Genomic DNA, 143,676 nt, shown 5'->3' with positions numbered 1-143,676 from the left:
AGAGGTGCTTGTCTGCCTGGAAGACCGAACAGGCTGTGAGGTGTCTGCCCTCCACACATGTGGGCCCTGTGCTGGACAGTGTGGGAAATTCAGAGAAGGAGACACAGGTCTCCCTGCTCAGGGAGCTCTGGGCATGGGACACACACCAGGACAGCCCTGCTAGGTCCCAGCACACGCCAGGAATCACTGGGCAACAGTGCAGGAGGAGAGGCGTGGTTTAGGGGAGGGGGGCGACCCAGAGCTCTCCATTCCCAGCCGGTCGTAGCTGAGTACGGGGATGTTCCCTCACTGGGGACGGGCCATGGGTGACAGCTGGGCCAGGGGGTTGGGTTCTCTTAGAGGCTCAGCCACCTCTGCCTTCTCTGCCTTTGCTCCTCCTGCCCTACCCTCACTCCTCCAACGCACACTGGGCACCCTCTGTGTAGGGCGCTCAGCTCAGCCATCTAGACAACAATGTCCCCCCTTCCCTGGGTTACATAGGTTCATATCCAAACTCATCCCTCTTTCCCTGCCCCCCAAATGCCCCCTCTTCCCTCAAGTGCCCACATTATTCCCGGGGTAAAGCCATCTCTACATCCAGACCGTTGGCTCCCTCACGTGGGACCCTCCCCTTCCTCCCCCGTGCCCACCGCCCTCAGCCATCTTGCACATGAGCACTAGAGCCTTGTCCTAGATGTTGTCTTAGTTCCGTTAACGCTTTCTTCCACATTTTTAAACCTATTCTCCAAGTGTAGGTGTTCCTCAGGGTCTTGACTCGGCCCGGATTGCCAGCATTTTCAAGCTCTTGTTCTGGGCAGTACGCCCAGAGCTTTAGACACGAAACCTCTGAGGCCAGACTCACCTCCTGCCCCACAGAACTTATCTCTCTGACCTTTGTCCATGGCCCGGCCCAGTCCTGTCTCCAGGACGTCTTGTTGATGCCCGGGTTCCTCCCTGGTCAGCCCTCACACCCTGCTGGTCAGCGTGGCCTGTGGATTATGACCCAGCCATGGCCTCTGCTGGCGAGCCTACTGCACTGGCTGCCCTGGGGCTGTGGTGGACAGGGTGCCAGCCTTCTTATTGCTCCCTGCCTCCCGACTCTGTCTCCTCCATCCACCTGCAGTGGGGGTCAGAGTTCACTCTCACACACAGCTCGGATCACCGTACACCTGCTCAGAAACCCCTGAACTCCTTACTGTGTAAGGGGGACACCCAGGCCCATTGAGAGGCAGGAGAAGGCCTCCCAGCATGGCCTCAATTTTCCTTTCCAGACTTACCTCCCAGAGCGTATTCTCTCTCTCTCACACACATGCACACACACACAGAGCCTACAGCTGTGGCCACACCACCCGCTGTCTTCTGTCCCTTGTCCTTTTCTGGCATCGTCCGCTTTGTCATGCTGACTCCCCATCCTGAAATCCCCTCTCCCCCAACCCGGGGACCTCCCACCCTGCCGAGGGCCCAGGCCGAGCTCAGATGCCCTCCCAGGCCCATCCCACCCCCGGGTCCCGGGCAGAGTCCACCACACCCTCCCCTGTGCTTCTGCAGGAGTCAAGCATCTTCCACACCGACCAGAAGTCTCTGTTCCCAGGCCTCTCCACGGGCCTGCCAGCCGGAGTGCTGGTCCTGTCCTCTTCCTTCGTGTGCCCGGAGGCCCAGCCTAAGCCGGGGGCTCCCCGAAAGATGCCCGAGTCCCTGCATCACCCTGTAGGCCCTCTCTCTCTGGACTTCTTCTGACCTGGCTCTCAGTGTGGGCCTCGACCTCATGGCCTCTGCCCTGCACCCCCCTCCCGTGCCAGGGGCCCGCCCAGCCCCGAGCCCGGGCCCCTCACAGAGGCCACCTGGCATGTCTGTGGGGGGATCACACACCCTACAGCTCCGTTGCTCTCTCGCCAGAATCTTTTCCCTCCCTAGTCCATCCTCATCCCCTGAGGGCGCCACCTGCGCCCCCTCAGAGGAGCCCTTGCCAGGCTTCTCAGCCAGGATTCTCGCCCGCTCCCCTCCCCACAGGCCTGCGGACTGCACCTGGCCTTCCATCAGTGCTGCTAACCTGAGCGTCAGACCTGGGCTGTGGGTCCCTGAGGGGCAGGAGGCCTGCCTTGCTCATTTCCATTTCCCTGTGGTGCTTTGCATGGGCATGGAGGACTGCCACCCCCAAATGTTTGGGGAGTTGCCGAATCCTGCCAGGGCCCCCCAACGGGGCCTGCGATAGGTTGTACACCTCAGTCATATAGGGGGCAAGTGGCCAGCTTCAGTTCTGTGGGGCTGATGGAGTCCCTGCTGGCCCTGTGGGGTGCAGGATCTGGGGAAGAGCAGCTTCCTCAGCTCTCGAGTCAGCCACCTCGCAAGAAAACCCAGCCTCCTGGGCCTGCTGGCGAACCTGAAAGCACTGTGACCGCCCGCCTGGCGTTGCACACTGTGCCCACGCCCTCTTCAGGGCTTTGAGCGGGCCTGGCTTTGGAGAGGGGTATCGGGAAGCTGACGAGGGCAGAAGCAGCTCTGGAGAATTTTTTGGCATAACAGCTCAACAGCTTCCTTTAGGCCAGGCCACATGGGACTTGCTTCAGGTTGGCACATGTGTCCCTCATGAGGTCCAGCCAGCGGCAAGTCCATTGGCACCTGGGGCCCAGTGCCTCCTGGGAACAAGCATAGCATGAGCTGGGGCTTGGAAGGGGGTCCCTGGCCCTGCCCAATGCCCAGGGCTCATTCTCCTCTTTCTCTTCCCCATCCCCCCTCTAGATTCTTCATTTTTATTCCCGGTACCTCACATGACTTCCTTCCTGCCGACCTTGCCATTCCCTCAACCCACACCTTCTCCATTGAAGCTCTCTCTCCGACTGCCCAGGTGCAAGCTGATCCATAACCTCTAGCTGACCCACTGGGCTCTGTCTGCCTTCGCATCCTTCTTCTCTCATTCCTCTCTCTGGAAAACTGGGTTTCCCAGAGGTCACTATGCACAAGGATGATGGCCCCTGGAGTCATGAGTTTGGGGGTTTTCTGGAGCCCACTTTCTTCCAGCCACTACATTTATTTAATCATTCATGAGCACTGGTAGTGTGGGCTCTGGGGAAAGAAGGGGGGCTGACACCTGGTACCTGCCTTTGGGGAACTCGCGGGAGAGCATCCCAGAAAAAGGGACATCCCAGGGAAGGCCTCAGGAATGGCTGTTGGTTGGCTATAGGCTTGGGGGAATTTTATTACACGCAGAGAGAAGCCAGAAAGAACATGGGGCCTTGGGGAAACTGCCAGTGGGTCCATAAGGCTCAGTGTCAAGTGTGACCGGGAAGGGTAGGGGCGAGGGCCAGAGAGGAGCATGGAGAGGCTCAGGAAGCGCCCCAAGTCCGTGAAAGAAGCCTGGATTCAATCCAAGAGCAACAGGACTTGCTGAAGGGCCTTAAGCAGGGAGTGATGCTATTGGGTAACTAATGTTGGAAATACTCATTTCTATCAGATAATGGGGAAATTCAGAAGGAGGCTTGCTCTCGCCCAAGTTCATGTTCATTGCGTAGACTGAGGGAGAGGGGCCAGAGGCCTGCTGAAGGCTCACAGTGAGCAGGACCAAGCTGGCGCCGGACCCCGCACCTGCACCAGGACAGGTGGGGAGATGGGGGTGTACAAAGAGGGGAGTGGGTAAGTTGGGACACTTAGGTTGCAACTTGCTAAAGCCAAGTGGATCTGTCTTACACCAAAGGGGACACTGGTTGTAAAGATGCAGGCCCCGGGCAGGACAGCAGGAGAACTGTGAGAGGAGCCCCGACTCAGAGGCGGGGCGACCTCAGGACTTCCTCCACCTCACACCCATGCTGCCTGGGCCTGCCTGCTCCACCCTTCTCTTTGAGCCCCCCCCCAGTCCCTCTGGCTGCGGGCAGAGCCTGCCCCCACCCCATTCCACTGACCTGGAGGCAGTGAGGGGCAGGCCAGCTCCGGCTCCCAAGGAGAGACTCTGAGAGCCCCAGAGCACCTGGTGTAAGCTGCCATGGCCAAGGTGTCAGATGTGTACACCCAGGGGTCGGTGCTCACACCAGGCACTGAGGAGTTAACCCCGGAGACAAACTGTGTACTAATCTTGTAGGAAGAAAATACACAGATCCCTACAACCCAAAGGACCTGAATGACAATAGACAATATTTTTCAGCACTTACTCTGTGGCTGGGTACTTTGCTAAGTGATTCACAAGTTTTTTTTTTAATTTAAATCTTGTGGCCTGGTGAGGTAGATGCTATTATCATTTTCATTTTACAGACAAGGAAATGGAGGCCCAGAGAATTCTACTTGAGCTTTCCTGCTCATCTAGTCTCTAAGGCACAGCACCCCAGGCTTAGAGGGAAAAGGAAGAAAGAGGCCACCCTCTTACCCCGTGGTGTGCTGGTACATGTTTAACAGCCAGCTCTCTGGGGAAGAAAACTCTGGTTTTTAGCATTTGCTGATTTCCAAGGTGTAAATATTCCCACCACGGTTGATTTCAAACCACCAACTTTCCAGAGCCAGCTGGAGCGAGCTCCTGCACACTCTGCCTGCCCCACCCCATTCCTGGTGACCTCAGAGCTGGCTCACAGAGCCCTGCAATTTAGAGCAGCGGCTTTCAAAGGGCGCTGCCTGGACCAGCCACAGCAGCAGCATCCCCTGAGAACTTGTTAGAAATGCAAATATTGGAGGTGTTGAGGGATGCTAACATGAGCCCCCAGTGAAGCCCCCTGCAGCGATGGGGTAATGGGCCCTTCCCCAAACTGAGCAGGTCTCAGTCTTCATCCCGAAGTTGGGAGAATGGGGTTTATTTCCCACTCTGCAGCAGGTAGGCAAACTGAGGCCAGAGAGGCGAGGCTGTGCTGGCAGGTAGTGAGTGAAGGGGGTTAAGAACTCACCTGCCAGCTTTGGTCTCCCCTCCACAAGGTAATGGGGTTGGGGATCTCTCTAGGGTCCCCTCAGCCCTGGCCCTCTACAGGTCTGGAAGTGATTTGCTGAGGGACCCATGGTGAGTGGGAGGGTGGAAAGGCTGAGCTCCGCCGGCAGGAAGCAAATGGCCAGAGCAGAGGGGAGGAGGAAATCCGGGGTCCCCCGCAGGCACTGGCCCCTCCAAACAAGGGAAATGAGGACACAGGTCCCTAAAAGCATAAGGCTCAGCAGTGCCTGGCCTCAGGCCTTTGAGGCCAGTCCAGAGAGTTCCAGAATTGAAGTAAGTCCCAGGATTGGGCCAAAGGGACCCCACCAGCAATCTCCCTCCCTCCGGTCTGGGCCCGGAAGACCTGAGAGGGCTGCTGAGGCAGGGGGTGGGCTGGGAGCCCCAGGTCCAAGTCCTGCCAAGCTCTCTGTGGGGTGTATTTGCTGTCTGCTCGTCTCAACGACTTGCCTCGACCCCAACCCAGATTTACTGTGAGCCACAGACAAACAGATCAAGAGCTAAGTATCAGAAATGATGCAAATTCTGTGTCAGTCTTGGGAGGCTGTGAAACACCTGGGCAATCAGCATGGGCATGATGTCACCCGAAGAAACACTTGGCACGCAGGCAGCCGTGGTCACATGACACGGCCTGTGTGCTCTGGTCACATGGGGGCAGTGGGGGTTCCCCACTGAGCTCAGAGTTTCTGACCGAGAACCAAAACACAAACAGAAACTGCCCTGTCACAGCGAACTCCGTAAGTCATGTGATGGGGCAGATTTCTCCTCAACCTTTTAGTCACAGAGCAAAGATTCGGAGTGAGCATTACTTAGCAGAACCAGGCTCTCTGCTGGAGTACTGGACCTGCTCTAGAATTTCTTTAGCAAAAATCCTGGGCTCAACGCCAGATTTCCCTCCTGCCCTGCTGTGTCCTTGTGGTATCTTATCTGAACTCGGCCTCCGTGTAGACCCCCAGGGAGGGGGCGCTGCCTGAGCCCCAGAGTGGCCTCTGATGGGGTGCTTCAGCAGCTGCTGGTTTAACCTCAGGGGAGCTGCAGGATGCCTCTGTCTGAGGAATGCAGACAGAACATTCTGCTCCGCAAATGCTGCGCCAATACCTGGCAGCAAGTTGAAGGTCTTAGGTGGCAGGGAGCTACGAGGTGTTGGGGTCAAGAGGGGTGTTGGGCTCACTCCATTCTCTTGCCCCCACTCTTCTAGGGTCTCACCCTTTGCAGAGCAACTGGTGGCCACCTGGAATCCTGGCACTGGGCAGTACCAGGTGGGCAATACGTCAGTGAGCAGCCAGGCCTTAGGGAACAGCGTGTGAATTTACTATAAATCCAAAACAGTGAGGAACAGAGGGCCAGTCCCTGTGCAAGATGCACCATGTCTGCATTCGAGGCCTGCCACTCACTAGCAGCTGTGTGACCCTGGGCATGTTGCTTAAACTCTCTGAGCCCCAGTCTACACATGTATAAAGGGGTGATAAAAATTCCCAACTCACAGGGCTGTTGTGAAAAATGAAACAATGGTTGCAAAAACAGCCGGTAAAATGCCCACCACATAATATGTACTTGATAAAGGTTAATTGTCCTCTTAATTCCTTTTTGGGCCACGATGGGCTAGAAAAGATGAATCATTTATGTCTGATCTTGAAACTTAGAGCAGAATGGGAGCAATGAAGTGAAGGAAAGCTTACAAGGGGTGGGCGAATGAACACATGAAAGCCTGACGGTGAGGAAATACCTAGAAAAAGTACAAAAGCTGGTGTGAACACGAAATAGCCCCTGGGGACCGCACAGCGTGCAGGCCACGCACACTGCAGCCCACAGCCTCGGGGCCACCACCCTGCCACGGGCAGCAGAGTGGACCTCGTCTCCAGTAAAACAGCGTTCAACAGTCTCCAAGAAGCCGGGGATGAGCACAGTGCATTTTAAAATATTTATGTCCAAAGTATTGAACCTTTTTTTAGAAAAGATTTTATTTATTTCTTTTTAGAGGCAGGGAAGGTAGGGAGAAAGAGAGGGAGAGAAACATTGTCAGATGGAAGGGACGTGCCCTGACCGGGAATCGAACCAGTGATCTTTTGCTTTGTGGAATGATGCCCAACAAACTGAGGTGCACTGGTCAGGGCCAAAGCATTTAAAAAAAATTTTTTAAGCATTTGAAGTGTGTGGGGCTGGTAAATTTTCAGGCATCTGAAAAAGTCACCTGCCACAATTCCCCAATGTCCAGCCCGTTTTTACTGTACTTCTCATATATTTGTCCGAGAGCTTAGAATCATGCTGAGCACGTCATGGAAGCTTAACAGGCCCCACTGCCCGGTACAGCCACGCAGGGTTGGGGCGTGGTTGTTCTGCCTCCCGTTTGCAGACATGCTGTGAGTTAACCGACTGGGTTCAAGGAACAGGCTCTACCTCCTCTCAGAAACGACGATAACTGATTATCTCAGCCTCCGCTGCACCCCCACCCACCTGCCCCTCCTTCTGCATTCCCGATTTCAGTGAGTGGCATCATCACCCATCAGACGACAGGGGCAACAGCAAAAATAGCCATGCTGGTGAAATTAGCAGGGACCCGCAGTCCCAGGTCCTACCCGGTGGGGGTGTTCAGCCAAGGCCACGGCTGGGCCCCCATGGTCTCCAACCCCTGTGCTGCCATATCTGGAGAAAACTGGAGGCCCCAGGATTTCCCTGATCTAGGGACACCCCGGGTAGGGAGGGGTGGGGAGGGTGTTCCCTTCCTTCGTGTTGGGCCCCACGGAAGACCTGGAGGGCAGGAACGCAGCCCCAGGTGGAGAGTTCCCAGAGCTTCCCTGCTGGCTACCCCACCCAAGGCGAGAATGTTCTCAGGACCCAGCCACACTCCACACATGCCTGGCCTCCGCCCAGCTCCTGATGGGTGGCAGACTGCTGGCTGCCGCCCAGAGGGGGAGGGACAGCAAAGAAACCCACCTGCTCCGCTGCCCAGCGCCTCCTCCGGGCCTGGGGTTGGCCTCCCAACCTTCCCCGTCACCCTGTCCCCCCAAAACGATGCTCTTAACCCTCAAATGTCTCTTCAGTTTTCTAACTGATTTTCAACTTTTACTTCATGTTAATGTTTTTTGTTTTTTTTTTAAGTGTGAAACAGATGAAATTCTTCTGGGAAGTAGGTGGTAAGTAAGTACAATATCTCTACCTTCAAAAGTCCCCACTCAGAGCAGTTGGGGAATCTCTACTGCCTTTCCCTCCGAGCCGTGTCGGGGCTCTGTTTCGGAAACACACCGAGGGCTTCCCCATCTCGGAACCTTCCTTCTCCCCTTCCTTTCTACACGTGCACACCAGGACTGGGGGTTGGGGGGGGGTGGCAGGCAGGAAGCAGCCCGCTGGATTCTGGAGTTTGAACCTGGACTGACCTTTACTAGCTGTGGCCCTGCGTGAGTTACTGAACAGCTTTAGGTTTCATTTTCCATCTCTAAAAGCTGTTGTCTCACACGGAGCCTCCCCAAACCACTGCACTTGAGTGCCTGGCATGAGGCAAGTTGCACTTGACCCTCCTGTGGCTCATTTCGCTCAGGAAAGCTTCCTCCGATTATCCCAATACCCACGTGACAGAGACGACTCACTACTCACATCATCCCTAATCCCTGCTTTTTCTTTACTAACAGAACACCAATTTTATTTGGGGGGCAGCAATATGTCAACACTGTAAGAAATTACCCTTCCCAGACCCCAGACAGGCTGTGCATGAACCACAGGTATGGCTATGAAGTATAAGGAACAGCGAGGGGCTGCTGAGAAAATGCTAATGAGCTCAAGGCTAATGAGGTCTAGCATTCAGGTTGTTTCTTTTGAAAAGGCTGACTCAGCTGTGCCCTGGTGTCCTTACTCTCATTCCTGTTTTCTTATCTGGAATGTGGACTCGGTGTCTGGAGTCACAGTGGACACATCCAGACCACACAGCCACCTGGAGATGGAAGCCGCACCGTACATATGGCAGAGCAGAAAGCAGAAGGAGCCTGGGGCACTGAAGGCGTGGCCCGGCAGACCGCAGGCTTTCTGTTCCACAAGCGGGGGAAAGCCAGTTAAGATCTCTATTACACGTGGCCCAGTGAAATTCCTCTGTGCAGATGCGGGTTGGTGGCCTTGCCCTCTTCTCTGAGCCCCGTCTAGTCACACACATGGTCACCACTGCCCTCAGAGAGAGTTTGGTCAGGAGCAAAGAAGCCTAACAATCAGACTTTTTGGAATGCCACGTGTGAGGAGCAGAAAGTTCTGGTTTCCACACAGCGCACCCCGAAGCTCACGGGGTCTTGCACACAGGCTGTTTCTCCATCACCTGGTGCTTACCTTCCGGGAGGAAGAGAGGCAGATGGATGCTGACGGCAAAGCACACACTCTCTGCAGCACGGCAGATTTATTTATTGGTAACTGAGAAGCGCGATGGGGAATGGATGAGCCGAGGCCAGCGGACCTCTGAGCCACCTCTGAGCCCCCTCTGAGCCCCCTCTGACTGGGGAGGACTTGGTCCTTCTGGTCAGAAGAACATGGGTTCTAGACAAGTAATGGGTCCTACCCTGGGCAGCATAGTCATTGCTTGACATGTCCGCATCTGCATCCCCAACAAGCTCAAGTTTGCAGGTAAATTCATTTATTTTTAAAAAAAATTGTATGTATTCATTTTTAGAGAGAGGGAAAGAGAAAAAGAGAAATATCAATGTGTGGTTGCCTCTCATGCTCCCCATACTTGGGACCTGGCCCGCAACCCAAGCATGTGCCCTGACTGGGAAGTGAACTGGCGACCCTTTGGTTTGCAGCTTGTACTCTAGCCACTGAGCTACACCAGCCGGGGCTGCAGTTAAATTTAAAGTTATTTACTGTGTGCACTTCCCACATGCAAGTTTCTATGCTAAGGGCTGGTGGGAGAAGGGTGGAGGGTGGGAACTCAGGGATGAAAAAGACCGAGGCCTTGCCCTCAGGAAGTGGACACCCCAGGTGAGGAACGGCACGAACACGTAAGATTCTCACTCAAGCAGAGGAGGCTGGAGAAAGGCCATGGCAGAAGTAGAGAGGGTGGAAAAATGCAGTGAAGGAGGTGACTGACGCTTCAAAGGGGAGCTGCCTCTGAACTGAGCTTTGGAGAATGAGTGGCATTTCATTCATTCAGAGAATGAGGGGGGCAGGGTGGAAAGGGCTCGCCCAGCCTGAAGGAGCAGCAGGAACAAGACTCAGCAGAGTGATCAGGCAGGGAGGGATTCCAAAACAGCACAGTCTAGTAAAGCCACGGTGTTGGGAGCCTGAGGCAGTGAAACTCAGGTGCTGAGGGTGGGAGATAAAACTGACAGAACTAAAAAATAAATATAACGATGGCCAGCATGCACTGGGTGTGTGACATGTGCCAGCCACCGTTCTAAGTGCTTTCTGGGAATTAAGTCACAACAACTCTGTAAGGAAAGGATGATTAGTTTGCTTATATTACAGGTAAGGAAGTTGAGCTTCCACCAAGGCAAAGTCTGCCCAAGGTCAAACCTCTGAGAAGAGCTGGGAAGCAGCCCTGTTTGGCTCCAGGGTTTATTCTCTTAGCCACTAAGCTGCAGTAGGAAGAGGCCAGACCACAGCCGGTGGGGTTTTAAGTACCCGTCTAAGAGGAATGGTTTCCTTGCACAGATCTGTGAAGTGGGCAGGCAAACCTCAGAGTTAGACTTCCGATTTTGATGCCCTTCTGCGGGAGCTCCCTGAGGAAGGGCTAGAGCAGGGAGAGAGCACAGGCAGGGGACCCATTAGGAGGCAGAGTCCACGAGACACTTGAGGGCCTGGCCTGGAGCAGGGCCAAGGGCACAGGGCTTGGAGCATCTTCAGAGAGACAGGCCAGGGCTGGTGTGTGTGAAGCTCTCAGTGCATGTGGTGTTAGCTGATGGGTACCGAAGGAGCAAGATGATAACTTTACAGAGAAGAGAAAGGAGGAGGATGAGCAGCTGGGAGGAGAAGGAAGGCTGTTCAGATGGAATCAAACTTGTCCCAAAGTTCATCCTGCAGATACATCACCTGCACATGACCAGATGTATGGGCAAGAATGTTCACTGCAGCATCATACATGAGAGCAAAGGACTGGAACCAGGTAAAAGTCTATCCGCAGGACACTGTTTAAACACATTCCGGTTTATTCGTACATCGAAATACTGTTTTTGTGTAGCCGGTGAGATGAACACGGCTTTTGCATTTCAAATGTTTGGTAAAAATAAAGAGTAATGTTTTGTGATATGTGAAAATTACCTAAAATTCAAACTGCAGCATCCATAAACCTGATTTCATTGGAACGCAGCCATGCTCATCTGTTTGAGTAACACCTACTCCTGCTTTCCCACGGTGACGGCAGAGTTGAGTAGCTCGAAGCTTTCCGGCCTACAAAGCCACTGATATGGGCTACCTGGCCCTCACGGGAAAAGTGTGTGGGCCTGGGGGCGGGGGGCGCTGTCTCTGGAGTCTCTGGAAATCTGCACAGGAAACAACCACGTAACTCCTCTGGGGAGGGTATACCCAACGGACAGAATCAGAAAGGAGACTTCTTACAGTGCAACTTTAGTACCTTTTGAATTTTGAATCATGTGAATGTTTAACCTATCTTTAAGTTTAATTTGAAATTTTAAAGGGAAAAACTGGGCCCCATTTCTAATCCCGAACTGAAGGAAGAAGAGAGAGAGAAGGAAGAAAGGGTGGCCGGATTCTAGCCCTTTGGCTCTGGTTCTGGATGAGGTCATGGGCCTCCATCCAGAAGAGGTTGCAAGGTGAGCCTGGACTGGACCTCTGCGTTGAACTTGCTAAATGACCCAGAGCAGCTTCTCTTTCCTGTGGGTGAGGGGTCAGTGCTGCTCACTGACTAGAGGCCCTGCCCAGGAAGGGGCCAGAATACTGGCCTCCATCTCCTGTCCACCTGCCAGGGGAACAAGGAAGATGGACGCGGAAGCCAGACTACAGACCCCTAAGTACAGGAGCTGACCAACAGGAAGCAGAGCAGACAAGGTGTGTGCAACAGTGAGAAGGACCTGAGGATTCCGGACATTGGGTCCTGGTCCTGCCCAGCCACCACTGTCCCTGCGATCTCAGATGGGTCATTTTCCCTTCGGAGCCCAAGCTCTATTCTTGTCAATGGGGCCTGGACAAGACTGACGTCATCCAACTGCCACTCTCCTGCTCCCTTTGCCCCTTCCCTGCTTTACCTCCCTGCTTGAACCCATCCAAGCATTCGCAGAGGGCCTGGCTTGAAAAAAAATGACAACAAACCAGTCAAAAAGCCACTAGCCTCACCTGGTGGTCTCTAGGACCTGCGGTTCCGTCACTCCATAGGTTGGAGAGTCTCACCACCGCTCCTGATACAAGCCCTTCAGGCAGGGAAGTCAATGGAGCACACTTCTGTCACTGGCTGAGCCATGCAACACCACAGTCCTGGTGACGGCTGAGCCGGTGGCAGGCAGGACGTGGGCATGCTGGCGGGCCGCTCTTGAGAAAATCCAGACAGATGCATTCACAGCCCGAGTGCTGGAAACAGCTGTAACAGCTACGGCCCCAGAGGAGGGGTCCCTGGGGAAGCCCTGCTGGGGGTCGGATGCCTGCTGGAGGTCTCTCCGCCTGAGCCGGGTGTGTGGCTACCTCTTCCTGGCCCTCATGTTCAGGAATAGCCATGCAGAGGTCAGCCAGCATCTTCAGAGAATGCTGGGTGCACAGCCCACGGGCGGCCTCAGGGTTCCCTCAGGCCTGGAAGCTTCTCCTCTCCTGTCTCCATCTTCCCTGAGCCTCATTTAGGTCTCAGCTCAAAACCTGCCTTGGGAACACAGGTGCCAACTTCAAGGGGCTCCCGATGGCCAAACAAAGTAAATAATGATCACAGTAGATTATAACTTACTGTATAAGGATAAAAAAAGAAATGAGGAGTCTATACTTATATAGAGAAATATTTGAATAAATAAATAAGGGAGAAGGCACAGCTCTTTATTACAGCAGAACTTCCATGAATAAATGTTAGAAGGCACCTTGGGACTAGAAAACTAGCGTTTGGCAAACCCCCACAGTAACACTTGTTTTAAGCAGGAATCGTCAATGGAAACAAACATTTGTGGGTAAAAATATAATAAGAAACAGGATGTTTATATAACCCAAAGTATTTCCCCACGAAATGCTTATTAATTGCAAAAGGGGAGAATACGAACTTCACAGTGGAAAACCCTGGCGGACACCACTTCACTCAGGGGATCAGAGTGCACATAACAAGGAACACAGCACATCGGTGCCGTGACTGCCCCGTATCCTGCTGTGGGAAGGGCACAGCGGCACATCCGTGGTGTTCTGGTCACAGTGCACACAGCCCGAGAAGACACCAGCCACACCCAACCCGAGGAACATTCTCCTAAACAACTGGCTAGTCCTCTTTAAAAGAATGAAGATCATGGAGAAGTAAGACTCAGGAATCATCCCAGACTAGAGGGAACTAAGGAAAGATGACCACTCAATGCTACATGTGTGTGGTCCCAGGTTGGCTCCCGGCCCAGATGAAGCAGCTGATGAAACTTGAGTGAGGTTTGTCGTGAATGTCAGTTTCCTGGTTTTGATGACTGAACTGTGAATTTGTGGGACGTTAACATTTGGGGAAACTAGGTGAAGGGTATTCGGGAATTCTTTGTGCTATTTTTGCAATATTTGTGTAAGTCTGAAATTATTTTGAAAAAACAGAACAGAAACCTTTCCTCTCCTGCCCGACTTCCCCAGTCACCCCTGCAGCTGCTTTGCACATCGCATGGGTACACTCTCTCCCTCGGGCTCAGAGTTCTAGGGCAGGGACAACGTCTCTGATTCTTGCTTCTGCCTCCTTTGTTAAGTCTGCTTTGGATAGAAGCAGGCTGTCCCGTGTTCTTCTTCGAGGAACTCCCCATTCTACTCCCCTCACTCTCCCCTTTCTTTCATTTGCTCAGACCAAAATCCTCAGGTCATGTTTGATTTCTGCTCAGGCTCCCCCTTCAGAATCCTGGGAGATTCTGACCATGAAAGCCTTGCTGGGTTACTGGGCTTGGGCAGCGGGGGCTGAGGGATGCTTGGATTTTCATGTACTTCTGGCTGATTGAGGAGTAGGAAGAGGGGAGATCTAACTCCTCAGACTCTCTGAACCCCCAATGTGAGGTGTGAGGCTCCCAGATGATTAGCGGGACCAGTTTCCTTGGAATCAGCCCCTCTGGCTGGCAGCTGCCCATGTTGCAACCGGCTCACTCAGCCACCCCCAGGAGCTGACGACCCACCACTCAACACACTTCCTCATTTAATGTCTGTACATAGCTGTACTTATAGACCCTGCTGGTCTCTAAATGTATACTTATTATACACTAAGAGGTAAAAATACTCCACCCCAGATCTCCTCTCTTTGTTTTCTGTTCTAATTTTACAGCTTGGGAGTGGAAAATGCTGTCAGAATGGAGCCACCTCTGGCCGTGGGCAGCGGGGGGGGGGTGTCAAAGGACGGGCTCTGCCTGGGAAACGGGCAGAACCAGGCCCAGGTCCAGCCCCAGCTCTGAAGTCAATGTGCTGTGATGTTTCGGGATATTCTCCTCTTTGCAAGGCCTCAGTGTCCTCAGCTGAAGGAAGACTTGAACTTGATGATCTCGGGTGTTTTCTTGCTCTTCCATTCATTGGCTAAGTGCAATGATATTCATGGGAAAAGTTGACACAGATAGTCCTGAACCATTGATTCCTGTTTATTCATTAATTTAACTATGTGTCTGATAAAAATCTCTACCCTTAGGGCCCTTACATTCCAGTTAGGGAAGACAAATAATAAACGAAATAAATAAAGCATGCGGTACATTTGATGGTGATAAGCATCTCGGTGCATTTTGATTAAGGACGTTAGAGCGGACGTCCCTGCAGAGACGGTATTTGCATGAAGACATGGCATGGAGCTGTGCCCAGGAGGAGAGGGAATGAACCTGCGGATCCCATGGGGGGAGAAAGAGAGGAGGTGTGGATGCCAAGGCCTGAGGGTAGGAGCGCACCTGGTGTGTCGGAGGCCACTGTGGCTGGAGTGGAGTGGGCAGGGAGCCAGTGCCAGGAGCTCAGAGCGAGAGGTAATGGCCACTGCTCCGCCTGGGATGCGGTGCTGGTGGAGGGCTCTGAGCTGAGGAGGCATCTCTGCTGATTCTGACCTGTGCAGGATGTGCTGGATGCCGAGTGAGTTCACAATAGACCATAGGGCACAGGGTGGCGGCAGGGAAACCATGGAAGAGACTATTGCAAACCAAACGAGAACCGATGGTGGCTCGGAGCAGGGAGTGGGAGACATGGGGAGAAGTGGTCAGAACCCACATGTCTGTGGAAGCATTTGCTGATGGATTGAGCATGAGTATGAGAGAAAGTGAAGCCAAGATTGACTCCAAGGATTCTGGCTTGAGCAACAATGGAACTGATGTGAACACAAATGAAGCAGACTGTGGGAGCAGGAAAGATCACAAACTCAGTTTTGGACCCATGAGGAGAGAGATGCTTATGAAACATCCCAGAGAAGGAGGTGAGTGGGCAGATGAATGTATGAGTCTGCAGTGCAGGTGAGAGGCACACGTTTCGGAGTCATCAGCAGGTACATGTATGTGGTCCTTCAAGCAGCAGGCCTGTGTGATTCCAAGATGGCACGCCACCATTTAGAGACTAGGAGGTGAGAAGAAACTAGCAAAGGGGACAGAGAAGAATCAGCCAGGGAAGCTGTGTCCATTCCGCATCTTCTAAGCACGGGTACCAGAGTAAGAGGGGACCCTGGAGAGCCCTCTTTTTAAAGGTAAAGAACTGAAGCCAGGAGAGGGGTCAGCCCTGTCTCCCTGGCTGAAACTCACAATGATAATAATAAGCAGGGGGGCTGGGTTTGACTCCGAGTCTGGGAGGAGGGTGGATTGGAATTGGTAACAGTGGTGTGACCAAAGAGTGTGACAGGAACAAAGGAGACAGGCTGGGGTTGGTGTATGGAAGAGATGACGTCGGAAGAACCTGACACCAACTTTAAAGGGTCAGGGAAAAGCTGGAGGAGGCAAGAACAGTGCTGACATTCTGAGCCTGAGTAGGGGAGGAAGGAAGTGCTGCGAAGAGAAATGGATTCCCCCCCACCCTGCCTTTTCCAGCCACACCCACTCCCCAGGATCGACCCAAGGCTTGACTCAAGGTACACAAGAAATTAGGGTGATAGGAAACTGGGACACAAAATAAAATAAGAAATCTGCATACATATAGTTTAAATGAGGTGAAATGGCAGAGGAAATGAGCTCTTTGGACTTAAAGATGGGCTTGTGTCCCTACTGACTTGAAACACAAACATGGAGGGCCAGCCGGGAGCATGCAAAAACACCCCTTCCATCCAGGAACCTCTGGGGACATCGCGAGGAAGCGTTTTTGTGGCAGAAACTACGTTGAGTCCACTAGCCTGCCTCCCTTTCCTCCTGGGTTCGCAGCTGCCTTTGTTTCCAGCCCCCGTCCCTCCCCGTGACTGCAGATTTTGGCCCCTGGAACGTGGGCAGAGGGAGGTGGCCACTCCTGGCTTGGCCATAGCCACCTCCCATGCGATCCTTTCCACTTTGCCCCTCATCTGCCAGAGGATGTCAATGCCCAAGGTGACCCGAAAGCTCTGAATGAAGAAGGGAGCATCTCTTCAGCCTGGGCTCCTGAATGACACAGTCCCCTCCCCAGCCAGGAACACCTCACTGGGCAGTTAACTAAGTAAGATGGTTATGGCAAGGCACTGAAATATGGGGTCTGAGCATTATCTCACCGAATGAAGCATGGGGAAGCTTTGTGAGAACCACCAGATGTTACAGGGACTGAAGGTATTTTGTCCTTTCATATTTTTAAATCCCAGATTGTCTAGTCGGTGAAGGGCTGTTTGGAGGAGCCAGCAAGGCCAGCAGACGGGGGTTTGGGTTATGCTAGGACCAAGGAGAGTTCCCAACACACCCGTCAGTCCCCTTAGACACCTATTGTCTTCAGGAAATCAGCCACTTCACTGAGTTTGAGTCCAAGCCTGGGGACCCCTGAGAATGAGGCCCTCCCTTGTTGCACAGATGGGGTCACAGAAAGAAAGAGACGTGCCTGAGGTCATATGTCCCTTCCCGGTGCTGCGTGTGCACTGGCAACACTCACTGGGGTCCAAGTGGACAAACCACTGTGGTAGATTGTTAGTGATGGCTCCTGAACAGCATGGCCCCATTTCCACCCCCTTGTGGAGTCCCTGCCCACATTGGCTCTGGGCTTAACCATGTGATCTGCTTTGGCCAATGGAACATCAGCAAGTGTGATGCAGGCAGAGGCTTGAAAAACACTTGTGCATTGGGGCTTGCTCTCTCTTGCTGCTGAGTCCTCTTCTGTCAGGGATTTGTTTCTTGGTTTCGCCGTGCGCTCTGTCCTGCCATGGCCCAGCTGCCCCTGTCCTTATCCCAGACTGATGCCCGCCGGAATGTCTGACCACTGCTGCTCCCAGGTGGCCACAGAAGTGCCTTTCTAGTGCCTTGAAACAGGACTGCCCAAGAGGGTAAGTGTGAGCCATGGTTCCGGGGTCAAAACCCAACCCCCAAGCGCAGCTTCAAATACTTACTTGTGGTATTTTGAGCACATTTCCTAACTTCTTTGAGCCTTAGTGTCTTACTGGCAAAATGGAGCCAAGTCATCCGTGTATAACCGCCAGTGAAGTGCAGGACACAGGTCTAAACACAGATGACACGTGGTCCCCCCTCCAGGCGCTCACGGCACGATGGGGGTGGGAACTAAGCAAACATGGTAAGACAAGGGTTCGCCGTGACCTCACAGGTACGCGTCAGGATTAAATGGGTAAGGACTGAGAAAGCATTTTAAAAGTGTCTGGTTCAGGATGCTCAGGGGACAGTAGTGGTGCCTCGATTCCAGGCTCTTGTCTAAGTTCATGGCTATGACCTTGCTGTTCCGCTGGGGGCTCAGGTGGTGGAGCAGGACGAGGGGACCCAGTAAGACAACGGTGACTTTGAAGACCTCTGGGAGACAAAACATTGCTTTTCTTCAGGAAAAGAGAGCTACTTCCTGGAATTTGAGCATTTTTCTCACTCTCTCTGACTAGATATATTCCTCCGGCCAGGGTAGTATACTGGTTCCCAGGCCAGACCCTGGAATTGGATGCATGGGCTCAAGTTCTCTGGGCACCAGCTTAACTTCCCCAGGCCCCAGTCTCTCCTCTGCAACAAGGGGATGGTAGTGACCTTATCTCATGACGTCACTGTGAGGATTAAGGGAATTACAGTGTAGAGAGGCATGCTGGGAGCACTGCTATCAAAGCTTTAGCTGTTTTTCGTCCATTCTGCTTTGCCTGCACCCTCCCTGAGGGAGTTCTCTGGATATCGGGACTTGCGTGGGCAGGGGACTGACGTGCCCCCTGTTCAGGCTGAAGGTCACTCATGCCTTTTAGGGGCACGGAACTCTCCCTCCTGCCTACCCTCTCCCTTCTTAGGGAGTCACCATCTTGTTCTTTATTACTGTTATTGCTAATTTAAAATACAAAGGAAACATATAATCACTGTGCAGAAATGGAAACACAGAGATAAGCACGAAGAAATTAAAATCACCACAAAGCCCGCCATTCAGAGATAATTATGGTTAACGTTTTAGAGTATCTCTTTCTCTTCAAACGTTCTTCCATTCAATATATTTGTTTAAAGAATGTGTGTATATATATTTAAGCCCAGGGTCAGCATGCTCGGCCTAAGGTCCCCCTCAGAGGCCCCCTTAGGTGGGTGGGACACCAGAGCACTGCTGGTGGCTCTGAGCCCAAGACCCTGGCAGGTTGGGGCCAGGGCCTTTTTGCTAGGCACCCATGGGCTCCCTGCCCCCCAGCTGGGCCTGGAGCCGCCTTCTCCCCGCTCTGCCTGGAATGTCGCACTGGAGGCCGCTTTTGATCCCTTCTATGGAGGCAACTTGTGTGGGACGGCTGCGTCAGAAGGAAACCCGCAAGCGGGCCCTGAGGGATGAACCGGGCCTTTATGTGAGAAGCAGCTCTCCGCCGCACCCAGCCCCTCCTAGCCCCTCTGAAAGCTGACCGTGACATTGCTAACAACCAGGACATTGAAGGGAATGGTGGGGGGAGCCCGCAGAATAACAGCGGCAGCCTAACAACAGCTGGAGAACTTGCTGGCAAACACGAGGGGTGACATTTATCCAGGCTTTCCCAACCCCTCCCGAACCTGGGGGCGGCGGAGTTTGCTTTCACTCTCTACTATGGAATTTCTCAGAAGTCTTAAAATCATCATGGCTATGATTTACCGAGCATGCGTTCTGTGCCAAGCCATTTAAAGAGGTTATGCATAACCCTCACCTCAGTTTTACAAGACAGAGAGGACACTGAGGCTCAGGAAGACAGCCCTGGGCCCAGGCCCTGCCATCAGTGAGAGAGTGAAGACAGATGTGAGCACAGGCCATCGGACTCTGGAGCCCACACTCTTCACTTGTGCATAGAAACTAATGCTTGTCTCATTAAAGTGGCCTGCGCCCCTCGTTAAAGATCAACTGGGGCTGAAAGGAGCGGCAAACCCTGGTGGCCCCCAGCCGCGCCCTCCCTGCCCCTCTGCCCTGCTCTCCTGAAGACACCAACTCAGCAGCGGCTTTTTTCTGTTCTTTACCCTGGATTTCACTTCTTGTATATGTTCCCCTTGAATAAATAATCCCCCTACCCTCTTTCCCATTGTTTAATTTCTTTTATTCACTGCACTGCCCCCTAGTTCCTTGAATGGACCCATCCAAGGCCTGGAAGGAACTCTCGCCCCCACCCCCTGGGCCACATCATCTCGCCTCCCTTCCTGAGCTGCCCCGCCTCTCCGACTGGCCTGGCTGGCTCCCCGCTTTGGGCCCTGAGGCTTCCGCTGCCTCTCCCTTGCTGGTGCCCCAGCTCCCAGGTGCCATAGCTTGGTCTTTCACAAGGAGCACAGTCTTTGAGTCCTGCATGTCTGAAGATGTTTCATTTTCCCTTCATATTTTATGGATCATCTGGTGAGATTCCGACAAATTACAACAGATAAAGCACCTGGAAGAGTGCCTGGAACGTCACGCATTGTCAGTATGTGTTAGGTCGGGGCACCAAGCACGCTTGGCTCTGACAGAGACACTGTGACAGACAGCACTGCCTGTTAGGTGCAGGGGCACCTCGCCACACGGTGGGACCAGACGGCAGGGTTAAGAGTCACTGTGTCTGCTCGCTAGGGTGCAGGTGGTCGGCTCCCAGGTGTGCCTGCCTGCACAGCTGCGGTCCTCAGCCTGGGTGCCACGGGTGACCTCAGAGAGCTAAAAACTGCCTGAAATTGCATGGACCACATGGGCGTGTGTGCATTTTCGGGGGGCTAGCATTTACAGCTTTTGTCAAATTCTCAGAGAGTCACTCACACACCAAACGCTGACCATCTCAGCTCTCGAGGCTCCCCAGCCCTTCCGACCGTGTGCTTGCAGTGTGGGTTGGGTTCAGACACAGCTTATCCTGTTGGCATTGTGATTAAAAGAGCCAGATGGGCTCTCCTGTTGGGGAGAGGGGTGCGCTTCCCAGTACATGGCACTGAGCTCCCCCTTTTTGCCGCCCAGCAGCCTGCTTTTGCATCTTGGCCGGCCCAGCTGTCAGCGGAATGTGGATGTCTAGATAACGGACCACCAGTGAAGTGGTTTTCATTCTGCTCATGCCATGGGCACTTCCCTTGTCTGTCAGGCACCCCGAGTGTCCTGAGCCCCGTGTGTCTGCTCCGCCCTAACCTCGGGTTGGCTGTGTCAGAGAACTCCCTCGCGCTGTCCCCGGGAGCAGGCAGGGAAGGGGTGGCCTCATCTGGCAACTCACAGTGGCATCTGTCTGAGGAAGCCACCTGCTGTTCCTTAATGGGTGTCTTCTCACACTGGTTCTTCTGAGTCAGTCATGCTTATGACCAGAAGAGTCAACTCTTAAGGCTGGGGGTTTTGCTCATGAACGTGTTAACTGTACCATGTTTAAGGGAGAGAAACAAGCCCGGCAGAGCGGCAGCTGCGACATCTAATCTAAATCTTAGTTTAATTCTTTATCATTTTCTTTGTATGACTCCAAGACAGAGAGAAGAGTGTTCACCTAAACTCTGTGAAGTGTTTGTGGACTGACGTGGTCCTGAAGAGGGTTGCACAAAACTCTTGGAGAGAAGCCAGGCAGTGACCTGGACTCCAATTCAGAAGCATCCTGGGTAATTCTGCAGCCAGCAGGAAGCGAATTCTGGAGCCTCTTGCACCCAGTGCGAGGTCTAAGCAAATCCGCCACTGGGCACCGTCTTCCCCCAATTGGAGGCTGCCGCCCTTCCTGCCCTGCACCCCCGCCCCCTCACCACTGGTTAATACTGACTTTCTGGAGGGACCCTGCAGAGGTATCCAGGCCAGGACACCTGGGGAAAGTGTTCCCAAGTTAAACCTGTCTCTGCAGAAGGCCCTGTCCTCTCCGCACGGGGACTCGGTGACTCAGTCTGAATAAGGCGTCATAGATTTCCTCCTAATAACACACACGCTATTGAACCATTCCAAGAATTTGGCGCTGTACGAGAGCTGGCTTGAGCCAGCAGGGCCAACAGGTAATTCTCGGTTTATAAACTGTTTCCCACCAAGGGTGGTGAGGGGTGAGGACCACTGACTATATCAATGTCACACATTCCTTCTGGAATGGGGATGATGACGCCCACTTTACAGAGGGGGGAGCAGCGGCCCCGCCCCTTGTCCCCACAGCAGGCAGTGCTGTAGAAGAGCCCTTGGTGGCGGGCAGCTGGAGTGTGACCCCTGACTATGCCACTTCTGAGCTGGGCCACCTTAGGTGGGTTTCTTAATCTCTCTAGCCTTTCCTTTCGTCTTCTGTGAAATGGGGATCATACTTAACTCGCAAGGCTTTTGTAGACTCAGTGAGGGGGTTAGGTCAAGAGCTTCCAGCCTGGAGCTGCAAGAAGTGAGTGCTCACAAGCTCAGCTGGTAGTATTGCTGCTCCATCAAAGTGCCACCTGCCTCTCTTTGGAGTGTGACCCCCTCACTTGGCTTTCTGTTGTCCTCTCCTTTGGCACTCTGTCCTGTCATCCTTCCTTTTGAATAAAGAAAGGTGGCCACTCAGTGTTATATCACTTCCTCCCAACCAGCATAAGAGGGAGGTAGTCCTAGCCCTGTGGACAGTGGTAGGAACTGAGGCTGCAAGAGTTTGAGTGACTTCCCCACCACCAGGGGCGTGACGGGGTCTGGATTTACACCTGGGTCTGCCTGAATTTGTTCTCCAACACAACAGCTCTCAGGGGAAGCCCCTGATCAAGGGCCAGCTGCCTACCCAGAAGTTCCTGAAGTGGCCAAGTGTCACTGCCACTGAGTTCTTCCCAGGCAGTTCACTCCCTGGGCTCTGGACAGCGGGCAGGGAAGTGTGAAGGAGGAGGCAGAAAGAGGCCTTCCTCTGGGGGTGCGGTGGGCCAACCCGGCTGTCATGTTCTGACCCTCACTACATGCCCTCCACGCTAACACGGTGCGTGTCCTTCTATCCCTGTGTGCTCCTGTGAACCAGACCTAGAGTGGTCCCTACTTCACAGGGGAAACTGAGGCACAGTGAAGCCAGGTCATGTGCCCCATCCTGTCCCTGGGTGTCAAAAGGTGTTCTCCTTTTTTTTTTTTTTTTTAAGATTTTATTTATTTATCTTTAGAGGGAAAGGGAAGGAGAGAGGGAGAGAAATATCAATGTGTGGTTGCCTTTCATGCGTCCCCTACTGGGAGATGGCCTGCAACCCAGGCATGTGCCCTGACTGGGAATCGAACTGCGATCCTTTGGTTCGCAGGCCCATGCTCAATCCACTGAGCTACACCAGCCAGGGCTCAAACAGTATTCTTAACTTCCCACCTATTGCTTCCCATCAGCGAGGCATAAAGTTCAGCCGGAGATGTCAGTTTTAGAAATCACATCCAGACTAAAAGACCTCAACCCATCACCAAGGGCAGACCTGGTGGGCCCTATGTTCCCAGCCCTCCCACTGAGCATCTCCGAGTTTCCGTGTGGGGTGGGTGAAGGTCGGTGAAGGGCATTTCTCACTGCATCCATGCATCGGCAGTGGGGGCCGAGATCACAGCAGCCTCCTCAGACCTGCCCTCCTCCAAGCTACCTCTGTGCGTCTGCAGGGGAGCTGGACCTCAGTGAGGAGCAAGGCAGGCCCCAGAGCCCTCAGGGCCCTGTGTGCACTGCACTAAACTTGCCCCTGCCCCACCTCGCCCCACGAGGACGAGGACGAGAGTGACCTGCCTGACAGCAGGAGCTCGGCTGCACCCCCATTCTCCTCTGCACCCCTGTTACCCAGCACAGTGCCTGGCCCTCAACAGACAGTTGACAGCTGACAGACTGACAGATGTTGGAATGACTGGTGAAAACCTGCCAGCCCCAGTGATACACAGAAGCCTGTGCTGCAGGAATTTGCTGGGCTGTTGAAGGGGGTCCAGAGGGCTCCCCCAGCTGCTGTCCTGTGGGGGGTGAAGCGGAGGCAGAGCAAGCAGGCTGGACACAGGAACCTGTGAAGGACGCCAGAAGCACAGGTGCGAACAGGAACTAGAGACCCCGAGGGGCTGGCCGGGGCGCCACAGGTGGGCACTCCATGGTCGCCCAACCACATGCCAGGCCTGTGTCATAGCATGTCAGGGCTGCTAAAGGGCTTCTGTCCCCAGCACTGCCTCCTTGGCTATCGCCGACACTGTGAGACCTCCGTAGAAGGGGCCGTGGGCTGATGGAAACTGTCTGCCCTGGGATCACAGGCCTCGGCTGTGGAGTGACTTCTCTCTACCTGCTGTACTGGCCCTTCTTGCTTGACCTTGGGTCTGTCCCTCCATCTATGGGTTGCTTCCTCAAAGCCTCACCCAGCTGTCAAAGAGGGTGTCTCTGTCCCAGGACGGTGTAGATGCGAAAGCCTAGAACTTTTGTAGGCCCTGCCCCCAACCCTGCGGCAGCCCGCCACCATGCCACGCCCCTCGTGTGCCTCCGCCAGGGCAGACTCGCTGCTCCCCCGCTTGGAGCGCTGCTCCGCTCCAGGGTGGGAGCCCTGGGCTTTTGGATCCCAACTCCACACTTCCTTCCTGCCCACGTGCCCAGCCCCAGGAGCCTGGCTTCCCTGTGGAGCAGTCCCTGACACAGAAAAGGAAATAATTAGCATATTTACCAATTTAATTCTCTCCACTCACATCTCTGTGAAAATAATTTGCCAGCACCCAGAGGCAGGGATCCTCCAACCGAGGCCAGGGCGGGGAGTTGAGGAATCTCAAGCTAATTAAGTGGAGGACACTCTGGGGGAAACAGGCCCCGCATTCCTGCTGCTCTGAACACAGCACAGTGAGCACAGAGGGAGCCTCTGCCGAACGTGGAGAAGGCCTGCAGGGATGTGAGCGACAGAGACGATCGGAGGGTTGGACAATTAGATGGATGTGAGATGAAAGGTTAAGGCAATTACAGCAGTTAGCCTGAAGGAGAAGAAGGAATGAGGGGCGGCAACTTCATCATCCCTTCCTGTGTCGTATAAACAATACTCCCCCTTGGATTTTTCCCTCCACTGAGCCTGTGTTCTCTTATCCTCACTCCCCTTCTCTCATCCACCTTTTCGTTCTATTTGCTTGTCAGTTATTTTGACCTTTACCAAGCACCCACCTGTGCCAGACCCTCTGCCTGATTCTGGAGATGAAAGGACAGAGTCTCTGCCTTGTAAGTCGAGGGGGAGAAAAGGGCCCACCAGCCGAAGCGGACTACAGGACTGGAGGGCTGCAGGACCGGGGGTCCTGTCTGCGGTGTCAGCAGTTGGAGGCACGGAGGCTTCCGCTGCTGCGGACGCTCAGGAGCAGAGGGAGCTGCTCGGCCCTGTCTGGGCTTCTGGGGAGGTTTCCCGCAGGAGACGGTGCCCAAGTGGAATCTTGAAGAACCAGTGAGCCGGCCAGGACAGGTGGGAAGGGCATTCCAGGCAGCGGGAGCAGCCGGAGCAAAGGCCCAGGACAGGAGATGTGGAGCGTGTAGACGCAAATGCACACCGCTGGGTTTTACTGGAGCAAGAAGTCGAGGCCAGGGCGGTGCGGGCTGTGGCCAGAGGGCCAGACCCCAAGGCCCCGGACCCTGAGGCAGGGAACGTGGGCTTTAACCAGAAACAGCGCTTCCCAGGAGATTCAGAATGACACAGGTCACATGCAGTGTTGACAGATGTCCCCTCAAAGTGAAAGGCACATCTTGGTCAAGCAAGTTGACCAGTGATTCTCAAATGAAGGGTGGTTTGCCAAAGGGGACACCTGGCAACGTCTGGAGATATTTTTGGTCGTCCTAGTTTTGGGGTGGGGTGTCACTAGCCTCTAGTGGGCCGAGGCCGGGGACGCTGCTCATCACCCTACAATGCACAGGACAGCCCCCCCCAGGAGCCCCCCAGCCCCTGCGCGGGCCCTGCCGGATCAGTCATCAGTCGTCTCTATACTGCTCCTAGGAGTCAGGATTTGGGGGACGGAGGGAGGAAAAATGAAAATGTGGGAGAAGAGGGCTTGCTGGCAGGGCTGGGGGGACCCAGTTGCTCTGGGTGGGATCTGCTCGTGGGGGACACAGCTGCCGTCAGGGTTGGAGGGCGATCCCAGGGTGTTTTGCCATCCTGGTGGCCTACGCCCGCTGAGGCTGGGGGTTTGGGGATCAGACCCAGTCCCGAGGAGCTGGCCAGGTCGGGGTCAGGGCCTGAGCAGGCACTTGGGTGACCATCCCTGTTTTATTTTTCTCCATCGCCTCTTTTAACGTAGGATCCTTTTAACTAACAAATCTGTCTCTTCGCTTCCCTGGCTGCCTCAAAATGTCAGCCCCACAGGGCAGGGCTTTTTGTCTGTATTGTTCACTGCTTTGTTCTCAGGGTCCAGAGCAGTGCCCGGCACACAGTATGTGCTCAGTCGAAACGTACGGAAGCAACAAACACCTGAACGCCCCACCCCCCGACCTGCTATACAGCTTGGAGTGCTGGGGCCAGCATCCACCACTCACAGTCCCTTTTCCTCTGCACCAGCAGGAACGGAGGGAGTCCAAGGAGGCCCCCCTCCTAGCCCATGCAGCACTTTTCATTGTCAAGAGTGACAACCCCAAAGCTGCTTTAGGAGGAAGATACAGGAACTTCACCCACACACATCTGATCTTCCCTGACAAATCTGGGACGAGGGACGAACCGTTAGCTGCCTGAGAAGGAAGCAGGACAGGATGGTGCACAAGGCCAAGCAACCTGGCAGCCACGTGAAACTGTAGCCGGTTGACAGCACAGTGGCATGAACAAAGGCCTCGCTGCCTCCAGGGGACGGCTGCCAAGCACTGTGACACCCGGGTAACCGCATCTGGGTGCGGCCTGGAGGAGCGGCCCACAGGCTGGCTGGGCTTCAGTCGCTGTACCTCCGAGGAAGCCCATTCATCACAGAGCGGGGCCAACAGTGCGCTCCCCAACTACACACAGGGAGGGAAGACCAAAGTGGGAGACAAGTGCCTGCGGGCCCCTTGGAAACAAATGCAAGAAAACCAAATCCTGTGGTTGGAAGCAGGTGTCCAGGTCTAGGCAGAGGTGCCAGGGAATTCTGTTAATGGGGGTGGGGGGGTCTGTTTACTCCCAAAGCTGCGGCTCATGGGGCTTTTGTTAAGTTTGGGCTCATGGCCTGGGCTCTGGGCAGAGCAAGGCTATTAGAAACCTGTGTTCAAATCCCAGCTGACCCTCCCAGCTGGGGATTCCAGGCTGCAGAGGCCAAAGACCTGATGACTCTGCCTTCCTTAGCTTTGTGGCCTCAGGCAAGTCATCCACACAAAGTGTATGTGGGTGAAGAAAGGGTTTATTCGTTTTGCTAACCACAGGGTTATTGGGAGAATCAAAAAGATGGGGCAAGTGGAGGAGCATTGAGGACTGTAAAAAGCGTGGAGTTCACGAAGGAAGGCATGAGGGGGGTGCAGCTGTGTCCCCCCCACCCAGGGGGCCGTGCGCAGAAGCCACAGCCAAGAGCCTGGGGGTGGCCTTTAATTACTTGTGGAAACCAACTGGCTTTTGAGGCACACCCCTCATCTGCAGAATATGCCTCCTCAGACCTCGGGGTGGTTCTTGGAGCCCCATTGAGGGCCCCTTAGTGAATGGCCTGTGGAGGCCCAGAGACACACAGTTCATTTGGGTTATTCTGAATGATTACTTTAGGCAGGTACACTTACAGTCAGCTCATAACCATATGGCACTGTCCATTTTGTGACACGCATACAAATTTAATCCTTGAATAACACCAAAAGATGGGCATCACCATGCCCATTTATAGGCTCAGAGAGTTTCCCAAAGGCAGTCAGTGTGCATCAGAGGCAGCCTTCGAGTCCGGACCTCTGACCGCAGGTTAGATGGTGCCGGAGACGTAGATGTGACTGTCTCTCCTTCCGGAGGCCCCTCCTCCCCTTATTTTTTGGGGTCTTTGGTTGGGGGCCTGCTTTTGCTCTTTGCATTGCTTACCCGCCTTCCCTGACAAATCTAAGCTGAACCCTCTTTCTGAGGAAGACAGCCGGGAATGCAGAATTCTCCCTGGGAAAAGCTCATGTTCCGAGAGCTGAGCCTGAGCTACTCCCTCAGTGGTGCCTTCCCGCCGGGGTTCTGAGCATGGTAGGGCTCCTTCCACAGGTGGCCCACACATGTCTCCAGGACCTGCAGTCTGGAGTAAGGCAGACATGACCATTCCAACATCTGCACTCACCTGAGGAGGTGGTTACGGCAGGTCTCCTGGAGAGGAGATGGCGGATACTCTCTTCTGAAACTAAATATGGTTCACTTACCTCCCTGTGGGAGCTCACATCTGCAGTTTGAATCCTAGAACAAAACAGGGGGAAGAGAACTTTAGTTTATAACAAAGAGTAAAGCGCTCTCTGATTTTTAAATGACACTTCACATATTATCAATCAAGTTCATATCCATTACCACATTTAATCCTTATAGCAATACCTTACCACCCTGTGAGGTATTATTATTATTCCCATTTTAAAGATGGGGGAAACTGAGGCTTGAGAGTGCACAGATGACCTGTCCAAGGTCACAAGGTTGGTACATGGTAGAGATGCAGCAAAGACTTGGTCCTTGTAACTCCAGGTTTAAGACGTCATACGTGGCAGATTTTTTTTACTTTCTATGAGTAATAATTTAATTAACAGTGAATTCAAAGGTTGATTAGAGCTTCTAATGAGAATCCCTTTAAATTTCCTGTAATGTTGTTACTTATCTCTTCTTCATCTAATCAACACTCACCACAATCCTATGATCGACTATGGTGGCAGGTATTGTGTGAAGACAGAAGGCAGGTATTGAGACAGCCAATCATTGCTTGGGGTGAGGGGTCTGGGCTCTGCCTGGGCCTGTGCCTTTTGGAGGGACCTGGCCTGGCTGGTGTGGCTTCAGTGAGCATTCCCAGGGCAGCGCTAGCCTGGAGCCCGGAGGAATGTGAGAACCCGTGCAGATCCTAGTCTCCACTTCCAAGGAGTTTACAGGTCGGGAGGTGAGATTTGTTATGAAATCTTTGAAGGGCAGTGTACAAAACAGAATGAACTTTAGTGCCCACTATGTTTGATGCAAAGTTCAAGGAGGCTTCATGAAGGAGGGAGGCCTTGAGTGGGTCTGAAGAGTAGATAGAACCTGGAAGGGGCGGTAGGAGAAAGGAGGATGAAGTGCCAGCAGCAGAGGGTGGGGACCCACGGTTCCCAGCATCACTTCCACCCCCCTCCCAGAATGCATCTCTGCACACATTACCTGGGTCCTACCGAATGACTACAGACAGGCGTTAGCGCATCTCTGAGCCTTTGTGCCTGCTCGTTCCTCTTCTGGAAAGAATCCCTCTCCCTTGCTTCCTTGTCCCCTGCTCTCACGCCCCAGCTACCTGTTAACTCCTGTCAGTCCCACCTCATTCCTGCTGTGTAAGGGACCCTGCCTGCCTGCAGTGCGTGTCTTCCTCTTCCTGGCAGGTAAGCCTGAATCCTCCACCACATCAGGACCCTTGAGAACAGGCACTCTCTTCTGCTCATTTTTGCATAGTCATTTGCTGAATAAATACAAATGAAAGGTGGGAACGCAGACCGACTGAACGAACGAATCACGAGAATGTCCCGCCGCAGACACATGGGCTGACACCTAGAGCCAGTGATGCCCTGGGCCACTAGATGCGCTGTGGCTAATAGCTCTGACAAAATGAGTGATTCTCTGATGGATGAATGAAGGATGAATTGCCAGAGTTACCAATGTATTGTGATGAAACCCATTATCACTCTTCAGCTATCTTGGTCTTTTGTTTTAACCTTATTTCCCTACAGTCAGCGAAGCCGAGACCTGAAGGATCAGGAGGAGTTAACCCAGGAAAAGGTGCAAAGCACGCAGAGCAGCTGTACGAGGCCTGGAGTAAAACAGGGTGAGGGCTTGGGGTGAGGGTTTGGTAACAGCTGCTGGGCGATGAGCAGAGTCTGGAAAGATGAGAGGAGGCTGGAGACATGAATAGCAGCCAGACTATCAGGGGGATTAAACGGTTTCCAGAGGACAATGGGACACAATTTAAGCAAGGTGTTTTAAAAGATTATCATTATTTTTCTTCCTTTTTAACATTTTTTAAATCCTTACCCAAGGTCATTTTTTTCATTGCTTTTTAGAGAGCGAGGAAAGAAAGAGGAAGGGAGAGAGACACATCAGTGCAAGAGAGAAGCATCAACTGGTTGCTTCCCGTACATGCCAGGACTGGGGATCACACACACCCAGACAGGGGACTGAACCTATTACTCGGGTATGTGCCTTGACTGGGAATCGAACCCACAAACTTTTGGTTATGGGACAATGCTCCAACCAACCAAACCACACCAGCCGGGGCTATTTTTTCTCTTTTTAAAGAAAGAGCCATGATTGAAATGTGGACATGGATCAGGGCAGAGCAAGACTTAGAAGCCAGCAGACCAGGTTTGAGGATGCTGCAGAAACTTGGGTATGAGATGGAGGGGGCTGAACTAGGAGGATGGCCTGTGGGGACGGAGACTCAAGAGTGCCAAGGAGGTAGAGTGGACAAGGCTTAGTGACAGCCAGGACTGGCAGGTAGCTGACAGTGCTGGTGATGGGCAGAGAGGAGGAGTCAGGATGAGAATACCAAGGACTCTGGCTTGGGAAACTGGGTGGACCCCAACACTGAGATGAGGGAATCTGGGGAAAGAAGTCCAGTGGGGCTAAGAGAGGGGAAATAATGAGTCCCTTCCAGAAATTTTACTATACATAGCTTTGTTCTGAGAGTCTTAATTATATGATATATGGAGCCTGTCCAGAGAGTATCCAGGCATGTACTATGAAAAATAGAGACATTCATTGAAGAAGATGTAAGATACAAGAAACATTGTACACAGGACAATGACACCTCAGTCCCCTTCAAAGTAGGCACATTGGAACCTCACATAGTTCTCCCAATCACTATCAGCTGCCCTGTCGTATTTTCCTGAATCTCACTGATGGTCTGAAATCTTTTTCCTTTCAAAGGTGATTTTAATTTTGAGAAAAGCCAGCAGTCACAGGCCACCAAATCTGGGCTGTACAAGGGCTGAGTCACCAAGGTGATTTGATGTTTCACCAAAAACTGTTCGAGACATGATGCATGAGAAGGCGCATTGTTGAGATGAATCTACCAATCACCAGTTGCCCATGGCTGTGGCCTTCTGAATCATCCGAATAGTTTCCAGGGAGGAATGTTCAAGCTTAATGCAAAATTTGATGCAGGTTTGTTGCTCCACTCACTCAGTCATTTTTAATCCGACGGCCACACAGTACATATGCTCACTCGATGGTGTCTACCACTCCTACTGACTAGTACAGTGAAGTTGTCATTGTTCACGCACATGCGTTTCAGTCCACTCTCCTGGGCTGTCATGTTACATTGATATTGGGCAAACCATTCTCATTATATTAATAATGGTTGAACTTTTTCCAGACAGATCTCATGTATAGATGTAGGTGAATGGCGATATAGGCATATTATGCTTTTTCAATTAATGAACTCTATCTTTTCATGTTGTATTACAGATTCCTCATAAACATTATTTCTAAGGTACAGGCTGTCAATAAATTTGCACACTGTCAGAGACACTGAGTCAGATGTGCTGTTTGAAGGGGGTTTCCCAAGCTACAGACGTCCACAAGCAGGTCAGCAGGGCCATCGGTGGCATCTTCCCGGAGAGGCCTGTTCTTGCATGTTAAGTGACATGAAGTGCACACGAGGAGCCCATGGTTGTAGCCAGGAGGCCCCGGAAGACTCAGCACCGAACAGGATGTGGCCTTGGTCACAGGCACAGAGCTGACAAAGGTGCAAGAGACCCCGAGGGCCGTCTTGGCCTCCGGGGACAGAGGTGGGATGCGAGGAAGATCAGTGACTGCAAAGGTCTGAAGGAAACTTCCTGGACAAGCCGAGAAGAGACAATGAGACTGTCTTTGAAAGAATTTTGTAATCTCAAAAGCTGAATATAAACTTAAGAGGCTATCATAATTACCCACACTCAAAACCATACATTTAAAACTAATGGATGTTTTCCTAATATTCACCTACAAAGCAATGGGTGAAAAGGGGACTTTGCACTGTACTCTCCTTTGCATGTGTTCAATCATTCAGCAAGAATTTAAACATTCCTTAAATCTATGTAAACCAGTTCTCTTATTCACTACAGTAGCGACAGAGAAGCAAGTTGGATCACCAGAATGTTCTTCCTTGTCCAGAAAGACCTCGTAAAAAGGAAGGCAATGGCTGCTGCCTCTCACAGGGACTTTATTCCATTGAAAAAGCATGACACCTATCCCTAGAATAACATTGAACAATCACAAACTGAGTCAAAAGAAAATGAGCCAGAGTGGCTTTGGAAAAAAGCGTGGCATAAATGTACAGGACCGGCCTGGCCAGGTCGCTCAGTTGGTTAGAGTGCTGCCAATGTGCCAGGGTTGTGGGGTCAGTCCTTGCTCGGGGCACATGTAAGAAACAGCCAATGGATGGGGACACAGGTGGAATAACAGAGCCATGATTCATTCTCTCTCTCTTTCACCCTCTCCCTTCTTCTTCTCTCTGTCTAAAAATCAATTAAAATTAAAAAATAAATTTAAAAAACTTTTAGGGCTTAGATTCATGGTGGGTTAAATTTCTTCATGCCTGTTTTTTCACCTGTAAAAGAGACATAACAGAACCTATCGTGTAGAATCACCATGAGACTCAGTTGGGTAACTTCTGTGAAGACAGGCAGCACCAATGACCTCCAAGTCTATACATGTCTATTTGCTGAATCGTGGACATGCCAACTTTCCATGTGCATCCAGGGGGGTGCTTTTGACCACAAATAACAACAACAAACAAACAACTGCAATGTCTGAGATAAATAGGGGCCCATTTTTCTCTCCATATAATAAGAAGTGTCTGGAAATAAGCAGTCCTGGCTAGGATAGGGCGACCAGCCCCAGGATGGGATGTAGGTTTGCCCAGGGCCATTCTTGTTTTAGCTTCAGAAGGCCTGCATTTCAGGAAACCCCCTCAGTTTCCAGGAAACCCCTCAGTCTTGAGTAAACCAAGAGGTTGGCCCACTAGCAATAACGGTCATCAACGTCACTGTCAGGAACCAAAGTACTTTCTTTTTTTGCTTGGCCATTCTGTTTCTTGTTGTCTCATGGTTGCAAGATGGTTATTACACCTCCAGGCATCACATCTACATTCCAGGTAGAAAGTAAAGTGAAGGGCGAAAGGGTCAAAGTCTTTTTCGTAGAGAGGTTTGCCTCTTATTCTGGGGAAAAAAAAAAAGCCTTCCTTAAAGACTTGTACTTACATCTTATTGGCCAGAACTGTTTCGCATGGCTACCCCTAGCTGTAAGAGTAGCTAGGGAAATTGAATATGTTGTTTCCAGCTCTGCCATTGAAGAAGGCAAGAGGAGAAGGTGATGAAAGGCTTTTGAGTGGTCAGTCCACAGGGTCTGCTACACTCCCTCCCTCTTTATTACACCCAGCCAGTGTGCTGTGGCTGGATCAGCAAAGGGCAGACGAAGAGTGAGACACAATCCCCATGGCGAGTCAGCCCCTGGTCTGGTGCAGGCTGACATAAAACAGAGGCGACTGTGTCAGCAGCCATGAGACCGTGGGGAGTGAGGTGCTGGCAAGTATTGCCCAAGACGCAGGTGGGAATGACAGGGAAGTTTATTGGTGTAATAAACACTCACCTTCCAAGTAGGGATAAACCAAGGTGTGAGGGCAAGACTTGGGAACAAGAAACAGCTCCAGGAAGAAGAGCCAGTGGTATGAAAAGAAGGAATCTGTGTGGGGAGGGCAAGTACCTCTTACCTCTGAAGATGACCTGGCTTTGGGGACCTTGGGTTGTTGCTATGGCATCAGGGAGCCATTTAGACACCAGTGTGTTCACAGGAGTTCTGAGTGACCATGGGACACACCCAGCAAAGAGCTGTAAGAACGCTTCACATTGACCTGACCTCTAAGTGAGATTCCAAGCCTGCCCTTGAGAGAGGGAAGACCACACCAACACCCTCTGTCTGAGGATCCCGTAGGCACCCAAGCACCACCTTACCCTCATTCCCTGTTCCCTCACTCCCAGAGCCAGCCCCCACTCCTCACTTCCCAGCCTCCCAGCTTCTCAGGTGCTGGATCCACCTCCAGGCTGGGCCTACCAGCTGCGGAGCCAGGCAGTGCAGAGGTGGCAGCCTCCATTGCCAACCAGCACCAGTGCCTGATGCCAGCAACCTGCCCGGCTCCTGGGTGAGCAGCCGCATGCCCTGCCTCGCACCCCTGGTGCTGGCCCAGATCACAGTACGGCTCCTGCCTAAGCTGCTGTCAGGTCTGTGACTGCCCTTCATATGCCTTGGATGACCCCACGGAAGCACTGGAAAACAAGCCCCGTGGTGGGGTAGGGGTGTTATTCCCAGGCAGTGGGCAGGACACAAGGCCCAGGGAGGTTAGGTAAATTGCCTCATTACCCAGCTGGGTAGTGGTAGAGATGAGATTCAACCCTGGGCTGGATTCTAGGGCCCCTCCGTTCCCCATTGCCCCGCACCATTTCTCTATACAGAGCCGAGCTCTCTCTTCCCAATCCCCTTGCCCTGCGGCCTGCCTGGGCAGATCCCTGGATCGCCAGGAACCGCAATGAAGCCTCGTTTGTTCCTTCACTCCACAAATCTTCACTGAGTATCTCCTACATGCCAGGCACAGTGCTGGCATGCCATTTTCTGACTGCCTGCATTTGCCCACAGCTGGGCCCGCTGATGGGCCCACTGACCTCCAAGGACATCAGTGACCATTGCTTGCTCTGTCCCCAGGGCCCCGTGGTGGAGCTCTCTGTGGCTAACTCAGAGCAGCCCCAGTGCACAGCTGGGCCATCTCCATTTCCCTTTTGCACACACAGCCTGCTCTCTTTTAATTAATTTATTTTTAGAGAGAGGGAAAGGGAGGGAGAAAGAAAGGGAGAGAAACATCATTGTGTGGTTGTCTCTCACGCACCCCCTACTGGGGACCTGGCCCGAAAATCAGGCATGTGCCCTGACTGGGAATCAAACAGGCGACCCTTTGGTTTGCAGGCCAGCACTGAATCCACTGGGCCACACCAGCCAGGGCTTCTTGACCTTTCTTGCCAGACTTGTTTGCAGTCTGGTCCTGGCACGGTCACATCTGAACCTGCTCCAACTATGGCAACCTAACTAGTTACTGCTGTCGTCAGAGTAAGGTGGTCAGAGGATGAGAAAGAACTGAAACAGCCACCACGTCCATTTGATTCTCGATAAAGAATAAGGCGGAAATGGAGAGTAAATGAGAACAATTTCTTTGCGGGGGCGGAGGGGCGGGGAGTGGACAGAAGGAGCTGTCGACAGCCCACTTTCCCCACTGAGTGGGGGTGCCATGAAAGTACAAAACCCCGAAACTTGGAGGGGTAGAATGATCAACCCACATTTACACGACATTATCGCACTTTCTCTGTTTGCGAAAGTAATAAATAATACACATTCACTGTAGAAAATTGGAAAGGACAAATAAGTATCGAGAAAAAAAACCCTGGAAAATACTAAAAATATAGAGAAAAAAATAAAAACACTCTGTGATACTATTACCCAGAGATGATAACCACGGTTAAACTTTACTGCGTTTACCCAGATTTTTCCTGTCACGTGTGTGGATTTGTTCTGTACACACTATTTTGTATCCATCTTTTATCACTTAACATAACTGATATTATTCTCCCCTTGATGCTGTTTTATGAAAATGTTATTTTACGTGCCTACAGAGTATTCCATTATGTGGGTGTGTCATAATTATCTGCCCTATATGCTTAGCTATTTGGATTGTTCTCTACTCCCCCTGTTTTTTCCTATATAAGTAATACTGAGGTGAACATGTTTGTACATAAATATTTGCGCACACACCTGATTGGGGGGGTGCTGAATTCTGAGGGACACAGTGTGACAAGCCACTTTGGCATGGCCTGTCTCTGCCTAGGGAGGAGGGATGGGGGCCAGTAGTTACCACCTGGCTTCCTGAGCAGGGGTTTTGGGGGTATCCAAAGAAGGAGAAGCCGAAGCAGGGGGCCTGAGCACCCCAAAGCTTTACTTATCCTACAGCTTTTCTTGGAAGGAAAGCTGCTTTATTACTCTGAACTCTTTAGTTCAAAAATCTGCTGAAACCAGCTCAAATGAACAAAACAAATGAAGATAAGAATGTCAGCCAGGAACCTCGCCAGCCCTCAGAGGGGGCCTGGGAGAGAGGAATACTATTCCTCTTTTCTCTCTTTTCTACCCCCTTCAGTTCCTGTGGAGCAATGGCCTTGAACTTGAGGGGGCACCTGAATCATCTGCAGGGCTGATTAAGACACCAGTTGCTGGGAAGCTGGTCTCCAACTATCTGACTGAGCAGGTTTGAGGCAGAATACAGAATTTGCATTTAAAAAAATTTCATTAAATGCATATGGGTAACACTGATTAATAAAATTAATAGGTTTCAAATGGATAATTCTACACTACATCACCCGTTTACTGCACTGTCTGTTCACCTCCCAAAGCGTCACCATGTGTTTGACTCCCTTCACCCTCTACCACCTCCCCACCCACCTTTGCCTCTGGTGACCGTCATTCTGTCATCTGTGTCTGAGTCTGCATTTCTAATTCCCAGATGACACCGATGTTGCTGGTCCAGGGGCCATACTGTGAGAGCCACTAGAGTACAGCAAGGCCACTGGGCAGACAGCCTCCCGGATTACTAACAACCACATCCTGGCTTCTGAGGACTTCCCTGCTCTCACTGTGATCCTGCCTGGTGGCACCAAAGCCAGGATATTGCCACCTCCTGTCAGAAAGAGACCCTCTGGCCGAGAGGACAGGCCCAAGAAGGGGAGGCGGGCACTCAGGCCTCTTCCCTGAGGTTCTCTCTCCCTCAGGCCTTTTTTTGGAGAATGAACTCAGTTGATTCTCAGGCAGTTCTCTCACAGCCGAACTTTCCTTCCTCTGGCTGAAACGTGGATGCTGTGCAGTGGTTAAGGGGTCTCCCTGTCTCGGCCACCCACTCCGAAGGGCGCCTCTGCCCCAGTACCCGTCTAGCAGGGATTGCTGAGGAAGCTGGGGTGGCCAGAGCCCTCCACAGGATCGGCCACCCGTGAGGCAGGGCCCAGATCTCTTTGCTTGGAGGCTCACCAGACAGTAAATCCAAGAGGCAGCCGGCAGGGGTGACTTACCGCCCACTGCGAAGCCACAGAGCAGCCCCTACGCTGGTAAGGACAACGAAGTGACATTGTGGGAGGTCCTGTAAGATTATATAAGAAGAACCAGCATTACTGTGCTCCTGCCTGTGCTGGGTACCAAGTGCCTCCTGTTGGTATCTGATCCCTACAGCCCTGTGAATGCAGTGACGGGCAGTACTGTGCCCATAATACAGATGGGGAAGCTGCAGCACAGACAGCCTGGGTGACGTGCTCAAGCTCACTCAAGCTCACTCTTAACTGCTATTCTACAGCTGTTCTTTGAAGAAGCCAGAAAACCAAAGAGGCAGAGAGGAGGAGATGAAGACATACATTCTTTTACTTGATCGTTACATTAACGCTCTAGGAAGGGCAGTATTATCCTCATTTTATAGGTGAGGAGCCTGAAGCTTAGCTAAGAGGTTTGCCAAGGTCCTACAGCTGGTAAGTGCCGCCCCGGGCATGGAGCCCTGGCTCATCAGCCCCAAAAGCCTAGACTCCCCTCACTCTAGCACTCTGCTCCCCAAGAATGATGACATGCAACCAGGGAAATGGGCAGGCTTTGGTGTAGGTGACCTTGGAACTAAACAGCCAAGTAAGGGGTCAATGAACAGAGGTGGAAAGGCTACGGGCCTGCGTGAACAGAGTCTGGGGCCCGAGAATGCATGGCCGTCTGTCATTAGCGGAATGGCACATAAGGGCACATTCTTTTAACGGACTACCAGCTAGGCAATGAAGTAGCACATCTGGGTATTTTGATATGAGAAAACAATGACAAAGTCAATGCACATTGAAAACTTAGGATCTAAAACTATGTCCAGCCTTGGCTGGTGTGGCTCGGTGGATTGAGTGCGGGCCTGTGAAGCAAAGGGTCCTGGGTTCGATTCCCAGTCAGGGCGCATGCCTGGGTTGTGGGCTGGGTTCCCTGGTAGGGGGTGTGCAAGAGGCAGCCCCACATTGATGTTTCTCTCATTCTCTTTCTCCCTTCCTGTCTGTCTAAAAATAAATAAAATAAATAATAGAAATCTTTTAAAAATAAATAAACTAGGTCCTCTAAGCTAAGCATTTGAGATCTGCTCCCCGAAATATGTCAGCAGTTTGGCTCCACTGAACTCTTACACGAATCTCTTTAAAAAACCTATCAAAATTAAATACCCCAAGATTCTAACTTAAAATCAACCTGGAAGAAAATACACCACCTTGTTAAGTGGGCTTTTAGGAGAGTCAACTTATGGATGATTTTAATTGTTATTTTTCTTAGTTTTCTGCCTATATTTTTCAAACACTGTAATTTTGTATCACTTTTGCAGGCGTTACAAGGAATCTTACTTGTATGTAAAGATGCAAGGGCATAGCTTCCTCCCTGACACTGTCACCGGGAGAGGGTGAGACTCCTGATCCCATTCACACCCTCTTCTTCTCCCGCCTTCCTACGTCACAAGGTGACTTCCCAAACTTTTCATTTGTGAACTTTTGTGTTTAATGCAATTTTTAAATTGCAATGTTCAAAACAATTTTTGTGAGAGCGGGAGAGATGTTGTTCGATAGACTCTACTTAAAGACCTCAGGGACGCTCTAATTTAGACATGCCTGGAAAACGCACACACATGCACACGGAAGCCTGGTCCTCTCAGAGCTTCCCCATCTAGTCCAGCTGCGGTGCAGCCCCCTGAAATCCTCAGCAGACCCCTGAGCACACACATCGCCCTGGCGGCTCATCTTGCCGTCTCTGCCTCCCTCTGCCTGTGTAGAAAGTAAACCCGCAAACTCAAGCTGAACTTTCTGTGATTTTTAAAAGCTCTTTAGAATCAAACCAGCCTGGAACTCAGTGATATGTAATTAAAGTTGATTCTATTTATTGTTCTTTTTATGCTTTCATTCTCATAAATTTCTGGTTGTGTTTGGAGGAGTTTGGCACACATACCAAAATGTTATAAAAAAATAATTCTGGAGTTAGCTAATAGGAAAACACATAGAATGGCCACCAAACACTGAAACAAAAAAGTAGCTTCAACTTAAAAATTAGTCTGTGGGTTGATTTAAAGAATTCAAACATTCCCCCCCCCTATATTTGAAAAGTACCTTTCCTCATCCCCTGTAAATTTTTTGAAGTCTTGGTTTCCATTTCCAAATAAGTCTTATGCTTTTAAGAGTGACACATACCAAGTAACCAGAAACTGGCCTTGGTTTGGAAAAGCTCCCAGTTCTCATAAACATGCAATCACTGGTTCCTTTCAGGATGATGAATGCTATTGATTGGCTCAGAGCAGCCTGTGACCCAGCAGCGGTATTGGACATTGGCTATGAAACATCTCCTTATGAATTTTTCATTGGCCTCAGGGTCTGGAGAGCCGGGCACCTGCCGCCCCGAGCGCTGCCTCTCCCCCCTCGCCCTCCCTCCTCTCTGTCTCAGGACTGATGACGCCACTCCGCAGGGCCACGTTATTGGATCAGAGTGATTAGCTTTACGGCCTGATTTTCTGGGTCAAGTCCAATTTCTCCAGGTACAGCAGGCTTACGAGTAGTCACGTGCTTTCTGTTCGGCGATGGCATCACAGGATTCCTAGCAGATGCAGTAAACTGAGGTCATTTCCCATTAACTGTATCCCTCGTGATACTAAGGCAATGTGTCACTCCGCACATGCATTCTCGAACATTTTTCAGGAGAAAGGGTGCTTTCAGCAGCTCGAGTAAAAGCTGACGAAGAGGCGAACTCTGGAGAAGCACTGAGTCAGCCTTAGCTCATGATGCTCACGACACCCCTGAGAGGGTAGCAACATCACTCCCCCTTCATGTGGGTAGAAACGGAGTATCTGAGAAATTTGGTAACCTCTCAGAATTCACTATTGTGCATTTATCAAGCTTGCACTGAAGTAGGGGGTAAGGTGAACCCCAGAACTCCAGACTTGAGCAGATGGCCAGAGAAAACCCACGAGTAACCTTCTTTTAAGAGAACAGGGAAAGCTTTGCTCAGAACAAACCTGTCCCCTGCCACAGAGCCACTGGTTCTTGTATCCTAGCTCAGGACTGCGTGAAAAATTCCAGTGCTCGTGTCCAGAAACAGGGCTTTCCCCCCTCCCATTAACATTTTTATCCAGGTGAAATGGAGTTAAAGTGAACTTCAAGCACCAATTTGGAGGAGAAAATAAATAATGTACGTCAGGAGTAATTGGAGGAAGATAGAGGGTTGAAGGACTGGCTGTGTGTGTGTGCATGAGAGTTCTCTCTCTCTCACATGGCCCTCTGCCTGGTCCTGCTTCCTCTGTAAACATGGAAACTGTGAGAAACACGTAGCACAGTGAGTGAGAGCTTGAGTCGCTACACTACGGTTGACTATTGCCAAATATTGTGTTGTACACTTAGAAGAGAAAGAAAAAAATAAAGAAGTACCACGTCTCTGCTAACAGAATCTAGATTCTACTTGGAACAGTGGCCAATCTGAACAAACTGTATCATTCCCCTCATTCACAGCAACCTGCATACCTGAGCCATGAGCCTAAAACTGCCAGAAACAGTGAAGCCAAAAAATATCTTTCTCTTTTTCTAATCCTTACCCAAGGGTATGTTTACTGATTTTGGGGGTGGGGGGGAGAGAGAGAGAGAGAGAGAGAAACATGACGTGCAAGAGAAACATCAATTGGTTACCTCCTGTATGTACCCTAACTGGGGATTGAACCAGCAACCTAGGTATGTGCCCTGACTGGGGATAGAACCCATAACCTTTTGAAGGGTTTGCATTGGGGGTGTGGCCTATGCTCCAACCAACTGATCCACTCGCTAAGGGGCTTATCAGCTTGGCACCAGCGATCTCAACCAGTGTGCTGGGGTTTTCAAACATGCGATACCTGACTCTTTAGTCAGTGGCACTGACCTCTTTTCCCTTAGGCTGCCAAGTAAAAAAATAACAGCAGCTAACAAAATAGCCACCCAATGTGAATGAATCGAAATTATACTTATTTTTTGTCAGATCGGCAAAAAATAGATACATTTTTGGTGTGCTGCAGAATTTTAGTAATTAGCCGGTATGTGCCTTGAGATGAAAAAGGTTGAACACTGCTGGCCTAGCACAACTGCACCGTTTGCTCTTGAGTCTTTGATGTAAATTGTTAGGTAAGATTGAAAACCGGACACACTCACACGCCCACCTGGTCTTTTCCAGAGGCTGGTTGAGATGATTATTCCGAGATGCCTAAGAACACTGTATTGTTTTTGCTCCTGGACATGCGGCCATTTTCCTATATTTGCCCTTCATTTCAGACACTGAAAGTCCCAAATGATCCCCACAAAATTCCGAAAGTTAGTTACCCAAGCCAGATTGAATAGGAAGGTCATGTAGAGTTTTCAGAACTCGTCAACCTGGCACCTTCGTCAGGACAGTTAATGGATTTTCCAGAAGCAGCTGTTAGTTAGCACACCCATTTTGTGGATGTTAAAACCTCATTGAATGACTAGATTCTTTGCCCTTTGGTGATTATCTCATACCAATTTCACAGTTTTTAAGCCCCCAGGACTTCCCTAAACATTGGCACATGTGGATAAAATTTCCATCAAAGGTACAAAGTAGTGCCCTAACTTCAAGGGTAGTTGCTGTAGAATAGTAGAGGTGGAAGAATGCCTGCTGGTCCTCTAATTTACTGCCCAGACCTGCAGTCCTCGGTCTCAGGGAACCTCTCCGCTTCCCACACCTTTGTCCCGAGGAAACAGCCCCGGGCAGAACAGGACGAAGTCACTTCCTTGCCACCATGGTCTCCTGGATTTGGGAGCCTTATTTCCCCTGCGTCTTTTGACTGTTCTTAGTAGAGTAACTAAGCTAGTAGTGTCCCCTAAGAGAGTTCACTAGTCAAGGCCACAGCCTTTAATGCCTTTCAGCTTAGAAGGGGTTCCTACAGGTCGCGTCGTTTAACCCCCAGATTAAACATGAAGTGGCTCCTAAGAAAAGGGTCTGCTGTCAAGTGGTACGAAGAAGGCAAAGCTCAGCCAATTTCTCTGAGTCGACAACTGCGATGATGGGGGGAGGTCCTCGAATGGCAGGAGAGGATCCTGGAGTCACATGGGCCTTTGATGGGCACGGTCCCGGGTCCCATGACAAAGATGACACAAGATGACAGGGCCCTTCAGGAGGCTGTTTACATGGCCTTGCAGTTTGTGGGTGAAAGAGTGGGTGGATTCTGATGACTGTGGCAGCTCTCCCTTCCTCTATTCCAAAAAGGTGAGTGGCCCAGCGGAGACTGACCCTGAGTCGGACGTTCACGTGGACCTCACTGACTGGGAGCACTCACTCTTCACTTTGACGGAAAGGTTTTCCCTGACCAGTGGTGTGGCCAAGACATGGGAGCATATTTCTGTGTCCAGCTCAGAGAGATACTGGGGGAGAAACAAAAAACAAGCGAAAAAGAAACTTCTTCTTCAGGCTTTATGGAGGGGCAGCTACCTCCACGGTCAGCGAGCAGCTCTCGGGATCCCTTCTGTAACCTCGTTCGCCCCGAGCTCTCCACCTCCACTGCGGGCAGGAGGAGATTCACTGGCCCACAGGGAGGCTGTCCTCATGCTTGTGCAGCCTGAAGGTGAAGGCTGCTTTCTCTTTCCCACTCTGACTCATCAGACCCAACTTTCAAATTTAGTTTAGGGACACCCCTCACTGCTCCAGCTTAGAAGCCATCTGTGGCTCAGCCCTTCGTGAAGCCGAGACCTTACCCACCCCAGATTCACCCCTTACCCAGATCCCAGCGCCAGACAGGGAGTGGGGTGGCACAGGGGTCACTGAACCAAGCCAAGCACTTCTGGTCCTGCTCTTTGTGTGGTTCTTTGCTGCTGTGTATGCAGTTTCTCCCAACCTGCTGCCTCTGGCTGCCCCTTACATTTACACTTCTGCATCCTCTACAGAATCCTGTCCATGCTGCTGCTTTAGGAGGTCATCAGCCACTATCTGTTAACCGGCAACAGTCGTTTGCGTGGAAAATAATACAATAATTAATACACGATAATACAAGAGTGAACTCTGTGTTTCCTGTACTCACAACTGGGAGCCTGCTTTCCCCACCCTGTGGGCCAGGGGATGCTGTGCAACAGACCCTGCACTGAACTCGTGGGCAGCTGGGGAACTGTGGGCAAGCTGTGCACTTAACGGTGGTGCGGCTACGGAGAAATGAGTCCATCGCCTCTATCTTTCCCCTCTCCCTCCTCCCTTCCCCTCCAAATTTCTTGAGAGGGTAATCCGTGTTTATTCCTTTCGTCTCATACCTTACCCATTTAAATCTGTTTTAATTTCCCACAATCTTTCTACACATATGCAACTCTGAAGTGCTCACTCTACCGGACGTAAAACCCTTCCTTGAATTGTGTGCTCATGAATCCTCCTAATGAATTTGATGCAGCTCTTAACCACCTTCTGGAACATCTTCTGCCCTCACTTTGGGAATGACTGGAATACAGTTTGCCTCCCAGCCCTGACTTATTTCTATCTCACTGAAAACACAAGTACATCCCAAGGATTACCCTCAACTCATTTTCTCTTCCTTTTTTCTATACCTCCTTTTGGTGATCTCGAGTACTCCTACTACTTCAGTTTGCACCTCTGTACCGATGCTTCCACATGTTTACACCCAGCCCAGGTCAGCTATAGAGTTCTAATTCCGGATTTTACACTGTCTGTAGGATCATCTATGTCACCCTCCTAGTCCTTGAAATTCAGCAGTTCCAAAGTGAACAAGTTGTCTCCCCCAAACCTGCTCCTCCCGATCACTTCCCCACTAATATTTATGGAGGAAAACATGTCGCTAACATTGAAATAAATTCAAAACTGAAAAATCTCTCCATCTCTCTAAATCCTGAATCTAACGAGATGACATTCATTGAGGTGACACATTCGATGAGGTGACAGTCATGAACATGTGCTATATGCCAGGCTCTGAGGATTTAGTACGGAAAAAAATAAAGGGGAGGGAGGGAGGGAGGGAGGGAGGGAGGGAGGGAGGGAGGGAGAGAAAAATGGGGTGGGGGAGAGAAAGAGAGGTCTTACCCCTGAGAACTTGTAAGAGGAAGACTGAAAATTATTCATTCATTTGACTAATATTTATTGAACACCTGCTAAAGTCCAGGTACCCTTCTGGGTGCCAAAGTCCTTCCATCCTCGCAGTGCTCCTCAAGTCTACTCTAGACTAGCTCAGGTCTGGAACAACTTCCAGATCAATATTTTTTTAAGTGGGAAAAATGGGCTTCCTACGTTTAGTATTTTATTATTTTTTCATCACTGATTATCATGTTAGCTCTCGGTGTAAAAGACAGTTTTGAGCAGTATTTTTCTATCTAAGATCATTATCTCTAACTTTTCCTTTCTATCTTGAAATTTTATTTGTCCCCTTGGCTCTCCAAAGCTGCCTAACAGACCCTCCATCCTCTGTCTGTCCACACTCCCACCCAGCCTGTGTGCCGCCGGCCAGACAAGTATCCCTGAGACAACAGCCCTAAGATGCTTCCTTATTTTAAAATGTTTGAAGGCGCAACAAATATAATCTAAATGCTGCAGTTAGGAATTCAAGGCTGCCACCATGAGACTTGGGCTCCAGCCTCTCCTCTGGTCTTACCTCCCAGTTCCCCTTCACGTGTTCCTCTTTTCTAGCCAATCAGGACCCAGGGTTCCCAAACGTGTTCTATACTTTCTTTTCTTTCTTCTTCTTCTTCTTTTTTTTACCCAAAGCCAGGCCCTCCACTTGGAATGCCATCTGGTCTATCGGTAGTCCCTGAAAGCCTTCTTTCCTGTATTAAGGTTCAGCTTAATTGCTTTGTCTTTGTAAAGGTTTTCACCTTATTCTCCCTGAGAGCTTGTACCGATGGCCATGCCTGAGTTCTAATCAGGATCATGGTACGTCCATTCTACATACAACTTGCAAAGGCACCTTGTCATTACACATGCTAAATACTTAATATTTACTAAATACATGCTACCTCACACAGTTTTCTAACAGTTTCACATGAGTGCATTATATTCGATTATAATAAGATTATAAACAACAAGATTATAAAATCTTCAAGAGAGCAGGAACCATGTTTCCCACTCAGGGCACATGCCTGGGTTGCAGGCAAGGTCCCCAGTAGGGGACACATGAGAGGCAACTACACACTGATGTTTCCCTCCCACTCTTTCTCCTTCCCTTCCCCTCTAAAAATAAATAAATAAAATATTTTTTAAAAAAGATAATAAGGTGACAGATAAGGGGAATTACTGATAAGGATGAGTTATTTCAGCCAAGGTGACAGAGAAGACTTCTTCGAGGAATGACATTTGAACAGACACCTAAGTGACAAAAAGGAGCCAGCTACATAAAGAAGATAGGACACTGCAAGCAGAGGAAACAGCAAATGCAAAGGCCCTGTGGTGAGGATGATCTTGGTAGTTTGCAAGAACGGAGAGAAGGCTGGAGAATAGTGAAGGGAAGAACAATGGCATATGGGTTTGGAGGGAGAGGAGGACCAGATGACAGGAGAGAACCTGGGTTACGTGTATTCATGGAAATCACTCTGTAGGGTGAGGATAATAATACATTTGCCAAGATAAATATTTACACTTAGAAGACTGACAATATAAATTATAAACACATAAACAACTTGAATTCCAAATAAGAAATAAGCCTAAATAAGGCAAGCTCTCTTCTATTGTCATACATTCTATTCTCTATAAGCATTCTCATGTACTTTTGTCTTGTCACCAGGAGCATGAAGATCTTGGAATGATAACATGCATTCCTGGGAGCAAAATTTCCTTACACAACAGACTGTGAGCCAAGGTCTTTTGGGCAGTGTAGGCAGTTCGGAGAGACACATCATCCTAACCAGTTAGCTGTGGGCTCTCTGCAGCTGAGAATCACATCATCCACACTCATTGCAACATTAATGGTAAATTAAACAAAACCCCATGACTTACTTCCTTTCTTTGTACTCTTATTTGGAGTGAAAAACAAGTAAATGAAGCACTTTTGGTCCCCACTAAAGTTATCCAAAAATAAAGTATGCAACAAATGGGTCTGGATGAGTCAGGGTGGTCACACTCCATGTGTCTTGATTTAGAATATTTTAGGCTATTTCTGGTTCATCATGACTGGCTGGCTGTTGTGGTCTCAGACCAGGCCCAGTGCCCTGATCAAAGCAGGGCTTTGTCACAGCACAGAAGCTTGTGGCAAAAACCTGGCAACTTTCTGTCCCTTTGTGACAGAAGAACACTGAATCCCAGTTGCAGCTAGATCCTGCTGCGATGCCCTCCAAGGGGCTACCAGAGTTTTAACATTTCACATAGTGATCATGTCCTTGGAAAGAGCAGATCACTAAGGAGATCTTGGGTTATAATGGTTGTCATGGTGATTAGAATCAGGAAGGAGCAGGGGCAAGATCCTCCACTCAGACACCACCAGGTGGGCCGCTCTCCCTCTGTGGGTAATGCACTTTGCTCAGAGCCTGGGATAGAGGAACCCTGTAGTAGAAGTTGTTATTTTCGTTATTTTACATTTATGTGGCCTTCAGCGGGATTCTCTGCAGGTCTTTGGTTCACAGCTCAAAGACCAGACCAGTCCATGGGTTTAGGCTGGTCTCCAACGAAATGAGAAACAACTTTAAAGTTATCATTGATCACTTCTTGTTGATGGCCTTTGCTCTTGGTATTTCTGTCTTTCCTACAAGGTTCTTCTAACGTTTGCATGGTTTTTTTCTTTTTTCATAAAGAATGTCATTATTATATAGTAGTAGTTGTTGTTTTAAATGTCCTTACTTGGCAAGCTAAATGATGTCATCCCAATGTCAACGGAAAATTTGCGGAGCCCTGAACACTAAATCTGGGAACCCCCCAGTCTGGAGGTGTTCAGCCTCTAGTTGCCTGACCTTTTCAGGCCCTACTATATAGTATTTGAGATGGATAAATGCTGACTCTGAAGCTTCTTTGCTAATTTATATCTTTCTTCTCTGCAATGTCTTGTAATTGAAAGCTGGAAATCTGCAAGGGACTGAGAGAAGTGGTAAGAAGGCAGGAATAACTATTAGCTATTAATAGTAATATTATTAGCATTTACATTAGGATAGCAGAGGGGCAGAAAATAAGGCCACAATAATAAAACGTACACATTTATAGTGTTATGTGTGAAAGATTAAGGGGGTTTTCTAATAAGTGTATTGACTTGTGAATGATTTGTTTTGTAATAATATGGACCTATTTCACCCTGGCCGGTGTGGCTCAGTTGGTTGGAATGTCATCCCAATAACCAAAGGGTTGAGAACTTGATTCCTGGTCAGGGGATATAACTTGGTTGCAGGTTGATTCTCAATCCCTGGTCCAGGAGCATTCCAGAATCAACCAGTAATGCTTCTCACACTGATGTTTCACTCTCTCTTCCTCTCTCCCTTCCCCACTTTCTAAAAGTAATGAAAAAAAAATGTCCTCAGGTGAGAATAAAAAATAAATAAAAATTAATATGAACATATTTAAAAAATTAATGCTTCTGTTCCTTCAATGTTTGCTGTTTTTAGTTTGCAAATATAAAAGGTGCTTCAGATAGTCCCTTTAAGAAATGGTTAGAATGATAAAAGACCCCAAATAGCCAAAGAAATCCTTAGGAAAAAAAGAAGAATGCCGGAGGTATCATACTCCTTGACTTCAAGTTATACTACAAAGCTACAGTAATCAAAACAGTATGGAGTGTCATAAAAATAGACACTCAAACCAATGGAACAGAATTGAGAACCCAGAAATAAAATCATGCACATATACATACAATTAATTTTTGACAAAATAGCCAAAAACATACAATGGAGAAAATTTCTTCAATAAACAATGATGGGGAAGTTAGAAAGCCATATGCAAAAGAATGAAACTAAACTGCTATGTGACATCATACATAAATGTAAACTCAGAATGGATTACAGACTTGAATATAAGTCCTGAAACAACAAAATACATAGAAGAAAACATAGATACTAAACTTATGGACCTCAGTCCAGAGAAGTTATAAACTTGACCCCAAAGACAAGGGAAATAAAAGAAAAAAAAATAAATGAATAGGACTAAATAAAACTGAAAATGTTCTTCATGTTGAAAGAAACCACCAGTAAAAGAAAAAAGCAACAATCAAATGAAAGAAGAAATTTTTGCAAATAATAATTCTGGTAAGGAGCTAATATCCAAAATATATAAAGAACTTATACATCTTGACAACAATAAAACAAACAGTACTATTAAAAAATAAGCAAAGGGTCTGAACAGACACTTTCTCCAAGAAGATACACAGATGGCCAATAGATATATGAAAAGATGCTTAAATTCACTAGCTATAAGGGAAATGCAAATCAAAAGCAAAACTAAATATTATCTCACACCTATTAAAATGGCTATTATCAATAAGACAAAAAATAACAAGTGTTGCAGAGGATGTGGAAAAAGGGGAACTCTTGTACCTTGCAGGTAGAAATGCAAATTGGTGCAGCTTCTATGGGAAGAACAGCGCTACCATATGACCAAGCAATATCTCTTCTAAGTATCTAAACATTTTGAAAACACTTGTTTGTAGAGACATCTCTACCCCTGTTTGTTACAGCATTATTCACAATAGCCAAGGCGTGGAAACAATCTAAGTGTCCTTTGACCAATGATTGGATAAAGAGGCGGTACATGTATACAATGGGATACTACTCAGCCATAAACATTAGTGAAGTATTGCCATTTACAACAACACAGATGGCTCTTGAGAGTGTCATGCTAAGTGAAATAAGTCAGATGAAAAAGGACAAGACCCATATGATTTCATTCATTTGTGGGATATAAAACAGAAAGCAACAAATGGACAAGCAGAACAAACTCAGAGACATAACAGAGGGGATGGGGGTAGTGGGAGGATGAAGAGGTTAAAGGGGGTCAAATATATGGTGACAGAATGAGACTAGACTTTGGTTGGTGAGCACACAATGGAATATACAGATGATACGTTATAAAATTGTACATCTGAAATTTATGTAATATTATTAACCAATGTTATTTCAATACGTTATAAAACAAAACAAAAGGAAATATTTCATACCACAGGGCAAGTGTAGATTTTCTACAATGAAATCAGGCTAAATCATTGCTTAGATTATGCTTCATGTACAGCTTATGAATAAGAACGTAAAAAGCTAAGTGGCTATTTCTACCCCAGCGGGCCACCCTGGCTGGAGTGCAGGACTCGGAGATGCAGGCCTTGCGTTCAGTTAAGTCACCAATTTACTATCGCATCACCTTGAGAAAATTGCTTCAGCTGCCTCTCTTGTATTTTATACATTTAAGAGAGCAAAATTTGTTACTAGTGGCCCATTGGGAAGGGCGGTGATGGAAACAGGTGATAAACAATGGCCTTTTGCTGCTGGGAGGGTGTTTATCTGTGAATTTGCAGCTCATACAACTACCATACTCTATCTGTTATAACTAATTAACAGTATACGAATAAAAACTTAGATGAACAACTTTGTAATGACATTAATAACAGCTACCATTTTTCCAGCATTTATTAGGTACCAGGCATTATTCAACGTGCTTTCCGAACAATGTCTGCTTTATTCTTTTTAGGAAGGCGTTATTACTGTCTGCAACTCACAGTTCAGGAAAGTGGGGCTTCCGGGGAGAATTTCCAATGAGTTACAAATGTTACAAATGCCGGGCTGGGAAGCCTGAGACAGGCAGTCCCCTGTTCCCATGGAGCAGTCCTGACTCCCTTGGAATCTCTGTGTTAACCAGCCCAGTGAATTGTGCATCCCCCCCACCCCCGCCCCGCCTCCGCAATACCTAATAAGGTGGTATTTTCCTTTTTGATTCCTCTAGTTCCTTATATAAATAATTCTCAATTTCCCTTCGTCTTTTGTCATTTGACTTTCATTTCCTGTTTGGGGTTTTCTGCTTTTATCACTCTGAGCCTTCAGTAACTGCCCTGACTCACTCTTCTTAGCGGATTTGACCTAAGTTCCAGTTTTGGTGCTTTTCCTTCATGTTTCAACTCCTTACAAAGTCTGTGTTTTCCAAGTGAAGTTACCTTTTATGGTTTGCATCCCTTCTTCTCACTGGAGATTTTCTAGTTTTTCTACATTCTTTTCATATGTATATATACTTATCTTAAAGGGGTTTCCTTTGGAGGCCTCTTGGTTAGATTTCAAAAAGAACTTTGTGATTTAAGTGCTGTAATGCATTAGAGCATTTTACGGAAAAGAATTGCACATGCCGATAGGTTTTGATTTTATGAAGAAAGACTAAGCACTGACGAAAAGAAGAGGGATGGAGGGACTGGTCACTTGCTGAGGTGCAGAGAGAGAGGGAGAGGGAGGAAGTGATGACCTCCACGCATGGGCTTCTAGCCGGAGAATTCCGAACTATTTGTGTGATTTCAGTACCTAGAATAACAGGACTCAGAAATGGACATTATTATCAAGACATTAGATATTTGGCTAGGTAAATTTTGTTTTTGTTTTCTCTAGAAACAAGGACATCATTCTTCTACCCTGTGTGTGTTTTTGATCCTTATCGCAGGGAGTCCGGGTGGTGAATGGCTTAACGAACTGGCAGGGCAGCAGAGTGTGTGGTCACAAACGCGGGACTGGGCGCGGGAAATCGAGTTCTCGTCTGGTTTCGCTAGCAACTAACTCGCTGCGTAACCTCGGGCAAGTCATCTGTCTTCTCTACACCTGGTTCCCCACTAGTATAAAGAGTTGAAAGGATTTGGGGACCCACCACAAGGTTTTTGGTACTTTACAATTCTCAGTACAACACATTTTCCCCCTTTCCTGTCAAAACTTGGAAAATTCCCCACATCTGTACATATCAGCTATTTTCTAAAGAATGGTAAAATTTCTTGTAATGTCTCCTATGACTGTTATTCTGTGTGAATCAAATGCCTGCTTTACAGGTTACCTGAGCTACACTTACAGAAAGTAATGCATTTTGTTTAGCAGTTTTACTGTATAACCTGAAATATCAGGTGCCAAAAGTCTGCCTTTGAAAGCACATACAGCTTGAAAACAGCTTTTGTGGCTGAAAAGATGCCATAGATATTCAGCAGAATGCTGGGAAGAAACTAAGTGCCTGAGGAAAACTTCTCTGACTCTGGCATTTAAAGCTACTGCTGTTTTCTGCAATGAAGGAAGAAGCCTGGGGGCCTGTGTTCCCAGGAGTCATCGCTGGATTTTAAATGGGGGGGGGGTCTTGATCATTTAGTTTAACCTTCTGCTCAGCACAGGCTTTCCCTCCCCACATTCCTGCCGACTGGTCTTCCACCCTCTGCTTTCACGTGTCCTGTGACAGGGAGCTTGCCACCTTACAATACAGGTCCTTACACTGAAAGACAACTGTATCCATTGGCAGTTTCTTCTGTAAGTCCCCTTTGGGCTAGGTTTGATTGGAAGCCACTTGTAGCCACAAGTCGTAGCATATACTCCTTTGTTGTGGGGCAAGAGTGTAAATGAAGGACCACAGGCCTTATGTCTAAGTATGTAAAAGTTATAAATCAAGCAACAAATTGTAAAATAAAGCATGATCTATATTTCTACCTTGACAAATATACCTTCATAACCCCTGTATGGTATGAACGTGTCCCCCAAATCCCTGTGCCCTGTGCCGATGCCTAACCTCCAATATGACTGTGGTTGGAGATAGCGCCTTGCAGGAGGTAATTCAAATTAAATGAGGCCAAGAGGGCGGGGCTTTGATCTGATAGGTCTGGTATCCTTAAAGGGGGAGACACAGCAGAGATCTCCCTCTGTCTCTTCGTCTGCCTGTGCACAGGGGAAACGCCACGTGAGGGCAGAGGCCAGTGAGAAAGTGACTGCGTGCCCGCCAGGAAGAGAGGCCCCACCACAAAGCAGCCCCCTGGCACTCTGACAGTGGACTTCCAGCCTCCAGAACTGTCAGCAAATAAATGTCTGGTGGTTGAGCCTTCCAGTCTGGTACCTTGTGATGGCAGCCCGATCTGACTAATAAAACACCCAAGCTGAACAGTGGATGAAAGCTGTGGTTTTCATGTGAGCAAAATATGAAAGACAACAGAATCCCCCATTGTCGGATATGTCTGGTGTCCTGCTGATGAGCTGACCAGGCTGGATGAGTACTAAAATAAACATACCTAATTTTTAAATACTATGAACTGTTTTAATTTCAGTGAAACCCCTAGGTATGCTGTTATCATCAAGATTTGCACACCATTTATGTTCTATTAAGGATTAAAAATGGAATGTTATTATAGTAAATGAGTATACATTTTTACCAAAAATTTATTCTCTCCTAATACTAAAAATCATTTAAGTAAAAAGATAGAATGTAAATTATAATTGATACCAACTTAAAACAAAAATTATTTAAATTTGCCCGGCTGGTGTAGCTCAGTGGATTGAGTGCGGGCCTGCAAACCACACGATCACGGTTCGATTCCCAGTCAGGGCACATGCCTGGGTTGCAGGCCAGTTCCCTGCAGGCCAGTTCCCAGCAGGGGACACACAAAAGGCAACCATACACTGATGTTTCTATCCCTCTCTCCTTCCCCCCCTTCCCCTCTAAAGATAAATAAATAAAATCTTTAAAAAAATTATTTAAATTTGAGTTTCACTTTTCTTAAATATTTATCTAAATATTAATTTCATAAAAATAAAACTATTCACAATCTAGCATTCACTGTCCAGCTTGTTGCCAATGTAGAGCTGCTGTCACTCCTGATACATGTTATGCCTCAGTCTATGTACAAATTATAACCCCTGTATGGGTGAACGTGTATGCCTATATACAAATTAAAGAGCAATACGAATTACTTACTATTATAACACGTTCCTTGGCTGCTCCATGCACCTGTTCAGAATATCATGCTAATTCATGATTACCTTCATAGCCATGCACTGGAGCACAAAGAGAAGCAAGAAAGTTCATTCCTGGCACTAGGAAAGTGTCCTTTCTAATGCGAGAATCTTACATTCATGCTATCTGAGAAAAAGTGTTTGACAGGTGCACCTGACTGGTTCTTTCCCTTACCTGCATGCTTCTTCCACTCAGATCCTCCCTGTACCCAGAGCAATGTCTGTCTGATTCTGATGTCAGTAGCAGTGAATTCACAAACCTTCATAGCAAAGAGGCGTCATGAAGCATTACCCTGGGACTGAACTGTGTTAGTTACTAGAACAGAAGTTCAGGGTTACAGGCTGCAATGTGTTCTTCTGTACATTGTGTGTGTGTGTATTGCAGGTCCCGCTGAAGCCCGTACCCAGAGCAGAGGCCCCTCTCACCTAGGACTATGGGTAAACAGCACATACTACATTTCTCAGCCAACTCTATACTTGAATGATTATCTGCGTGTTTCAGAGCTGTCTTAGGATATGATACCATACAGAGGTTCAGAATTTTTTCTTACATTTGAGAGGATTTCATTCAAATGCAAACCACGTTTTAGACACCAAAGCAAAGCACAAAGAAATGAACCTGACATTGTGCAATAAGAACTGAACCACTGAGATTGCGTCATATTGTACATGCAAGTCTTTGTCCCACCCTGTTTCCATTTATCTCTGAACCGCATTTGCCAAAAAATTGGAAGTTAGGTTCCAAAAGCAAAGACGGCTTAGAATCTCCCCTCTTAGCCCTCTATGAGAAAAGCTTATGGGTTTATCTATACTTAAACAACTATCTTTTCTTCTGCTTTAATATCATTTTCTTCACATGATGAAAACAATAAAATAAGTTGTACTACAGATCCTGTTCTCTTGGCTCTTTAAAGACTCCTCTTATTTCTTTGATCTGAAAGGGGACCTGAGGACTAAAAACTGCTCTTGTTTTTTTTAAAGCAAAAGAACATGAAATAAAGAGTAAAAATCTTTTTCTTTACTCCAGTCCCAACTCCTAATAACATTTATCAGAGTCAACAACTGTTAAGATTTTCTTGTGCATCTCTCCAGAATTTTTTTTTAGGTATATACAAGGGCAGACTCTTTTCCTCTCTCTCTCTCTTTTAACATTAGTGGGATTATGTCAAATATTTTCAGCTGTATTTCATTTTAAATTTAAAAAAAAAAGTTAAATCTGACCCAAGAATATGTTTCTTAATTTTAGAGAGAGAAAAAGGGAAAAAGGGAGAAACATCAATGTGAGAGAGAAACATGGATCATTGCCTACCATACATACCCCAACTGAGGATTGAACCTGCAACCTAGGTATGTGCCCTGACCCGGAATCAAACCCTCAATCTTTTGGTGTATGGGGATAACACTCCAACCAGCTGAGCCACCTGGCGGGGCATGCTCATCTGTATTTTTAAAAATATGCAATTTATCTTGAAGGAATTTCCATTTCATCACACATAGAAGAAACAAGCTTATCTCCCAAGGTTCTTGAAAAACTAAATGAGTAATGATGTATCACTATTAGCACCACATCCGGGGTATACTATGTTCTCAAAAGGTGTTAGTTATCTTCCTCCCTTTCATTAACAGGAGAACCCCATGGATTTGTGATTGTGACTCTGGAGAATTCTATTACTTAAATGCACATGTAGGTGGAGATGATCACAGAATTACAGAATTTATGAGTGAATGGCTCTCATAGATAACGTGATTCAAGTAGTAGATCCTGTATCAAAACCAAAGTTTTGCTTTCAGTTTGGTGTTCTTTTAATTCTTTTCTGCTTCTAATATTTTTTGACTTTTATCTATTGCTCATCTTAAAAATTAAAGTAGAGCATGTGAAGATGTTAAAAATGGTAATAAATCAGTTTGTGTACACTTCTTAACAGAAACAAGCTGGTAATTATCACTTAGAGAACGTAGCTCCAACCAAAGACATGTATGGTTTATTTGAAAAAACATAAATTGTGGCAAAAACTCAAAAGTAACACTTCTGAGCCCTGGCTGGTGTGGCTCAGTTGGTTAGAGTAATGTCCCATAACCAAGAGTTTGCAGGTTTGATTCCTGGTTAGGGCACATGCCTGGGTTGTGATTCTGATCCCAGGCACTTACAGGAGGCAACCAATCAACGCTTGTCTCGCTTGCCTGGAGGCTTCTCTCCCTCCTTTCCTCTCTCCCTTTCTCTTTCTCTAAAAAACAATGAAAAAAAAAAGTGTCCTCAGGTAAGGATTAAACAAAATTACTTTAAAAAAATTGTTGTACTTCTCACCCTGCCGGTGAGGCTCAGTTGGTTGGAGCGTCCTCTGGTAGACCAAAAGGTCATGGGCTAAATTCTAGGTTGGGGCACACACCCAGTTTGTGGGTCTAGACCTGGGTCCAGGCACCTACGAGAAGGCAACCAACTGATGTTTCTCTCTCACATTGTCCCTATCTTTCTCTCTCCTCCTTCCTCTCTCTCTAAAAAACCAATGAAAAAAGTACGTCCTCAGGTGAGGATTAAAAAAAAAAAAGTAATTACTTCTCAAAAAAAGACTCAGCATTTGGAGTTGGAAGAAGACTTTCTTCTTCCACTGTCTGCACTTGTTGGTGCATGCATGCATTTTTCTATTTGAAAAACCAGGATTAATACACATACGCTGTTGGGCAATGTTTGGTGTATAGTATTTTAGACCTGGGGGTCCTTCTGTCAAAGCTTAAAATGTGTTGATGCCAGGAGTGGAGAACCAGGGTTCAGGGTAAACACCAAGAATCCAGGAGAGAAGCTCTGATGCTGGAAAGGGAACAGAAACTGGGAGTTTTCGGTGGAGGAGAAAGGGAACTATGACTAGAGCTTAGGCCACGGAGCATAGAGAGTGATTTTTACTTTGCAGTTGTTCTAAAAAATATTTTTATTTTTATTTGCAAATAAGAGAGAGAGAGGCCAGGAGTGGGGGGCAAATGTGAAAAGTGAAATTACTCAATATACTCTGGAGGAAGAGGTCAGGGAGTAACTGATGGGGCTGACATAATACTGGTATAGAATAAACTCTTGTGCTGAAGAAAGTAGCTTGTTTTCCTCCTAAACATATGATGATCTGAGGAAGCCGCCTAAAATGAGGTTAGGCAATCCAGCACATGACCTAAAGTCACCCATCCAGACTCCCATGTAAAAAATAGAAATTCTGAAAAACTCATGTTTACATCAGCGCAGCAAAAGAAAGCCTCAGGCTTAAGTTTTGGCAATGCCAGGACTCTGTTATTTGAGAGTCATTCAAAGCACAGAACCACAGAACTGGAAGAAATCTCAAAGGCCACTGAGCCCCCTCATTTTCCAGGCGAGAATGCACAGGGACCCGGGCACTAGCCTGGGTCTCACAGCTGGCTCAGGGAGCACCAGCACCAGGCTCCAGGGCTCCCGGCCCCTTGCTAGGCTGCCCTTCCCACCTTCTTCTTCCCACAGAACTACTCATTTCTGGCCATCTGATATTTGCCCCATTCTGTGCCAATGCCCTCTTTTAAAAATGATTTTATGTTATCTTTTCCCTTTGCTAACTGTATGAAATTATAAGTCCAATACAAAGGAATCATGTATCTTTACTTGGGGAAAATGTTTAATGGACCTATAAACTTTCTTTCTTTCACTAAGAAAGTTGTGGTAGTTATGATTGCCCCTCAAACATTTTTGATCCTGGGCTGTAAAGGTGGAGTGTGGAGAAAGGTGGGTACCTTACTGACACATTCACACACACACACACACACACACACACACAAGAGCATATAGACAAAAACAGATGATGCATACCCAAGGGTATAAAACAGGGACTGTGGGAGAAAAGATAAGAATAAAGAGCCTTATTGAATTCATTCCAAAATAACACTGGTGATAATAATTCATCTTTTGTAACCATTTGCTAGTCATTCAAATTTACTCAACAGGAATTTACTGGGTGTTTTGTTCCCTAAACCCCAAGGTTTCAAAAATGAAAAGACACAAGTTTCTCACTTAAAGAGCTCACTGTCTGGGAGAGGAGACACATAAACAGAGGCAGCAGGCAGATTTGGTATCACATGCTAACCTTGCAGTCAGTTGTCAGTTGATTTTTTAGAAAGCTAAGATCTAAAAAGACATTTTACTTGACCAGTTCCTCAAATTTCAGTTTCCAAAATACTTCAGAATATTATATTTCTAGTCCATTCACAAAATGAATTTAACCCTAAGAAAATTCTGTCGACTGAACAAAATTTTTTGGGTTCTTCCCATAATTGGATGACAAATACATACAAGAGAGCCTTTAGCTAGTTTAACTGAAGTGCTGGCACATGCCTACGAGTACAGATAGGATTGTGGAGAGCAGTGAGTCATGGTCACTAGCTATTACGATCCTATGGCTATGAATTTTCCCTTACCAGTTAACTAGCATTGCTATTGATTTAAGTGCTACTTTTATATGGCACAGAGCTTCAGAACTTCTATAAAGAGAAGATACAAGATTCAAACAGCTGAAAATTACATTTAAAAAATCTTTAAAACAATTTTATTGTGTTAAGAACACTTAACATGAGATCTATGCTCTTCAGATTTTAAGTGTACATTATTATGACTGCAGTTACAATGCTGTACAGCAGGTCTGTACAGTCTGTCTTAACAAACTTTGTGCCATTGAATAGCAGCTCTCCAGTTTCCCTTCTCCCCTTTCTGACGACCGTCATTCCACTGAGTCTATGAGTTTGACTATTTGAGATACCTCACTTAGTGGAATTATGCAGTATTTGTCTATGACTGACTTTGATTTCACTTAGCATAATGTTCTTAAAGTTCATCCATGCTGCTGCATCTTGCAGAATTTTCTTCTTTTTAAGGCTGAACAGTACCCCAATGTATGTAAATGCTATGTGTTCTTTGTCCATTTATCTCTCAGTGGACAAGTTTGGGTTGTTTCCACATCTTGGCTATTGTGAATAGTGCTGCAGTGAATATGGGAGTGTTCATATCTCTTTGAGATCTGATTTCAATTCTTTTGAATACTTAGAAGTGGGATTACAGGATCATATATAGTAGTTCTACTTGTTTTTTTGTATTTCCCTAATAATTAGTGATACTGAACATTATTCATAAGTCTGTTGGGTATTTTTAGAATTATATCTTATTATATAATGACCTTCTGTGTCTCTTGAGACAGTTACTAAGTCTTTTTTTTTTTTTTTTATGGCCACCCTTCCTCTTTTGGTCATTTGCATGGAATCTTTTTCCTTCCCTTCACATTCACCCTGTGTGTGTCCTTAACTGTTAAGTGAATTTCTTGTAGACAGTATATAGCTGTTTAGTTTTTTTTTTTAAATCCATCAGCCATCCTATGCCTTTTAATAGGGGAGTTTAATTCACTCACAGGTAAAGTGATTATTGAGAGGGGAAACTTTACTATTGCCATTTTGTTAGTTGTTTCCTGATACTCTTGTATTACTTTGGTCTGTTTCTCTCTCCTTTTGCATTTCTTTCTGTTTGGAATTTTACTTTTTGTACTGGTATGCTCTGATTCCTTTTTCTTTTTCTTTTGTGTAACATCTACAGAAATGTGTGTATATGTGTATGTGGTTACCTTGGAGCTTACATAAAATCATAAAATACCTTATAGTTAAAAGTCTGTTTTACACTAATAACAATTTAAGTTCAATCACAAAAACTCCACTTTAACCTCACCCCCTTTTTATGTCATCACAATTTACATCTACTCATATTGTGTATCTTATAACATATTTTGTTATATTCATTCAGATATTTGTCTTAACTTTTATACTAGATTTAAAAGTGATTTACCTACAACCATTATAATAATTTGGTATTCTGTATTTGTCTATGTATTTACTAAAGTTGCATACTTTTTAAATATTATCATGTTATTTACCATCCTTTCATTTGAAGAACTGAATGTTATTTACCAATGGTAAATACAATTCAAACATTCAATTGAATGTTAAATACCATTTACCATGTTATTTACCATCCTTTCATCCTTTCAATTCTTCAACTTGAAGAACTGCCTGTAGCATTTCTTATGAGACTTTGTCTGGGTCTTTCTCCTTCATTTTTTAAAAGATCTTATTTATTTTTAGAGAGGGGGAAGGAGAGAGAAAGAGAGGGAGAGAAACATTGGTGTGTGGTTGCCTCTTATGTGCCCTCTACTGGGGACCTGGCCCCCAACCCAGGCATGTGCCCTAGATTGGGAACCAAACCAGTGACCCTTTGGTTCACAGGCTGGCACTTAATCCACTGAGCCACACCAGCCATCCAGGGCTCTCCTTCATTTTTGAAGGACAGTTTTGCTGGTTATTCTTAGTTGGATTTTCTTTTCCTTTAAGCTCTTTGAATGCATCATTCTACTCACTCTGACTTGCAAGGTTCCTAATGAAAATCCACTGATAGTCTTATTGGGTTCTATTGTATATGACAAGTTGCTTTTTATTTGTTGCTTTCAAAATTCTGTCTTTGACTTTTGACAAGTCGATTATAATGTGTTTTAGTATGGATTTCTTTGCATTTATCTTAATTGTTTTTTGTGGGTTTTTTTTTTTTTTTTTTGCTTCTTGAATTCGGGTGTCCATTTCCTTCCCCAGACTTAAGAAACTTTCAGCCATTACTTATTTTAATAAGCCTTTGGGTCCTTTCTCTCTCTGCGTCTTCTCTTCTGGGACTTCACAAATGCATACATTAGTCCATTTGGTTATATCCCCTAAGTTCCTTAAGCTTCCTTCACTTTTTTTTTTTTTTTGCTTTTTTGACTGAATTATTTCTAATAACTCATCTTTGAGTTGGCTGATCCTCCTTTCTGATTGATCTAGTCTACTGTGGAACCCCTCTAGTGAATTTTTCAGTTGTTACTATGTTCTTCAGCTCCATGACTCACGTTTGGTAATTTTTAATATTTTCTGTGCCTTTGTTGAAATTCTCATGTTGTTCATGCATTTCTCTCTTGATCTAGTAAGCATCTTTGTATAAGTCATTTTGAATTCTGTCGGGTAAATCATATAACTCTGTTTCATTAAGGTCGGTTTCTAGAGATTTATCTTGCTCCTTTGTTTGAAACACCTTTGCCGGATTCTTGATTTTCCTTGTCTCTCTGTGTTGGTGTCTGTGCATTAGACGAAGCAGGCATTGTATAAGAGAAGACTCCCACCAGACCATCCCCACCAGATGTGGGAGCCTCTGCCAGGGAAAAGCGATAAGCTGTGATATTTGTCCACTTGCTCTTTGCTGAGCTGGGGTGGGGAAGCTACTGCACCTGTCAGTCCAAACCACTGTCTCCATTCCCCTCAAGGCAGCTAGAATGCACCAAACTCACCAGAGTTCCCATACTGGTGAGACAGATTCTAGTTCTTTGATCTGCCCCAGAGAAGTTGGGGCTCTGGACACATGGATCAACTTGTTCTCTTCCTAAGGGGTAACTGGGAGCTAGGATTTCTCATCTGTTCACTCCATGATAAGCAGGAGAGAGGATCTGGTGTCTATCAGCTCATAGCACTATCTCCATTCTCCCTTAGGTGGCTAGATTATGCCAGACCCATCAGAGTTCCAAGACTTCCAAGACAGAAGCCAGTCCTCTGGGGAGCCCTTTGGAAAAGCTGGGTATGAGATGCATGAACCAACCCTTTCATTCAACCCCTGGAAGAAGCTGGGAGCTAGGGGATCTCCCTGATTGTACTGCACAATGCAGGGGACAGGGACTCTGTTGAGAGGGTGTCCTGAATCTCCCTACTGGCTTTGGTGAGTTGGTTTCACAATCACCCACAGTGCAAGGGCCTTTCAGTTAGTTTCTGGATTTCTCACAAAGTCAAATTGTTCGTGAGCTGTTGCTGAATTGGTGTGTTTGTGCGGGAAGAAGGCTTCAGGGCTTCCTACTTTGCCATCTTGCTGATGTCATTTCTGAAAATTCTTATTGCACAGATTTTTCCCCTAAACTCAAAATATTGTCTAAATTTGGAATAAATTACAAAGAAAAATCTCTTCAACACCTGTGATATTTTCTCACTTACAAAAATTATTTCTGAAAGGACAGCAAACTCACAGTTATCAACAACCACACCTAAAACAAAAGCAAATTAAAAGGACAGCTAGATCAAGAGTGAACCATAGAAATGAAGATCACATGGAGGGTTAGCAACAGGGGAGTGGGAGGAGAAGAAGGGGGGAGAAGGTACAGAAAATAAGTAGCATAGACAGTAGATAGAAAATTGATAGGGAGGAGGGTAAGAATAGTAGGGGAAATATAGAATCTAAAGAACCTGAGACACGTGTTCATGAACTAAGGGGGGAATGGTGGGGGAGGGTTGTGCAGTGTGGAGGGGAACGGAGGGGGGACATAGAACAAATGTAATGGCATAATCAATAAAAAAAGAAAAAAATTATTTCTAAATTTATAACAGTTCTGCTTACAAGAATATGATATTCAATACTTCAGAGACTGTTTCTAAATCATATCAATTTTTAGAAAACCATGTTTCTATTTTTAGAAAGAGTAAAAAATTAACAGTAGATATGAAAAATAAAGAAACTAGTGATCTGAGAAATAATATTAAATAAATATTAAATACATTTTGTATTACTAAGACATGTCAAATAAATTTAATACTACTAAAGAAATATTTCAATGAATCTTCATTTAGTATATGGTAATTTTCTGCAGGTCAACATAAAAATGTTACTATAACCTCCATCAGCTACCAGGGCATTTTCCAGTCTTCAATTTCAAGCATTTCTATTATAGACAACAGAAATGCCAGCACAGTAATAACTGGCCTGTAAGTGGCAGAGAGTTTATTGCTTTGAAGAGTAATCCTATTAATAAACTTCCTGAAGAAAAAACGCAGTTAATACTACTACACAAAGATCTCCTCTTACAGTTTTGAAGTTTCGGATGTCAGAGAGATTCGGCTATGCATGTGTAAACAAACATGTTCTATTAGACACAAAAGAGACAATAGCACAAAATTTTATCTTTCTAAAGGTTAGTTCAAAATCTGTTTAAAAACATTTCCAATGATTATTCAATATCTAGTGAATTATAGGTTAAATAATGGTGAACACTCAATGAGTTATAAAAATACTTGATTTTCCATTAAGAATTGATTTTATTATTTCCAATAATAATTAAGAATTATTATTAAAGGAGAATATAAATAAAACCGAATAAAATAAGGGTTGGGTTTTTTTAAATTGAGAACTACCTAAGTGGTAAATTCTTATCAATATAATTGAAGATTCTAGTTAGTTGTCTAATAAACACAATCTTCATTATTACTATAAGCCTCATAGTATAAAATAAATGCTTATGGAAGACTGAGGGACATGACATCCTGAGTGGCACCTGGCAAAGGAACTGGGCGATCAGAAAGTTTCTTATCTAGATTACACTCATAGTCAGATTAATAGGAGGGCTGGAAAAATCCAGCGTAAATATACTAACATGTTGCTGGAAATGGAATGCATTAGAGAAGAATGTATTTGCCAAAACTTCTCTTGGAAACTGAGGGAGAAAGGCATACTCTGATGAGCCATTGGGGTGGAGATGTGACCCCTAATGCACATGCTACAGTCACCAGAGAGACACCAAACTGCCCTTGAAGGACGGCACGTGCAGTTAAGAGATACTGTTTTGCTTCAAGGGAGCTAAAGAGCTCAGGACAATAGACTAACCTGCCAACCTCCTTCTAGCCTCCTGAGCAGTTGAATGGAATGCCAATTAGTGATAACCTGACCTGCCATTCACATGCCTTTGGCCCACCCTGGAAAGCACTATTTAGTCCTCACAGAACTGCCTTACTTAGTAATACTTGGGGCCATAAGGTCCGCCACAAGAAAGTCACATAAAATACAACATTCTGTTGTAGGGATAAAATGAAGAACAAAAGACACTCTTCATAATATCTACCATAGGTCTTTGGGGAAAGTACTCATTTATCTTAAGAACATTATGCAACTTGTAACTGAGTGTTATTTCCCCTTTTGTTTTGGATGCTAGGAAACTGAAGTGTTGGATTCTGTCATCCCATTCTTGAAATCGTGTAGGCTCAGAGCATGCATTTCTCTTCCTCTTATTTCTACCTTTTATTTTCTTACATTTTTCTTTCACCTGTACTCCTTCAATTTTTTATTTCAATCTTCCACATCATGAATGTTTTAGAAAGTTACCACTATCCCTTGTAACACTAATTGGAGTCCCTGATTCCAGGGTCTCACACCTGCCTCTTGGTTTTTTCCCCTTATTTAGATAGACCACCCCCTCCAGCAGCTTCCTGAGACAAAAGCAAATGAGAAGTAATTGTTTTGAAATCTTGCTTATATGAAATTGTCTTTATCCTGCCCTCAGATTTGATAGTTTGAGCATAGAAATTTCTTTTTATCTTTGTTCATTGGGCAAGAAAAGGTGGTATTCTTGGTTTCATTATGCTCTAATAGCACTGTATTGGTCAAATAACTTAACAACTTCAGGAAATCAGAGTAGGCCAGTAACTCTGAACCACTGTTTTCTGAACTCAAATGCCATGTAATATACAAATTAACACCATGTAAAAAGAAACTTTTGCATTCTCATTTTATTTTTCCAAAACATTTAAATACCTAGCTTTTTGGTGTTGTTTATAGAACTTCCTCATTTTTCCTCTTTTTTATTATATATGTCACATAAGATGGCTTATGAAGGACAATATTACTCTTTTTTGGTACTTTGCTCCCTGTTCATTCATTTGTTTCACCACTCGTTCAACCATTCATTCAGTAAGCATCGCTCCCTTTCTCAGTTTCCCCATCTTGTTTCCTTTCTCTTCTCCATTGCCACTTTTCCTTCCTTCTTCCCTCTCTCAGAGAAAATCCAATAAATGAAAACGTGCAGTTAACCAGAAGCCAAACGAGAGTGATTGTCCCCCTTGAGCCCACAGGCCAGAACCAGCCACCTGCATCTGCGTCCTAAGAGATAATTCTCTCCACTCTGACCGCTGTGGCCTCAGCTTTAAAAGTCACTTGTAAAGATTTCAGGGTAAAAGAAGGGGGCTATGGGCAAGATGCTGCGCCAAGGGCTTTCACCTCAAATTCCTCCTCACTGCAGTTCTAATGTGACATGCCTTTTGCTTTAATGCCTTTTGCTTTGTTTTGTGAGTTTATAACACGGGTAGAAAAACGGTTGCCCAGAAATAAATTTGCCTTCAGTTTCACAGCTAAATGATGACGTTGGTGTTCAGATTTCAATCCAACTCTAAAGTTTGCACTGAGTATTAAGTTTTCATCTAGTGTTATCAATACTATCAATGTTCCCTTGAGAAAATCCAAGTCACTCTTAGAGCCCTCTTTGCTCAACTTAATACTGTTCAAATGAAGTAAAATTATATTTGTTTAACAAATATTTAGGCTTCTTTGAAGGGAAAAGATGGTAGTAAACAAACAAAGGTGACATGGTCCTTGCCCGTATGTTGTTCGTTTCAGGAGAACAGAAACAATATTCCACTTTTAATATTCACTGAAAACACTAATATACAAGCTAGCAAGAGAACATGCTTTGAGGATTTACTCCTATTCGGGTATTTGAGGAGCCTGACGTAGGGTAAAGAAATATTCATCAGGGAGATGGAATATAAAACATAATGAAATCAATCCTTCATATTATGTTTTGTTTTGTTTGTAACAGTTCTGCCTAATCATTTAAGAGTAATATATTCAAAACCTTAGGCTTATTTCAACTATATTTCCTTCCCTCTGAAGTTATAATCCAGTTTATAACAACAATGGCCCAAGGTCCATGTACCAGGCATGTTTTTACCAGCCTTGTTTCATTACCGTTAAGGAATGTAGATAAAACCCTCTGGCTGATGGCAAAGCAGCACAGGTGGGCTTTCTAGATCAGCAGCAATGCTCTGTCTTGGTGGCTGGAGTGACCGTGTCTGTCAGAATTCACAAAACTTTACATGAAAAGGACAAGTTTGACTGAATATAAGTTATACCCCATACACCTGACTTAAAAACAAACAACAAAAAAGCCTGAAATCTTCACTATATAGCTAAAATTACAATAAAATTTAAGATACAATTAAAAATTCAGGTGCAAAACAAGTGTTCTTTTCATGAGTGAAGAGGTAATTTTTTGTATATAATTATGATGCTAAGAATCCACTTTTATATTATTCAATTAAATATGTACTTTAAATAGGATACAAACATGTTATAAAATTTTTAAAAATAAGGATTGAATTGCAAAACCTTTATTATAACTCTAATTTGCTAAGGCAATGCTATATTTTTTAAAAATTATCTCAAGCAGAAAATAACTGAAGTCAGTTAAAATTTTCAGTGATTTAAACTTCCATATTACCATAAATTCTGCTTACATAATATGCTGAAAACTCTACATTTAGTAGATAAAGAATTACCAGCTAGTTTCATTACTCGATAGATTCGATTGCATTCAAAAACATAATTGTAGCTTAGTTTCTTAAAAAGGCAAAGAAAAAGAAAAGACAGTTTTCATCAAAACTGGGTGTAAAGAAAACATTAAGGACACAGGAAGGGGTAATTAAGTGATGTCTCCTCCTTAATACCCTCTGTTTTTATTCTACCAGACACATCTAAGCCAACCAAGTGGAGGGGTAATTCCAAGCTCTGAAAACTCTTAACAAATGTACTGTAAACAGGAAGAGCTCTCCTGCTTTAATTAATGTAATTGGGGCAGATGTCACTGTCCATCAAAAAATGCACACCTGATTTTTTTCTAACGTAGAACAGGAGTATATTTTTTCTTGTAGCTTTAATAAAAATATCACGTAAGTGTATTGTGCGTGGTCAATTAACTTTTAGAAGAACAAAAAATGATTTAAGTGATAAATAACTTGGTATGTGTCAACTGCCCTCTGCAGTGAAGTCCACCTTCCAAAATCCATCTTTAAAATTTCAGTTTGGAAAGGCAGACAGGCTCAACCCTGTCTTTTGAGTATCGGTAACATACAGCTTTGTCTGTGTGCTTTCTATGTTCTCTAACATTTTATCCTTAACATACAGCAGTGAAAAAACCTAAGATCTGAAAGGCAGAGAAAGTGATCACAGTGTTACTTTGTTGGAAATGAACATGTTCTGGGTATTAAAGGACAACTAACTTGCCCAGAACGAAGCTCTGAGGCTGTTCATGAAAAAACGCTGAAGCGGCATTAAGGCGTCTGTGACATCGATATAAGGTGTCCTAGGATGTAACTGAGCAGTGCCAACTAGGCAAAAATTACATAAGAGTCTGTATTCTTTCCAAAATTACAATCGAGGAAAAAAAATTCATCAACAATGTTCATTAAAAGTGCATAGGTCATGGAAGTGTTTTTAAATAAGCAGTCTCTGGGATGTGGGTTCACAAGTCTAAACTCAAAGTGAGGACCCTGCAGGGACAGTTGCTTCAGTTGCAGGGAGAAGGTGGAGGTTAAAGTTCTAAAACAATAGTGACAATGATGGCAGGAGTGAGTCAAGAGGAAGCAAAAAGCAAGGCTGGTGCTAAGGAGGCAGTTGAGAGAAGGGAAGCCCATGGCTGGCTGGGCTGTACCACCGAGGCCTGATGTCCTTCAGAGATGTCAATGAAGAGGAATGAACAAGGAGACAGGTAGGATTTGCTGAAGTGAAGGGAATCAGTTCCAAGGGTCACGTGAGTAGAAAACCAGAATGCAGGCAGTGTAATTCCAAGCTGGGAAGTTATTCTAAGGAAGGAAACAGCTGTGTGGTATGTGCTTCTGGGGATGGGGATTCTAAGTTGGTTACTGACACTTAAACACCTGCACTAATTAGGTGTGTTTGTCAGGGATGAGTGTGGTGAATGTTGATATACATTCCAAATGAAGAGAAAAAAGACCCAGGGTTAAGGCTACTTTGTAATTCCTACAGTGGGAGGGAAACTAACAGGAGCATAAGCTTTGGAAATCAAATAGATCTGTATAATGGTTAATTTATTGATTAACCTGATGGAGCCACAGGGTGATCTGATGTTTGGTCAAACATTACTCTGGGTGTTTCTGTGAAGGTGTTCTTGGATGAGATTAACATTTAAATTGGTAGATTGCCCTCCATCATGTTGGTGGCTCTTAGTTGAAGGCCTGAAGAGACAAAAAAGCTCATCTGCCCCTAAGCGAGAGGGGATTCTTTCTGCCTGACGGCTTTTGAACTGGAATATCAGCTCTTGCCTGCCTTTGGGCGCAGAATGGAACTACACCATCAGCTCTTCTGCATCTCCAGCTTGCCAACTTCCATAAACATGTGAACCAATTCCTTACAGTAAGTCTCTTTATATGTATACACATATCTAAAACACATCTATTGGCTCTATTTCTCTGGAGAACACTAAGATAACCTGGGTTCAAAATCATGGCTGTTTCTTAACTGCTGTGTGACCTTAAGAAAGCCCCTTAGCCTCCAAGCCTCTAAAGTGGCATAATCCATTCAGCACTGGATTGCAACAAGGACTGAAATAATTTCATAATGCACTGAACACCTGGTCTGGCACATAGTGCTCAACAAGTGGAAGGTGTTGTCATTTATCTTCATTATCACAGAAGGTTGTTTTGAGAAAAGAACCCTGGTGAAACAAGGCCTACAAACCTATTCTTGGTGAGGAGAGATGGACACAAGTGAGGAGGGACTATCAAAGCTCACCCTAGCCAATAGCACTGTCCCTTATTCTTCTTAGTGTCCCTCCCATTTTCATGAAAGCTATGGTCTGTGTTTCATCACTCTCAAGTGACTCTTTGGGAACATTCAGCTGAACTTTCAAAAATTTTCTATAATCCGATTTAAAATCTTGTTAAAAACCTTCCAAATACACATCACTTGTTCTTGACTTAAACATAGTGGATATAAAAATGCAGACCTTCTCATTCAGGATTTTGCAGGAGTACTAGGTTATTACTGAAAATATTAATCACTGTAGCCCTACATATTTATTTTCAAAACTAAATCTCTGATAGAAACTTACTGTGTTGTCACTAGCCCTTCCTGACACTGAGTGGGGCATTGATTCCAGATTGCTAAGAGTTCTGGTTAGAAAAGCTTCACTGTAAAAGTCCCCCTCTGACAATGGAAACTTATCGGACAGGGAAGTAAGTACCTTTTCTTCATCTTCTATCCTTAAATCTTCTCTCAGGGTCAGCCTGAAGAATCATTGTACAGAAACCGATTCAATTTCAAATGTAAACATTCAATTTAGTAACTACTCTCAAGTATTCACAGATTCAGCAGAGGTTCTAAAATTACTTTATTTTCTTAAGTGAAGACTTAAGATGTCCAGCCACTGTGACAAGAATCTGACCAATGGCAGTGTGTGGATGACAGTCACAGCCTCGAGGGCCAGTCAGGGTTCCACCACCTAGAACCTAAAAGTACGTTACTACTTAGATACCCACCAAAATGTAGAGTTTGGTTGTCGGTTTTATATCTTTTTCCCTGGTTCCTCCCTCAAGGGGAGGAATTAGGGTAGGCTAGGAAAAGAAGGAAACCATCCTTTGGAACAGCTGCATAGGTCTGCAGCTCCATCCTTTCAACCATTACCCTCCCTTCCCAAGATGAGCAATCTGGTTTTGGTAACCCACATCTATTCACCAAACAAAACACTACAAAAAATATGTAGCTCTCAAAAAAATATCTAGCTCTAACACTATTCCAGATGCTAGACAAGCAAAGACAAAGGCTAGTCTGGAGCCCCAAGGGCTTAGTCTACTGGTTGAAACCTGTCAGCAAACAATCACAGCAGCGAACAATGACAGACACAGTTCAAAGACAGCAGGTACAACTTGGGGGCAGGGAAGTCTTTAGCAGAATGCTACAGGATGCAGGTGGCCCATCCCAAGGTTAAGTATTTTTCAAGCAAAAACTCAAATTTCCGGACAAAAAATATAACCCTTCATTTCTGAATGTAAGGAGAGTTATGTTAAAGTTCTTATACATCATATACACGCACAACAATAACTCAAAGGGAAATGAGCTGTTTGAGAGCATTATTCATCATTCACACCTGCTCAATTTAAGACCTTCACAACATAGGCACCGCGTTGAGGAAACTGTGGTAGCCAGGGTGCAAAAGCCAGCCAGAGAGACTTCTGTTGTTATACGGACAATATAAATCTATACACGCCTCTGGATTTGTGTTTGTAAGCATCGATCCTTTTTAACCTATGTTAAGATGGATTTTGAATGAGGACTAAAGCCCTAAACACCTGCAGTTTTCCCACTTATATATGAAAACACTTCAATTTATAAAGGCAAGTGTGGTAATTTTCAGAAACAAATGAAAATTACACATTTGGACTTATGGATTTGTTCCTCACTCCTGTCATAATCCCCAAAGCTACCTTTATTCCACAACTAACTTTCCACCATTTCTTTCTAAGAGGAAAGCACAGAAGTTTTGGGGTGTTTTTTTTTTAGGTTATTTAAAAAAAAAAGAGCCTAAGCCCTGACTGGTGTAGCTCAGTGGATTGAGCATGGGCCTGCGAACCTGAATATCGAGGTTCGATTCCCAGTCAGGGCACATTCCTGGGTTGCAGGCCAGTTCCCAGCAGGGGACAAATAGGAGGCAACCATACATTGATGTTTCTCTCCCTCTCTCCTTCCTTCCCCTCTAAAGATTAAAAAAAAAAAAAAAAAAAAAAAGCCTTGACAGAAAATTTCAACACAGCAGTGTAAAACCGTGCCCATTCTACTGTTCCATGTTCCCGGTCCATCATTGTATTTAACACTCTTGTAACATCCAACGCCCTTCGTGGAACAAGGTCAGAGATCCCTGAACGTTGTCTTAGCAGCTTCCCACGGAGACAAGCCCTGTGGAACCTGAAGACGCCACGCCAACAACAGGATGCGGGTCACTGTAACTGCGCAGACCACTCCGCAGTCAGAACTGTAGTTCACGTTACGCTGACAGAGCTTCTTTCCAGAACCCTAACCTTGGCCCTGTACCCGATCCCCCCTCCCCCAAAGAACGGGAAAGTGTGGATTTCACAGGGATGTCTTTAGATGAAGCTTTTATCTGGCTGCTGGACCGACCAGCTCGGGATGGAGGGTCAGGGTTTTGTGGCATCAGCGTTGGTTTTTCAACCGGTGACCTTCACCGCCTGTGCTTAGCCTGACTCTGGAACAGCCACTGACTGCCCTTCACACCACGGAGGACGCCTTCACGCTCAATGCCAGACCGATTTCGGACGCGACGGCTTGGTGCGGAGGAGGGGGCCCCGGGCCGAGCCCCCAGCCCAACCCGCGCAGATGGCCAGACCCGGGTTGGAGGTAGGGATGAGGATGGGGGAACCCAGGAGGCGCTGGAAGACAGTTCCACCGAGGGCTGGGCCCCGACGGCTCGGTCCACTCTGCCTGCCCTTGACCTCACGGAAACCGACTGCTGTTCTGATTTAAGCCCACACCTCACTTCGCCCACCAGGGAACTTCCCAGAACCCTGGCCCCCTCTGTAAAATGCCGACTCGTCGTCCAGGAGGGAACTTCGGTTCGCTTTTGAATGCCCACTGAGGCAAGCGAGCTCAGGGCGGGGCTGCAGGAGGAAGGGACCCTTTCAGGTTCGCCTCAGGCAACTGCGCTCCAGCACCTCCGGGCGCCCCGCGGGCACCCCCGCCCCACTCCCCTCTCGGTCCGGCCCCGTCCTACGGGAGAACAGACCACGGGGCAGTAAGGGTCCGGGAGAAACGCGTCCCGAGCCCCCTCGTTCCCTCTGCCCACCTTTACCTCTCCTGACCCCACCAGAGCCGGCGGACCTAATATTAGAAACCAGCCGGGGGTGCGTTCACGTGCGCTCGGGCGAGGCGGGGGGGCTGCGGCCCGATGAGTCACGACCACGCCCCCACTCGTCGAAGACGCGCTGACGTCAGCAGCTTCCCTGAAGGGTGACGTAAGCGCGTCTCGGAGAGGCCGCGAAGCTACTCTTGAACGTTCATGGAGTTTCCATGCCTTAAAGGGCCCAGGCCTCGGGAAATGGAAGATCTGGGGAGACGATTCCACTCACCCATGCGTAGCGTCAAAGCCCATCATATATCCCTTAGTACTGAGAAATGTTGACTGTTGAAATGATGATGAGCAAAGGATAGTAACTGAGCGTAACGGGAGGTTCTGAGGTTTCAAACCTCAGAACCTCTTCCTGGAAGCCCTCCTTGATTAACCCAAGTCTGAAGCTGACCCAAAGTCACTAAGTTTTCTGTGGCCCTTAACTCACTACCCTTCACTTACAGCTCTTCCCCATATGCTTACACATCACTGGTAGAAAAAGGCTATGGTCTTGAATGTTTATATCAGCTTGGATCAACTTGGCCCTTTTATCACTGTTTCTGTTGCCAGTAGTGTGACCTGAAACATGTTATTAAAATCTCTGCGTGTGAAATTTGTGAACTGGTCTCCAAACCCTCCTCTTATGCTGATGTTGCCTCTGGACACTTCCAAAGGCAGGAGCCCTGTCCAACACTCAGTCACTCAGCATTGTCCCAGTCTCCCAGGAAACTAACAATTTACTGAGGTTGACTATGTGGCAGGTATTTTTCACTATCCTCCCTCCCCTTCATTTAACCCTCCTATCATCCCCATGTTACTGCTGAGGAAAGACTGCAGGGTTAAATCTGTTTCCCTAGGTTAGACAGCTAAAGAATGGCAAACTGGAAGTCATTCCCAGACCATATTTGTGGTGATCAAGGTGGGCTATGAAATGTATGTCTTCTTCTTGGTATACTGAGTCCCCTAGAACAAGTTTTTCCCTTTTAACACAAGCCCAGTGCTTCTAGACAAACAATCCACCCTATTTCAGAAGATTCCCAAAAAAGGAGGGCCCAGGCCTCAGGGAAAGGTAAGTGAGAGGGTGCTTTCTCTCAGGGGTCCTGCTCCTGAGCCTGCCCACCCCTGAGAACAAGTGCCTCCTTGAGGCTGACATCCCAGGCATCTCACTGACTTCACCCTTGTCCCAGCCCAGCTAGGCCTACCCCTGACCCCGTTTCCTGTTTTGAAACTAGAGAGGCCATCCTGCTTACAGCATCCTCACCTGGCACACTGGTGGCCAGCTCCGTTGAAGTGCAGAAGAAATACTTGTTTTGTCTCCATCCTAATCCCTTCTCTATAAAACAATAGAAAATTCCTGGTTAGAACAGCATGTTTATGTCAAAAACAAATTAGACACAATGGCTTCTCAAAGTTTTGAGCAAAATGATGGTACCCTTGTAGTGGAAATGAAGCCAAGAGGGTGAGCTGCTATCATCGTCACCTTCCAACAATCATTGCTGGTCCTTGGCTAAGAGTCACAGCCCCATCCTCAGGCTACACCTGCCAGGTGTACCTTCCTCCCCCAGCTCCCCTTGAAAGCACTTAAAACCGATCCCTCTTCCCTACTACCCAGTCTCCAGCCACTATCAGGTTCTCCCCTTTGGGTTCCGTCCCTGCTCCTGTCCCCTCTATCACGCTGATGGGGTTACTGCCATTGCTCCTCCTGTTCTGTCAAGCTTTCTGGAGCCTGTGACCAAACAACTTGTGTGCTTCCTGTGCAGCCTCGGGAGGACATGGAGAAAGCCACGGGCAGCCTCAGCTACAGGGGCAGTGGCTTCTTCCTGTGTATTGGGGCTGGACACACAGACGTGGAAGCTTACACCAGCGTGGTACCTTCAGGCCAGCCAGCCCAGCCCCTATTTTATAGCTAAGGGACAAAGGTCCAGGTGAGATGACCTGCTCAAGGTCACATGGCCTGTGGGGTGTAGAGTCCTAGTCACCTGACTTCCAGTTCACTGGTCTTTCCGTGGATGACATTTCTGTTATAAATTTCAAGTGGAACAATGGGCATAAATGTGCACGGTAAGTTGTAACATGCCCCGGAAGTGAGAGAAGGGAAGACAAATGGCGGCCTGGAGTAAATATAGAGATGAAGTCACAGGGATGAATTGGAGAACACAACTTCTGAGGACCCCTGGATGTTCCCACTTTCCCCTTCTTCTCTCCCACCCAGTCTCAAGACCTAGGAACCATTTCCCAGTGGAATGAGTTCCACAATGACCGGGATTGCCATTTATAAACCTTCAGTAATCCAGACTCTGTGTGTCATTTCAGGTTTTGATTTTTTATCTCCCAGCTTTCACTTCTCATCACTTTCTGATCCCAGAAGCCCCATTAAATACCATTAAGAGCCTTAAGTGTAACTGGCCACTAATGTGGAAGGATTGTGATGTCCAGAAAACAGCCCCAGCAAAGAACACAGCAGCATCCTGGGTCTGTTCCTAACCGTGCCGGTGACTCACTGGATGACACAAGGCAAAGCTTTGCTTCTGGGGGGGTGGGGGTGGAGATGTGGGATGACATGTACAGCTGCTGGCCTGACAGAGGTGGAAGGGTAGGGGAGAAGCCACTCCGAAGGCTTTCAGCACAGTGGAGGCTCGGTGGTCCCCCCGGTAACCGCTGAGCAGTGGCCCTCTGGGTCAGCCCTGAGTTCTGCCCCATTTAAACACCTGCCCCCAGTGCAGCCACCAAGATGGCTTGGGCTGGATTATAGCACTCACCCTTCATGACATCACTCTCATTGGTTAGGAATGCACCCTAGTTATTCCTAACTCCACTTTAATAACCGTTATAGATCTGCCCTCCAGGAATTTATTTGAAACTTTCTTTTAATCTATTTATATTTCAGCCTGTCCAGCCTTTTCAGGGAAAAGTAGATTTACCATTTATGTAAAGCACTTAGGCAAATCCTACAATACAGAAATGTGCTATAGAAGGGCTTTTAAATAATAATAATGATAATAGGATTATTATATAATGTTATATATAATAAATATAATCCTGTATTATAATTTGATGACAGTAATAATTCAGATGGTCTCACAGGCTTACTTTCAGTCTCTCACCGTGTCTGTCTTTGCCTTTATTTCCCTGGACCCACACATACACACGCCCCATTAAAAAGTATTTATTAATGGAGTGAGGTGCTGTGATGAGTGTAACTGCACGCAGATTTTCATAAACATTCGTAGTGTCCTCGAAGGACTTACCACCTTAGCCAATGAGGACCACCATATAATAAATACTTGTCAGGGGGAATTGCAAGAACAGAAGCCAACGTGGTCATGGATGAGACACAGTAGAAGTGACTGTATTGGAAGTCAGAGCAGGCACATGAGAGTATACTTGGCATGGAGAGAAAGGGGCATGAACTGATTTTAGGGAAGGTGGGTGAGTGAGCTCTGAGCTCTCCTTGGATTGGCTCCAGAGCTCATCCTGGAGGAATGGCTGGTTCTCGGGCTGCTTAAATAGATGAGAGATGCCAAAGGGGATGCCAAAGGGGCACCCCCTGACAGGTGCTGTGTGGACGGCAGGAATGAGGAGGCAGGGGTGGGAGCCAGAAGAGGAAGACCGGGCCCTGTGCCACCTCTATTTTCAGTGTTAACTGCACTAGAATGAAGTTTTAAAAGCCAGGTGATTCAGTAGGTGAGCGGACACATAAACCCTAGAGTATCCAGACAATGGGATGCTATTCAGCACTAAAAAGAATTGAGCTATAAAGTCATGAAAATACATGGAGGAATCTTAAATGCATATTATCAAGTGAAGGCAGCAAATCTGAAAAGGCTACATATTGTACGATTCCAACCAGATGACATTCTGGAAAAGGCCAAACTCTGGAGACAATAAAAAAGATCAGTGATTGACAGGGGCTGGAGGAAGGACAAAAAGGAAGAGCACAGAGGATTTTCAGGGCAGTGAAAATACTCAATACGATATTATAATGATAGACACCTATCATTATATATTTGTCCCAAACCATAGAGTGCAGAAGGCCAAGAGTGAGCCCTAACACAAATTGTGGACTTTAGATAATAATGATGTGTCAATTTGAGTTTATCTTTGGTTAAAAAAAAAAGTTGATAGTGGGGGAGGCTGTGTCTGTGTGGAGGGAGGAAGGTCCACGGGAACTCTGTACCTTCTGCTTCATTTTGCTGTGAACCTATAACTGCTTTACAAATTAAAATCTATTAATAAAAAAATCCAGGTGAGGCAATGACACCTTTCTGTATGTACGTTAGGCCCGCTGTAGAGTCACTGAGGCTTGACTGGGACTCTGAGCCCCACCGTGACCAGCTCTGTCACTTTGGAAAAGTTATTGAATACCCCTGATCTCAGTGTCTCCTAACTCCACAGGGCGGCCATGCCTTCCTCAGAGTGTTTTGAACATGAAATGGAGACTCTATATGTCAAGAGTCTAACCCAGTTCCTGTGATATTCAGCATGGTAAATATATATAAACCACCTCCCCAATTCCTCCCTAGTTATTGTGATTATTAAACATTCTGATGGCTCCTACTTTCAAAGTCCAGCCAGTGGAGGAAAGCTGTCTTGGGTGAAAGTGACCTTCTACTAGGAAGGCAATCTGTGTGTGTGGGAGTGGGCATGTGTGTCCTCACATGCCCAGTCAGAGGTGCTGGCTCCAGGCCGTCAGACATGACCTTGAGCTCTGGAAGGCAATGTCAAGCCCCTCACTCAGCTCTCTCCTGTGGAAAGGTCAGGATGATGGGAGGCTGTCATATTTAGATGATGGCTCGTAGGGAAGCCTCGGTGGGTTAGTCACCTATGCAATGACATCATATTGCCACTCAATATAGTAACAGCTGTTGGTTGCTTTAGGGGGCTGGGGCGGGGTCAGATTTTGTTGACCAGCCATATCTCCAGGATAAATTGGGTGGAACCAGCCAGGAAGACATACGAGGGGAGAAATCCTCCTCTAATTAGGATATTCCACAGTTTTCTAAGGATTTTCGGCACCTCACTTCAAAATGTGAGTCTTGACTTTTCTTTCTTTGTCTTTGGGGCCAAACAGGAAAGAGTCATGAAAGGTGCCTGGTCAGGAAGCCTTCAGCTGGGCTTTCACCATGGCCAGCATCCTCGCCACCCTGCTGAGGGGTGGGAGAGAGTGTTCTGTGGACCAGCTCCACGGTGCAGAGAAGTGGTCTCTTCTCCACGGCAGCCAGAGAAGTGGTCCAAGGAGGGGGATTAAAAAGGCCTGGAGTTAAATTGCTGCAGATGAGGCTGGATTTGGGCTGGATTAGGCATTTTTACCTCCTTACAGGTTCATAAAAAGCATGGGGCCAGATCAGCACCCTATCGAGGCAATGATGTTGTTTGAGACTTTGAAATTAGCCAGGAGAGAGCCATTGTTTGAAGGTACTACGGATCAGTGCTGTAGTTAATCTGGGCAGTTGATGAGCCGTATCATAATGGAAACCCACTGGGTGTGATGAACCCCTTCCCCTTTGACATCTCCACCTCTCTTGGGACCTTGTGCTCTGGGGAGACAATGCCCTGAATCAGCAGCGTCGGACACAGAGATTAATTGGGGAGAGCAGCCTCTACCTGCGTCTAAACTGGAAGTAAGTCCAGAGTGAGGAAGCAGAGGTTAGAAAGAAAACAAAACAAAATCCTGGACCAGGGGTTTGGCAACTGGTTCTGCTGCATTTCAAGCTGTGTAACCTTGGGCAAGTCACTAAGCTTTTGGTTACTCCTCTTGTCTATAAAAATATGCAAACCTGTGGTCCTTCCAACCCCAACTAGCAGGCTCCAGTCCCCTAAGTGTGGATTTGCTGACCTGCTGTTGCAGAGTAGAAGGATCTGGTCTCTGCCACTCACTGGGCTGGCCTTGCACACGGACACGCCTTCTCTGAACCTCGGTCTTCCAACTTATATAATTTGGGTTATTATGAGACACGGGTGAGATAATGAACTAGGAAGCCTTTTCAGGGGCTGTATGTAAGTGTACTTAAATGTCACCCTGAGTTTAGAAGGGAAGGAAAGGTGAATGAGCTGAAGAGAACAGTTGGGGTTCCTTACTGGCAGATTGGGCTGTGTCCAGGGCTAGGAAGGTGAGGGGGTTGTGGTCAGCCAGGCCGTGACAAGTTCCAGCTCTGTTCTGTTTAGTTCCTGGTTACTTCCCAGCAGTTCGGGGAGGGGAACAATCGAGAGGTTGTAAATGATGCTGAGAACAGCCCCGGAAAGTGGCTGCAAACTGTTGTCTCAGCAGGCACGGTGCCAGAGCGAAGCGGGCGGAGGGGAGCCCAGCCGGGATCTGGAATCCCATGCAGAAGAGCAGCCTCCCATTTCCTACGGGTACCTGGGGTAATATTCACGGCCCGTGCCCCTCCCACAGGTGTGCACTGGGCTCCGTGGGGAGCCCTGACCGTAACAGGTAACAACTGGATATCGACCAGAGTGATGTGTCTCAAATCGTCCTTTCGGAGAAAATCAAAGATCCTTTGGAGGAACTCTTCAAATTCCCGGTTATTCTCCACGTAAACAGATTAATTTAGGGTTAGGGACTCCACTTTGACGCTCGGTTTCATGCTTCCCGCGAATGAAACTGACCACTTCTTTGAAGCTGTTCTTTGAGCCATAAGCATGACTTCTTCTCTCCCAGCAAAAGACATTTTCTCTGGTTTTGATTTTTTTTTTTTTTAACTCTGAAGCCCTGGGTGCCGGGGCGGAGGGGCTGGCCGCAGGCGCGGCTGCCAGTGGAGCCGCATAGTGACTTGCTGACTCATCTGACATTAACATCATTACGTTCAGGGGTCGAAGTGATTTTCAAACTATGAGTAATGCACGGTGTTAGAAAGAATGTTCACCAGGCAGCAGGCATCTCAGCACACTGAGGAACCGGCAGCTGTTTACAGCTGAGAAGCGTGAAAGGATAAGAAAGCTCTGGCAGAAAAACCCTCGTCTGTGGGCGGCTCTGCCTTTGAAAAGGATTCAGCCGGGAAAGGCTGGGGAGACTCAGAGATCCCTGAGGAGGGATCGGATCTAGCATCCTTATGTGAATACCTGGCCGTCGGGTCATTTTATATGAAAAAAAAAAGTTTTTTTTATAGTCTTTGTTTTCATTTATGCAACTGTAGGGAAAGATGGATTTAATAATTATAATTAACAGTGTAAATCTGTGTAGAGAGCTGTGGTGCTTTCTTCTAAGCCAAGGACGGGAACAAATCATTCCTATTTATTTATTTTTCATTTCCCAGTGTTAAGGGTGGGGAGCAGAAGCCCGTGGGGAGGGTGGGGGAGGGACATTAAGTGCCTTCTTAAAGCTCCTCTTTGGGATTAGTAAGGGAAAAGTCTGAGAGCCATCAGGTACAGAGAGCCGAGTATTGGGACCTCAGGAGAGGAAAGAGACTCCAGTCCGGGTTCGGAGCTGTGTCTGTCCCTTCCCTCCCAGTGGAAAATAGTGGTGGCGCTTGCTCTGCCTGCCTCAGGGAAGGGCCTCGAGCTCTGGAAAGGCAGGGACAGTGTCCGCCCACCTCTCTAGCCCCCAAGTCTCACTTGGAGACCACCAAGAGTAAGTGTTCAGTAAATATTTGCAGACTGAATGAATGAGATAAGACCTTGGAATACCAGAACCCTGCTCTTCTGGTTAGTGGGTCTTCTTGCCTTGAGTTCCCCCTTCCTGAGGGCTGGATGGGGGTGCTTAGCAAGTGGGGCCATGCATGGAGACACCCCTACTGATGGTACTAGCCCTACAAAGGAAAAATAACTGCTTATGTCCTCGGGAATTCACTGCTAAAGCCAGATGCAAGTAAAACACTCAACTCCAGAACTCCTTTAGAAAAGGCTCATTCAAAAGCAAAGCGGTACTTTTAATTTGTTTATATGTTGGAGGCAAATCGGAACGGGAGGACTCCATTCCACCTGCTGACTCTCGAGCTGAGGTCATCACTGCAGCTGTGATGACAGCAAAGTCAACTCAGGCCTGGGCATCGTGCGGGCGGGTGAGTCGGACTGAACCAGCCCTTAAAAAACAAAGGTCCCATCTTAATATGGGTTGATATCTATAAAAGAAAGGGAAAACTAATGAGAAATGAATCCTGCTTTTTTTCATGGGAAAAACAGCCACATGATTTTATATGCTAGGACATGTTTCTAAATTCCGGTAAGGGCTTCCAAACACAGCGACAGCCTTTTCCGAAACCCTCTCTCTCTGCCACAGATGTCTGTGCTCTCTTGTTCTTTCTGTTCCTGCTTTGGCTTCCTGGCCTCTATCTCCTTCCTTCCCTCCTTCCTTCCTCCAAGTGAACTTCTTGCTTCTGTTCTTGTCCCCAGGCACGCCTTATCATTGTGTAAACTTTCTCAGTATCTGGCAAAGAGTCAGTTACCTGTGGTCAATAATGTTTTGAAAAAATAGATAAAGTCATGAACTAATCATAAGATCACTTATATATAAGTTGGTACTTATTTTTAAGCTTCCAAGCTTAATCACACACAAAAACATTTTCGTTCACCTGAGAACGTCTTTGAAGAAGCTATAACACTTAACTTTACCACATCTTGCTCCTTGAGTACATGACCTTTGAACGTTCAGTATTTGCATCATGAAATAAAGGGGTGGCCCCAGGGAAAGACACACCCTGAGAACCACAACTGTCACCTTCCGTGAGCTGCCTGCCTTGACTGGGCTCTCCCCTCCCCACCCACTAAAATAATATTGTTAGGCTTACTCTACGCAATAAATATAAGCCAGTACATTCATGGCTAATCAATCCAAAATGACTGTGAAGGAGAGTCGTCATCTGTGGTCCCATCCCACATACCTGAGGATGAGGCCAGGGTACAAAATGCTGTGTGTGCCCCCAGCATCTGTCACTTGGTGCTTCTGCCCTAGGCATACTATCGGGGCACGGGCCAGTAAATCTAGGCTGGGGGCTTTTCTAGGGCTCTCAACCTGCACTACTCTGTCCAAGCTGCACTTGCAGGCAGGTCTGCATTATTCTGGCAGGTACACGAATGCTTGTCAGGCTAGGAACCCGCGGTCACTGCCCTCAGGTACCTCAAGTAACCAGCTGCCTCATTTTCACCCTGATTTATAATATTTACTTTATAAATATTTATGAGTAATTCCATATTCATTTAATAATATTAGGTTAGTAGCAGGTCGCTGTGCATTTGAGATCCAAACGTTTAACATATATTTTAAAATAAGCTTCAGCTGTTTACAACTGTAATAGAATAAACTCCTTCTAATTTTCCCTTTATTTTTGCCCCCTCCCTTCTTCCCCTCAAGTTTTTTCTTCTTTCTCCCTCCACCTCTCCTTCCCTCCCATCCTTCTTTCCTCTTTCTTTGCTTTCCTGTGTTTTGTTTGTTGCTTTGGGTAGATCTCTTTCTAGAAAATATATCTAAAAGGAGATTTAAAAAACTGATTAAGGACTAGATAGAGGCTTTTTATCCTGTGTATATTTTGACTTTCCATTTTTAGTTATATGCATATATGCTTTTTCCCAATTAAAAGAAAAGTTAGCCCAAACAGTGTTTTGCACTCTTCCTGTTTCCATTTTTAAGAGTGTTTTATTTCCCCCCCAATTTTAATGTCAGCCTATTTCCTCCTCCTGGAACAGCTTCCAAAGGGAAACAGGGAAGAGGGAAGGGACAAAGTCGACAGAAGCCAAGAGCCTGTGTGTCCACAGCAGGGACACGGGGGGATGGGCGAGCCAACCCGGATCAAGGAAGTTTTGGCGTTTTTATTTTCCTTTGAAACTCGAGATGTAAACACCTCCCCACATCATTAAATGTTCTTCTACAACATCATTTCTAATGGTTGTACAAGCCCTAAGTTAACTTTATATCTTTGTAATATAATTTATTTAATTAATATTCTTTATAACATTTGAGTTACATCTAATTTTTAAATATGATGAATAGTGGTGCCATAAAGTTTCTTGTAGCTTAATCTTTCTGCACAGCCATTCTTATTTACTTTAACTATCTCTTTAAAAGAGAATGATTATAATTTTCAAAGGAAAATAAATCAGAGTGTATAAATCCTAGAGCCTTTGAGATATATATACACACATATATATATATATCTCCTCTGATATAATTTAAATTTAACATGAAGAAATTTTCACCTTTGTTGATTAAGAAGTTCTATTTGATTTTTATGAATTTTCTGTACAGAGCCTCTCCCCATATATCTGTTGGTATCTTAACATCTGCAATGATTTAGAGTGTTTTACATACGGGGGGGTCTGGCACAAATAACGCCCCTTTTTAAAATCACAAAATCTTTCGTTACAAAATCAGAAGCATGTAATTCTGTGACATAACAATACCAGACTCAAGCACACAATGGGACATTTTAGGTGAAATGTTCAAATTAAAACTATAAATTAGTACACCCATATTATTATCCTACCAACCACACTCAAACAGGCATTACTTTTGCCGGACACTGGATAGATCATGTATATAGACAAAGACTTAACTCATCTAATATGGTTTTTAAAAGAGAATAATTATTTTCTGACTTGATATTTGCATTTTAATGTTGGTTTTATATATATTTTATTTATTTATTTATTTAAAGATTTTAAAAATTGTTATTCTCTTACAGTTGTCCTAATTTTTCCCCCTTTGTCCTCCTCATCCCAGCCCTCCCCCACCTCCCACAGTCAATCCCCACACACGCTGTTGTCTGTGCCCACAGGTCATTCACACATGTTCTTGGGCCTGGTCCCTTCCCGTTCTTTTCACCGTCACCCCCCTTTCTCCTCCCTTCTGGTCACTGTGAAGGTTTTTAAATTAGAAGTAATCAAATGTATCAATATTTCCTTTTCTGAATAATGAGCTTTTCCATACTAGAACTTTGAAAATATTTTACGTTTTTTTCTAATAAAGTAATTTTAGAGGTAAAGTTTACATATTTTATATCTTTACAGATATAAAAATACAGATTTTAAGCCCATCATTCAAAGATTGGTGACAACTGCATAAACCTAAGGTTTAGAAATTTAAAGGGTACAGATTTCTTTTTGAGTTGATGATTGCACATATTTATAAATACTGTAAAAACTACTGGATTGTATACTTTAAAAGGATGAAGTGTATAGTACGTGAATTATAGCTAAATAAAGATGTGGGACAGATTTATAGAGAAATTAACATCACCCTAGCAAGTTCCCGAGTGTCACTTCCAACAGATCCTCACTCCCACTGTACCCCAGAGACAACCAGTTTTTAGTTTTTTTCATGATAGTTTAGCTTTGTCTGTTTTAGAATTTTGTATAGATAGAATCATGTAGAGTCATCAGAATGAACATTTGTGTGTAAAGTTTCTTTCACTCAACATAATGTATTAGACATTCATCTGTGTTGTGTTCCAGGAGTTCCTTTTTGTTGTTAAGAGTACTATTTAATTAATTGTCTATATTACACTTTGTTTCTCCATTTCTCTGTTGGTAGACTCCTGCACTGTCTCCAGCTTGAGGCCGTTGTGGACATTCTTACACAGGTCCTTCTGTGGACCTGTGCTTCCATTTCTCTTGGGGAAGTACCTAGGGGTAGAACTGCTGGGTCATAGAAAAGACTTACGTTTAGTTTTGTAAGAAACTGCCAGACTTTTTTCCAAAGTGATTTTATCATATTATATTCCAACAAAAATGCATGAGAGTTCTAGTTGCTCTATATCCTTGCCAACATTTGCTGCTATCAGTCTTTTGTGATTTTAGCCATTCTATGACTGTGCAGTTGTAGTATATTATAGCTTTAATTTTCATTTCCTTGATACTAAAGTTATTGAAATTTTTTAATGTGTTTTAGTTTTTTGTTTTAATAGTTTTGTATTTTATCTTTGATTACATCTATTTATCAATCTAAAGTAATTTTGATTATTATTTGAAGTAAATATCCAAATTTATATTTTAAAATAATTTACTCAGCATAGTTTATTAAGTAATAATTTTATTTCCACTGATTCATGATGCTTTCTTTATCATACATTAAGTTCTTACATATAATGTGGTCTTACAATATTTATTGTGTGCAATTCATTTATACATTTGTACATTTGTTCTTTGTTAGGTTCACACTATTTTACTGACACTTGCTTTTAAAAATGGTGTAACACCTGGCTCGTTCTAGACCTTTTCATGTTCAACATTTTTTGTTGTTCATACCTAATTATCCTTTCAGTAAACGTTAGAATTATGTCTGAAGTATCTTATTGCTATTTTTATTGGAAGTATATTGAGCACTCAAATTAATTTGAAAAACACTGACATCATTGCCATAGAATTTAATATTCAAATTTTATTATACATTTCTCAGTAAAGTTTTGTGATTTTAATTATAAGCATCCTTCACATTCTCATTAAAGGCATTCCAAGGCATTTAATAGAGGTTTTTAATGTCATCATTGTCAATTTGCTATTGCAATTTTATTTTTTTCACTGTATTTTCTAACTGAAAAGTATTTCTATATAGAACAGCTACTGACTTTGTGTCTCCTTTATATATTTAGCAGTTTTCTTGAATTCCCATATTAATTTTAATAATTTCAGTTGAATTATTCTTTTGAGTTTCTAGGAGTATAATTATATCATCCACAAATAATTTAAAATCTGTTTTTCCTTCATAATATTTATGCACCTTATTTTTGTATGCACTCTATTTAATTGATCAGAACTTTCATATCTAAATGAAATAAAAATCACAATAAACTATATTCATGTTTTGTTCCTGGTTTTAATAATATTGCCTTGTTATTTCATTCTTAAGGATGATTTGGACTAGTTTTTGAAATAGTTTTTAAAATAGTTTGAAATAGTTTTTGCTAAGAAGAAGTTTTAAATTTGTAATAGTTTTTTGGTAAGGACTAACTTTTTTAATGTCTTCTGTACATCTATTGAGAATTTGATTTGAATTTTCTTTTTGAGATTATTCTTCTGATACTCTGTTATCTGTGTTTGGATTTTCTTCTAGTGTTCATAGCTTAAATAGTTTTCTTATTTTCTTTGTTTTGAGTTGTCCTTTAGGTTTTGACACTTGGGTTATCTCTATAAAGTACATTAGATAATCTTTCTGTATCTTTCAATGTTTTGAAGTAATTATTGAGACATAGTAACTACCTACCTCCTTGAAAGCTTTTTCCCTACAAAGTTTTTAGGCCTTGACAATTTTTTTCTGGAAGGAGTTCTTTCTCTCTTTTCTCTCCCCAGTTTCTTCAGCTGTAACAAGTGTGTTAAAGTTTTATAATTCTAAGTTTGGTAATGTCTATATTTCCAGAAGACTATTTCATACTGGTTTTCAAGTTTGTAAGTTATAATTTTGCAAGTATTGTCTTATATTTAAAACATCTCCTCCTTATCCGGTGTTCAGTCCCTTTTGTTAACTTGTAAATTTATTGTCCATAGGGGTTTTTTTTTCTTTATTTTCTCTAGAACTTTGAGTACTTTGTTAATTTTTAAAAAGAAGCTCTTGATTTAATTCTTTACATTTTCTTATATTCTAATTCATTTGGTTTTGTTTTTGCCTTTATTCTTCTTTCACTTGATTCCCTAGAGATTCTATTGTTGTTGTTTTTATAAATCCTTGAGTTGAGTACTTTCATTATTCTTTTCCTTGAAACTAATGAAAACATAAAGACTATAATTTCATCAAAATATACTTTGATAATATTTTATAATTTTTGGTATGGTCTATCCTTGTTTTAATTATCTTCTAACTATTATGTTCTTATGCTTTAATTTTTTTCACATTTTTGAACAGTTTATTTACTCTCATAATAGTTTAATTTCCTTTGAAACCTAGAAAAGAAAGATCATTTATTTATATTTTTATTTTATTATTTTTTCTTATAGTAAACATTGATCTTTCCCTAGCTCTTATAAAGGTCATTAAAAAAATTTATGCCCATGCCAAAACACTGTATAGTAATGTGCAAAGCTCTAGGAAAAGTATCACTTGACTGTTTTTAAGGTGGCAGAGGATCACAATTTGGGGTTATATTCTATAAACACTGTTTCTTTTTTTCTTTTTGATAAAACTAGTTTTCAAGGTGGTATATTTTGAATGATTACAATCTAAATGTAATTCTCCAAACAGATAATAACTTTAGGAGGACTTCCAAATTTATACTTTGAAGGATAAATTAAGAATGTTATTTTTTCTTTGACCTCAATTTCTGAATTTGATACATATTTTTCCCTAAATGTCATTTCTTTTTTGTTTGTTTTATGGGCAACATCACACACACCAGATTATAATCCTGAAGCTTATTTCTTGTACATACAAGCATGGTCAAAGTTCAGGTACATTAGGTATAGAAAGAATAAGGATGATAGAACATTTAGAGCCACATGTGACTTAAGGCCTCAGTTACTTGTGATTTCAGTATTTGCAACAGTGTATTGCCCTTATGCTTACCTGCACAGCTAAGCAGGCAGACGCAGCAAAAATGTCTAAATGTCTAGAGAATGAAGACAATTTAATCTATATATTATCAGCTTATTAATACAGTGGGACTCTTAAAGAAACCTTTGGTAGTGAAATAATCTGATTACAGTTCACATAGCAATTAAAAAGAATAGAAATTACAAGTCTCCTCTATAATTAAAGCATCTTCTGATAAGTAAAGCTGTTAAGAAGCCCGTGTATCCTTTATTTTGTAGATGCTGCCCAGACAACTGCTGCATAATGCATTTTGTAAAATACCCTTCTAAAAAGACATTGCATTTCATAATGTTTATTATTACAAATGGGGAGATTTCTAGGCTAAATACTTAAACTAAACATATACATGAGGCTATTCAACAGAAGCTTGTAAGATGATAGGAAATTTCACATGCACCCATTAAATAGTATCTTATGTTTGTTATTTCAATCATGCCAAATTAAGACTTTTTTTTTTTCTACAAAGTTACCTGAAAACACACTGAGATGGAATCAGGAGAGCAGATTTCTAGGTCTAGCCCTGACTCGACCTACCTGTAAGACATGGAGAAAGTTCTCCTAGGCCTTGTAAAGATCTCTGGTGCCTCAACTGTAAACAAGAGGGTTGAACAAATGAATTCTAAGGAGTATTCCTATACAATGAGGTTTTGCTAAATTTTTGAGAACTTAAATTTTTTAAAAAAATTATAGCTATGAAATATCAAGCCCGAGACTTATCACCAATAATGTCGACTATAGAGGGAGTTTTTTTTTAACTGAGTCTGCATTTATAGACAAAAAGGCAAAACTTCTTTTACATACTATATACTTTAATTTTTGTTTTTATTTCATTTTTGCTCGGTCCTTATACTTTACATTGCTTTAATTTCTATTATTAATAATTTTGTTGCCTCGTGATAAAAAGTTAAGCTTGTATAATTTCTGCTTCTCAAATATTAAGGACCTAAATGTGAAAAGCAAAAGTTTGCAACTTTTAGAAGACAATGTGGGAAAAAAAACATTTATCACCAGTAGGGAAAGATTTCTTATATAAGAGGCAAACATACAAACAATCAAATAAGAGGCATATACTTGATTATAGAACAAGAGAAAATACTTGAAATGCATATAGCCAAAAATAGGAGGCATTTTAAGGCTGGTGGTACTAAAAATCTGATTCTTCTCCCACAGGGAGAATCAGTTGTCCCGGTCCCACCATTTCCCTCCCTTGTTGCATGACGCCGCCTTAGTTATGTATAGAGTTTCTTCGTGTGTATACAGGATATTTCTGTGCATTTGTTCTGCTTCATTCATCTCTATGTCTACTGCCTGGGCCAATACCATCACAATCTTTTTAATACCTAAATAATAAGACTTGATTCTTCTTCAGAATTGTCCCTTTCCCATGAATTTCAAAATCTGTTTATTAAGAATCTCCTACACACACACACACACTGGGGATTTTTTAAATTAAATTGGTCTTGTCTACAGATTAATATAGAGATAATTGACATTTTTATGTTATTGAGTAATCGATGAACATGGTAATTCTATGCATTTAATTAAATCTTCTTTATACTGTTCAATAATATCTTCACAGAGGTCTTATACTAATTTATCCCAAGGCGCCACATAATTTCTGTTACTATTGTGAATGGAATGATTTTCTTTTTTTATTGTATTTTCTAATTAGTTATCACTATTAGAAATGTTATCAGTTTTTGTAGGTAAAAACACATGGGAGTGTTCAGCAGTGTTCCTTGCTGAACACTTTTTAGGTCTAAGAGTTTCTATGAAGTTTTTGAATTCCTAATCTTGACAATTACACTTGTTTTGGGGGGGGGGACAAGCAATTTTCTTTCTCCTTCCAACTCCCCTCTCTCTCTCCCCTTTCTTTTCTATTGCATCAGTTGAGACCGTCAGTAAAATGCTGACTATAGGCTTATAACTGGTATCCATATGTTATCCCTGACTTTAATGGAAATGCCTCTAAAATATGACCAGTTAGTATATTTGCTTGTAGAATTTTGATATATGGCTCTGTCAAGTCAAGAAAGTTGTCTTGTATACCTAGTTTGCAAAGATTTTTTTGAAATGAATAAATGCTGTATTCTATCAAATGTATTTTCTGACTTATCAAGATGATAATGAAAAGTTTTTTTAAAGCTTTTTCCTTTTTAATCTGTTGACTTAATAGGTTTTCTAATCTTGAATGATACTTTCATTCTTGAAATTAAATCCTATTTGGCCACAATATTTGCTTTAAGTTATGTATCTACATGAAAAGTGAGATAATGTATAATTTTCTTTACTTGTACTGTCTCTGGCTTTAGTATATCAAAAAATAAGTTGAGTCATTTTCCTTTTTCTCCCCATTCTCTGAAACAGTCTTTTTATTTGTTTGTTTATTTTTAGACAGTGTTTATCTATTTATTGAAGATCTGTTAAAACTGTTTGGGCTTCGTATCTCTGAAGGTGAGAGACCTCTGGATTAATAATTTCATTTCTGTAAATGGCTAAGGTTTTACTCCAGTTTCATCTAAATAAATTGTCAAAATTTTATTTTTCTTAATATATACGTTTCTTCTAAGTCTCCATCTTTATTGGCATGAAGTTTTTAATAGTTTTAAAATGTATTTTTAACATCTTCATTTTATCTATTTCTAAACCCTTTTTATTCCTATTTTCTGTTTGTATTTTTTCCCCTTAGTCACTTTTGCTCAAGGATTGTCTATTTCAATAAATTGTTTCAAAAAACCAACTTTGGATTTTATTCCTTTTCCCTAAATAAAAATTTCTTTAATTTTTCTCTTATATTTATTTTTTCTGATTTCTAGTTTGGGTTTCTCTGTTGTTCTTTTATTAGTTCCTTAAGTCAATCACTTTATTTATCCATTGTCCTGTTTTTGTTCAATCTTTCATTTTGCCTTTACAGAATCTATTTTTAAGTACTTATTTATTCTCTTGACCTCAACTAAGGCCCCGGCACTTTGCAGACACTTACTGAACTCTGCTTCCCATCCTATTTTTGTTTCATATTTGTAGTTTTACCTTTTTAAATATAAAAAGTAGTTACTCTTACAATCAACACTCAATTATATTTATAATAGTCTTTTTAGTGACAGTCTGTGATCGTTAAACTCTCCAGTTTTGGAATGTCTGAAATGTCTTTGTTAGGGTACAGTGTTCTAGATGGAAAATCATTTTCCCTCTGCCCTTTGAATATAGCACTTCTTGCCTTCTAGACTCTATTGTTGTCTATGAGAAGGTTGCTATCAAACTAACTTTCATTTCTTTGTAGGTAATCCATCTTTTATTTCTGTTAACTTTTAACTATTTCTTTATCTTGAATGTTCTGCAATTTTGCTGCCATATGTCTAGATATAAATTTATTCTTATTTCATTGCTTGGTCCTCAAATGTACTTTTGAAGTCTTCAATTCTGAAAACGTCTCAACAATTATCTCTTTAAATATCATGTGACTGTCATTTCCTCCTTTCTCTTCTTTCAGAATTCCTATTAGATGACAGTTGGTGTCTCTTCATCAAACCTCCATGTTTTTAAAAATATATTTTATTGATTATGTTATTACAATTGTCCCAATTTTCCCCCATTCACCCCTTCCACCAGTACCCCCAAATTCCCTCTGGCAATCTCCTCCCTAGTTCATGTCCATGGGTCATGCGTATAATAAGTTCTTTGGCTACTCCATTTCCTGCACTGTTCTGAACATCTCCCTGTGTATTCTGGACCCACCAGTTTGTGCTTTTTTTTTTTTTAATTTAATTGTTGTTCAAGTACAGTTTTCTGTCTCTTACTCCCATCCCAGCCCACCCCCCAGTCCTCCCCACCTCCCTCCCATTTCCACCTCCTTAGTTGTTGTCCATGTGTCCTTAATCCCTGCACCTTTTCCTCCATCCTTCCTGTTCTTCCTCCCACCTGATAACCCTCCAAATGATCTCCATATTTATGATTCTGTTTCTATTCTGTTTGTTTTCTTAGCTTGTTTTTCATATTCAGTTGTTGATAGGTGTGAATTTATTGCCATTTTAATGCTCATAGTTTCGATCTTCTTCTTTTTCTTATATAATTCCTTTTAACATTTCATATAATAATAGCTTGGTGATGATGAACTCCTTTAGCTTTACCTTGTCTGGGAAGCACTTTATCTGTGCTTTGATTCTAAATGATATCTTTGCTAGATAGAGTAATCTAGGTTGTAAGTCCTTGATTTCATCACTTTGAATATTTCTTGCCAATCCCTTCCAGCCTGCAAGGTTTCTTTTGAGAAATCAGTTGACAGTCTTATGGGAACTTCTTTATAGGTAACTATCTGCTTTTCTCTTACTACTTTTAAGATTTTTTATCTTTAACCTTTGGCATTTTAATTATGGTGTGTCTTGGTGTGGTTCTCTTTTTGTTCATGTTGTTTGGCACTCTCTGCACTTCCTGGAATTGTATGTCTATTTCCTTAACCAAATTAAGACAGTTTTCTTCCATTATTTTTTTACAATAAGTTTTCAATTTCTTGCTCTGTCTCTTCTCCTTCCAGCACCCTTATATTCAAATATTGGTACATTTGAAGTGTCCCAGAGGCTCCTTATCCTAGCCTTGCTTTTTTTTTTTAATTCTTTTTTCTTCTTGCTATTCTGATTGAATGGTTTTTTTTCTTCCTTATGTTCCAAATCATTGATTTGATACTTGGCTTCATCCACTTCACTGTTGATTTCCTGTAAATTTTTCTCTACTTCACTTAGTGTAAACTTCATGTCTGCCTGGGTCTCTTATGTTGTTGAAGTACCAAATGAGTTCTTCAAGCATCCTAACAACTGGTTTGTTGGACTCTGCATCTGTTAGATTGCTTTTCTCCATTTTGATTACTTCTTTTTCTGGAGTTTTGTTCTGTTCTTTCATTTGGGCCATATTTCTTTGTCTCCTCATTTTGGCAGCCTCTCTGTATTTTTTTTCTGTGTATTAGGTAAAGCTGCTTCGAATCCCTTTCTTAGTAGCATGGCCTATTGTAGAAATGCACACCCATAAGTTGGATGAGATGGAGCCTTAGGTCATTGTCAAGGTGGGGCAATCCATGTGAACCAGGCTGATGGAGTCTCAGATATGGTGTCGCTACTCTGTGGCCCTGTGGGGGGGAGGGCTCAGAAGAGGGACAATGGCCACTGCCTGGCCTCTCAAGTTTTGTCTGGGAGGAAGCTTCCCCCCAGCACTTGCCCTGATGCCAGACACTTGAGTTTCTCCCCATATGTCACTGGTGCCCTTCCAGCTGCTGCCTTGGTGCTGGAGCCCAGAGGGAGTGAGTCCGCATAAGTCCTAAGTCCACTGTGGGCCCTTTAAGAGGAGACACCTGAGAGTCCTGCAGTATCTTCTGCTTCCCCAAACCCCACTGTATTTTACAGCCAGAAGTTATAAGGACCTATCTTCTTGGCACTGGAACCCTGGGCTGGGTGGTCTGGTGTGATGCTGGGATCCCTTGCTCCTGAGGTATCTTTCCTGATTTTTATCCACCACATGTGGGTGTGAGACCACACATGGGTATGGGACCACCCATTCCACATCTCAGCCTCTCTGCCTCTCCCACCTGTCTAGTGAATGTGGCTTCTTTAATTCTTTGGTTGTCAGACTTCCATACAGCTCAATTTTCTGATGATTCTGAATGATAGCTCTTTTATAGTTTTGTAATTTTTGCTGTGGTTGTGCAAGGAGGTAAACCATGTTTACCTATGCCTCCATCTTGACCAGAAGTCTCCATGTGTCTAAATACTTTTTCTCTCTGCCTGGACTCTGAATGTGTTCTTCAGCACCGTTTTCTACCTCCCTACTGTGATCTTCAGCTTTATTAAATCCAGAAATTTTATCATCCAGGGCATCTTAAATTTTGAGGATTATTTTATTTGTGATAATTTTAGTTGGCTTTTTAAATTATATAAACCTGATGTTGTTTTTACCTACTTTGTTTTATAATTTCTAAAAATTTCTTTTATTCATCTTTTAAAAAATATTTTTATTGTTGTTCAAGTACAGTTATCTCCATTTTCCTCTTTCCAATCCCCCCACACCACCCCTTCCCACCTCCCATTCTTGATCCTACCCCCTTCGTCTTTGTCCATATGTCCTTTATACATGTTCCTTGATGACCCTTCCCCTATTTCCCCCCATTATCCTTCTCCCCCTTCCCCTCTGGTTATTGTCAGTTTGTTCTTTATTTCAATGTCTCTGGTAATATTTTGCTTGCTTGTTTGTTTTGTTGATTAGTTTCCACTTGTAGGTGAAATCATACGGTATTTTTCTTTCATTGCTGGGCTTATTTCACTTAGCATAATGCTCTCTGTGTCCATTCATGCTGTGGCAAAGGGTAGGAGCTCCTTCTTTCTTTCCATTGTATAGTATTCCATGGTGTAAATGTACCACAGTTTTTTGATCCACTCATTTACTGGTGGGCACTTAGGTTGCTTCCAACACTTGGCTATTGTAAATTGTGCTGCTATACACTAGCTCTTTTGATACCTCAAATGTACTTACTCTAAAGTCTTAGTTGTGTTGCTCTATAAATTTAGTTTCAATGTGGAGTAAAATCCTGTCCTGATTATTGACTTTGTTGGCTCTCTTTCTTAGCATTAGATTTCTTCATTTATTTTGGAATTTGGGTTTGCAGACTCATTTCAGATGGAAGTCATGTTTGTTCCTCGTTTTCTTTCTCTCTCTTCCTCGCTCTGGGCTCACCCTGCCCGTTCTCCCACTGTTACTCCCAGCCCTCTTACTCCCTAACCCTGAACCATAGTTTCTGGTGGCATTTCAGGGTTATTGGCTGCATGGTGATGATAGAGGCACAGCAGATCTGGTCTCTGACCCCATCCCCACTAGCAGGCTATGTCTGCAGCGTCCTGTGTCTTTAGGCCTGCAGATTCTAGAATTGGAGCCCAGGCAGTTTGCTGGAGTAACCTTTCAGCTTCCCTTCCAAAGCTTGAAAATCGATCCCATGCATGACCACTAATCATGCTCTCCATAAGGAAAGGAACTGCATATGTTTTGGTCACCACTGTATATCCAGTGTATAAAACAGTGTCAGCACATAATAAGCTGAAAGAATGAATGAAGGCTAAGAAGTCATAAATTCGAGTTGCAAACTATACCTTTGAAGTTGAACCTGGAGCTTTGTTTACACCCAGTTTCCCTGGAGGGATATAGTTACATATTCTTAAGGGAATACAGTTCGACTATTTTCAAGGACATAGACATTGGAACTAACAGAATGTTATTTAGAGTCCTCTCTTAATGAATATAAAATAAGCTATTTATAAAAAGCACATTGGTTTCTGAATAAAAGAGAGTTTCTAAATTGTGGGAGGAACCGGAAAACAGTGTTCTCCTAGCTCAGTGAAACACCTCTCTTCCCCCACTCGTGGGGTTTCTAGATTTAGCAAACAAATCACACAATGCCCAAGTAAATGGGAATATGAGAAAACAATTGTTATTATAAGTTTATCCCAGATATTGCACAGAATCTACTTGTATACTAAAAATCATTGTAGTTCATCTGAAGTTTAAAATCCCCTGACATCCTGTGCTTTATCTGGCAGCCCTACCCTCCTCACTTTTTTAATCCTCATTTTGCACCACCTTCAGAAGGAAGCTGGCCGGCCTCCACCCGAAGCCCCCGACCTTCTATACTAGTGAACTTGCACTAATGCATTTTTCACTTTACACACTCTGAGGCTTATGAAAAGATGAGGTTCACCAACTAGCAGCTCTAAACCCATCGTGCCCTTGGAAAGAAAGCAGTGTGGCCTTTGGCACTGCTCCAGGGGAGGGCTGTGTGGGCTCTCCCCCACAGCGCCCTATTTTAGTCACAGTCGTTAGCGCTGGAGAAAAAGCACCCTGGTCACGAGATTGTCCTCTTGCCATGTCACAAGAGAGCCAGTAAAACCAGTGCCTGAAAGTGAGCTTGAGAGAAAAGACCTGTCTCCTGAGCCGAGGACTCTGGAGCCTCTTTCTGAAGCCTACATTATCTATCTATCTATCTATCTATCTATCTATCTATCTATCTATCTATCTATCTATTTTTACCAGCCAAAACCCCTGACATCTGCCCTGCACAGAGATAAGCAGCATTTTTGGTTTTGTTTTTTAACCTAAAAAAGAAACAGTGATTTCAGACTAAATCATGCATTGCCACAAGACCCAGACTTAAGAGAAGTGGGAAGAAGCGCCAACTTCACTGAGCCCGTGGTGTAAATGCACGGATGCAGTTCTTCCTCGTTCCCACCTGCCCGCTGTATGGCTGCACTTCACAAACCAGGAAACAGAGGCCCGGGGAAGCCAAGCCCTTTGCTTGGAGCCACACAGCTGGTGGCAGAGCTTAGATTCCAATTCAGGTCTTTGGGGACACAGACCAGCCAGCCCTAGCACCGCTCTTTCTTTTCATGGAGTTTCTATTACCTTCTGACCCCAGAGCTTGACTGGAGATTGAAGGGAGACCCACATGGGCAACTCCCCCTCTCGCTCCCCCTCCCGACTCTCCCTTCTCCACCAAGCTGGCAGAACCTGACTTGGGGCGGGAGAGGTCCATGGAAGGGAATACTCTTCTTGGACCACGGTAGCTTCTTCCCCTCCATTGCCAAGGGTGCAGAGCTCGTGGTGAGGAGGTAACTCCAGGGGACCCTCCTGGGACGGAGCACGGTGCCCAGCACATAGTAAACCTTCAGCGAGTATTTAGGGAACAAGAGAATGAATGAACAAAAAAGACTGTGCCAGTATGTTGACCATTTTGAATGATACTCCCACCCAGAATAACCGTGGAGAAAGTGCCAAAGAACTTAATTTGGTTGGAGTTTCAAATGTCCCCTGCGGAGTCGTTGTCCCCTCTCCTCATGCGTGACAGCACTGCTCTCTGCGTGAGAAGTGCAGGAAACCAAACGGTGTACAGGAAACCAAACACGTGGATGGCTGCCCTGGCAACGTGTGCCAGTCACCTCAGGCTTTTGTGGGAAGAAGAATAATAATAGTGAGAAATTATTGGTGGTAAGCCTTTAAAAATGGCTTTTTGTTCCTGTCAGTGCTACAGCCTCAGAAATCCCAAAGAGAGTCGATAAAGTGCTGACTCCCGATTTCACCCAAGTCACCGGGGTGTCCTGGAGAAAGGACAGAGAGTGACTTCTCTGGGGGGCCTCCACTGGGCAAAGGAGCCCTCCGGTGTGGGAGCACCATCCAGGACTTTCTGTCTCTAAAGAACCAACCTTTTCACTGACTCTGACATAAAGTTCGCTTTTTAAATTTTTCCTCATAAGGCGGGGCAGGTGAGTTGGGGGAAGGATAGAAAAAGTGGCTTATGTCTGGAAAATAGATGACCATTGGGAAGTTAAAAACAATGAAAGCTAAAAACTGAGCGAAGTTATGTATTTTAAACATTGTGTTTGATAGGATCTTATCGTGCTCAAATCACCCATAATTGGTGTTCAGTAAACTTGGGGGATAAGTACATTAATCAAGAAAGGATAACCGTAACTATGAGCCTGGGGACTAAAATATTTGTTTATCACATTGTTTCTATAGGAAAATATGTGTTGCGTTCCAAACAACTGACTTGCTATGGACTTTTGCAGAAGTTGGGGTTCTGCTGTTGGGTTACATGAGGCAGACCACATCTCCAGCAGAGCTTCTTGTGACTAACCCACGCATTTAGGAGCCCACAGCCTGGGTGCAGGGAAGCAGTCACTGGCCAAGAAACAAAGTCTTATTAACAAAGGAATACTCTGGAATGTGAACTCACGACAGAAGGCAGAAAATGACACATAAAATCCAGCCCTTCTGTCTTCGAGTTAGGAGCACCTTCAGTCAAAACAGTGTTAACCAGCCATTCATTCACTTATTAAAAAAAATACACATATACTTCCATGCTCTCTCCCCACAAGCCCTTGAAAATAACACCAAAGGGATGTTTTACAAATATACTAACTTATAAGAGCACAAAGGACAGGAAGATAATGTGGAAGATGGAAAGTGGGGGTGGGAAGAGACACATGCAATTAATTCAGCAAAGCAGGAGTCCAAGTGAGGTGCCTGCTGGGGGTGTGGGAGTCTCTACACACCCTTTTAAGGCTCAGCGTTTGGGGATACGAGTAACTAGGGAGGTGAGGGTGAGGCTGAGGCTGAAACCAGAGAAACCACTTGTAAATCTGAAGCAAAAGGGGTGACCCTTACTTCCTGCAGCCAGGTAACTCCCCGCCCACCTTGAGAAGCTTCTTTTAAGAAGAAATTGAAACCAGAGAGGCTCAGGACAGGAAGATTCCAGGCAGGGTGTGGACTTGGCTGGAAACCAGGGGATTAAGTGAAACTGCACGTTCTGAACTAGGGGACACTCACACACTTTCCACTCTGCTCACAGCCCCCAATCGGACATGTTACCACTAGTCCCAGATGGAGCCATGTTAGAGGAAGACTTAGGGCCCTGGCTGGTGAAGCTCAGTAGGTTGGGTGTTGTCCCACAAACTGAAAGTTCGCTGGTTCAATTACAGTTGGGGCACGTGTCTGGGTTGCAGGCCAGGTCCCAGGTTGGGGGCGTGTAAGAGGCAACCTACCGATGTTTCTCTTGCACATAGAGTTTTCCCCCTCCCTTCCCTTCTCTCTGAAAATATATAGGTAAAATATTTTTTAAAAGACTTGGTGTTGCTAACCCTGAGGTCCTTCAGTTAGGAGTCACACCTCATGACCCAGCTGCGCCACCCTCAGGAGACAAGGCTCACCCCACACAGAGCCCCACCCTGTGTCTGTCAGTGCCCCTCTCTCAGCGATTAGCCTGGGTCAGCAGCAGTTATCTGGGTGGTGGGATAAGAGGCACAGTGACTCCTCTCCCCTCCTCTTTTTCAGATTTTATTTATTTACTTTTAGAGGGTGGGGAGGGGAGGGAGAAAGAGAGGGAGAAAAACAGCGATGTGAGAGAGAGAAACGTTGATCTCTAGCAGGCACCCCGGCTGGGAGGAAACCAGCAATCCCTCCCTTTGCAATGCAACACCTGACCGACTGAGCCACATTAGTCAGGGTGACAGTTACTCTCTTCTTAGATTTAATTTCAATTTGTGTCCAAGTAATACATGCACGAAGTTTAAAAAGCCCGACAATACAGCAAGGATTCATATGGAAAAAACAAGCCTCCCAGCTCATGCAACGCCACTCCTGACTTCCACTCCCTGAAGGCAACTATTTTCCATTGTTTTAGCTGCTGTTCTCTGCATTTCTACATAATGTGCTTATACCCCTCCCTTCCTGATTTTTCCACTGTGGACATTATCTATTGACTTCTAATTTAAGACGTTTTGGATTTGGCTCTCTTCCTCCACCACCTGTATCATCCCTTCAAATGCTCTAAGTGATCCTACATTTTAGTTGCCTTCATATTTGGGCAATGCTTTTCTTTTCAAATATATAGATAATACAAGGACATGACATTTTTTTCATGAAAAGGTAGACATTTATATTTTTTAAAGAAAAGTATTGTCCCAGTTGAAGCCAACTAAGCCAGAATGTCATCTTGAGCACAAGAGAGAACCCATGTGACTGGTTTTGCTAGTCATGTTCTCCTTTAAGTGGCAGGGAGGTGGTGACTGCGACTTGGCACAGAAGGAAATAGGATCCCAGCATGGCCCTGGGCAGCATAGTAATCCAGATCTACATAGTCAATACGGCCAACCCTGTCTACCGGCTTTCCACTCTTGAAATCCACCTACCCATCAGGCAAGGAAGACGTGACTATGGTGACAGAGCTGATTGTCCATGTTTTCACTTCTGATCTAAAGGAAAGACACAAATAGCAGATAATGAGACGTGGACAGGAGAGGTGGAAAGACAGGAACTGTGCTAATAACTTCATCTGACGTAGTGGGGAGCCCAAAAACACTGTGTGGGTGGAAAAAGAAATGGAGGGTTAAATATGTCATATACTTGTACAGAGGGAACAGTAAAAGAAACAAATTATAAATCGGAAAGTTGGGGGCAGGGCATCGGGAAGGCAAGTCCTCATATTCATTGAAGGCGAGTCGATAGACAATGCTGGATTGTCTAAGTGTTTTTAAAATTAGGAAATTGTTTTTTAAACATTCTGCATAAGTTTTCAAAAAGGCAGAAAGAAAATAGTGATCTCTGGCAAGTGGCATGAGTGTAGTGTGAGTACTTAGGTTTCTCTATGTATAAACCCTCATACTTTGGAATTCTTTAAAACCTTCTGCACATGATACTTCAACTTCAAAACTGAAAGGGGAAGTGCATTTTAAAAAGCACACGTGTTTAAAAGTTGAGTTCAAAGCAAAGACAGGTGCCAGGACCCCAGACACTCATTCTGCAGTGGCAATCGCTATTGTTATTCCCTCAGAAACGCACATTTCCCAGGCCCTTCTTTAAATGGTAATAGAAGCTGAGCAGGTCTCTTGTTGAGAGATTTACAGATTTAGCATTGGATGTGGGCAACACTAAGAGCAGGATAACATATTTTCATTGCCCTTACTGTTGGCTACAAGGTAAGTAGCCACTTAGATAATAATGAGACACTGCCTAGAAGTAAGAAATGCTTCTTTATCACGGACCTGGTTTCTTGTACCAAGTTCTATTTGTTGTCTGAATCCTTTTTTTTCCCCCCAAAGGAAGTCCCTCTTATTTGCCCTGGCCCCGTCCACATGGCAAAGCTGGGTTTAAAGGAGGAAGAGGGGTTCAAGGGGTAACAAGTAGCTTGGACCCTGTAGCCTGGTGTCCTAGGTTGTGCAGTGAATAGTACATTTCCCGTCATCTTCCTGACTCTCAGTCAAATTTCTTAGTCAAAGGGAAAGGGGCAGTGTCATCTTTGCCAAGAAAGTTAGTTGCCCTTAGTAGGCTCTCAAGTTGCTGAAAGAATGAAATTCACAGCAAGACACAGGAGAGCATCCACAATGCGACCCCAGCTAGCTTCTTCTCCCCTTCTGTGTCCCCATTGTGGGGACATGTGCCTGCCGTCTGTTTCTGGAGGGAGACATGCTCCTTCGTGCTGCTGTGCCTTTGTATATCCTGATTCCTCTGCCTGGGATGCCTTCCTCCCCTTTTCATGGGGATATCCTCCAGAGTCATCCTCTTTAAAGGAGCCTCCCCCAGTGCGGGTTTCCCAGGCTCCAGAGGCAGGGAGGACTTTGTGTTCAAAGTTCATCCATGCTGCCACATGTCTCAGAATTCCATATTTTTTGAGACTGATAGAGACTTTTAATACAATTTTCACGACAAACAAAATTAACAGTAATTTCACCGCACCATGTGATTAGCCAGTCTTCATTTGTGTCTCCAAAATTGCCTAAATGTCATTGTACGGTTAGTTTGACTGAATCGGGAGCCAAACAAGGCCCGCGTGTTACATTCAGTTGATGTCTCTTAAGTCTCCTTTATGATAATTCCTTCTCCTTTGTTTTTTCATGCTATTTATTTGTTGGGAAAAAAAATAAAATCACTTGTCCCACAGAATTTCCCCCATTCTGGATTGGGCTGACTGCATCCTCATAGCATTACTTCATCATTTCCACTAGGCCCTAAATACCCTGGAAACTAATGGGCAGATTTGGGGGCGTTCTAAAATTCAGTTCCCTTGGTGAGCAGTGTGCTTCTTGAAGTCTGCTGGCCCCACTTCCGGAGATCTTCAGATGGGCCGGCGGGCTCCCGCCTGACCTCTCCATTGACAGTGTGGCATCTTGCAGTAAGTGCTCTTAAGTCTTTGTGAGCGATCTTAAGCATGAGTCTGTCTCTCTGTGTATGTTTGTATAGTCACCAGGCTCAGTCCTAGAACTGTCCTCAGTTGTCCTGTAGATCCTCACAGCTCCCACTGTCCCTGCTCAATCCGCAATGCTGAAAGCCACTCCCAGGATTCTGAAGCTCTCAGGTCTCACCGGGATAGCTCCCTACTTCCAGTTAGTCTTTCAGTTGCCTACCAGTGGGTACCCACTCAGAGCCACAGGGATCTCCTTGAAAGGAATCCTCACCCACCTGCCTTGATGGCCAGGCTCTCACAGAGAGTACGTCTTCCTCCTGTCTAGTCTCGCCCGCTTCCTGGAGTTGAATTCCATCTCCTTTACTTTTGGGGTGGGTGGGGCTGAGGAGCAGCTGGCCAGCAGACCCTGCACATGGGCCTGGGGAAATGATCCAGGAGGCTCAGGCACTTCCCAGGGAGCCCACTTGCGTCATGGACCTAACGAATGATTGGAAAGGACTAGAATATGTCTTACTATAGCTTCCCAGCCTGGGTTTGTTGTTCTCCTTTCACAGTTAAATACAGACAAGTTATTTTTTTGAAAGTAAATATTCAGAGAATATGAACAAAAAAGCCACAAAACCTGATGATTTTTCCAAAGTTCAGAGTTGAAACTGTGCCTTTTTTGTAGCCTTTAAATATTAGCAGAGACTGAAAAGTGACAAACTTCGAAAGTCAGGCCACCTCTTACACATCAGGCCTCACTTGGGAGGAAGGGCAGAGGAACGAGGGCGGGGAAGACAGACAAGACGCGACAGGAGGGAGGAGAGCTGGGGATAAACTGCACGAGCCAGAATGCTACGCTCTAGAGCAGCTATCGATTAGCATAAAATATAAGCCACGGATCTGAGATACGTATATAATTTTTAATTTTCTAGTAACCCCATTAACAAAAATAAACAGAAACAAGTGAAATTCATTTTTAAAATGTAGTCTATTTAACCCAAGATATTCAAAATATCATTCCAACATGTAATTCGTATAAAATTAACGTGTTATTTTACATTCCTTTTTTTGTATTCAGTCTTCCGAATCTGGTGGGTATTTTGCACATGCAGCCCACGCCAGTGTGGATTAGCCACCACAGTGGGCAGCTATCCCACTGCAGGGCATTGCTCTAGGTCTCGACAAAGCTGCTTGGCCTCTTCTCAGCTTCTGGTCAGTGAAGTGGCAGTAACCCTCCCTGCCCTGATTCCATTTCAAGGTTGTGTGGAGTGCACAGGAGCTAGTGGGTGTGAATGTGCTTCCCCCCACCCCGAAGCCCCTCACAGGCCCCCACTCAGGAGAAAGAAGAGAGTATTGCCAGCACCCATGAACTGAATTAGCCTATCGGTCTACTGCCCAGCCACCTGGACTTAGCATGTTCCAAACTGAATGGAAGGGTGGCCGGGGTTCACAGTCATCTTCATTTTACATAGTAGTTAAATTTCACAGCAAAAATTCCAGTAATGGAGGTGAGGTTGTCTACTGTTGTTCTGCAATCTATTATGACGATGATTTTATTTATTTAAAAGAATGGAGGGGTGTTTTTAATACCATCCCAAGCACTAGGGATAGTAAGATGAGCAAACCAAAGGCCTCACAGAACATCGGGGGACACACAGAAAAACAGATGTGATTCCCCTTGGACACTTGCTTGCAAGTGCCAGAAAACCTGGTCAGAGCTGTGTAAGCAAAAGTAGGGACTCACATAACCGAAAAACCGCACAGTAAATGTGCCTCTGTCTCTAATCTCCAGCTCCATGTGGCAACCCCAGCAGCCTCTGTCTCACAGCCCTACATGTTCAAGTCCCACAGAGAAGCAAGAGAGAGCTGGTCTCCAGCAGCCACAGCCAGATGCCCCCAGCCGTTGGTTGGCTCTGACTGGGTCCCAAGCCCATTCCTGGACTAATCACCGTGACTCATGGCACGGGTTTGCTCCAACTGGGCCAGGGCCAGGAAGATGAGGGCAATGGCTTTCCCAGAGGAAAATGGGAACTGTTACCTGAGTCAGGGTGGAGAGATGCTGAACAGCCAAGAAGCAATATCCACTAAGAATTATGGGAACACAGAAAAGGTGTGACCAGTGCAGTCTAGCTCTTAAAAGGTCCCACACTTGGTTTAATCCTCTGCTGTCACCAGCTTGAAATTCTTAACAATGGTCAGACAATGATCCACACTTTCATTTAAAGTACAAATGGCATAGCTAATCCTGGGTGCGACTAACATTACATTATATACTTGAAGAAGTGACTGTGGAAGTGAATTTTGAAGGAGAAAATAGCAGTTTTCCAAATGGAGAGGGCTGGGGGGGCGGGGGGCGAGGAGGAGGAAATTCCAGGTAGAGGGGTCAGTGTAGACCATGCAACCAGGCGAAAGCTGCAAGAGAAACTGAAACCACTAGCGCCTCAAGTGGCTGGAGTTTAAAGTGCCAGTGGGGCGTGGCCCCAGCTGAGTTGGAAAGACTGGGACCGAGAGGGACCTGTTGTGTCACGCCAGGAGGCGGGCACTCAGTAAATACTTTTTGAATGAATTAATAAATAAAAGTCAAGTGAGTCACAACATTAGAAGGGATTACTTATTTTTAAACTTATATTATTCCAAATGACGATTACAAAACAACTGCCCCGTTTCCCACCTCACTTTTCCACAGCAGACGGAGGCTAACTTTTCACTGTGCGGTATTAGCGTCCCCTGATCTTTATTATCAGCATGGAGCGAAGTTAACATTCCACCTCTCTGACTTCACCATCCAAATATTTATGAATCAGAGCGATGTTTCTAAGAACCTGTTTTCTGATTGTTTACTTTATAGCAATAATAGTGCGCTTTAATTACAAAGATGACGTCTTAAAACTGAAATAGAACAAGCCTCAATTGTGTGGGAGTTCATTGCTTTGGTGATAAAAGAGAAACACAGACGGTGACTCAGGTGGAACGTTGTTTCGTTTTCATTTTGTGTTTTCTTTGGTCCAACGTGTCAGGATATGTCACGGAGCCAATGCAGAACCATGCTGGGGAATTTGAAAGTTAAAATTAAGGCTCTGCATGTCAGAAGAAAAGTACACAGTCCCTACTCACCAAGCCTCTCCCTCTCCAAGGCCAACATGAAAGAGAAAAAAAAATTGGTGGCTTTCCTTCAGCATGCGGGTGATGAGCTGGAAACAGCCCATATTTTGCACCATATTTTGAAGACATTAATACCGGTTCTTCTGAATTGAGCATCTCTTTGGGTTTCCATCACAGCCTTGTTTCAATTTAAATTAAACACGAGAGGAGAAATTTGTGTTTGGGTATCTGCTAAGCACTGGGTGTGAAGCCTTTGTCTGCCTTGTTCGTTCTCGTGTTCCCAGCATCTTGAACAATGCCGGGCATGGGACAGGTGCTCAATAAATTATTTGATGAATAAGTAAATGAATTTATCCCTCAGGGCAGCCCCATGTGGCTGTGGGGACTTTGCAGTCGGGAAACCGAGACTAAGACTCTGTGCTGACATCGAGGCAAGTGACAGGACACCCTGCCAAGCATGTCCCAGACGGACAGAAATGACCTGGGGCCACCTCCATGACTAGCTTTTGTGTGACTAGGTACATGTATTTTCTGTGGAAACCTTGTTCCACAGGGAGTGATGTTGAGAGAAAGAGGGCACTGAAAGTGTAACAACTCCACCATGCCCAGCATCTTCACGATCATCAGTGACTGTAGACAGAGCTGGAAATCATAGAACTGAAGAACTGTAAGGACTTTCAAGATGTACAATATGGAGGTGCTTCCGTTTGTGGGTAACTTGTTCCATTCTGGAGTAAGTTATACACACACATACACACACAACCTCCCCTCCCCCCCCAGATCATCAGCCCTGCAAGAAGGAAAGTGAACCCAAGGCTCATGTCATTTCCGCTCTTAATTCTAGATGAACCCACTTTGGCTTTCTTTCTGTTTCACTGATGTCAGTCAAGGCTAGGTTTAGCAGGACAAACATTCTCTGAGCTGACTGGAGGTGGATTGGCCATCCCATTTCCCACCTTAGGAATTATTTTATCCTTCCTGCATCTTATCTCAGTTCTGGGCTCTTGGCGGACATTCCGTAAGTGCCTGACACAGATAAGCCAGGATTTGATTGGGATGGAATCTCAGTCCTTAGTCTGCCTCGGTGGCAGGACCAGAAACAGTCGGGAACTACCCCCTTTCAAAGGCATCAGATAATATTAGTCCTAACTCCACTCTAATATAAAGTGCACATTTTCATCTTTTAAGAATTAACCCACCCCTATTAAATTCAGAAATATAAATAGAGGAAGAAAATATCACCCATCCATATTTCTGCCATCCAGACTGAAACACTTCGAATATTTTATGGCAATTTTTCTGTTTCGTATTTGTTTATTTATGGGTTTTTACTGAGTTGTGATTGTTCTGCATTTACAATACATGTGTCTTGCTTTTTAAAGTTATCCCCACAGCATGCCCTAAGTTACAAATTCTCTGCTGACATCTTTTTAAATAGTGGCATGAAAAAAAGAGACTCTCGTGTCCTTGGTCAGTTGTCCAGGATGCCTGGGTGAGGGTCACTGCCTTCTCCGAGTCCTTGGTGGCTATTCCAGCGGTCATCAACCACTTTATCAGCAAGCTACCCGAGATCAACACTGTTATTTCTTATTAAGACTAACTTTTGTAAAGAACAGTGTTAGGTTCACAGCAGAATTCAGAGGAAGATACAATATGTAGCCTTTTCGGATTGGCTCCTTTCACTTACTGATACGCATTTAAGTATCCTCCATGCCTTTTCATGGCTTCATAGCCCATTTCTTTTTAGCACTGAATAATAGTCCATTGTCTGAATGTACCACAGTTAATCTATCCACTCATCTACTGAAGGACACCTTGATTACTTCCTGCTATAAATAAACGTGTGCAGGATTTTGTGCGGACATGTTTTTAATTCCTTTACGTAAATACCAAGGGGCGTGCTTGCTGGATTGTATGGCAACAGTGTGCTTAGTTTTTAAAGCAGCCGCCAAACTATCTTGCAAGGTGGCTGCACCGTTTTCGCTTTCCCAGCAGCAATGAATGAGGGCTCCTGCTGTTCCTCGTCCTCCCAGCACTGGGTGGTGTCCGCGTTCTGGGTTCTGGCTGTTCTGTCAGGTGTGTAGTTGTGCCTCACTGACGTTCTGATTTGCATTTCTGTGATGCCACGTGGTGTGGAGCATCTTTTCACAGGCTTATACGCCATGTGTATATCTGCTGCGGCAAGATGTCTGTTAATGTTTTTGGACCGTACTTTTACATTGAGTTGTTTTCCTATGGTTGAGTTAGGGTCAATATGGGTGTCAAAAGCCCGCCGAGGCAAATCACAGGTGAGAGCTGGGCACCGGCCGGGACAGATTTAGGTGGCACTTGGTTATTAACAGTAAGTTTCCAATGATCTAGAACAGACTGCATTGAGTCCTAGGGACCAGCCTGGCTACCCTTCCTCCTTCTCTGCCTTCTCGCTTCTGAGTCTTTCTGTTACTTTGATGTTACCAACATGCTGATGCCCAGAGGCCACTCTCCTCTTTGACACCCCACTGCTAAGCACTGTGTTTGTCCCCACATGAACCCATTAGCCTGTTCCAGCCCCTGCTCCCTATCAGACCAATTAGCCCCCACCCCACTCTGCTCCCAACTCCGCTCTGTAACACCTTGAGAGATAGAGGACCCTTACCCTCTATGTCTGTCCTGACACCAAGCTCCCGCCAAAATTTAAAGGTGGCCGCCTGGAACTTTCCCCAAATCGCCCCTCCCTGTTCACCCCGTCGCCCGCTCCTCAGGGCCGGCAGCACTGCCTCCCTCCCAGGGTCTGATGGTACCAGCAACTGATGGTACTTACTTCCCTCACTGGCAAAGTGGGCACAGCATCCCCACCCCCACTCCCCCCAAAATGAGAGAAGCTCAGCTGTAATGATGGAATCTTGAGTTTTGCAATGACAAAATCTAGGGGAAAAGTTATTTTACTTTCCATGCATCAGAGCATTGTTTTGAGGGTCATTTTTGTTTAGACTGAATGACATATGAGGCTGGACCACCATCTTCTCAGTTCATCTGGCCTTTGATCGCCTCCCCGGACCAGTGTGGCAGCTTCCCGGTGCCTCTGCCGACGTCCTCCTCTCCCATGCAGTCCACCCTCGGTCCCGCACCAGCAACCTCCCTAAACATCCACGTGTCCATCTGCTGGCCAAGACCTTGTGACCCACCTCTTCCCTTTGTGCCTGATTACTCCAACCTTTAAGGCCTATGGCAGTCTGTTCCCTATCCCCGCTCCACCCTCCTGGCCACTACTGTTGACTCCCTAACTTCCCCTCCCCTTTATTCCATTACCTCCCCTCCCCTCCACACATACTCCCCTCCACACATACTCCTGCTCAGCAGCTGCCTCACTGTTCCGCAAATCTGCTATAGGTTTTCACAATTCTATATTTTACTCATTGCCTGCACATTTACTATGGACCTAGCATATACCTGGAATGGTGCAAGGAGCTGGGAATAAAATAGAGAATACCAGGGCACAGCCCCTCTCTTCCTGGCACCCACAGCCTCTGCATTTGCCTCTCTCTGTGCCTGGAATGCCTTCCCTCCTCTCCTTTCCAGAAAATGCTCAGCTTTCAACCTCCAGCTCAGAAGTCACTTTGTTCATCAGCCTTTGCCAGCAATCCTGGGCAGAGCCTTCCTACCCCACTTTAGCTTTTATTATATAAGCCTGTAACTATCTGTCGTCAAAGTCGGTCTCTCCATGAGTGGTGAGCACCTGCAGGACAGGGAAGCATCACTGTGTACCTGCAGCCCCTGACGTGGTACCTAGCTCATAGTAGGTGCTCATTAAATGTTTGCTGAGTAAATAAATATATGGTTAGCGAACACCTGCTATGTGCTGGACAGTGTTTCATGCATGTTACTTTTCTACCTAAAGTCCTCAAGGGCAAGGGGTGTTCTTAGATTGCCCTTGTAAGGACCCAGATGGCTAAACATGCTGCTGAGATCAGGATCTGGCGATAGGAACAGTATGAAGAATTGACTGACAGGTATAAACTCACAGTGACTCACTACACCCTCAGCCACTCCAGTTTCAAGTACAAGCTCATCATCAGATGATTCCAGTTCATCATATTTTGGGAAACAGTACAAACATCCAAAAAGCCCTACTCAGTTTACTCAGTCAATAGCAGGGCTCATGTTTGTGGTTAAAGCAAATTCTGGAATAATTGCAAATTTGGCAGATGGGATAACATTGCAGAGGGCGCAGGGATCTGGAATTTTTCAAGTGGGAATCTTCTGGGACTTCGAGAGTATGAATTATCTGGTAAGGTCAACTCTAGAAGGTTCTGTGCATTCCACCAGACCTTGGGAAAGCCGAGGTGCCCATTTTCAACAGGGATTGAGGGGGGCAAGGCTAAAAAGAAATAAACACATATAAAGCTCTCTAGGCTTTGGGGGACAGTACAACTTAATAGAAGTTTTGAAGTAAGCCAGACCTGGGTTTCAATCAAGTGACTATGAGCAATTTTCTTAGCCTTTCTGAGCTTTAGTTTACTCACCTGTGAACCTGAAATAATAATACCCACCTCATAGGGTTATTATAAGAATGAAATGAGATATTGGGTATTTTTAGAAGTGCTCAGCATGGTTTCTGGCATGTAGTATGTGCTCAGTAAATAGTAACTACTAAGTATGACCTGGCTTCACATTGATTTTTCAAAATTTGTTTTAAAATCAGTCAGTCAGCCTGAGAGACAGAGCTTACCACTGGGTTCCAGGCAGTTCTGATGTATGAGGGTTCTTCATGACTTGCTAGCGACAAGGGTAAGCCATGAAGAAAGAGAATGGTAACATTTATTGACTACCTCCTATTCGGAACTTGAGGGTGCATTCTTTAATCCTCAATATCACTTCGTAAGATAGATACTTTCAATTTACAGGAGAAACTGAGGTTTCAGCACTCAGCCAAAGCCAAATCCGGAGCCGGCAGCCTGGGGATTTGAGCTCAGTTGTATCTGAGTGCAGGTCCAAGGTTCTTTCCCCCATCCCTGGTCCCTGCCCCTCCACCACTCACCTTTTCAGCTCCAGCGACGCTGTACGTGGCCAGACACCAGCCCCTGGGATGCTGTCCCTCTTCCGGTCACCTGTTCTTCACCTTGGCCCCAACCTTGCCAAAAGGAGCATCTCCTGGGGCAGAGGGCAAAATGGGAGCTGAAAAATCTGGCTGCTAAGGTTCCTCTCGGTGTAAGAATTTATGATTCGGAGACCACAGAGAGCCATTTTCCCTCTGAGCTCACTATCCCCACCCAACAAATGAGGACACTGAGCCATGTCGAAGCATCTCAGATTTTCCCATGAGCACTTGCAGAGAGGCAGTGGGTGTTGTGGCTGAGACCCAGACTCGGGGACCAGACTGCCTGGGCTTGGCGACTGCTCTGCCACCGGCCAGCTGTGTACTTCTAGCAATTACCTCCCTTCTCTGTGCCTCAGCTTCCTCATCTATAACACGGAGAAGTTCACAGTGTTTACCTTGTGGAGTCGTTATGAGGATTAAGGCATTAACTACACGGAAAGGGCGTAGCCCACTGTCTGGACACAGGGAGTACCACTCTTGGAGGCGGAAGACAGGCAACAGTTCTCCCCGGGAGCATAAATTCCGGTAGCCTATCGCAAGCACAAAATTTATTTGATATCTTGTTCCTTTAAAAAAATTATTGTGTGACATACCCATCGTTGCTTAATATAAAGCAATATTCAAAGCACTAATCAATTAAGACCGGCACTCCAGCAAGTCCGGTCTACCTCCTGGTATACACTGGTGTACCCTGCGCATGCTAACACGCAGTTAGATGGCGGCCGATGACTTCCAGGATCCTTTCAGGTCTGGTATCGCGTAGTTCAGAGCATCAGCACCGCCAGGCGTCAGGAACCTGCTCTGGTGACTGCCTATCCGGTGCCCCCCACGCCCCCCACGCCCCGGAGCTGGCGCAGCAATTCCTGAGCCAAGGCCCCACCTGGGCGCCAGCAGGCCTGTTGCTGAAGGCACGGTCTGCTTCGTGCCAGCTCTGCTGCCCGGGTGCTGCCCACCGCGCCCCGCCTGGATCTTCTGTTCTAAGGTGGATGAAGAGAAAACGAGGGGGCGGGGAGTGGAGAGGGGAAGGGTAAGGCGATGCTTTGGGGGGGGAGTGCCTGCGGGATATTTTTGTTTGGATGGTAGGAAACGAGGAAAAGGCGCAGGTAGTCGCGATCACTGGGACCGTCCATCTTCCATTGCGCCCTGCGTAGCCCTCAAAGACAGAGGCCAAGACCCGCTCTCTAGACCCCTCTAAGCACCAAGGTGACAAAATTTGATGCCCCCTTCTTTGTAATGAAGATTTAAATTTATATGACACTCCAGCAAAACATCAGTGACACCTAAATGCTAAAAGTAGAGGAAGGACTGAGTAAATCATACCCCCTCCACTGGCCACTTAAAATCCTGGTAATCGGGAAGGTGGTTACCTCTGGACTTGGGTGATGGGCTCTCAGTGTTTGTTTTAGTATTAAAGTGCAGGTACGTGTTCTCTATAGTCATTTGTATGTGCGCTACATCTCGAAATAGAACAACAAAGTATTTTTGAGAAGAATAATGATGGTAATTGAGACCCCATCCAATTCAGAATAATAAGCAAGAGAGCAAATTCCGAAGTTGCATGAAATCTCAAATCATAACTGTGATTTGAGAAATAAAACTGTGATTTAAAAAATAAAATACTTGATTTAAAAAAATAAAATTGTATGTAGGAGAAGAGAGGCTGGAGGGAACTCACCAAAATGCTAATAGTGTTGAGATTATGGGTAATGTTTTTTCTCTTACCCATCTCCCAAACTTTCACAATGGTTACACACACCAAGAAAAGTTCCTCTGAAAGGATTTTTAAAGTGATTTTCAGATCACTTTCACATCTGTTATCTCACTGATTCTTACAGTCCTTTGGGTGGAGTCAGTACTAAATAGTTCTATTTTATAGACCGGAACACAGGTGAAGTGCGTGGGATTTACGTAAGCCACTCAGGTGGCTGAAGGGAAACCTCCCAGTGGGTCCCAGGTCTCCTGAGTCCTGCTAATCTTCTCCCTGCTGCAACTTCGTCCTCAGTACCTGGAGCTCCAGGATCCTCACTCTTAACTAGGAGTAGCTGCTACCTGGGTTTTGATCCTCTGATCCAAGGTGGATGTCTAGGTGTGTTGAAAATGGAGCACACGGAAGGTTTCAAAGATGCGGTCCCTGCCTGGGGTGCCCTCTTCCACTCTATTCTCAAATAGGTTCCAAAGTCCACTGGTAAAATTGTTTTGAAATGTTGAGAGAGATGTGGACATGTCGGGACCAAGGCTGTGTTTGAGAGTAAAGTTGGACAATATTTCTCCACTCTAGTTTTGGGAGGAAAAGAGATTATGGAAATGGGTCTGTCCTTGTGCAATTCAATGCCCATCCTCTCCTCTCCCTCCAACTCTCTTAGGAGAGGTTGCCAGGGGCTTACGTACGGGGTGACTCTGGCAGAAGGTCTTCATTGGAGACCCAGGGCTCCTCACTTCAGAGGGGTAATGCCTTGGGAAAAAACACCAAAGGCACAAGCAGACCAGAACCCCTATCCCCCGCTCCCAGCTTCTGGCACACTGTACAGGCCTCTGGCCCAGCGTGCATGGGGGAGAGCCCCGACCTGCGCTGGAATTGCTGAGGGTGGAGAACGGGCTCACTCTCATTGTTTCCTGCATGGAGTCTTATTGCCGATCCCCAGATGGTCATTCTCTGGGTATAGCTCGACTTCCTCCTCAATTGTCACAGACTAAGGGACAGAATGGGCTCTGGGAGAAACCCAGGGGTATCCCTAAAAGCCCTCCTTGATTCACAATTAATGACACCACTAATGAGGGACTGGCTGTGTCCTCCATTCTCACTGATCCTTCAGACAAACTTCTGTGTTAGGTAAAATTAGTGCTTTATTTTGGCTAAGGAAACTTAAGCCCAGAAAGCGAAATGACTTATCCAGGGTGACACAGTCACTTTTCACACTTCGGCAGAGCCCATATACAATGCTTCCCTGAATTTCCTGAGGAGGTCCATTTTGTTGATTCTGAAGTTAGTGATCCTCACTCCTCAGACTGATTTTAAGTGTGGGCTTTGGGATGCAGAATAGAAAAGAGAATCTACCCTACACTCCTTCTGAAGTGAAGTGGGCTGAGCCACAAAGACAAGGCTAGTGCCCGAGTGATTTTAACCTGGGTTTAATTTGCCCCTCTAGGGCCCTGTGAGCAAACACAATCTTAGGGTTCAAAGAAGAGCAATGGGGGTGGGGGAAGGAGCGGGAAGAAACTGTTCCCTAGACTAAGAAACTGCTAAAATCTTTAAATATCTCCAGACTTTTTTTTTTTTGGCTCCCTGCAATGTTTTGGTGTTTAGATTTGGTTGCCACGAGTGGGCTGTTTTTAGCTGCCTTGTTCCATCCCCTCCCCTTTTAACTTTTTTCCCTTCCTTTAGCACATGCCCCGGCATGAAGTTTCCAATTCTTATCTCACTCAGCAAAACATACCGAGGCTGGTCTGAATGTGGGTTCCCAAGGCGGTTCTCCAGCAGGAGCCTCCACAATATTCAAATCTCTGCTTAACCCTCTTTCAATGCGGATTAACCCCTGAAATAACCCAAGCCAGGGCTTCCTTCTCAGGAGGCAGGGACAATCTTTGCCTTTGTGCAGAGAAATATTTGGGTCTGAGGAGCTGTTCCTGCCCCTCGTTTACATGGGGCAGGAAGTCTGCACAGGGGACATTGGGTGGGACATTGGGTGCCGTCAACTCGAGTTAGGGTAAACTGAGGACGCACAGGACCAGATGTTGGTCACCCCTCTGGGGGCTCAAACGTTGGGACCCCCACTTCCTTTCCACTTTCCCAGTCTCTGCCAGTTGCCAGGCATTTATTTCACAGTTCTCCCCAGGGCTGGGGGCTGGGGGCCGGGAGGCAGGCAGGCATCCTTCCTGTTTTCCTGAGATAAGAATTTCATTGACAAGGGGGTGGGCTGACTCCCGTGTCAAAAGTCTCACTGCCCTCAAGTTTCAGGGGGAAGGCAGGCAGAGAACCTCAGCCGCTGTGGACAGCTGACGACAGCATTTCTACCCAGGTGTGACTTGGAGATTCAAAACCGGGAACTGTTGGAACGAAAATAAGCCTACTGAGAAGCATTATGGTAACAAAAATAAACCGAGGGGCGTGTGGGCTTCGTCGGGGAGGCTCTGGCCTCGGTGTGAGCAGGCCGGTCTGGCTGGTTACCTAGTTGAGTTTGCCCCCAGGACAGGACCCGACCTCCAGAAATCTGGCTTGGGCGCGCGAGTGGCTCGGACGTTAAACTGTGAACTGGTTAGATGTCCGCAGGCATTTCAGGGAGGAAAAGAAGGGAAAGCTTTCTCGTGTCCTCCCCCCCTCCCTGTTTCACTTTACGACGGCGCCGGTTATCCCAGACAGCAGATAAGTAGATACAACAGATAAGGAGAGAATCCCAAGTCCCTCTGGTTTAAACTGACAAACGCCCTTTCTCCGGGTCCGCGGGCCGCGCCGACACTCCCCGGGTTTACCCGCCGGCACCCGGTTTACCAGCAGACGCGTCGGCAGGAGGGCGGGTTTGGGGGTGTGGAGCGGGCCGTGCGGGGGTGCGGGCCCGGCGGAGGCCGGGAGGGTGTGGCCAGGAGAGCCGTTACCATGGCGAAAAGTAAAGCAAAACAACCGCTCCGAGCTTCGCGCGACGCAGCTGTACTGCGGACCGAGTCCCAAACAACCTCCACGTGGGTCCCGTGTGGAACCCCCGGGGCTCCCGGGCGGGTCGGGGCGCAGGGGCCTTCGGAGGCTGGGTGGGGCGGGATGTTCGGGGGGAGGCTCGGGTTGGGGGAGGGAAACACGTGGGCGGGCAAGTCCGGAGCGTCTCTCGCCCAGGCTGCTGGGCAATGGGACTCAGATACCCTGGGGTGGGGGACTATGTGCGTGTCTGTGTGTGTGAGACACACGCACACGCACTGATTGGACCCCCCCATCGCCACCGTAACAGACGGGGGCTTGCAGGTGCGGTGGGGTCGGGCTTCAAACGGGCGAGGCCAGGTCTCGGAGGCCCTTCTAGTTCCCACCCCACGTTACCTAACTTGGACCTGCGCTTGCCTCTCCCAAGAGGCAGATGGAAGCGCGTGTTTCTGCCCCGGCCGTGGCCCCACAGCGCACGGGCGCGCACGGGGCTCCCTCCCAGGCAGGTTCGAAACCAGCGAGGGCAACACTCGCTTCCACATCTACGCCTCCGTGGTTCCAGAAGGTCCGCAGACAGTTACGCGTGGGGAATCCAAGGCAAGATTCTTGGATTCTTGGGGTTCAAATCCAGTTCTGCTGAAGCCTCGGCTCGAACCTGGAGTCACGGGGCACCACCTTTCCCGCCACCCGGGCCTGGGGGCGGAAGGGATTTCGGCTGCGAGGCCTCGTTTCCGCAGCTGTCAGCCCGGTGCCCGCGGCCGGGTCCCAGCCCAATCCGCTCTGGGCGCCGAAAACTACGGGAAAGCCGAAGACTGCTTTCCCCTAAACACCCAAGTAAAGAGACCGAAACGCCCTCTCTCCTCCTCGCCTGGCCTTCAGGCTCTAGCCCTACTCGGTCCCTCTCTGAGTTGCCTCGGCTTTCTCCAGGTCTCTCGTCTTTCCCGGGTCTTGTTCGTTTCACTGTCGTTTCAAACGCGGTGGTTGTTTAAAAAACAAAATCCTAACCCAAACGTTCCCATCACTCGCCCTCGCCTGGGTGCCGGGCTCCCAACCTGTCTCGGGGCGGCTCCGCTCGAGCGCTCGGCTGGGGAGCCTCGGGGCTGAGAGCGCACGGCGCCCGCGGAGCGCTGCCCTCGGCTCAGGGATTAACCCGCAAACTGGCGGTCCCCGCCGCGGAGGTCGCCCACGGAGGATGCCTTCGGGCACCTCTTCCCCACCAGAGACTAACGCCACAGTCCCTACCCCGCCCCTACGTGAGAGGGAGGGGTTTGGCAGTGGAGGGGGTATTTTCCCGAAGCTCCAGAAAATCATCACGGATTTTAAGGAAAGGACGTGCCCGCTTCCCAGCCTCACCTAGTCTGGGATGCGGCCAGGATCCACCCCCCGCCCCCCCCCGCCAGCCCCTCCCGCAGCCTAGCGGAGGGAGAGATGCCAGCGCGGTAGAGTCATGCGGCTGGCTTGGGCACCATTGGCTCATGCCGGGAACACGCAGCAGCGAGTACGCACTTCTGGCAGGCAGCCCCAGCAACTCGGCTCCTGATATGGAGAGACGGGGCGGGCAGCTTTGCGTCGCAGCGCGCGAGGCCGGGAGGCCGAGCCGCGGCCGGCTCCTCCCCGGGCTTGCATCACCAGTCCCCACCTCTCCCCACCGCCCCTCTGGCCCCTCCTCCACCCCTCCTCCCGGTGCCCAGCCTAGTTCGGCTGGTTCTCAGGGGAAACTATTAATAGCATTACATCAGCCCAGAACTGGAGTAATCGGGCGCGGCGCCAGCCAGAGGGCTATAAAAGGGGTGATGCAACGCACTCGCAGCCACAGTCGCACGCAGCGAGGCGGCCACTGCTCAGTCCTCTCCCAGCGCCGCCGCCGCCGCCGCAGGGAACCCGCCAGCCCGCGCGCCGGCAGGGTGTTCCCGGTGCTCGGCCGCCGACCCCGCCGACGGGCAGCCCGACCCCGTTCCGACACCCCCCGCCCTCCGGACCCTGGCCGCCCCGACTGGAGACCGGAGGTGAGCGCTTGGAAACCAAGTGAACGAGCGCGGCGAGGGTGGCTCGCTTTCATTCCCTTTGCGCCCCTATAAGTAACTAACCCCGCGACCCCTGGACCCACCCCCGACCGGCGCCCCCAGCCTCCGGCTTCTAAAGGACTCCGGCTGAAGGTTTTCCAGCCACTGCTGCTCCTCAGCGCTTCAGGAAGTTTCTCGCCAACAACTTTCTGTTTTGACTTGGGGCGCGAAAGTTTCCTGGTGAAGGAGAAGTGGGCTTCTGCTTCTCATCCAGGTTGGGGACACTGCTCTTCTCCGCCCTCGGCATTTTCTTACTCGGCTGGGAGAGGGCGTAGGGAGGTGGGTTTCTCGGGGGTGGCCGAGGCTCTCCAGCTCACTGTCCGCTCCATCCCTCGCTTGGTGCCGGGGCACTGCCACTCCCATCTCCGTCTTCTCGAGGTCCGCGGCGGAGCTCGGTGGCCGCGGGCTCACGAAAGTGCTGCCCCAGGGGCCAAACGGAATGAATGGTGACCGGACCCGCAAACCCAGGTCGCGGGCGCGGTCGCTGCGAGTCGCCCTGCGCACCCGAGAGCGCTGGGAGCCGGGAGCGAAAGTTTGTTGAGATAAGTTTAGAGGCGGCGAGCGCTCCGGTCCTGACCTGCGGCCGAAGACGCAGAGGGCTCCCCGCGCCGAGTGGCGCCGAGCTCCTGGGCTGGAGACTTCCTGTCCCGAGTCGCTTACGCTTGGTTCTTCTCTCCCACCTGTGGCTCTAGCTCTTCCTCTGGCGGGTTCGCGGACTCCTCTGCTTGTCGTTCACCGACACCAGCCGTGGGGGAAGCGAGGGTGCGAAGCCCGTTGTTCATATAACTAAGAGAATGGCTTTGTGCCCCGGTGGCCAGGGCCGCGAGGAGAGCTTGTACTGCCCCTGCTGACCTTGAGCCTCAGTATCCCCAGCAGGAAGATGTGAGCACAGATGCAGTGCTGGCGCCTCTGCCTGTATGCGAGCGCAGGTGGTGGTTGGACCAGATAACCATCAGGGTCCTTCCTGGCCCGATTTTCAGATTCTGGAGTGGTGTAACTGAGAGAAGGGGGGCCGGTGAGGGGCCCCGAATCACTGGAAGACGCCCTGTCTCTAATGTCACGAGCAGCCTCGGATGCAAAGAGGGAAGGAGACTTCTCCGTGGGGCATCTTCCCTTTCCAACTTTCTTCCCCCTGGAATTGGTTCTCCTCTGCTCCCCCACGCTGCATTTTCCTCATCTACTTACTTGCCAACCACTTTCTTCTCTCTGATTTCATTACCTAGATCACAGATGCTTAGAGCTGCTGAAGCTTTGATGGGGAAAAATAAAGTGTGTGTGTTCTGGGGAGGAGGGTGGTTCAGAAAGGGCCAAAGGGCCAAGAGCCAGGGAGAAGGGTGGGGTTGAGACAGGAAGAGCCCAAAGACTCCAGTAGCAGCCACAGGTGCCATGTCTTATCCAGACTGTGGGCCCGAAGTCTGCCAGTCACATCGTCTCCCAGGGCACCTGTCTCAGTGTGAGCGACAGTCCCCTCTGTTTGGGGCTTCGACAGAAGTTTCAATGAAGGAGAAACGGATATTACTGCCCCCTTGTTTTGCATTTAGCATTTGTTGTAGAATAATGCCGCAGTATATAGGCTCTTGCTTTGAGGGTATTCCCTGCAGAGACTGGGGTGGGGGTGGGTTTTGCGGTTGTATTGTGGGGCTGGTTTCAGTGCCCCGTGGACGGTAGCACTGCAGGCCCGCAGTGGGGGTGAGACCCAGTCTCACCTGTGGCAGCTCTCTCAGCCTTTGGATCCCCGCTGTCTCAACCACTCCCTTCCCCTCTCCCCTCTCCCTGGTGGCCGATTCTTCCCTTCGCTTCCTCCTGCTCTCCCTCCCTGTCTGGTCCTGTCAAAGCCTTCTCTGTGCTGGGTACCGACCCGGCTACTGGACCATTGACCCTTCATCCGCCTGGCCAGCGGCTCTGTTCTCCACTTGCCTTGTTGGTTGAACCTCTGTTGGTGATGGAACACAGTGAGGAGTGGGTGGGTGGTCAGCTGCTTGGCCTGAACTGGACCTCTCCCCAGCTTTGTGGCCTTGGGCAAGTCACTGTGCTTTCCGAGACCTCATTGTACTCAGTTTACAAATGGAGGCCTGACCTAGATGACTCTGATACTGAGTGTTCTATCCCATTGGATAGAATCCATGATCTCTTCCATTTTCAAATTGGGCGGGCACGGGGCAGGGTCAGTGACTCCAGGGGTCCCCCACCCAAGGGAAGAGGAAGTACATGGCCAGGACACCACAGAAACCAGAAATGGTTTCACGAGTGAGAACTAGTTATTTCTTAAGTACGTAAAACCTGTGGGGACAAGCCACTGCCAGCCAATGGGGGGGGGGCGGGGTGGGATTGATCTGGTGTGACAGGAAGCTGCGGGTCAACCAAAGGGCAAAAGAAGCTGTGACTGACGGGAATCCTGATGAATGGGACTGGGCTGCATGGGAGTGACTGACAGCAGTATCACGCTCCCCCTGAAATGGGGAAAGTGGAGTCACGGCAGGGTTGAGTACCCAGGACGCGTGTGAACTCACCTTCACGAATCTCGTGTGATCTTCCTGACGGCCCTGTGCTCGAACTAGGGCAGGTGGTACTGGTCTCATGTCACAGATGAGGAGACTGAGGGCCTGGAAGCTTCTGGTCCCCGAGGCCGGCCTCGTACCTCCGACCTTCAAGTGGCTGGGGGAAAGACCCAGCACGGTATGAAGTTAGCAAAAGACCCATGCTGGCTTCTGTGTTTTATGAGCAGGAGCAGTTAGTGGAAAGAGATAAAAATTAAAGGGAAAATTCAACACAGTTGTTAGTAGCTACTGGGAAATAAAGTCCAGGCGCTGAATTTCCAGTTAAAGAAATACATGAGTAAAGTTTCACTTTCTTGAAAATGATGAAACTACCAATGATATGACATGATTTCTGATCAGAGATAATGAAGCAGAAGCAAAACGCAGCTGCTTTGTAGCATTTCTGTAGCAATTTTAAAATCAATGTAGAAAGTCAACTCAGAAAATCCTCAAACTTTTTTTTCTTCAGTGAAGGAGATGTTAGAGGGTCTCAGCTTGTGGGTGGGAAATGTCTGAAGATTTAACTTCATTTTCCTCATAGGGACATAGCAGGAATCCAGGCTGAATCATATCATCAGAGAATTGAGTAAAGAAGTCACTAGAAAGGATCCCAGGAAACTAAAAACTAAGCCTTAGCCGAGGGCAGAGAAAGTCCAGATCTCTAACGATACAACTACTTTACTTTCTGGAAAGCTTTTTAACATTGTACAGCTCTTTTCTATCCCCAAGGAAGCCCTCCCAAGACTTTTCATAAAGACATTCCATACCACTGACATTCTTCATTTTTCTCTCATCAGGATTGCTGACTTTACACTAAGAAGGGGAAAAAAACCCAAAACAAAACTAAAAAGCAGGCCTCGAGTCTTGAGAGCTCATTAATAAACTTGGTCGGGTGGTGAAATGGAACTACCCTCAACTGCCATGGAGTTCGAACTACCCGTGTCGAAGGGCGCCGGCCATCTAGGCTTCCAAACAAAGGCGAGCCCGGGGGTGGCTTTGAACTCCATCAGAAGTTGGACAGGGAGGGAGAACACGAATGCTTGGGAGAATCTTAAGCCTCTGGCTTTGGAAGGCTGGTTTCCCAGAGTTTATCACCTGCCAGAGACCAGCGCCCTAAGATTATAGGATTAAACTGGTAGAACATCAGTTCTGACTCATGACAAAGGGCTTTAGGAAGAGTGTTCACATACATTTCTTGGCTTTCTTTGAATAGTCAACAGGGGCATTTGTTGGCCTGGAATTCTTGCCTCTGACAGTGTATCTCAAATCTTAAGGGGGAGTTAGAGGTCAGGGTGTTCTTCTGAAAGGTGTTTGAGATCAAAGAGAGTGACCAGCCACCCTCCCGCGTGGACCTCACAGAGCGTCTGTCAGAGAGCCAGCCCTGTGCTTGGAGCATCCCTGGGAGGCCCAGTGAGAACATGCCTCCTAGTCGCATTGTTTCCAGGGCATATTCACGTATTATTATTATTCTGCTCTTTTACGGAGGAGAAGGAAGGCACCGGGAGGTATAATGATGACATATGAGCGAGTGAGCCTTATATCTTGATCTTCTGACCCAACTCTGGGACTTTTGTGGACAAAAGACCCACTTACACACACTCCGAAGTGCGGGCAGCAGCCTGAGCGTACACCCTGACGTAGAAAGATCAGCAGTTTGTTACCTAGAGTTCAAGTTTTCCCTCTGGCTCTTTCCTTTGCTCCCCCCACAACCCTTATGCCGGTCCCATTCCCCAGAAATACTCGCTCTGGTTTTTTGTTTGTTTTTGCTGTGTGGAATAATATTCTATAAAGTAGAATATTCTACTTAATAGAATATTCTATTAAGTTAATTAATTCTATAAATTAAGGACATAAATTCTGGAGTCAAATCTAATTCCAAACCCTGATGCCGCCTCGCACTAAATATGACTCTCGACAAGTTGTTGAGCTTGTATAAACCTCAATTACTCTATCTGTAAAAGGGGGCTGGGACCTAGCCCACGGGGTTCTCTCGAGGATTAAATGAGGTTTCTACTATGAAGGAGGCACCCGTTATATGGCAGCAATTTGCTGGCAGACTTCCTCTCTGGCTGGACTTGGCTTAAAGACCACAGGTCCCCAAGACTGAGGACTCTCCAGGGGACCCCCTGGCTAGACGATCCCTGCGTTCATCGCCCCTGGAGAACTGACTGCCTGGATGAGGGACAGCCACTGCTGGAGGAAGTGTATGACAAGGGGAGGTTTATGGGGGCCACGAGACTATTACTGTTTCTACCCTTTATTTTCCTGTTGTCAGCTTGGGTTCCCTAAACCACAAGATGACAGGAGTGGACAGGACCTCGGAAGTTAGTTGATTTGACCACCTGTTTCCGATTTTGTGTATTCTGTTGGGCAGTGGCCGGTGGAGAGCAAGCAGGGGAGCAGCCAGCGCCAGGCACCGTGCCGGGCGCTGGGGGTGGGCGGCAGCGGACACTCAGTCCCCAGGCTGCAGGAGCTCTCAGCCCTTCGCCAGGTGAAGACTGAGTCTCAGAACGCCTCCCTCGCACTGCTGCTTCTGGTCACACTGGCCAGAGCCAGCTGCAGGCGCGCTCTGGCCCCCAGACCAAAACTCTCCAGACGCCACAGGGCTGAACAAGACCTCCTAAGGAGGTCTGAAATCTTAGCTCCTCCCTTTTCTTCACTCTGAGGTCTTGGGTTCACAAAGCTTAACTCTACAAAGGGACCATTGGTCCCTTGTGATCTGAATCCCTGGCTCCCAGCCCTTGCCAAGAACTGGCTCAGAGAAAAACACCTGCTACGGTGACCATCCTCCTCCTCATTTATTTGGATCCAACCTGCTGAGGGAGAAGCCTCAGAGATACATTTGCTAAATTCAGGGGTGCCCCCCCCACGCCTTGCTTTACTTCCACTTACTGACAACTTCAACTTGATTTGAGATGCCAAGTTTCTTTTTTTTTTTCAAAAAGAGACTGGAAATGGTTTTACATAATAGTTTCACTTTTTGTTTTTAACGCTCTTCCTCTTTCAGTTCTGTTTGAGGCTACACTTGCATATAAGCACACCAGCCCAAACTAATGCTTTTAAGAATGTAGAATAGCCTGAAATGCCACCCCAATAAGCTTCAGATGGGCATTTTTTCCACAATCACTGAGCTGTGTTTTCTAAGAACATGTTTTACTCAAACTGAGTCTGGCATGAAATGAAAACAGGACAGAAGCTGGAGGGCGTATGGGACTTTCTCTTGGAGTGGGGCTTGGGTCGGAGGTCGGAGGTCGCAGGTCTGGGGGACTTGGTCGCATGCTCCCAATCCCTGAAGTAGTTTGGGTTTCGATGTGTCTTTCAGCAAAATGATGCTTCAGCACCCAGGCCAGGTCTCTGCCTCGGAAGTCAGTGCCTCTGCCATCGTCCCCTGCCTGTCCCCTCCTGGGTCACTGGTGTTTGAGGATTTTGCTAACCTGACACCCTTTGTCAAGGAAGAGCTGAGGTTCGCCATCCAGAACAAGCACCTCTGCCACCGGATGTCCTCTGCGCTGGAGTCAGTCACTGTCAGCAGCAAACCCCTCGAGATGTCGATCACAAAAACCCAGGTAGGTTCTGCCACAGGTGTCCGTTTGTTCAGCGTGTATTTATTGTGCACCTGCACGCCTGCCACGTGCCAGAGCGTGCCCTGGGTGGGGGGCTGCAGTGGGAGTAAAACCAGCCACTGCCCTCAGGGAGCTTACCTTCCCCTGGGCAGAGACAGATCATACACAGAAGTAAAAGCATAATATGGGAGACTGGCAAAGGGGAAAACTCCAGCAGCAGAGGGGGACTGAGACCAGGGCTGGGGTCGGGGGCTGCTCTACAGGGAAGGCTTCGCTGGTACAATGGCCTCTGAGCAGAGACTCCAAAGAGGAGGAGAAGGAGGCCGTCTAGGTATCTGGCAAAAGAGCAAGGATCAGGGCACTGGGAGGGAGTGTGCTTGGGGATAAGGGCAGCAGCAAGGTGAGGGGTGGGTGTCGAGGTAGGAGCTGAGGGGGTGGGTGGGGGCAGATTGTGCTGGGCCTCACAGACCACTGTAAAGGTACAGCCATTTACTCAGTGAGATGGGAGGCCCCTGGAAAGTTCCTGAGCAGCGGAGCAGCATGGTCCGACCTACAGTTTTTAGGTGATCACCAACTGCCACATTGAGAATGGGCAGCAGGGGCAAGAGTAGAAACAGAATATAGAAATGAGAGGTCACAGTAATGCAGGTGAGCAGTGGAGGGTCAGGTCAGGATGGGAGCCATGAGGTACGGAGAAGTGCTTGGCTCCTGGGTCTGTCCTGAAGGTAAAGCAGATATTCTGATGCATCGGACATAGAGTATGGCTCCAGGTGGGGACACAAGGGTGGTGTCCACATTTCTGGCCTGACCAACTGTAAGGATGGTGTGCCCATTTGCTGGTGAGCTAGGGACTGTAGGAGGTTGGATGGGCCCAGGACACAAGTCCATCCTATCGGACGCCGCAGTGGAGGAGGCAGCCGGGCATGTGGGTTGGGAGTTAGCAGAGGAGAACCAGGACTAGAGATGTGGAGTGGGAAGCCGTTGGCCTATGGGTGTTATTTAAAGACATGAGCCTGTATGAGATCACCTCTTTGTGTCTAGTCGTTCTGAAGAAGCCCCAAGTGTAGTGTTTATTTTCATAACTGCAAAGACCCAGGTGGCCAGACTGGTGTGAGGACCCACCAGCCTTGCTCACAGCCTTAGTACCAGGTTCTGCTTCAAGTTCACTTCTATCTGACACTTGCACTGCTCCCCACTTGGTGACCTTTTTAAAGACACACAGAGTAACAGACATGGTGACAAGTCTGTGCAGTGGTTGCTGGTGATGCTGTGTGTGGTGGCTTAAAAACTCAGAGCTGAGGTCCTGGACGTTTTGTTGGCTCTTCCCTCAGGGGCTCAAGATGGGAATGTTTCAGGCTTAACTGCTATCAACATGCCTTTGGACAAGGAGTAGGGGAACTGGCCAAAAGGGAACTGAGTTTTAAAGGAAGTTGGTTAAGAATCTTTATGACTCTGTGAAGGGGCGGTGAGTCAATGCAAGGGCTCTGTGATTCTATGTAAGGGTTAATAAAATGATTTTTTTTAAGGGTCTAGTAGAGGACCTGGGTGATCATTACTTCAGGGACTGGTAGAAGGGCCCAGGGTGATGCTGTTCTTAGGGGCATTGGCTGGGCCCTAATGAACCTGAGGGGCTGTCACTGGTACCCAGCACAATAGTGGACAGTGCAGGCTGGATATTGGGATACTTGAGGGAGTATTTATTTGAATTTTCTAATTAAATATCTTGAGATAACAGGATGGAATGGAAGTAGTAGGATCGTCATAGAAGGAAGGAGAGCATTTTGGAAGGATATTTTTAGGGTTCTCCAGAGGGAGTAGAAGGCAGCCTGCCTTGTGGAAAAACTCCTTACAGCCACCCAACCAGTCCGTCTGTGATTCTGTGTTCATCGAGTGATCCTCTGATCTCAGTTTCCCTTAACAAGTAGGTTTTCCTGTTGGGAAGAAAATGCTCTGACTGGCCTTGAATACTCTGGTCCCCTTGGCTGCTGGAGTTCTCAACTTAAAATAAGACACTGAGCCTAGGAAGCCCACAGACATCCTGTCTGTGTGTTGGGGCAGCGTGAGCCTGTTCCCCAGATCTCAGTCACCCAGCTGGGACTTGCAAAGGACACAGGACGAGGGACCAAAGGCCTGGGTCGCATCGGGTTTTGTAGCCACTGGTCTGCTGACCACGAGCTGGCGATTCCCGGGCCTCCCAGGGCACATTACGCACTGACAGATCAATATTATCGGTTGGCTGAATTCCTCATTCCCACATTAATAAACCAATGGGACCAAACCAAATGGCCTCTAGAAAGGACTTTCCCTCTCTGAGAGTATGTGAACTTGAGATTTGCTCTACTTTCAAGTATTTCCTCACATGAGAGAGCCCTGAATTCTCTCCCGTCTATCCAAAAATGTCAAAGTGTCAGAGGAAATACAAGAATCACTGAGCTGTTGATGAAGACACAGATGGTGAGGTTAATAATAACTGATGCTTACATAGCACTGGCTGTGAGCTGAACACTGTGCAAAGCATTTGCATTTATTAACTGATTTGACCCTCATCGTAACCCTATTAAGTAGGTAAAACTATTGATCCCATTTTACAGATGAGGAAACTGAGGCTCAGAAGAATATGCCGCTTTACCCAAGGTCTCACAGCTAATAGGTAGTAAAGCTGGAATTCAGAAGCAGTTGAGTCTAAACCCAAATGTCCGCCTGTGTGGGTCTGGGACCCCGGGTTTAAAACGTGGAATTTCTCTCACCGTATGTCCCCCTTGGGCTTTGTTCCCCGACACTGCATGGCTGTCCACCTCAGTCCAGACTAAGTCAGTACCGTCCAGTCCAGACCCCTAGCAATAAGCCAGACATGAGGTGATAATGGCCTGCCCAGGGTCTCTTTGGTTTGAGGCGTGGCTCCCATACCCTTTTCCACTGTCCAGAGCAGGGACAAGTGACATGACAAGGCCTGACATTAGCAGCCTACACCATTCATTACCCACTCAGCCCTCCAGCTTCTCCCCGGCCAGACGCTGGTCTCTAAGCCAAGTCCAGCAGCCGGACTCTGCTGACTCCTCATCAGTCCTCAGACAGAGTCAGAATCAGAGTAAACTTCCAGAGGCCCAGATGCTAAAACAGGATACAGTTTTGTTCTCTCAGGAGCCCCAGAGCTGGCTCAGCGTGAGGCCTGGAGGACGAGATCAGTATTTAATTGAAGGATAAATGAATGGATGGTGCTCGTTTGCCACCCATCGGTGGCACCGAGCCAGGGGCTGATATGCCACTTAGGTTGGGAAGAGCTTGGGTTCCTCTTCTCCAGGGGCGCCACGGGCTTCTCCTGAATTCAGGAAGGAGGTGTTCTGATGCTCCAGAAAGTGAACGGGCTGCCCTTGGGTCTCGAATCAAAGAGACAGGGAGACAGGGTGGCCGGGCCCCTGAGGTCATTCATGGTTTTAAGGGAAAGGACATTTACCAAGCAGAATCTGTTTCCTGTGTTAATGATTACTGTTATCAATAGTTATCGATTTGAATATCAAACCTATTTTAAGATCCAAATACAAATTTATTTATTTATTTATTTTTAAATGATATGGTTTTTTAAAGATTTTATTTATCTTTAGAGGTGAAGGGAAGGAGAGAAGGAGAGAAATATCAGTGTATGGTTGTTTCTTGTGTGTCCCTTGCTGGGAACTGGCCTGCAACCCAGGCATGTGCCCTGACTGGGAATTGAACCACGATCTTTTGGTTTGCAGGCCCGTGCTCAATCCACTGAGCTACACCAGCCGGGCTCCAAATACATTTTTAAAATAAGCTAAATTTTACTTTACCAATATTGCCAGTAAAATGTTAACAGTTCTTTGATTTTTTAAAATTACTTATTTTTAGACAGAGCGGAGGGGAGGGAGAAAGAAAGGGAGAGAATCATCAGCGTGTGGTTACTTCTTGCACACCCCCAGTTGGGGACCTGGTCCACAACCCAGGCATGTGCCCTGACTGGGAATTGAACCAGCGACCCTTTGGTTCTCAGGCCAGCACTCAATCCACTGATCTACACCAGTCAGGGCCAGTTCTTTGATTTTTACTATTCATTCTGAAGGGCGTGTGTGTGTGTGGCGAGGTGCATTTAAAGCCCAGGGCTTTACTCTTTCCAGGCCCTTCAGCGTCCAGCTGCCCTGGTTTGCCAGTTCTGGGTGGCGATAAAAGGCAGCCTGTGTCTGCGGCGGGTCGCATTTCTTGCCTCCCATTAAGCAAGTGCCTCTTGGATTTTATAGGTAAGCCCTGAAGAAGATGAAAGAAAAAAGAGGCGACGGGAAAGAAACAAGATTGCAGCCGCCAAGTGCCGAAACAAGAAGAAGGAGAAGACAGAGTGTCTGCAGAAAGTGGGTGTCTTCTCGCCTCCCCCTGCCCCCTCGCACATGCCTGTCCCCCATTGGCCGCATGTCATCATCACTGTAGCAGCAATGCCAGTGGCTGAGTGAAACGTGACTCTGGGTGTATAAAAGCAGGTGTGCGAACTAAACACCCCGCAGCGGCCGCGGCCAGTCCCGACGCGCCCGGCAGCTTCCAGGCGGCGGGATATGTCAGCCCGGTTAAAGAGGCTTCCCTTGCCCGTTTGCCTGAGAAAAGGAAGCTGCCAGCTCTCATTTGGCTCACTATGAAACACCTTTAATTAATCTCTTCAAACGAGTTATTTCCTTAATCCGCAAGCAGTAGTTAAACTTTTTTGGTGTTCCTGTGTAGCCCTGCTTGGCTCACCTAGTGGGCTTAGCTCCTGGCTGCATGCAGCCGGCCCCACTTCCCAAAGGGAATGGCATCTGTGCCGGGGGTGCGGCTGGTGGTGCAGTCTTTCCAGTGGTCGTGTCCCTTCCCCCTGGTGTGGACAGGCCAGGGCAGAGGCTCACCCAGATTCAACAGGTCCTCCAGGGTTCTGTTGATTGCTTTAGGGACTCAGTGAAAATGAAGACATTTTGTGTGTAGCTGTATACATTCTTTCTGGGGAGATGAGCTTCTCATTGAAATGAGTGACTCACAGAAGATGAAGCCTCATGAGTCTGGGGTTTGACCCAGCCTCCAAGACGCTTGTGGGTCCAGAAGAACTGCACGTGGTCTGTTGGGCTCGTGCAAAAGAGATCTCTGAGCCGTTGGTTCCACTGTAGCTTCATTACTGTGAGAGGCACACCCGGCTCAAACCCTGAGTGGAAACTCAAGGGCATCTCTGAAGAAGCCTCTAAGTTCAAGAACACCCCGGCTTCTCCAGGGTCTGGATTCTGCCAAACCTAAGGCCGCTGCCCCGGCTGTGTTGGGGCAGTGTGTGCGGTAGCAGGGAGCCAATGGCATTGGCTCTGCAGGCCATTTCCAGCTTGATATGCCCTTATACATCCCAGGTGCTACCCCGCCACCCAGGGCCCATTCCCTGGTCACCCGATCACCCATTCCTTGCTGGAACTTGGCTCCATTCTTACTAACTCTGTTGCTTATCCCCAGGAGTCGGAGAAGCTGGAGAGTGTGAATGCTGAACTGAAGGCCCAGATCGAGGAGCTCAAGAACGAGAAGCAGCATTTGATATACATGCTCAACCTTCATCGACCCACATGTATCGTCCGGGCTCAGAACGGGCGGACTCCAGAAGATGAGCGAAACCTTTTTATCCAACAGATAAAAGAAGGAACATTACAGAGCTAAGCAGCTGTAGTTATGGGGGCAAGTGGGGACTCCTCATCGACTCCTCCTTCTGCATCCAAAACTCTGCAGCCATTGGAGATCTGACTTCCTGTGCACCTTGAATCCCACTGGCAGAGGACTGTGGAGGCGGGAGGGCTCCGGTGGAGCCTCTCCACTCTGCCCCCGAGCGGACTTCGGACCAGAGCAAGGGCAACTTTTGCCTCAACTCCAGGATTCCGGCCTTAACATACCAGCCATTCTTGGGTTCTCCAGATAGCCCCTGGTTAGGGTCCTGCCCACCTTTCATCTGGATTCTACAAAACCAGAATTCCCACCACTAGGGTTCCTGCAGAAGTGTCTGTACCTTGGGTGGGTGGGGTGGGACCACCTCCTCTGTTGCCACTGCCACCGCCGTCACTTGTAGGGGACATGGAGTGAGAATGGCGTTCAGCAAAGCTGTACAATGGCCAGGGTTGTGCTTCTAGCAAATATGCTGTCATGTACAGGAGTTATTGTATGCAAGGCATCTGTTTCATAACCGGGCATTGGGTGCTCCCGATGTCTGTTCTTACAACACTGGGGTGGTTTTCTCATTACTTCCCTCAGGTCTGGTTTCTGGGGGCTTGAGGGGCTATCACCATGTGCAGCGCTTTACAAAATGTTCAGGTGGCCGGAAGAGCTTGTCAGCCCCGGGAAAACAGAGTTTTGCTCGCCAGCAGTGCGGTTCTGTGCCCCGAGAAGGCCTTTCCCTTGGCACCCAGGCTGTAACAGAATTCATGGGCATGGCCGCGGCAGGTCCTCTGTCACTGGGTGAAAGCAGAACGTCCACCTGCCGAAGGGTCAGGACTCTTTCTGCTCAGTGACTGAGGTCAGGAGTCATTTCTAGGCCGGAAGAGCCAAAGAATATTCCATTTTCCTTTTCCTGCGGTTGAAAACCACATTCAGTGGAGGCAGATTTGAAGCCAGGGGACGCCTAGGCTTTAGCATTATGGGATGTTACTGTCGCCGTGTTTGTTGTGCAGATGTTTGTAGGCATCTGGCCCAGAGCTTTTCACAGCTGTGAGAGGTCATTCGCACTGGCCACAAGGACTCTGGTCTGTTTGAATTCTGATGTTTCCGTGAAATCCTCAGAGTGTTCAATCCTACACAATAGTATCATTACAATTTTCTGTAAGAGAAAATGTTACTTATTTATCCTAGTATTCCTAACTTGTCAATATAATAAATATTGAAACCAAGATGTGGTAAATTTCAGTGTTGTGCTGGTTTGTGTTCTTTGAAACCAACTGGTGGTTGCAGTCGTCATTCTGCAGCCCCTTTCCTCTCCGTGGTGGGGAGGGCGATGGGAGGGTTGCTTAGCCTTGAATATTCTCCGAGGGCCCCTTTGTTCTTTGGGCACCTGCCACCAGCTGGAAGAGTGGACTCTCAATCCCACGCCTCGGTCTGTGGCCTCTGATGCTCCGTTTCTCGTGAACGAGTCCTGGGACACAGCCCCACGTGTATCCCTCTGACCGTCTGGTGTTAAGACAGAATTCTGATTCAAAATCTGAATGGCTAAATACCTCAACTGTGGCTTTCTCTGAGTATATAAAGCCTATGATATGCACCTGTTCAGCTCGAGCCACGGACACCTTACATTCAGCCGTGGAACTTCTCTTGAAGTAGCCACTTGAATTAGGTTCATAACGCCCAAGTGTGTGTCTCTTTGTTGCAAATTTATGTGTGTCAACTATCAGGAAAACAATGAGGGGAGGTTGGAGAAGAAGAAGGAATAATTTTAGATGGGATAGGTGTGGTAATTTAAAGAAAAGTATTCCACCTAATTTTCTGGAGTCTCCCGGGCATACGATCCCTTAGGTCTGGAACAGAACCGGGTCCCTTTGCTCTTCACCTGTGCACATATGCAACACGGGCTAGAAATAATAACTGGCTACTCTGTTACCAATGCTTCCGAGAGATCCCGGCTTCATTAAATGTTAAGATTCATGCACAGTAATGGTGCCTGCTCCTTTGAACTTGTGTATGGTTCCTTTCAACTGGCACCTGTGACACAGGTGTCTTCCTCTTGCTGCTTTAATTGTACGTCAGGGGTAGTTACTAATCTGTTAAAACCAGCTGGTGGGAGCGCCTGTCTTTGAGATCATCATCTTTTCTGCATCCTGGTGGAGGGGCAAAAATTCCTTGCATTTACCCTCTGGTTGTGGGTATAGGAGCCACCGATCAGCCGTTACGAAACTCAAGACACTTTTCAAGCTCCCACGGACGATGGAAATGAGGAAGGAAAGCGTTGGTGGCTGTGGCAGGAAAAGCTGATCAGAGAAATGCACTGTATATGGCTAATGAAACTAAGTTCTTTTAACAAATGCATTAAAAGTAGTTTTGTTTTCTGTAGCCAAGTTTATGTTTTGATACTTCCATAAAAAAAGAGAGAGAGAATGACTTTGTATTTACCATCAAGGCATTTAGTTTGTCTCGTTTCACATTCAATGATGAAGACAGAGGTTGGGGGTGGGGCGGCCGGGAGAACGAACGCGCCTGGGACCTCCGCCAGAATGACATCTTTTCACTGGGCTGCCTCTGCGGCGCCAGCACACGGCCAGGTCATGGGGAAACCCGTTCTCCCTCCTCCTGTCCCCTTGCCCTTCCCTGAGATCTGGCCCGATACCTGTTTTGGAGTAAAGAGATTTAATAAGTTCTGGCCCAGGGCAGGGGTTCTGGAGTGAGACTTCCACTTTCTGCCAAGGGCTAAAATGCTGACTATTTTTCATCTCTATCCTAATTTCTCCTCATGGGCTTTTAACCAACCCTCGAAACCCAAACCAAGCCATCTTCTCTCTTCTGCGCCCCATAGTATCTGGTCGCATTCAGGCAGTTGCCCGGTGGAGTGGACAGTGGTTGTGGACCTGCCTGAGACAAAGTCTCACGGGAGTCCAGGGCGGTCCACTGTGCACCCTTCTGTCTTCCCCTGGTGGCTCTGACCGCAGGAGCTTCTCTAATCCAATCTGCTTTCGGCAAAGAATCCAGACCGAGCCTTAAAGGCCAGCTGAGGACCAATGGCAACCAGAACTAACATTTATGGAGACAATATGCTCAACCCTTTATGTGCATTAAAGCACTGAATCCTCCCAGCAACTGTTATGATCCTCACTGTACAGATGAGGAAGTAGAGAGCTGAGTGGCTTGCTCAGGGTCACACAGTTGACATTTCTAAAGCTGAAGCCTGTGTTTTTTAATGAGGAGCGTTCTGAGCAGGGTGTGTGTGTGTGTATGTGCATATGTGTGTGTGTGATTAAAACACACATAATGTAACATTTTCCATTGTAACCACGGGAGAGTGTGCAGTTCAGTGGCATTCAGGACATCCCCGATATTGCACAACCATCACCACTAGCTCCAGAATTTTTCCTCACCCCAAAAGGAAGTCCTGTATCTCTTAAGCAGTCGCTCTGCATTCTCTCCTCCCTCCAGTACTAGGCAACCAAGAATCTAACATCCATCTCTATGGATTTACCAGTGGAATCCTACAACATGTGGCCTTTTATATCTGGCTTCTTCCGCTTAGCAAAACGTTTCCCGGGTTCATTCAGGTTGCAGCATGTCAGCACCTCACTCCTTTTTGTGGCTGAAGATCGTTCCACTGCATGCGTAGACCAAATTTTGTTTATCTACTCATCTGTTGATGGACAGGGATGTTTTAACAGAAAGATAGTCTTTCTCCTCAAGGAACGAATGGCTAAGGTGTGAGATAGGAGGGCTGGAAGCAGGGGTCTTTCTCGGAACTTTCGCGTAACGAATTAGAAATCACGTATTCTGTGCTGGCTCTGTAAGAACGGCGAGAAGGCAGAAGGTTCTGCAGGAGGCCCTTCGGCAGGTGCCTGGGACTGAAGCTGACAGAGCCGTTTGCACGGGGATGATGGAGGGAAGGGACGGAGGCGGCCCCCTGGAAAATCTAATTCTCAGCCCAGCCACTATCTTGCACTCTCTCTATAACACACACACATACGTGGAATTAATTATGCAACTTCTAACAATGTCTTCTTGGACGTAGCTAACTCAGTCCAGTTGAAAACCATTCAGGCGGCCCAAGCTTCCTTCGTGAAGCAAAGTGCCCGGTGGTTCCGAAAAAAGACTTCAGAATTAGCTGGGCCTGTGTTCAAACACTGACTTCACTGCTGTTGGTGGTGTGAATTTGGGCAGGCGACACAGCTTCGATTTCTTCACCTGTGAAAGGGACAGTAGCAACAGCCCCAAACTCAATGGATTCTTCCGCCCCTGTGGCAAGAACACAGCATGGAGCCTGACAGAAGCAACTGTCACTGTTACAGGTCATTGTCCTCAACATTTACTGGGATTTTATGAAGGATGGACTAGGGACCAAGGTTGCCAATGCTGGGTTATTTGATCACATTAAACTTAGAGCTCAAGTGGCTCACATTTATCCCCTCCTCTTATGTTCCCACAGTTTTGTCCAGTTTTCATTTTGGAACCCACCTGAGTCCTGGCAGGGCAGGCCTGTCCTCTGGAGGAGCAGCGGGGCCTGGGGAAATGATGGTGGCCCTGCCCTGAGGGGGTGAGAACAAAGGGGTATGTGACGGCGACAGGTCACAAAGGGCAGCAGAGGATAAATATGGCTGGGCAGGGGGGTTAGGCCGAGAGTGGAGCTCACAGCCTCTCAGGGAAATAAAAAATCAGGGGTGGAGGTGAGGTGAGGCAGCGTGGAATCCCACTCTACATCCCCATATCCTTGAAGACGGTCAGCCTGGGGTCCAGATACCCTCTAGCATCCCCACCCATGCCTCTGGGAGGCTGGGAGGCAAAGGGGGTCTTGTGGGCTGGGACGGGGTGGACAGACCTGCGTGGAGCCAGCTGTGTGACACGGGAGCATTGCTGTTCCCTTTTCTGCCCTGAGACTAAGAAACAAGAGACCCAGGGGCCTGCCTTGCCAGCACTGTTTGCTGTGATAAAACAGAGCTGGGAAGAGTGAGCCTCTGTCGCCATACCCCGCGGCCTCGGCCTCGTGTGGCTCCGGCGCGAGCATGTTCAGCAGCGCGATGGGGAAGCTGCAGCGCCAGCTGTACAAGGGGGAATACGACATTTTCAAGTACGCACAGGTGTTTGAGGGTGACTTCATCCAGACCACGAAGAAGGGAGAGGTGATCGACGTGCACAACCACGTCCGCGTGGTGACCGTGGGCATCACCTCCACCAGCCCCATCCTCCCACTGCCGGACGTCATGCTGCTGGCCCGCCAGGCCCCCGGCTGTGAGGAGCACTCGGGGCACGGCAAAGGCACCAGGGGAAAAGGCCACAAGGCCTCGAAGACCTTAGAGCTCACTAGGCTGCTTCCCCTGAAGTTCGTGCGCATGTCCGTCCACGACCGGGAGAAAAAACAGCTGCGCCTGAAGTTCCCCACCGGCCGCTCCTGCTACCTGCAGCTCTGCCCCCCTCCGGGTGCTCAGGAAGACCTCTTTGCCTGTTGGGAAAACCTTGTTTACCTCCTGCGACCACCACTGGACAGTAACCGTGGTCCCTATACCACCCCAGTGGGGGACAGGACATGCGTGCCCCTGTTGGAGGAAGAAACCAGGAGAGGCCTGGCAGCGGCCGATCTCCCAGGGAAAGAGGGTGAGGACCAGAGCAGCACCAGAAGCCTCTACCTGGGCTCTGAGATGGCTGAGGCCACCTCTGCAGCTTTTGCTGGGGGGCAGGGAATCCAAGGTGACTCCCACGGATTCTCGGCCAGGCCAGACGTAGCCGCCCCAGACCCCAAACCCCCAGAGCCTGACAAAGTGTCAGCGGCTGGGGCGGCAGCAGGCACCACAGCAGGCACTTCGGGCACAGCGATCACCGAGTCCGCTGCCCCTGAACAGCTATGCGTGGCCGTAGCCGGGGCAGCCACCCGGGATCCAGGAGGAAGCAGAACCAGCATAGCCATCGAAGGTGTTGCCAACATGTCCCCCGAGAGCATTAAAATGGCCTGGGCCGGTGCTGCAAACCGGCCCTCCGAGGGTGCTGCCAGCACCAGCCTCTCCTCAGAGACCAGCCTGATTGTTGCAACGGCAAAAGCAGAACCTGCCAGCGAGGCTGCCGAAGAAACAGCGAAGGGTCATCGTGCCACAGGGCCTCTCCTCTCGAGCTTGCCCAGGGAGGGTAGCGTGCATGAAGGGGCTGAAATGCAGCAGCAAGTGCCCCTGGCCAGTGCTGAAGCCCCAAAGAGCAGAAGGGATGGGAGACAGCAAAAGCAAAGGGAGAGAGCTCTCAGGAGTCCCCACCACCGCAGGGCGACTGAAAGCCACCACAAGCCAGGGGCTGACAAGATACTCCGAAAATCATCTGGTCGGTCCTTAGCCAGGCAGAGAAATGACAAGAAGGAGAAAGGCGGCGGCAGCCCGAGGGGCAGCCGGCCTGTCACCAGGCACAAAGGGGTCAGCCACGCTCCCGTCAGCAGGGACTCCAGGACCTCTGTCAAGTCGGGGAGTAACTGGTCTGCAAGTAGTTCAGGTTCCACAGCCCAGAGACTCAGCAGGATCAGCTCTTTCTTGAGGACCGTGAAAGCCAATCTTACTACAAAAACGGTGGCCTCACCACGTGGTAAGGACATGGACAATTCAACTAAGACAATGGACAGGAACACAGAGGCCATCACAGAGACAGGAGAGCATTGGCAGGGGCTGGAGAGGATTGACAGTGTGGCGTCTGAGGTCATGGATACCTGTGTTCTTTGACCCCTGTGGCTGGAACCCAGGACTGGAAGCTGCAGAGGGGACCTGGGCTCGGGGTAGGACCCTTGGAGAGCCCGTCCACCTTTCCTTACTGCAGTTTAAATAAAGATCGATACAGTCTGAATATAATCCATTCAGTGCTGCTTTCTGTCTGAGTGTCTATGTCCTATAGCCTAGTAGTGACCTCACAGTGGATTCCATGATGTCAACTGTGCTGCAGCCAGAGACCCCAGGATCCAGTCACCAGGAGCCCCACCTCTCTGCTGCTGGGCCTGGCCAGCAGGAGGGCTCCCCCTCGCCTCAGCCCCTTTCTGGTCTTGCTCCCCAGGGCCATGGCTGAAAACCAGACCATCCACCATCGCCCTGTCCTCTGTATAAATATCCCTTCCCCGCACCAAAGGTCCATAGGCAAAGCAAGAATAGGGCAAAGCAAGAATCCATCCCCTCAGGCCATTCAGGGAAGGGAAGGGGGTGCACCAGCACTGGCTGGCAGTCAGAACAGGGGGCATTCTCGTCTAGACTTAGCAACCCATTCCTAGGTATGGACCTTGGAGCAACCTAGCAGACTGTTTCTAGCAAAAATAATGTAATAGCAAAACACTGGAAACAGCCCAAATTTTCAGCAACAGAATTGATAATACAGTAGGATATTAGCACAGATAAACTCATAACTTTTTTTAAAGTCACAAAACAGGATATAATTCCACTTAGAGAACAGTTCAAAAACAAGACCAAACATGTACCCTGTATCGTCTGCTAAAACCAGTCAAAAATAGAACAGCAGACACGAAATTCGGCCCAGTGGTTTTCTTAGGGGGAAAGTTAAGAAATCAGGCTGCTGAGCACGGGCCATCAGTGCTGCTGGGAAGTGACCTATTTCCTAAGTGAAGCAGTGGGTACACAGGCGTTGTATTTTTTTCCGAACTGTAATGCTCTGAAATCGGAGATCCGATCACCATGGCAGTTGTGATGACATTACTGCCTCAGAGATACTGCAGCGGATGCCTTTTCCTGTATGTTCACTCTGATGTTTGCACAAAAGTACGCCTGAAAGGTCTAGTCTCTTTAAATTCCGCTGATTCTAGGTAAAGTGTGACAAGAACCCGTCTTTGTTATTAGGAAAGGAGGGAGTGAGACCTCTGTTTTACAGATGAGAATGCTGAGGCTGGAGAAGGTAAACTGCTTCTGCCCACTTCTCGTACAGCGCTGTCTCTGGCAGGGGCAGGAGGCGGAGCAAACAAATCTAAGGGGGTGGGGCCAGCACAGGAACCTGAGACATCAGCAGTCCTACCAACACGCTCCAAAACTCAAGGAGATGGGCACCGAATTCACAGAATGGAGGGGAGGGTGGGGTGCGGTTGCCAGGGAGCTAGCTGGGTTGCAGACTCCGGTGAACTCCCAGTGAGCGCGTAGCCTTTAGCTGGTCTTATCTCAAGAGGGGCCAGACCCCCCTTGAGCTGTGTCTGGCCCCCAGACTTCTGTCCCCAGCCTCTGGCATGACCTGCCTTTGCAGCCATAAAACAGACCACCCGCCTGGAGTTCCATGGTCCACTCCTGACGGGCTGCCTCTCTCTGCAACCCAGTCCTCCCCCAGCTGCTAATTAAACTTTCAAAAGCCAGGCTCGGAATGGTTTCTCTACACCACGTCTTCATGAACTTCTTCTGGGGTTCGGAAAACAAATCCTCACACTTCACGTGAAGGAAGTTATGGCCTAGGTCACAGCATCCTCGTTGCTTACGTCTTCACAGTACGTGACTCTCACGGACCTCCTCACAGGTCAGGGGTGGGAAGTTCTCATCTGTTGGTCCTGGGGGGGGGTGGCGGAGGGGCACGGCTGAGGCCTACATACATCCCCCAACTTCGGCAAAACAGATTCCTGACTCCAGGATGGGAAATTATTCTTAAGAGAGATGGGAATGTGCCAGAGGTTAGATATGAACTGGCCCTGTGAAGAAAACAACCTCAGAATCATTAACCCAGAGCTTCAGAGAAGCCTGGGGGCCTCAGGGAGACAGAATTAATGGTTTACTCCTGACCAGCTTTTCCCTGGGCTCGAGGTGGGGAATTTACAAAAAGATCACATCACATTCCTTTCACCTTATGATTTCCATGTAGGCAAGTGCAGGTAAACACTAATCTGGAAGGAAAAAAATGCAGTCAACACATGTGCAGAGCACTTGGCCTTTTATATTTTTTAATACACGTGCCCCTTTGGATGCTCACATCCTGCCACTTTGCAGATAAGCAAACAGGAATTAGAGCAATTAAAGGACTTGTCCCAGGCACCATGGTGCTGAGAGCGCAAAGCCAGGGCAACAGCTCTCATGTAGCGCCTACTATGTGCCATCCTGGGTCCCACACGGAGGTGCAGAGATGGGGGGCAGCAGTGACAGATATGGGGAGAGACTCGTGTTGGGGAACAGGAGCCACCAGAGGAGAGGTTCTGGGACTTGGGAAGGAGCTGTGGGTGGGGAAAGGTTTCTCAGAGGAATAGGGAGTTTGCCAGGTGCGGGAAGTGTGGGGAGCAGGGGGGGAAAGCGGGGGAGGTGCAGCGGAAGGGTCGGGAGAGCATCACGCCATGGAAAAGACGTGTGCAAAGTGCAAAGGCTCGAAACATCACGTTGTGTTGAGCAACTGCAAGTATTTCAGTATTGTTGGTTGGAGGGCCGGGGAGAAGCAGGCATGAGGCTGCAGGATCAGGCCGAAGGATCCCGGAGGTGTGGGGGTGGGATAGGAGCGGGGCGGGGCCGGAGTGCCGGGTCAATGTCCGGAATTTGGGGAGTCACTGATGGGAGTCGGTTGCTCTAGGTCCAGGGCGAAGAGTTCATGGACAGGGGACCTTGGAGACAGGGGATCCTCCAGGAAGCATTAATCCAGGTCAGAGAGGTGGTGCTGGGGAGACAGGAGCGGGCAGAGTCAGGGATTTGGAGAAATGGAAGAGGAGCATTTCCATCCCACGTCCTGGAGAACAGCACTCATCTGAAGGAGGTGGAAATGACCAAAGTGAATGTGCCTTCCCCTGCGGTGATTAGTGGTCAGTAAAGGGGGTGGCGAGAAGAGGGGCTCATGGGAAAGCAAAGAGGAATATGTCAAGATATAAAACAGTAGCTTCTAGATGGCAAAACATCAGGAGAAGCCAGCCAGCAGGGCTGTTTGGGAGCAGATGTCGGAGAGGAGGGAGCCCCTGAGCGGCTCCCCATGCCGGTGGGCAGGACGAGTTCTCACCCAGCCACCCTCGGACTGGCAAAGAGTCGCGGTGCGGCGCCCCTTGTGGCCAAGACTGGCTACTGCAGGTTGGTGCGTGAATGAGGGGAGCCTGGTCTGAGGCTGAGTCCCAGCCACCTTTCCCTTTGTCCCACCGCAGTTGATCTCATGCTAATCCCAGAGGTGTGAGTGGGCAGGGAAGGGGGCGGGTGGGGAAGGAGGATGTGTCTCATCCAGGCTGCGTGGCTCCAGGCCCCTGGCAGTGGAAGCACAGTCTGGAATAACCCACAAGACAGGTCCCCTGAGAGATGGGGAATCAGACGCAGGAGGACAATGAGAGACCACCAAGCATATGGGTGGGGTCTCTCCGCTGCCTGGAAGTTACTTGAGAAACAATTGTGGAGCACCTACTATGGGCAAGAGAGGAAATCAGGGACAACAAAGACGTTCACACGCACAGCCCAGTCGTGTTAACACAAGTCGAAGTGTTTGGGTGGCCTTGGGCAGACTTTGCAGGAGAGGCAAGGGCCCAGCAGAGGGACCATGGGCCGAGCGCTCCTGGCAGAGCTGGTGGCCTGGCAGAGAAAGAGAGGCATCTGAGAGAGGAGGAGCTTGGGTGATGCTCACGCACAAGACAAGTGCAGCTTCCCAGGATGTGATGTGCTGGGGGAGAAAGTGGGGTATGAGGGGGGACGGGGGGGGGGTAGGAAATGAGGCCGTGTCATGATGACAGAACCAGTAATGGGGCTGAGGGGCACAGGGCTGGCCTCTCCAGTGAAAGGACAAGGCAAGCCCAGACACGTCCCCTTTGCCAATCCAGAGAACTTGAAATGCGTAATGGAGGCTTGTGTCTTCCCGCACGGCCCCGTCCACGTAGATGTTTTTCCACAGGTGTGCCAAGGTATGGATATCGCTCATCCTGGGGGTGCCTGGGCACCGGGCCAGCCGGCTGTGGCTGTCCAGAGCCCATCATGCCAGCGTTGTCATTTTCTACGTGCGCTGCAGATGGCAAAAGGTCGGGAAGCACCTTTCTAGGTGTGCACGCAGGCACGCACAGCGCAGGCAGTGGGGTGAAGCACTAGGCGCCGCAGCAGCCTGGCGCGGCAGAGAAGCGCCTGCCTTGGTTGGCCGGCCGGCCCCAGGAAGCCTCGGCCGCTGCTGACCACATCACCCCATTTAACTCCAGGCTGGCCTGATGCCTCACTTGTAACCAGTGGAACAGGGTAGAAGCTGGGCTTCTGAGACTCAGTCAAAGCAGTGTCCCCTTGGTTATCTAGGGGCCTGTGCTCTGAGCATCCCAAGTCTGCTCCTTGTTGGATCTCTCCGGGTGACATCGTCATAGCCCCCAGGTCCCTGTCATTGTGCAACTTATACTGGTCCAAGGAGAAGTTAGAAAAATAAGAACATAGCAAATGTTCCATAAAACTTTCATAAATCTTAATTAGTTGTGTTTTTTAAGATTTTTAAAATTTATTTTTAAAGAGAGGGGAAGGGAAGGAGAGAGAGAGGGAATGAAACATCAGTGTGTGGTTGCTTCTTATATTCCCCCCACTGGGGACCTGGCCCTGACTGGGAATTGAACCAGCGACCATTTGGTTCCCAGGCCCATGCTCAATCCACTGAGCTACACCAGCCAGGGTGCTAGATTAGTTTGTTTGTTTTTTAAACCTATCCTTTGCTTTGAGATCAGGCCCTGCTTTCTGTTCTTAACATTTTGTTTGCCGTATAACATACCGGCAGAAAAGGGCACAAGTTGATGCTATTTCACAAAATGAGCGACCCCAAGTAGCCGGCCCCTGCCAAAGAATTTGAACACTGCCACACTCCCCTGGAAGCCCCCTCACACTCTTGTTCAGTCGCTGCCCCGAGGGTAACCTGTTCTCACTTCCCACACTGTAGGTTCATTCTGCTTGCTTTCTCAACGATATATAAATAGAATCACCTAGTATGTACTCTTTGACTGGTTTTGTTTTCTTGACATCGTATTTATGAAATTTGTCCATGATTTTTTTTCTGGCAATAATTCATGACAATTACAATAATGCCATCTGGCAAAAATTCAACACATTATAAGTATTCCATTGTATGAATATACTACAATTTATCTACTCATTCAGCTGTTGACGGGCACTTGGCTTTTTTCCAGGTTGGGGCTATTAGAAAGAGTACTGCGCTGAACAAACATAGGCAGATCTGTTGGTTAAAAAAATGCATAAACTTCTGTTGGGCACGTAGTTAGGGATGGAACTGAAAATATGCACGTGTTCAGCTTGGATGGTACCACCGAGCCATTTTCCGAAGCTGCCTGTGCCTTTCGCGCTCCCAGCAGGAATGCGTGAGAGTTCTAGTTGTTCCACACCTTTGCCAACGTGCGATGCTGCTCATCTTCTTCATTTCAGCCTTTCCTTCTTCCTTTTTTAATAACCAAATACACTTTAAAAAAATGCAACATGGTGACCTTGAAAATAGTAGTTTTGTTTTAATGTCCTTAATGGGCAAAATTAAAGTTTGGCATCCAAATCAGTTTGAAATCTCAAGCATCTCCAAAATCTTAAGTCTTATTTATACTTTTTAAAGGTTTTTTTCATTGCAAGGGGGCTTATATTTTCAAACGTCTTATACTATCATGTTCCAGCACCTTTTGCTTCGTAACAAACTACCCCAAAACGTTGTGACTTAAAACAACAGCCTTTTTTTTTTCTTGTATGTCAGATACCTTGTTTCAGGAATTTGGACAGGGCTCATTGGCACACTTTTTCTGCCACTCGCAGTTTTCAGTGGGGCTGGTCAGTACTCTGGTCTGAATGAAGACTTCCAGATAGCTTCTTCCTACAGGTGTCTGATGCTGTGAGGGAAATGGCCAGAAGGTGGGGCTGGGGCTCAGCCAGGACTGTCCACCCGAATGCCTAGGTGTGGCCTCCCCAGCAGGATGGTCTCAGGTAGTCAGACTGGCTTCCCTCAGAGCAAGCGTCTAAGATATCCACGTTCTAGCTGCTTCTGACTGAGCCTCCAAGTCCCGCAGCAAAAACTTTCTCCCCCATTCCACCAGTTACAAGCAAGTGTCAAGGCCAGCCCAGATGAAAAGGGTGGGGAACTAGCCTCCACCTTTTCATAGGGAAATGGCAAGATCACATTGTAAAAGAGCATGGGGGGTGGGGGTGGCAATATTATGGTGGCCCTCTTTGGAGAAGACAATTGGCCATGCTGTCCCCCAATCCCAGCCTAACAAAGTGAAAAGTAAACCCGGCCATTTGAACCTGAGGACCCCTGAGGTGTCTGTGGTGGCCACCTGTCTTTCACACTTTCTCTTTCCTTATCTCCCTCTTACGCTCTTTCTTCCTTCCTCTTTTCGCTTTGTTTTCTTAATCTCTTCTCTGTCTTCTCACTTGCAGTTAACTAAACTCACAGAGACACACCGCAACATGTCTTAGTCCCTTCCTCCCCGTTCTCTCCCTTATGTCTTCAAGCACTTTGACTCGTGGGTGACAGATTACTGGGACCCCCAAAACCGTAGCATGACAAGCCCAGAAGAGTATTGGCTAATGCCAGAAGCACTTTACATAGGAGGAAGTTGAAGCCTAGAGAGGAGAGGGATTTTCCCAAGTCCTAGTTCAAGTAAGAAACAAGAGTTCTGGCTAACACAGCACAAAATATAGCCCACAGTGGGTCTCAAAGAATGTCAACACTTGTTTTTCCACTTCTGACTTCCTGAAACTAAAGCTACTTGTTTCTGTTTCACGTTCACTGCTTCAATATTACCATGTCCTCTTGGCCTCTTGGTCAAGGAGTGAAACCAGTACTCTCAGGCTTCTTGCCCAGAGAGTCCTGTCCCAGCCCTGGCCTGTGTCCTAGCCTTCAGAAATGGATGTGGGGGGTAGAGGGCTTGTGGATGGAGCAGCCAGCCCCTCTCCAACCATCTCACTGCAACTCAGACACGAGTAGGTCCATTCTGGTCCTGAAGTCCAAGAACTGTCCAAACTCAGGCATCAACTAGCAGCCAGTTTTAACTTTTTCTGGGCACACAGAGATGGTGGGTTTAATTAACTTAGACTGATCTGACTGAAGTCAGACTGAGGATAAATCTGTGGTGACCTAGGGCAAGAAAACAATTCTGTGGCCCGAGAGACAGCGACTCCGTTATGTGAAAGTCAGTTTCCTTTGATAACTGCAAACAGGAGGAGGCGAGGGAGTGGGGAGGCTGGGCCACCAGACACCCCGAGGCACAGGGGCAGGACCTGGAAGGAGGACAAGCAAGGGCTGGAGAGAACACGGCGGTGGGCACATTGCTCTGAGATCTGAGTAGTGACGAGATGGAGAAGAGCCCACCGAGAAGTCTCCCAGGAGCCACTGTCATCCCCCAGCTCAGCGCCTTCTGCTGCAGATATTCAGCGCTGCAGATCTGCGTGCTGCCAGGGAGTCAGGCAGGGCCAACAGTGCAACCCCCCAGGCTGCAGAAACAGCAGCTGCAGAGGACTCTCTCGACAAGAAGGGATCAAAACAATTATTTTCATTGATATAGCCTGCGACCTCCGTTAGGGAAATAGCCCTGTCTTGTTGTTTCTGGGTCCCTAGGTCTTGTCCAGAGCTTGGCATGCATTAGAGGTCGCATAAAGGTTTGTCATGAGGACCTACAGTGGCCCAGTCATCCCCATGCATCCAGGCACAATGGGCCAGGGCGGTCCATCCGTCCCTGCAGCCCTCCGCCAGCTCTGATGGGCGGCCCAGCACATGGAGAGACACCTCTAAAGGGGTTTAGTCCCTCCTTGCTCAGAGATGCCAAACTAACAGACCCTCCTCAGGGGTCCTCTATTGGGAGTGGTAGAAACAAGGCATGAGGGTCCCATGACTTTCTTCTTGCTGGGGTCCCTGCCTCCAGCCTACATGTCTCTGCCTGCCAGACAAATACAGAGAAGGCGATTCTTTTCCTTCATACTCCCCTCCTGGAGGGAAAAAAACCAACACATCAGCTAACAGTGTCATTTCCCAGCCTCTGGTGGCCAGAGCCCATGCCACACCCTTGTCCTCACAGCCTGTTTCTGCAGCTGCATCAGCTTGAGTTGAAATGGTAGGAGCAGCTGCCACTCAGAGCACAGAGCCAAGAAAGTAGGAGCCCAGCCTGCGTTTCTCTCCATGTCCTTCAAGCTTCTCACTGCAGGTCGTTTGGGACTGCCGCGTGCGACAGCACTGCCACCCGACAAGTGCTCGCTCTCTGGCAGCCACCGTTCTAGGAACATAAGGGCCATGGTGTTTAGTTCTTTCTCCACAACTCTCTGACGCTGCATTATTGTTCCCATTCTACAGATGAAGAAACTGAGGCACAGACATGTTGCAATAACTTACCCAACGGCCCCAGTGGCAGAGCCAGGATTAAATCCCAGTGGGTCCCACGCCCCTGACCCACCGTGTGCTGACTCCACAGAGTGCCTGGTCTTCGAAGTACCTGAGCCTACACCTGGAGAGTGGCCAACCTTCGGCCAGCAGTCAGCAAGCTCCTCAGCTTAGAACACTGGGCACGTATTGGGTGCCACCCTCTCCCCTAGGTGTGGGGACCCTTCCATGTCCTTCTACTCCTCTGCCACAGGTAGTACCTTTCACTCGGGCTCAGCGGTGTCCTGGCCACTAGGGGAATGAGCTGTGTGTGTGGGCAGAGTGCTTTGTTCCTTATTCTGGAAAAACCACCCAGAGTCCCATCACCCTATTGTGTCTTGCCTGGAACCACTTTACAGTCCGTCATCTGCACTTTCAGGCTGTGACACCTCAGATGGTCCCTGGATGGTCCCGGGATGCCTTGCCAGGCCTCAGCCAGAAACCCCGGCCAGTCTGACACCAGACTGGCAAGGGAAGAAGTGATGGCCCCTGGAGCCACCTGGCCACACACCCTCTAACTTCGATCGACAGCTTCCCAGAACGAAAGTCCACCCTCCATTCCAACTGGCTGCCCAGTGCTTGACCACCGGTTTGCTCTGCTGACCCCGTCTCTCCTTTCCCTTCTCCAGGGCTCCCCTCCACGTGGGCTGCGTCTTCTCCAGTGAGACTCTGTTGCCCTTCCTTCCACCCCTCTGCTCAGGTCTGAGGGTCCCTGCTCGCCCAGCTCCTGTCACACCGAGCCTGACCTCCGCACACTTCACATGACTCCAATCCCTCTCTTAGGCTCCAACACATTGAGGGTGAAGCTCCAGCACCCAGAAAACAGAGGATCCTGGGTAAAGTTCTCAGTGGGTGCAGGGTGCATTCTACAGGCCAAGGGGATGGGAGGGCCTCCTGCCTCCTAGTCAGGGCTGCGCTCTCTCCATCTCTATGTCTCTGTTTCTCTCAGGCTGAGGCCTTCCTCTACCACTTCCCAAGGGCGCAAAAGCTGAAGCTCTATTTGCATTAACTCTCTGGGTTGCTTAAACTCTGAGTGGCATGCTAATTTATGCAAACTGAATGCAAATGAATATAGAAAACTATGTGACCCTGGATTTACTGGAAATCAGAGGTTTTCCTGATGGGAAGACTTAGGGAATTTTGGAATTTACTTCCCAAGAGAAATTTAAAAATAGAATGGCCTCCAGTTGGGGGCTGGGGAGGAATGTGGCTGGAAGTCATTCAGAGGAAGGAGCACGGTCCGGGTTCCATGTCATTTCTAAGTGATTCAGCAGAAGCCAGAGGAAGAGAAAGTATCTCGCCACCAAGCTGTCCCCCTTCCCCTCTGCTGGCTCTGAGCACTGGATCCGTTCCAAGCTCCGCTGAAGCTGCTCCCCAGTGCGTGCTGCAGAGCAGAGGACCCAGGACACCCCCCGGGTATGGAAAGGGGCATTGTTCTGGTGTCCGACTTCGCATGAGAACACTCTGCTGGTCCCCTTTCCCCTTGCATCTCCTGTACTGACCATCCTCCACTTGCCCCTCATTGTGTATGCCTGATCAAGTGTTCTGGAACCTGGCCAGGGGTGTGAGGCCGTCCGGATATTCCTACAAAGATGACCCCAGAGGATAGGTGGCAGGTGGACCATCTCAGGCACAAAGCCGTAGGCCCCTCATTTCCAGGAGGAGGGACAAAAGCATCGCTTTGAGGAAGGACACGAGAGAGGAAGTTGGCCCAGGAGCAGCGGCCTGTTTTCCTGAGTCTAAGCTGGGATGTGAAGAATGACTCCAAAAGCTAGTAACTGACCTTTTCTTAAAGATTTCAAGAGAAGAAACTATTTTTCCAAAATATTTCCAAGAGTCCACTAAGTTTCACCAGAACATGTTAACCTATAATCACATAAATGGTTGGCGCGTCCATGGAAGTCGTTTTCTGTAGTTCTGTCCTCCAACCAGAGAACAGCCGTTCCTGGCTGTTTAGTAATGTTCCAGCAAACCCTTAACACACGCCATGAAAAGACCTCACGCAAACTCCCCCAAGATTCCGGGACCGCCTCACCACTTCCCTGACTGAACCCTCACCCCCAGGTGACAGGGAACAATGTGTATGGAACCTCGTTCCCCTAACTAGATGGAGAACTTGCTGAGGGACAGTTTGCAGCTAATGGACTCGGGGTTACCCAGAGGAAGAAAAAGGCTCCCGTGTGTACATTGAAAAGAGACGGCACCGTGTGTGCCGACATGTTTTGTATATTACATCCTTTAAGTCTTACGACAGTCCCACTAGATATGTGTGATTTCCATGGACAGATGATGAAACCAAGGCTAAGAGAGTTCAAGTCTTTTGCCCCAGGTCACACAGCTGGTGAATGATTATGGCAGAGCCTCCTACAACCCATTAGTACCCGTTTCTCTTTTTCTTTTTAGATGCCCGTTAAATGGCACTTCCCAGCCCTCTTGTTACATGCCCTTGTTACATGCCAGCCTTGTGACTGAGTTCTAGCCAATGAAATGGGGACAGAAGTGACTTTTGCCACCTTCAGGCCTGGCCCATAAAAATCTCACAGGGGTCCTTCATCATCGTCCCCATCAGTCTCTGGAAGACCCCGGACACCATGAAGCCATGAGGCCAAGATGGGAGGAGCCTGGCCCCTGAAGCACTACAGGGACCCTGCTTTCTGCCACCTGTGCTGGACTATTTGACTTGGACACCAGAAGCTTTCACTGTGTTGTCGCTGAGAGCACAGCTCACCCTGTCTAACAGCACGGTGAGGGCGAGACCTGACTCCAAGTCTCTCCCACTCCAAAGACCATCCTCTCTCAGTAAGCCACCCCGCCACACCGTCACCCCGCCACGCTGCCACCCTGCCACCCCGCCATGCTGCCACCCTGCCACCCCGCCACACCGTCACCCTGCCACGCTGCCACCCCGCCACACAACAGAAACACACTGTCTCATGGCTCACCTCTCCCCTCCGCGCTTGTCCAAGAGCTGCATTCTTAAAGATTTTGGAGAAAATTGGGTAAAAAAAAAAACCCCAAAACCAAAATCAGGCAAGCAGTCAACAACTACACTACCTGCTGAACATCCACAAACTACGTTTGTTGTTAGGTCAGGTCTGGAGAAACCCTTCCTTCATTCGTGCCGAGGAGGGCTCTCCCGGCCGCCTCCAGGAGACCCGCCTGCACCCGAGGCTTCGTCCCGTGGAGCAGGACACCACACCAATCCCATAATCACCTCCTTCCCTCCGATCTGCAGGTTTCCTGTGACGAATCAGCTCCCATCATTGAGTTCTTTATTCTGAGCATTTTGTTATTTGCAGCCGAAACATCCTGGTACACAGATTCACTGAATTTCACTGTTTCCCGTATAATTCATTGTTGGAGCTAGAAGAGATCTGGGAAACCAACTAGCTCTGAGTGTCTTGGTAACAGGAGAATCTAAGGCAGACGCAGG

At 47.2% G+C, this 143,676-nt stretch overlaps 2 protein-coding genes and 1 long non-coding RNA gene across 6 annotated transcripts; 2 read left to right on the top strand and 1 right to left on the bottom strand.

The window, feature by feature from the left end:
- Window positions 1-27,652: 27,652 nt before the first annotated feature.
- On the bottom strand, window positions 27,653-115,884 carry LOC119063149 (uncharacterized). Of its 3 annotated transcripts, none has more exons than XR_005085104.2 (3): window positions 115,717-115,884; window positions 106,460-106,572; window positions 27,653-27,684 (listed from the first exon to the last, which is right to left on the bottom strand). It is a non-coding gene; the product is annotated as an uncharacterized LOC119063149 (long non-coding RNA). The 3 variants fall into 3 exon arrangements; XR_005085103.2 differs by lacking the exon at window positions 27,653-27,684 and adding an exon at window positions 101,305-101,387; XR_008390347.1 differs by lacking the exons at window positions 27,653-27,684; window positions 115,717-115,884 and adding exons at window positions 101,305-101,387; window positions 112,650-112,712.
- Window positions 112,942-126,203, top strand: ATF3 (activating transcription factor 3). 2 transcript variants are annotated; one of them, XM_037164326.2, is made up of 4 exons: window positions 112,942-113,149; window positions 119,066-119,309; window positions 123,560-123,667; window positions 124,773-126,203. In XM_037164326.2, the coding sequence occupies exons 2-4, from the start codon at window positions 119,070-119,072 to the stop codon at window positions 124,968-124,970; spliced, it is 546 nt and encodes a 181-aa protein (XP_037020221.1). In that variant the 5' UTR covers window positions 112,942-113,149; window positions 119,066-119,069; the 3' UTR covers window positions 124,971-126,203. The 2 variants fall into 2 exon arrangements, with proteins under 2 accessions (XP_037020221.1, XP_037020223.1); XM_037164328.2 differs by lacking the exon at window positions 112,942-113,149 and adding an exon at window positions 113,186-113,420.
- On the top strand, window positions 125,379-131,674 carry GARIN4 (golgi associated RAB2 interactor family member 4). Its single transcript, XM_037164303.2, has 2 exons — window positions 125,379-125,383; window positions 129,919-131,674. Exons 1-2 carry the CDS (start codon window positions 125,379-125,381, stop codon window positions 131,672-131,674), a joined length of 1,761 nt encoding a protein of 586 aa, XP_037020198.2.
- Window positions 131,675-143,676: the final 12,002 nt, after the last annotated feature.

This window comes from Artibeus jamaicensis, unplaced genomic scaffold (genome assembly GCF_021234435.1).
Source record: "Artibeus jamaicensis isolate MK-2021 breed Jamaican fruit bat unplaced genomic scaffold, CSHL_Jam_final contig_2170, whole genome shotgun sequence".
Taxonomy (NCBI): domain Eukaryota; kingdom Metazoa; phylum Chordata; class Mammalia; order Chiroptera; family Phyllostomidae; genus Artibeus; species Artibeus jamaicensis.
This window is presented reverse-complemented; position numbering and strand designations above follow the sequence as displayed.

Bases quoted from the DNA above. Each gene is read 5' to 3' on its own strand.
- ATF3 (XM_037164326.2), top strand. From the start codon at position 119,070: ATGATGCTTCAGCACCCAGGCCAGGTCTCTGCCTCGGAAGTCAGTGCC. The intron at 119,310-123,559 runs GTAGGTTCTGCC...TGGATTTTATAG, and splicing joins TGTCGATCACAAAAACCCAG to GTAAGCCCTGAAGAAGATGA. The intron at 123,668-124,772 runs GTGGGTGTCTTC...GCTTATCCCCAG, and splicing joins AGACAGAGTGTCTGCAGAAA to GAGTCGGAGAAGCTGGAGAG.